The following is a 144,179-nucleotide window of genomic DNA, read 5'->3' on the forward strand; positions in this document are numbered from 1 at the left end:
GAAAGCTTATGTCATAGTTTCTGCGTTTTTCATAGTATTGGAGAACGCGATGCTGTATCGCTGCTCAATCAAGAACGCTGACGTATGCAAACACAGCTGAAAAACTACTTGCATGCTAACTTTAAAGCTTCTTCAATGTCATTAATGAAATCAGCGGTGATATTTGCGAGGTGTGCGCCTGTTGGTGTTGATGTATTGGAGGGTATCCTTAGAAGAGTGTTTACTGTTGCAGAACAACAAAACATTCTAATTTGTGCATGGAAGTGTTTTCCACCATAAGTTGAACTCCTCACAATACATTTCGAGAGATAAAACGACTAATAAAGAAAATAAAAGCAAGAACTGCAACCCGTATAGGTCTTCCGACGGGTAGCCTAGAGTAGATCTATTGTGCTGCTCCTAGCATATATCACAGCAAGCAATGCCCGCAGCCAAGATAATGCATTGACGTATAAAGTGTAGGCTGCATTCATGCCACTGTTCACACCTATACACATGCAGGATAGCTGCTTTCAGTGCCATAATTTTACTCAGAAATAACACAATAAACAATAAACGATTTCTCGGAAACAACTACTTCGGGTGTAGAGTAGAGAACACTGGCAGCCAAATGTGATAACGTTGATAAAAGGAAACAGAACAGGCACTGGTGGCACACATTTCAGGCATAGTTAAAGCTTCGTATCAGTATATTAATTTTATCTCCGTTGCCAGGATACCTGAAAATTTACGGCTCTTTTTTGCAGTGGCATATGAAAAGCGGCCCAGTCTTGGCATGCCATGACGGAAACGTTAGTAAGGAGCGTAAGTCGGGCGGAATTTCTTGGAAGCGGCGATGTTTCAAAGGTTATTCTCCTGAAAACCCTCATGGAATATTGATAACATGTAAAGCCACCCTAGTGTTTGGTTGGGGCACAGGCTTAAACTAGCGGTGGAGGGGAGACGGACAAGGCAAATAACTTTTGTGTGTATGCATCTGTGAATTGCGCATGTGTTAGTGTATGTATGTGTTTACGTTGATATTGTGGGCGTATGCTTTGTCAACCTTCACTTTCTACCGGGAATAGAATGCGAGCCTGTCGTTAGGCTAACCTTGCCAGGTATCCGTAAGCGTTCTCTGTCTCTTTCTTTCTCTGTATGTTCGCTCGCATAGGCGAAAAAATTAAAGAAAGGAGGTGCGCAGGGCAATCTTGGCCTCGAACATTCAATTATTCTGAACAAGCTCATTTCGCTTTAACATATGTAAGTCCGTACCCAATGTAACGTCGCAATTGCACCGACAGGACGCATTTACATTGTAAGGTGCTGTGAAAGAAGACGTTACTTCACAGCTTAGACATTGCGAATTTCCCAAAGCATTTAATGGTCGGGGCCTGCTTATATCCCGTGTGAGCACTGTGGGAAGTTACGAGAAATCCCTAAATTTAAATAAATATACATTGACAATATCGGATTATCATGCAAGAGGTCATCATACCCGTAGAGATTGAGTGCTAGCAAGTGCTTATCATTCAGTGCTTTTTCGTATTTACCTATGAATCCTTGTCACACCTACGAAGCCATAAACAGAAAAAGAAAGAAAGGAAAAGTGCACGATACAAAATTTTTCTCGGGAATTTATTGACTACCTATTTTCAATGTGCCGCTATGCGTGCCTTATTCTAACACATTTCGTGTCACTGCTAGATGTTTAATGCTAGTCAATAGATGAGTCACCAGTGCACATAAGTGTCAGCCCGGGTTGGGGTGTGCTTCTTTTGAGGTGAGGATGAACGGATAGAGGGAAAAGTTTCAAACGAACACGGGGGGTCTAAAATATGCTGTAGTGAAGGGCGGCTAAATAATTGTAAGCGCCTTCGGCTATTTGGCATGCAGGGCATTCGAGTGTGGAAGCTTGGTGGGATTGATTGCGCATGGTGGCGTTGTTTCATTCTCGGCCCGTTCCTTACTTCCTCATGTCTGGCCGAGCCGCCATAGAATACCACTGAAATCAGTTTTTCAACGTGTACGAAACTCTTCACTGATAAATTTTCATTAGAATGGAACCTCCGGGGTCAGGAATCGAAGCAGCGACCGCGAGGTATCAGCAGTAGAACGCTAAATACCCACCCAGCGCCCAAACCAGGGCGTTTCGTAACGGAAAATTTCTCCTAAAGGTATACGGCCAAAGATAAAACGCGCTCGTAACTACCATTTTTCCAGTACTCAAACTAAAGCTATAAATTTTGCTACTGACGTCACTTGTGCCACTGCTGATGTGATGTTACAGAGTAGAATGAAGGTAAAATGGTAAGTGCTGCTACCGCGTGCCTTCACGCCCCCCGTGGGTGTTTAGCGTGGAGGACGATGGTGCTAGCTGGACATTGTTGAGATGTAGTTTTGCAAGGCATGCCAGGTTTTGCTCCGTCTGGGTGTCTGTTTACTTTCCATTTAACGGGCGTCAGTGGCATTGTGAGCGTGCCCTGGCAACAACTAAAGCGATTACTCTCGCCATACTTGATTAATGGCGTCCCATGACAAATGACGCTTGGACAATAGCCATGAAGCTCAATTGTGGTGGGGCAATGGCTGCCGTCCGAAAGTGACAAAGAATGCGGTATCATCGTTAGCACTTCGCTATGCGTGCTGCATGCTTGAAGATTGTGGCTTCTTTGCTAATTGAGCATTCATACAATAGACCTCACTTGAAAAGAAAAATGAAAGAACTACAAGAAAATTTGTTGGTTTCAGTTATTCATGGCCACGTCACTACGTTAATGCGGACGAAGAACCTTACTTATATGAAACAGGTAATTTGCAAATTTGGTACAAACGCTTTTGGTTCATATTCTGTTACGCGAAAATTGCGTAATTGTTCCCTTCAGAGCGCTACATTTAAACATTTACCGCCTGTTCGCTCATCTCACTAGCTATAGCTAATAGAAGCGTTACCGATTGCTTACATTTAGATTTTAGAATGAAACATCTAGCCTTTGTATAATTGATGCTATGTATAGCTATCCGCTGCCGCACTGTTTACCGTGATTCATACGGGCTTAAAAAAATTGTGAATTCCTTTTTGACTCCTTAGAGGTATATAGCTTAGCCCTTTGGCGTACTTTCTTTTTCTCAGCTTCACACTGCTTTTATTCTTCCCAGGTACAGGGTGGCCAACTGGATATATCATCTGGTAAACTTCCCTGTGTTTGCTTAGCTTTTCTTTCTCTCTTCACAGGAGAGCAGGCAACGGCTTCTTGTTAATGGTCACCTACATACTATTCAGAATGGCACGATAGGCATACCGTCATTACATTTTGTGAGTACAGTAGAACGTCGTGATGATCCAATTTAGGCAATGGTAAAAGCGACAGCAAGAATATCGATTAAATCTAGCATTTGTGGTGTATGGAATACCTAATGCGCGCAAGAATGAGCTGTACTCAAAACACCGGGTTTTGGGAGCTTGTATAGGAATATCTTTGGAAGAAAGCTTCGGAATCGAACAAGAAACAAGCGAACAAGGGCGTGCTCCCTTTTTACCTCGTGTTAATGGCCACTTGATTCCACAGGTGACATGTCTTATAAGCTATGATCCTGCCACTCTTAACGAGGCGGATACGTGCGGAAATGTGGGGCCATCTTTAAAATAACAATGCATTTGCACACGTTGTACTGCAGCACGTCATTGCACCACAATGCCCCTGCCCAAATGTGAATTCGCTGAGAAGTTGCCCTGCCATACACTAATATGGTGTATTTCACAACCGTGCGAAAGCACTTCATGTCTAACATTCAACATTCGGGAAATGATTTGTACACGTTACTGGAAACAAAGTGGCCGATTACAGTTACAATTACTTCTCTGAAAAATATTGTTGATTACAGTCACCAAATAGTGTCGCACGAAAGCAACTGAGCAATTACTACTAAGTAATTGATTATTTGAACATTATCTTCCTCCCTACGTTTATTATCATTGCAGAAATACAGTAAATACAACGAGCTTGTCGGGCTCTTTGAATGCTTCCTCTGAAGACCTTGACACGTGAGTGTCTTCACTAAGAATTGGTTTTCAAAATTTTCTATCATAATGAAGACATCTGCGTACGAACACCATGCTCACAAGAAAGTGCATAGTTACTGAATGCCGCAGTGCTCGTGTCTGGCCCCTCTATGTAGTTCAGCGCTTTATTGCTGCTGGAATTAGGGGAAGACGTTCCCGATAAAACCAGCGAAAAACAAAAAAAAAAATGTCCACAGGTGATTCCCGGGCTTGAACGTCCGAAGTGGCCAACGCTATAGAGCCATAGATGCGCCGTTTCCATTTCTGGACTAACATCTGCTGGTAAATAATGCCGAAAGCTGGGCTAGTTGGTGTTGGTGCATTTGCTGTGACATAGTTACTCGCGCTAGCAAGACTAACGAATAAAAAAGGGGGGACCGGCCAGCGCTCTGTCCCGTCCCATCTTCTTTTTTTCGTTAGTCTTGCTAGCGCTAGTAACTAGGCCACAGCAAATGCATTTGCTGTTCCTCCACCCTGCGTACTTCACTCCTTAGACAGACTTCAACTAATTGCAATATTCACATTCATTGAGAAGGTGGCTAAATCTGTAATGTAATTTATTGTTAAGCTGCATATTATTCATACGCGTGTGAATCCACCACTGCCTCCAACCTTAACAAGTCTGCCCATCGTTGCGCGAGGACTCATTAAGCGCGCCCGATTAGGGGGGGGGGGGGGGGGGGGGAGGCTCTGACCGAGGAAGAGATGGAACGTAAGGATAGGGATAGACTCTACTCCTTCAGTGAGATGACTCAATTCTATGGGAAGTCGATCTGTATATATCCACCTCCTAGCGGAAAATTGGACAGGTCCCAGGCGGTTGACTGAAGGCGCCTTCAAACCAGAACTGACACGAACCCAGTACATCTTAACCGCACGTTTCCGGAATTGTACCCTGATGAAAAATGTAAATCATGTGATGATAGAGAAGCCACCCTAGAGCATATACTCTGGGATTGTGCAATAGTTTAGAGGAGAATTGCAGTCACCCTGGATGAACTAGAGGCGTGGTGGAGAGCCGCACTGACTAGCTCAGATTTTCAGGACCAATTTTGGGCCATCCAGCAAGCCCGGGAGGCTACCGAGAGACAAGGTCTCTCTGCTACCCCCGGCGTCGCCTAGACTCAGCCCATTTCAAGATAATTAATAAAGTTTTCACACACACACACACATTATTCAGTCTTAATAATACTGTTCGTGTGTTTCAATGGCAAAAATTTATCTAAGGGAGTCACATATATAACTAAGCAAAATTATTCAGTGGGCTAGTTGGTTTGACATAATCAAAACATGTTGCGCTAGTTTGTTTTCTCGCCTAAGTCGTGTCCCATAGTCGCTTTGCGTAACAGTTTTAATTACCATATATGACAAACACATAGGAGCATACGCCGTTTAACGACCTCAAACGTCTGTCTATATTATAAGTAATAGAATGCGCTTAGCAGGAGCTCTTAGAGCCTATGAAGGCAGTTTACAAGCGCTTCCAAGAGCGACAAAAATTTATTAAAACATGAAAGCTCAAAGGTCGCACTTCCAAGAAATGTGTGCAAATCTGTAAGCCCGCCGTGTGCCGGTGATTGACGCATAGCCGCAGTATGCTGATATCATGAAGGAGGTAGCCTTGCACTTGTTTTCACCCCTTTTGGTCACTGTAGTTCCCGTCAAATTTGTGTCCCCGGTGATAGCTTGTTTCGACGAAAGTGCAGCTGGTTACACGTCATTGGTTACTGCAGAAAGTATTTGAATTACAGTAAGCGTTACCCGTGTAAACAAAGTAAACGTAAAATTACAAAATTACCGAGAACGTAACTGATTAGAAGTAATTATTTATAGGTAATTCGTTACATACAAGTCCGTTCGGGAAGCACGCAGCGTTGTTTTCTTGAGATTCATTTTGCTGCCTACATTGTTTTGAATTCTTAATCTTTGTCGCCTTCCTTGTATACGCAAGAGGATTTCGTGCCTTTGAAAGTTCCGGATGACTCGATTGAGTTCCAAGCGTTTTACATGCGTTTACAAGCCTAACAAGATTTTCTGGGTTGGAATAACCAGACTGCTTGTTTCCCTGCAGTTCATGGTTGAAGTGAATTTTTTTGTTAGCATACCCGAGAAGATTCCATGACACAGCTCGTGTAATATAAATAATATCCATTTACTGAGTGTAATTGAGTTCGAGTTTTGTCCCTGTTTCAAATTATAGCTATAAATTGGCGCTTCCCCTCCCCCCCCCCCTCCCCAGCTTGCCCACCTTTCAATCACTCTGCGTAGAATGTCCACCTAAATCCTTCAAGCCTTACAATCATGTCAAGTCAAATGTGTCCCTATGGCTATGGTGTGACGCACATTGTAAGGACTTATATCTCATGATTCCGGCTCTGCAACCATCAGTTGACAGTTATAAGTGGGGTACTGTGCTATAAACCCACGGACAACACAACTAGAATTGGACTAGACGCGCGCAGTCTGCGTGCGTCCTGTCCATTTCTAGTTTTCTTGTCTGTGTGTTTACAGCGCAGTACCCCCCTTTTTACAAGATGAACGTCCATCAACAAGCCCAACTTGCCGCTTGGTTGACAGTTAGTACTGTTCCAATATTATGCCTACATCAAACACCAGCGAAGCGTCATTAGTACTCACCCACCTTTCGACCGCCAGCAGCCGCTCACAATCCCAACCGAGACAACGAATCTGTTGCGTCTCGCTGCAGACAGTCTGCACGGAGTCAGACTTTCAGTTTAATCTGATGGAAGGACAGAAGCCACAACAAGGAAGAAAACTATATCTTTTATGACTTAATGTAGTATGGCCAGTACACGAGGTTGAACAGGAGGAAAAGGGCAGGGAAGGCGACTCGGCTGAGTTGATCGATCTGCTTGGCCTTGACTTTTCCGACGCTGCGCGGCACCGTCTGCACCAAGGTGCGTACTTCGGTGTGACCGTTCTTATCGAGAACGAGCTGTGCCTGAAACGACAGACGCAGGGACGTTATAGATGGCATAGAAACACTTCGACTGTCCTCTACTGCTAGCCACTTCATTCCCCTAACTCCTTCATCGTCCATACCGATGGAACCGTTAGTGCTTTCTGAACGACTCTAAGTAATGAGATTTACATTTTGTCTTACAATTTGCGAGACTACTCTGAACTGTTCTTTTTTCGCCTCCATTTGTATCCCCGTGCAAGCATTTTTCTTTGCACAAGCAGGGACAGTTTTTCTTCTCGCATCCTGAAGCCTTTGTGCAGCCGTGCTTACTGACATAGGGAAAGACGCACTAAACAGGTTAGCAGCAGGCAAGGCCAACGCTGGTTCTCAGGAAGTGAAGATCAACGAGTTTTCTTTTTCTTTTTTGATATCCTCTTCTCCTTCAGGAACTCAGTCAGCAAGGGGAACGTGCATGGCTAATCCTTGACGCAGTGCTGTATGTACATACGTTTGTGATCTTTTTATGTGTTGGAAGCGATGGCTGCCTCGTGATTCTTTTCTTTTTTTTTTTCGTTTTCATTTTCGGATGGGTCAGCCGGGCTTCGCTGCGCTCTGGCTGATAAAACTTCCGAGCTTCCTAATGCTTTTCGACGTAAGTTTTCTACGCGTAACAGTCATCACTGCACTGCTGTCAGCAGAGACACACTGGCTTTCGGTAGATTTATTAAAGACACGTGGTAATAATTCGTTTGCCAAGAAGTTAATCTTCGGAGTTAATGCAGATTGGTCATTCCTTTTTTTCGTTGAATGCAATGCTTATAGCGCTGTTGAGTGGCATCATTCCTTGACAACAACTTAATCGCAGGCAGCGCAGCGGTAATGCTAACAAAGTGTCTCTTACTAAAATTTTATGTAAGAAAATGACGGGCGTTACACTACAAAAAGAACATTGTTTCATTCAAAGAGCAAAAACAACAAACGAAAGCCACCGGAAACCTAAGATATGAGCCCAACTAACAAAATACAAAAAAAAAACAGACAAGCTTCGTTCCCAGTGATCTGTAGGACTTGTGAATAACAAAAAAGGAAACGATGCTCTTGGGTTGACGCTGTTAAATTTATTGTTAAATTGAATCTTCGAAATGCCATTTTTCTCTTATGCAAATGGCTGTGCTCCATAAGGCTTATGTTGATTGAAGGAATAAATCTAAATATGTAAAGGCCACAATTCCATCCCTTTAAAAAAAAACATTGACATGGCCCAAATGCTCACCGAAATCTCGTGTTTTGAGCCGTCGTTGGGCACTTCGACCACCGGAACCTGTAATCAGCAAATTAATAACATGTTAAACGGTACTTGCGTACGTTTCCAGTGTATTTCATCGGTGCCCTCAGACGGATCAAGCTCCAACATTCACGTGCAACGTAGATGTTGCGCTTGAACTGGAAACGCTGATTTAAAAAAGAAACAAAGAGAAACGGGCCTGGTTATAATGCATACTGGAGTTTACAATACAATGCTATAGCAATAACAATATACGAAGTACGTTTGGCACAAAACTACAACATAAGGAAATGCGAATTCAAACGCACGGCGAACGAATATAGTGAAATTTAAGCGGTATATGTGGTTCATTCAAATGCAGCTTCCTTTTTTGCAAAACTTTCAACTGCTCTGTCCAATTTTCGCCTTGCGTATCAGACAACCACAATTGTTTGTCGTTAATTTACATGTTTGTTTCCCTGCTTCGTATTCTGTTTAAAAGTTGTACCGTGTCGCGACGACAGCGGAAGTAAACAAGTTTCCACGTTGCAAAGAGTGCGAGGAAAATTCATTTGAGGAAGAGCAGGAAGATCGGCTTCAACTTAAAGTTCTCTGGCTTGTTACTGCGCTCAGAGAAGAGGGGAAGAACCGAATAAGAAGGTTATGAAAAAAATAATGGTGGGGAAAGGACAAATGAGAGCTTGAGCCAGATGTTTTGAAGGCCGTGATGCAAGCTTATCAAGCAGAAAAGGGGCACTGTTTACCTTCTGAAAAGCAATTCACGATACAAACGATTTAAAATACTCTCCGAAATATTTTTCACCCCATATTTACCGTTCGGGAATGGCATCCTGAAAGAGAATGAAATGCATTTTTGCATGACTGCAATAATTGTTCCTCCGGAAGGTTCATCTGAACACTGTGCTCTGGCTATTACTGGGTCGATGCGAGAAAGTTCGAACCCTCTGTATTCGAATGACTGAAACAAGACGCTTAAATTATCGGTTTAGTAGCCAACTTCCTGTAATACATCACGAAACAAAGCTCAAAGGACACAAAAGGGAACAGTAGAACTGTTCATAGAAAGTTATCCTAATTGCTTCGTTTCAGCGCCTCATCTTTCCCTGTGCTTTCTCTACCTGAAATCAAGTTACGGTAAGATTGAGCTTGAATTATGAGGGATGGTAAGAAATTGAAGAAGAGCTATTAAGCCTTAAGTACTAAAAAAAAATGTCACCAAGAAGCCGACACTCCTACTGGGAATGGTTTTTCGTGGATTCATAACTGTTCATAATAGTGAGATAGAAATGAAAGTTGAAAATTTTGAGAAACGCACTGCACAATATTGACGTATATTCAAGGATATCACTTTGCGGAAAGATGAGTGACAACGCAAATATACTTGCGGTCACTAGAAAACGGTAGTGATGGTTACGTCGGTTTCAAAAAAAAAACGAATTTAAAAAAGAGCATGGTAACAATAAAACAGTGAACTTAAAGAAGCGCCATCACTCTAAAGAGAGAAGAGTTCTTGCAGCTAGAGGGATAGCTTGTACCTGACATAGTCAGCATCAAAAGAAACAAAAGAAGTGAAATAAATTTGGCGCATAAAACTAACAGAACGAAAACAAACGTAAAAGACTTGGCGTTAGTGCCGCTGTTCAGCGAGAATGCTGGTGAAAAATTGTTGAAGAACACAGTCGCGGGACTAGTGTCCTAAATGCGACTGCAATACTTCTTTTCTTTTTACATTTTCTGTTCTAAACGTTCATCGAAGGCGTGCTTTGTGAATGCAGAACCAGAACACGCTGACAGGGCAATTCAGGTGTTTCCGTCGCGAGGGTCGTTCACTATAGCAATTGTCGTAAATATTGATTCCGTCTGTCCTCCAGGATGGCTCTGCACAGCTATGCGCATTTGTGAACAGATATTCCACTATGTCGAGTTACAAGAAATGCGAACTCACGAGAGAAACTAAAGACAACTAAGTGGAGTAATGTACTGTCGTTCTCGGTGCGGTGCATATTAGGAATTTGTAATACCACGCAGAATAAGGTCGAATTTATGGTTCTGGAAAGTTCATATGGTCGTGAGCGTAATAGCTAGATTGACTGCATTTGCGTCAGTGCTGCGGACTCGTTCGAAAAGCATGTGTGTCGCACAAGTGGATGCCCTATAGCGCTAGCAGCGACTGCTTTCATTGTGCAAAAAAGCAATGGAATAGGATCTATATAGTATTGCGTTTTCCAATGGCCACGACAGAGGCCACACAATATAAATGTATCTTTAAAAGGATAGTCTTCTTTTTTCGGTACCGCACGGGCTGCCGTAGGGCATATTATCGTAATGTGAACGCGTACAGGCCTTCTTCCTAAAGAAGCTCTATCATATGTTGTGGCCTCGTGAACATTTTGTTAATAATTACCCATTAATAGTCCATGGACTGGTGTTTCCGTATCCTGGCTCCCTCAGAACCCTTTATTCTTGTGGCCTTTGTGCCTGGACAGAGCCACCCACAGCAGATGCCGAGCATAGGCTGCTGATGCGGGGGCAGAGGAATTTAGACTTTTCAGAGGGTTTTAAGGAACTAGTCTCAAGGCCCAGGTTACCGAGCCTATCAGGGCCACCCCATCTCTAAGACACACGGGGGGATTGGAGTATGTGTATCTCTTCGGAGAAGTGATTTTCAGTTTACAAAAATGGAAAGTAGGTCGAATGGAAGGGAAGGGCGAGAGTTTGCCTGCCATAATTGATTTGCGTCTTACCTCAGAGGAGGGCCTCTTATTCGGCAGCCGCCGCCAGAGGTAGTTGACGAATGTGAACTCGAGAAGGGCTGCAAATACGAAGGACGTGCACGATCCTATCCAGACGTCCATAGCTTTGATGTACGACACAGGTGGCAGGTTGCCCTGGATGCCGGCACCCTTTGACGAGATGGTGAGCAGCGTGGTGACACCCAAGGTGACACGGGCGGGGATGGCGTCTACGTCGAGCCAGAAAGACACCCACGATATCACCACGATAAGCGTGGTCGGAAGGTACGTCTGCACCATGTGATAGCCCAGGGAACGCTGGAGATAAAAGTCGGCTTTCAGGCAACTATATTCTCCTGAAACGAAAGAAAAACACGCAAAAATAACTGTCTGATGGGCTGAAGCACTAATACACCTGCGTATATTGTATCAGGTAACATATTTCTGCGTAGGTTATGTCAGATTAAGCTTTATGGACGTTATCACATTTACGCCATTGCTTGCGGTGAGCTCTCGCTCTCAGAGCGTTAATGCATTTCGAATGCCTAATACATGTGGGGAAAACGGACCTGTCCTGTCAGTGTGTACAAACGAAAAACGAATACTCAAACGCGTCCTCAAACTTGAGTGGATACTTCAATGTGCGATATGCTGCCTATAAATAGAAAACAGAACGATAGCTTCGTCATTCAACAAATGGCCACCGAATGCTTTAGATGCTGTCCACAGCATCGAGCTGTAAATTGTTTAAGAGAACATAAGAAACACAACCTCTTCTTCCTCTACTTTCTTATCCTACCTTTCGCTTCGTGCCACTGCTCTCGTTTACATCTTTTTAACAAGGCGCTGGTTTAATTACAGATAAGCTACAAAACGAGGTATCAGGGAATCATTTAAACGCTCAAGAGGCCAGCCACAGCACTGTCCTTTCCCAGACTTTTTGGCAGCTGATCCGTTGGAGTTGCGGGGAGAGAAAGTCTTCGACTGGCAATGTGGGTCGCAGTGGGGTACTGCGACGGGGTTTTTTTTTTCTACGTGATAAAGTTCTGAAGCCAAATTCACAAAGCGGTTGGTTCGTAAGTGCTCCTCGTCGTTAGCTGGCCGCCTTCGCTCAAAATATGTCCATCCAGCATGAGGATTGGCAGGTATTCGCTCTTAGGAACAATTCTAGCATAAGAACGTTCTGTCAATACAGGCCCTGATTCCAGCGACGGACGCGGGATCACAGAATGTTAGCGTATGTTTGCTCCAGCAAGCACCGCGCGAGAAATTGCAAGACCCATTCCAGATTATATTTCGCCAGCTATGACGTAACCGCCTTGCATTAGGGGGAGAATCTGCATTTTGCTTATTTATTCACATAATTCTGGGCCCATATTCCGAAAAAATCCAACCAATTATGATGCTGGACATATCATTACCGAAGCCAGCTGGCCAATATCAAAGAGCACTTACGAACGAAATGTTTTCGAAATTGCGCCTCTCTAATTCTGGCAGTATGGATGGATTCTCGGGTTTTACGTGCCTAAACCACAATTTCATTATGACGCACGCCGTAGTGGGGGACCCCAGATTAACCTTGACCACCAGGGAATCTTTACCGTGCCCCCAATGCACGGAACACGGGAGTCTTTTGGTTCCGGCAACGGACACTGGCGCTGGCGGCCGACAATAAAACGAATAGCGGGCTGCACGCAAAATACCTATCGGCGTAAAATTGAGCTATTTATTTCAGTATATGACAACCGATGGTCGGATAAAAGCGCTCCATGTCCTAAGGGACAAGTGCTGTGGTGCTTCCAGTAGGTTGCGCATGTTTAAATAATCGCGTGTTTTAAGTAAAAGCAATCCATCGGCTCTTTCTAGCACAGCAGGACTCTATATTTCGCTACAGCCTCTTTGATGTTAATGAGCTTTATTGATGTGTAATATAAAGCAAAGTTTTTGTTGCTTCGCGAAAGCTTTAGTTAAGCATACGACATTTTATTAAATAGGTTACGGAATTCGTGGAATGCGCAGGCATCTTGAATAGATACTGATTACAAGGAGCTAGTGTAGCATTCGTTGCTTGGTTCGGGAAAAGAAGAAAACCCGTGCACCTTGATGGCATTTAATTTTTGACGCGATTCTTATTGTGCTGCCCAGCGCAGGAGAAACAAAAGTCAGTGACCTCTCCCAAATAAGTATTCTGGCTTACCAAAATTCCTGATGCAAAACAAAGCTAAGTGGGAGCACCAAGAAGAAATGAAAAAAAAAGGACCGTTATATATAATGAAAGACCATGTTCTGCAAAATATATGACCCGGCTATAACTCAGCGTGCTGACGGGCTTATCAGAATGTGCAGCCGACAGGAAACGGACACGCTTGCCCCAGATGGTCGTTAGTTGTTCGAAGCTGATAGCAAAGTAATAGATATATGTACCGGTACGTGCCTTCATGCCAACCCAATGATTCATTTCTACCCTTCATGCCTGTTCTTGATAGCCATGACAGTTCTCTTGTAGAGCGCATATATGCCAGGAAAATATAATAAAGCCCAAACCCAAGTTTTTTGTGTGTTTTTTTTACCCGAGGCATAGAACGTCCTTGGTGAGGTGCTGCATCTAGATACTAGTCAGGTATTATGGTATTAGACACGCTGGAATTAGAAGGTTTTGACTGGCAGGCTGGTTGCATATATGTCAATGCAGCGCAATTCACAATTCCTCCACTAACGTAAAATATCTGAGATATTTGTTTCCTCCAGGTCAAGAACACTTCGATTCCTGTGTTTCACATACTTGATAACATGTCTTTTTTTTGGCTTCATCATAGCACAACAGAAAAGAGATAGTGAAGTTATTACAGCACGTGTGCGCTAACGCTCACTTCTTGTTTCGCTTCTTTGTGGAATGCGCACGTTTATTAAGTGGTCAGCAAAAAAAGCTTGTAACGCCCACGATAACCGGTTATTGTACCTAGCACGCCATGCCTGAGAAGAATAATTTTATGAAATTCGCAGAAAAGTTAATATTTGTGTATGTGTGCGAACTTTAGAACTGATTTCACTGCATTTTTTTTCTGCCATCTTGCCTGTATCATTTCCATGGTGCTATAGACATTAAATCAGCCGAGCAGCCTGTGCCACCTAAAGGTGCCACTATCCCCCTACATAGGATGATGATGATGATGATGATGATGATGATGATGATGATGATGATGATGCTATTTAACGAGCCAGGATTTAAACTTTTGACGCATGTGGCTCAGACTGGTTCTCTGTTTTCCTGGGAGATCGGTTGCACCACGAAATACCTTTAAAAGGCGCTGCTCGTGGTGGAAAACTAAGGAAATGTCTTACCTATATGAAATTTTTCTTTGCATAATGACGTGTTCACTTTCTCTATCTCGAACTGGGGCAACTTGAGGTTTTCGAAGAGAACAACAGGCTGGCTGTCAGACCATTTCAGCAGGAGTTCCTCGGTGGTTTTGGAAACTGCGTGAATCGCAACACGAACAGTTGTGTGAGAGATGAGCGGAAAATTTTCTCCATGCTGTGACAGTGCTCTTGGTGAAGTACTGTGTAAACTTCTTACAAGAGGCGATTTCGATGCTGCAGATTTGGGAATCCATGGGATACCGATACAGATCCATCATGCAGGAAAACCTTAGTTTTAACCTGTTTTAGAGAGGATGCATAAAACATTACATCAAACTAGAAGAAACCACAATGTATATTCGCAATAACTCAAATATACTATGGCGGCAATCAAGACGTCCGGTTGTCCACGCTTAGCACCACTGCAATCCCGTCGAAACGACAGTCTTCGCTTCATATCTTCGTTTCATTTACTGCCACTTTATTATGACAAAAGTAAACTTCAGGAGGCTTCCATGATGCGCAATATAACTAGAATATGAATGTCCTGAATAAACTCATGCACATTCATGCAAATTCATGCAACCGACGCTGTAACAAGACTCAGGTAATGATAATATACCTTTTCAATAAGTTGCAGTGCCGTATTATGTTAACCGTCTTTTTTATGTAGCTCTAGGTTGAATTTCGGGTTGGTGTACAGTCTATGGATTTATGCACTCTGTGGAGTTATTTCTTTGTTCAAATAATATTGCTCATCAATCTTCTGTAGCTTTTTTTTTAATTGTAGCTCTGTACTAGCTACATCCATTTCAGGTAAGTGACGTCACGCTGCTACGTTTACGCCATTTGTGCCCTGAAACTACTGGACGCGCAACGTTAAAGAAAGCAAGGGCGGGCAAAATAGATGAAGCATACTGTTTGAAGGTGAAGCAAGAATCAAGTGTGTAGATTTTTGTCATAATGTGTGGATATCTTGGCGACAGAGCATTTGCGCGTCTACAACATACCCTCAGGACATAACAGGTTTTTTTGTGTGAAAAAGCTCTTTTTCTGGTTTACGGAAGTGCGTGCTATGCGTATCGCAGCGGGATTTTATTGTTCTGAAACGCACATCTGCGGCTGCGTATTCTTCTGTTCTTTTTGTGTTCTTGAAGTTGAGAAGCTGTCTCTGGCGATAACTAGCCAAATTCTGCCTTTGCGGCTAGGCTTGCCACGTGAAGCCCGGGTCATGCCATTAATAACACATCAAGCAGTTGCCTTTGCGAAAATAATCTATTAACCTTCTGGAAACATCAGTAACTGAAACTTAATATTTGGGATATTAAGTTCTATTTTTTAAATTTTACAATTGACCTACTCCACAAATAAGATTTATAGAGGAATGTATACTTCAAAGTCTGCACTGCTATAGAGCCCGCTCAATCACTTTCGTTGTTCGAAGACCCACTAGTCATCTTTTGAATAGCTGATTCGTTGGCGGATGATGCATTAACCGTGGCAGTTCTAGTGCCCAGGATCTTAAATCACTTTATCATCCATTTCTTCGTGGTGATTTACAAGAACTTGGTGTCTGTGGTTATTTTGTGAAAAGAAAAAAAGAAAAAAGAATGTTCCTGGACCTATCTGCCCTAACTATTTCTTCCTCGAAAATTAAAAAAATATATATATTGAGGAGCAAAGATGCATTTAAAATAATGCGTGGGAATGCAGGTTCTCGGAATCGGCCGTGGTCCTTAAGAAAGACACCGAGACTACAAGATCCAAGGTTTAATCATCGTTTCGCAAAGCCAGGCCAGATCTAACGTTTGGGGTTTTCCGAGCACGTGTTACGGGAAGTCATTCTCCCAGCAGCCGGAGACAAATGTCCCGTAAACCTTATATGACTAAAACAGGTGAAATGTCCAAAAAAAGGTGCGACGCAATTCGCAACGCTCATGATGTTTTTTAACAAACTTGATTCGTTCTGGATGCTGTCGCTTGCTATTCCTGGCCGATAATAACCGCGAAAATGCTCTTAAGCGTTAGTTTTCAACAAGTACAAAAGCTCTGCCAGTGTGGATAGAGGTAAATGGTCTGAACTACCTCGAGCGGCCAGTCGCATGCAAATTTTTGTGTGCATCTAAGGGCTTCTTTCACGCTAAAAAAAAAAAAAACACACACTTTTAGTAGCGCATATTAACAACAGAAAGCTTTATCCGGAATTTTCCATGTCGCTCTGCCATGTTCTCGTTGACACTTTTCATCTAATTATAATATTTGAGAAGTTGATTAATTAATGAAGACTAATTATCTAATTAGGCGGTATGAAAAAATAATTTGAGTATTTCCAAGCGACGGCAAACAACAGCACCTTGTTTCTGTCAGCTACGTGACAGTCACATATTTTACAACTCTGGCTATATATATATATCATAAAGTAAGAATATCCATGTAACGTAGGATGGCACGACGTTTTATTGGTCAGGTTCACTTACCGCAGCATGTACAGGATTTCTCCCGTCGGGTTAACCCGAACTAGGACGTTAGGTACAGTCACGTATTGGAACTCGGCGTGCTTCGCGTTCGCAAAGAACACTTCCGGTTTCCATATCATTTGTACCAGTTTTGGGTCATTAAGGTCAAGCGGACGAGACAGCGTGGACTTCCGTAACCGCTCATCGAGCCACGACTGCCGGAAGTAGAGGTCGACTTCGTAGTCCTAAAGAGAGAAAAAAAAGGGGGACGGTAAAACCATGTTTATTCGTTGTACGCAGTTAGTAGCGGTATGACAAGAGCAATGTTCTAAGCAATTCCTAAGAGTTGAAAAAAAAAGAAGCGAAAGCGAGGTGAAAGTAGTGAAACGAAGGTGCAGCTCCTGTAATGTTAGAGACGACTCCAACATAAAGATGATCAGTGTAAATATTCAAATGTAATTATCGGTGCGTTTTGCATTCTTCTCGCGCGGCAACGCGAACGGCTGCTGGATGCCACTTGCATCACAGACTCCCAAACATTACGGGCAGAAGTGTTTTTAAAGCTTGGCCTTTAGCTTCGCTCGGTGACAATAATTGTGCTTGAACTAAGGGAGCTCGAGAATTGCTGCTTATGTGCATTCCAAACTAAAACTGATAATTGAAAAATTAGTTTAGTTTAAGCAGAGTAATATAATTGGTCTGTTGGGTGAATTGCGTGCGAAATTTCGAATCCTTCAAAAAGATCGCGTGAGGCGATATTTGGAAAAGTTGCTTAATCCGTGTTTGGTTAATACGTTCTAATGTTTATTTTGCGGCCGAAAAAAACATAAACAATTTTCGTGCAGGGCCATGAGCTCGCTCTTTTTTTTTTCAATGATAAAAGTGCTTTTTGGTTCGTCTGGGTTCACAAATATAGCCTTTGCGCTAAGTGAGTTCCAAAAACGTAGGTGTAATATTAAACTCAGTGAGGCTTGCCACTATATCGAGTATTGCGCATCTTTGCGCCATCCAACTTGTGGAAACACAGTATTTAATGATTGACTTACATATGATCTGTCTGTCTGTAAAGTCCTACACGTATAGTTCGTTTTTGTAACCGTAAAGATATTGTATTTATGGCTCTCATGCCGTGATTTGCCTATATTTTGTTGTAGAGCAGTCAACGATTTTAATTAAACATAGAGACTCAATCAGATAAATGGAAACATTAAAATATTTGTACCGACTAAAGTATGTATAGGCGGAACAAGCTCATGCATTCGCTTAGTAGTTTACCTGCTACAAATCATTCTCTCATTGACAGGAGTAACTCTCCTGTGTTGATTGGTATCGCAATACCACCCTCCATGTGAACTCTCTACGGCATCAACTAACACTGCACAATGGCTGGCGTATGTAACGCCTACACCGTTTTACAGGAAAGTTGTTAGCCTTAGTTCATCAGGATTTTTCGTGACGTGCTCACTCAAAAACCGGCACCTGGAAAAGTGGGTTGTGTTTGAGTCTTTGCGTAACAGAATTATGTTTTCTCGCATATTGGAATTACATTCCGATGCCATCATGGCTGCATGCTGTGTGTAGGTCGTCCTTTGTGAATTCTCTGACGCATTTTATTTGACAAATTCGATTACTTCAATAACGCACTTGTGGTAGGTGTGGGGCCTACAAGAGTGAAGATGAATGGTGTGCTAACGGTAGCGACAACTAGCGGCAGCGACCACTCAGACTGACCTCAAATGGCAGGTGGAAAAGTGGCTTTCAGTTTCCGCGCAACAGGTTCATGTTTTCTCGTATATTTGAATAACAATCCGAAGCTATAATGTCTGCAGATTCTGTGTGAGTCGCGCTTTACGCAATTACCTATTAAACATTAATTTTTTTCAGTAAGGTACTTGCGCTTGGCGGACTGCCCAGAAGAATGAGGATGTATGCTGCACTTCCGCACGCGTGAGGGCGCCCGTGACAAAAGTCGCCTGTGTTGGCAGTGGTGCTTGTGTAGCATCGTATAACGTCAGTCTGGGTGGTAGTACTGATCTAACGTCCTCACCAGCTTCGCTGTACATCCACTTTCACAGGGTGAAATGGAGGCGGATGTTTTTTATAGCGATGGGGCACTCCAGGCGCATTTTTTTGCCATCGCCGTGATGTTCCGTATGAAGTCCAAGAGCAATAACACTCGCCGCACGCCGTATACTGTATGTGCGATTGAAAGAATGCGAGGGGAGCCCGACTATCGCGGCTTAATTTGTTGCGTGCGAGGGAGGAAAGGGGAGAGCAAACGCACCGTTTTTGCGTTGCGCGAAAGGCCGGGGGGGTGGATGGGAGGGAGAGAGGGAAGGGGGCAATGTTTTTCTCCTGCCGCAAATGCCCATTTCGCGACCGGGCGCAAGCTGACTGACAATCGTGACTCAATCTTGTGCACGAAAGGTAGGAAAACAAGGAGGCAGCGAAGGAGGGAGAGAGGGAGGGAGGGGCGGCTTCTATTCCGCCAGCAACTGCGTACATTGCGCGACCGTGCGTGGTCGCGATCGCCGTATTTTTAAAGCGATCTGCAGAGGGCTCATACCTTTGTGCGTGCAGTGTTGTCGCCGCTAAGTTCGCGTTGAAGCGTCAGACAGCACGAAGGTCACTTCGCTCGCTGCTGCTGCCGCGTTTGCTCACGCCAGTGTTTTTATAGCGAGTGTCTGCTGTCATGAAGCGCGATGTGTTCTTGTTTGATGTGCGCGCTGAAACCCGGCTTGTTAATTCAGTTAGTAAGCGAGTGTCTCCAGGTTCGTACAGCCGATAAAACTATCCTTACTTCGTATAGCAGTCGAATTCGCTAACGCAATCATTGGTTCCCCTTTCCGTTGAAACTGCGACCTTTTTTTACATATTGTCATTATTTACTTAAACAAGGGCACAGAACAATTAAATATCTTCTGTCGGCACATTTTTTTGGCGCTAAAGTCTTAGAGCGCAGTGATTAGGCGCCCGTTGCGGTTTTGAGCGTCGGCGTGCCTCGGCGTCGTTCCTCGGCGTAACCGAGCGAATGATCACAGCAAGATATGAAAGCGAACGCGGAGCGCAGCGCGAGACGAAAGAAGGGAGCGCGAGGAGGAAAGTGGATGAGGAGGATATAGTGAAAGCATGAGGTGGTAAGGGGAGGGATGAGATTATGGCTAAAGTGCGAAGAGGAAAACAGAGGGCCGCATGAGACTGCGAGATGGCGCCATAGTATTTGCAAAAATTGTGCAGCACTTTTTGTTAGCCAAGCGATTACACTGCAACCTTCGACGAGTCATGTATAAATGCCGACGCGCTTGATCCGCAGATCCGATTTTCGAAGATCGCCGACTCTGCTCGCCTTTATCGTTGTGCTTGAGTGTTGCCTGTTTTGCAGCGCTTCGCTCCGTATGCAATGGGCCGCACGAGACAGATTGTCCTCGCCAGCCAATATATGGCGAAATGAAAACACGTATAGAGCTGCGCTCAAATTTCGCATTAGATAGGATCGTATTCGCCGGTGAATTTTTTTGCGCGTACGGAGAACACATGTAATTTCTAAACTGAGGACGGTGCATTATCTCGTCTGCTTATTTTATGTTTTTGTTCTTTTAAGCGACAGCTGCGGAACAGCAACTGACAGAACACAAACCGGGCATCAATTGTATTATCCTAAATATGAAGCATTGTGGTCAACGATCCCTAACATATCTTCATGAGAGACCCTATCTTCTTGCTTATTTATCTGCCATATACAGGAAGAAAGAAATTAGATATCTGCAATATGTGTGCTTGGACCAATGAAGCCTTGCCAAGGGAAAATTCCTGTTAAGCTTTGGTTTAATGTAAGAAGGCAAGGCAAGTTGGTGAAGTTAAATAAAAGTTTTCCTTGCATTCGAGGAAGTCGAATTTGTGTATTTGTTCAGACTGCAACCCGCCGGTCAAAGCCTGAACAGATGCAGATATGTAACGTCACTTACGTCTCGGGAGCCGAATTATTAATCGCACCCCTCATGAAACCATTAGCTCGGCAGCCTCTTTCTAAATACATCGTAACAAAGAAATGGTCTTTCTGGCTATACAGCACACCAAAAATTTGAAGTCTATTGACTCTAGGAATAGGACTTTAATTGATGTCATAAAGATTTTTTAGAAACATTCTTCAAAACTGCCATACTTAAGAAAGTTCAACTATAAGGTTTGCAGCTCTGTAGCTCAGCAATAGAAAACAATATCACAATTCTGTAATCTGCCTATAATGTTACATCTGAAGTAGAAAAAATTTTTTTATTATGCACAACTCTGGAATATACCACGAATTTGTGAGCATTACTTTCGTAAACACTGTAACAATGTTACGTTGGTTCTAAATTTACATAAAAAATTGTCCACTTCAGAAATTCTAACAGATACCGAGTAATGAACTGTGATATGTAATTTTTGGTGCAAGGTTAAAGTTTTGTAAAATTCGCACTACTATATTTTTAGCCGTGCCGGTTTTCAGCAGTTTTTGAAAAATATGTAAAGTTCTAAATCACAATTCTGCTTCCACTGCCAAGGTCTGTGAGTGGTGGCGCTGGCTAACACTCCCAAGGTTCTACTAGGACACATAAATACCCAAGAAAATGGATGGGGCAACAGCACCGCTGTAGCTCAATTGGTAGAGCATCGCACGCGAAATGCGAAGGTTGGGAGTTCGGTTCCCACCTGCGGCAAGTTGTTTATGCATCCAGTTTAATTTCCATTTATTCATCGTTTCTTTATTTCATTTATTAAGCACAAGTAATTTCCTCTATGTTGTCCTTGGTTTTAGTGTTTGTTGGCTTCTTATGATATGACTAATAAAAATCGGGCCGCTCGGTTAACCCTCTTTATTCTCGTTAATTCTGCTTCCAAGAGTAAAAAAATGTAACTTGCTTTCTTAAACGGAACACATTTCACTCAAATCGGTACAGCCGTAGTCTCACGTGCATTTGAACAGTGAAGTCGGTGTTTTGGCTGATGTAAAGCGTTCTTTTAAAATAATGTTTGAAACACCTGAAAGTATACTCCTAGGCTATCATAGGTTGCCCGATGCACCTGCCAACTGCGAGCGGCACAATATCTTCCGTGTATGCGCCCTGTCATACACTCTTCGAGTGGGCACAAAAGATAATAACAGACACTCTTCAAAACAGATATTTCCTTTTTTCTTTTTAAATATATCTCTAGGAAGGCCCCATTGGCGTAGTCCGTATTCCTATAGAGGAAAAGCAGCTTTGCTACTAAGCGGTGTCTGACCACTCACAGAGAAAAAGTCGCAGTTTCGCCGGAAAGGCGAAGCATCGATTGCGATAGCAAATTAGTGAACAGCTATACGAAGTAAGAGTAGTAGTTTTACCGGCTGTATAAACTCGTAAACATCGGCATACAAACTAAATTAACAAGCATGGTGTCACGCGCGCACAATGATGAGCACATCCTACTGCAGCAATACTGCAAAAATGCAGCAGTGAGAGAATTGACCTTTCGTGCTGCCGCTCGAATTCATGCGAACTGCGCCGCGAAAATACAGCGCAGCGCGGACACTGTACCCTTCGCAGATGGCTTTCAAGATACAGCGGCCCAGAGTAGAAAGACCCCCCCCCCCCCTCCCCGTTCCGTACTCTCTCCGCGAAGCCTTGTGCGAGACGGAAGGCGGCGCGCTTCCTCCCCCCTTTCTTCCGTTGAGTGAGCAAGATTGAGACGCGATCGCCGGATCACCCTCGCATGCTTTTATTCGAACATACATCATGCGGCGCGAGGCAGCGATTTTACTGCCATTGGACTTTATACGGAACCTCAGAGCGACGCCGATGCGTGGCGGCGCCTGGAATGCCCATATAATTGATATCGCAAGAAACACGGCGCGGATGTGACGGCGAAAGAAAAAAAAACTACTTATTCATGTTTAGTCGACGAGCACCGTAAGCGCACAAGGGAAAGCAATACGACAAGCGCGCAGATATGATGGGACGCGCGTGCACACCGCTTGTTTGGCGCGATTCTTGACAGTACCCGCTGCGCCGTCAGAAGGCGTGTTGATGCAGTTTGCCAAGCACTTCCGTGGTGCTCATATGTTTTGCTCACGGGTGTACAATTGTGAGCAGGAAACCGTGCAATGACATGCATGCAAATTTTTTTTATGAATGCACGCACATTTTGTATTGTCGAACTTCCTTCTCTTCAAGGACGAAGAAGGCAAAAAGAAGTATCGACATCTTTCAGGGTGCCTAAGAATGTATTGATTGACTGGTCCACATACAGTGTGAGTGCAGCTAATGATTCGTCTCGAAAGATAAAAGAAGAAAGGGGAAAAAACTTATACCACAGAGAGAGAATGCTACGTCCAAACACAGTAAAAGTTTTGCCAGTCTCAGATATTCTCAGACCCTCCATAAGGCGTGTTCGATCGCTCTGTGACGGGAGCAGGGTAAATACCGGGTACTGCAGCAGGATCGATAGGTTACTAGCACGCCCTGGTGGACGCTCCATCACAAGGCGAACCCTTCGGCAACCCAATTAGCGACATCCATCACTTGGAAAATAAAATAAGTGCTAAAAATGTGTGCCAAGGCACGTCGAAAACTCCTAATTATTCACACGCCATCACCGTACCCTACTGAGCGCAAGATGCACTCGATTCATTAAACCAGCAGAGCACGTGCATTTTTCACCACCCTTGTTGCTATGTCGAAGGGTAGGTTCTTTTAAAACGCAAACCAATAAGAAATGTTCATAAATTTTCTTCCTATTTTGGTCAGCGAGAAAAGGCAATGTGTTCATAGATATCTTAAATACGTTAGATATGAAATATATATATATATATATATATATATATATATATATATATACATATATATATATATATATATATATATATAGATATATATATAACAGGTGTATTGTTTATCATAGTTGCCTGCCTTTCTAAACTGATAGACTTTGTTAACTGAGCAAGGACATTGTGGTAAGAGGGTTTTGACGCATGTATTGTAAATTAGAAGCGAGTCAGTCGAAGTTAGTTTAAGTTGTGGGGCTTCTTCTGACCAAGGAAATTTTTTTTTCTTTTTTTCAGAGAATTTTAGTTTGGAGATATGTAACGGCCTGTTTATGGAGGCGTTAGGGTGGCCGTTAAAAAAAAAACATTCCGTGCATGAGCATTCTATTATGTTTCGGTTGGCCACATTGGGTCTGGCATTTTGTTATCCGAAAGTATGCTAGTTGATAGCAATAGCGATTGCTAAAATCAAGATATTGTTTTTCTGTGTTCTTGCCTGAGTATTCCGGAGAATTCTATTCTGCGAAGAGGCAACAATCTTCCCAACAGACGCAGCAACTGCCGAAGTGGGACTGTGTACTTAAATCGGAGTCCTTACCTATGTTGTATAATCTTTGCATTAAAATCTGAAATTTATGCTTATGATTTAGACAACCGGATAGAAGAAGTAAATAGATGTCAGGGTAAGGGAAGCTGCTTCGTGCAAAAAAAAAAGGTTTTTTGGTGCGTGGACAGCACAAAATCGTAACACAGAGAGAGCGACAGGACAATGCACTAACAACCACTTGATTTTATTGATCGGCACACTACCTAATACACATATTTTGTGAGTTTATCGGAAAGTTGGCCGCCTTCTTCGACGCTCGATAATCGACGCCTCTTGGTCAAAAAAAAAAGAACGAGAAGGCCCAAGGGCATCCGTTCTAGCAGTTCAATTTATCAGCTTACGCGGTTCAGGTTCATTGTACCACGCGAATTTGAGGGTGCAGGCACTATCACGATATTCTTTGAAAGAGAGTCCTTTTGAGACAATGGTGGACACATATACAGCCAGCAAACATCTGGAATAACTTACCATGTTTGATGGGTTTATGGATCCGAAACTTCTTATGTATATTTCACATGACACAATAGTTGGAATCCCTGCGGAGATCGAACAGGGTAAATAACAAGAAAAAAGAAGACATTTTCAATCACGGATGTACAGCATATATATGCCGTTCTCTTCCATCTCATAAACGCAAGCTGGCCTCCGCGACATTACCACAGCCAGCTATATTCACTGGGTAGATGACACCAGATGCTACAAAACACTGCTTGAATTCTTACACAACAGAGGCCTTTAAATGATCATATAATACACGCCAAATAATATGCCTTATGGTAAGTCTTCATCAAAACAAAATAAATATGAACGCTCACCGAGGTGGCTACTCGGCAGGGCTCTTCGATCGTAGTTTTTGAGGAGCTCGTCCAGAATATCAAGATCATCCGCTCGGGAAGAAACTCCCCTGAAAAGAGTTTAAGAAAGAACACTAAGTCAATACTCTGTATTATTCGCTGTTATCTTCTGTTTGATGGTGTTGTGGGATGTTTGCAGAATCAATTTTGTGCCACGGTACCACAGAGGTTGTTAAGCGGGGAAACGCTTATAGGAAACGTGTCTTTTTTTTTCATCATTAAATTTTTGCATCTCTGTCAGCGCTTTCTTTTCTATTTGATACAGTATCTCTAAATGCATCAGAAGTTTTCACAGTTGCGCATTATGAACACTGTTTTATTTTAGACACGATAACTACGGTACTTTTTCATTCGCAGCTTGAGACTGCCGAGCGGCCGGTAAAGTGTTACGTAACTCGGGTGGACTCTGTTCATTGCGTTTTCTCTTACACATTAGAAACGTTATTTTTTCTTTACGTAGCTTGTCGCCAAGAGTACCCCACAGTTTCGTGTGCAGACTTTATTGTTTCTTGACTAGTTACAGTGAATACTGCAGCAATGTCTTATACCGCTACGTTGATGAAGCACGCGCCACTTCAATGAAATTGATCTTTTTGGTACTGCGCATACATAAGCAAGTATCCGCCCTACTGTACGGCGAATTCTCTCACCTGAAATATAACTGGGCATTATTTTTCCGACAGCGATGGGATTTTCTAATTTGAGCGTTCAAGTTGGTGAGCTTGACGTGCACAGTTTCTTTCAGTGTTTTTTTCTATATTCAGCTTCCTTAACAAAATAAAAACCACATGCATGTAGAATCCTTAGAGATATCTATTACCTTGCTAGAAAATTGCACTGAGATGACACTCGTATATATCGCTATTCATAAATAGTGTTCACCATTATTCGCTGTGGTCTCCCCAAAAAACTGGACATTTGTTTATAGTTCTTCAGTCTTGTAACAGTGCAATGACGAATAACAAAGTAATTGTGAAATCTCGCAATCTCAGTACAAGCAAGCGGAAAGCAGAACCCAGTCCTCGTATAATTTGCAAAAGTGTGAAGAAAAAAAGAAAATAAATTGAATACGCAAAAAGTCATTCAAGAATATCAGAAAAGGCGAATGTTAACTAATGGGAGAAACCGCAATCTTCCCAATTTTCTCTATAGATAACGGCACGAGCCCATCGTACTATTTTCCTTTCAGAAAAACATAAGTGTCTAGACGAGAATCTTGTTCGTAGCGACTGCCTCCAGTCTACCTTGGGAAATAAATGCAACAATTTCTGGCGCTCAACATCGCTACATAGATATCGTGCAAAATCCTTGATCGCGCAGCTAATCAATACGTATTTTTTTTTCTCTGAAGCGTTCTGAGCGCTTATATTTCTCCTCTGTTTTTATTGTATTTCCCCATTTGTTTCTTGCTCAGCAGCAGACGTGATGGGAGCATAGCCCTACACTCTCACCAAGTTTGCGCCTTTTCGGAGTTATCTTGTTCGCGAACAATAATAATCATCTATCTTGCGCGCCTTTCCAATTTTTAATGCTGCGTGCTCGGCTTCTCCATGTCTCGAACAGCATGTACGTTATCAGCGTGTCATAGCTTTCTTGACAGGAAAACAGTGAGTTCAGATGTCAAGGCAGATGACGATTATTGTTTAAGGATAAGATGGCCCCAAAGGGTGTAAGCTTATTAGAAAGTAGTTTAAAGAAATACGTGCTCAATTTCTGTAGGAAAATGCATTGATGTTTCAGTTCGCACTTGTCAACACTGTAGAAGATGGATTACCCAGAACTGTTATCTTAGGCATTAATGTATTTTGTGACGAATTAGATTTTGAGGTCTTAATTCAGGAAACTGGCGATAAGAACATCCTTTCCGCTAAAGCCTATGAACTGAATTATTGTTCGACTTCAACTGTGCACTTCACACATGTGCGCTGAAGTGAACAGTTTTGCTAAGTAAATTAGTGAATATATTCATTTAGCTGCCATCACGCTGCAATTTTCGGTGCAAGTGATGTGCGCCTTATTAATTAAGCGAGCTAATTTGACCAAAGGTATGTATTTGCTGTATCCGATATTTATTGTCCGTTTCCAATCAATAGCACACAGCACCTGATAAATAACTAACCCATACTTTATTGTTGTTACTTTTGCACAGAGTTCTCCCTCTTTGTTTATATATATATATATATATATATATATATATATATATATATATATATATATATATATATATATATATATATATATATATATATATATATATATATATATATATTAACAATTGGCTAATATTCACGATTTACAGCGCAAGAATACATAGTCAAGGAACAGGAAAGACGATACTAGCACCATTTTTAGGCTGGAGGTATGTTGAAAACCACATATGTTTATTTGGCATGTTGTATATTTATTCAGTGCGTATATTTGTTCCGCAGTTGAGAGACAGTGCTCGCGCTATCTCTACTTTTCATTATATTCTTTTGTGGCGCAGCAAATTATGAATAAAAATAACGTTAGAAGCTGAAATGCATATCTGAAGAAAAATAACTAGCTTGCGAAATAGATTTGCAACTTTACTTCACTAACGTTCCGACCTTCGTCAGAGTGACACACTAATCCACTCGCGCCCAATTATTTTAATGACAAGACTTACTGGATTTCTTGTGAGCTATCTTTCTTGCCATTAACGCACGTCAAAATTTACGGCTCTTGAGGCCATTGCATTTGTTCTGTGAGTGCTCGAATTTACTGAGGAATTATACACACAAGTGTTCATTTGATTGCGTTCTTTAATTCAATGACGCAGGAGTCTACGCCGTAATCTTATCTGCTTAACTGCATTTTGCCTGCAGATTGAATTTACCTCGGCCGCCATCTGCTGTGAGCCTACTCATTTCTTTTTCTTCATTGTTTAGGAGTTTTAGCATAAGCTTGTTTTGATGAGATCACGATGGCAATAATTTTTCTTTTTCAATCTTCATCCTGTTGAGGTAAGGATAATCAGGAATGGGAGAAACCACTTTCGGAAAAAAGACCAAAAGGGTAATTTAATTATTTGGTCTTGAAACTCTACTAACTCATTAGATGAACGAAGCCTTGTTAATAGTTATCGTTGTTTTGCTACCAGTTCATTTTCTGTGAAACGGCGTTTGTTCTGCACGCAGTGCAGGTGGCAAGGCTTCAGCAAAATTTTTTGCTTTGCGCGGACCTAATTTCTCGCTTATAGTAACCTTGGGTACTCTATCATGTAATCGTAACCGTAAGGTGTTATTTACTGCCATAATGAAATAGGTATCCCTGCTTTATTAAAAAAAATATAGGTCACAATGCGAGCACGTGCATTTTGCTTTGCTCGTAATTTTTAATGGCCATTGGTCTGATGCTCACAAAGACGTCGGGCGAACGCCTGTAATGCTGTTTGACTGCTGGAAGAAGCACTGATGCGTACTTTTTGAAGAACTGATTGCGATGATGTCACTCTCGGGAGAGTAGATTGCGAATGTTCTGCTCTAGAACCGTGACGACATGGTATGGAAAGGAAATATCTTTTGAACATGCTGAAGGTGGCGTTGCGAGGTTATATAACTCTGCCCATAATCGCGCCATCGAAATCTTCGCGGATAGTTCATCACCAACGATCAATCAGCTCACTCCTTGGTGAAGACCAGGTAATGTGGTGAATTCATTAGCTTTTCCCACAAGGCATGCGATTAACCTAATTTTTCTAAGTTAACGAACACAGCATGCATGCAGATTCTTTCACGAGGAATACGGCTATAATATCAAATTATTGTTATGGTTAGCTACAGTGAGCAGCTCGGTGAGAAGCTGATATGGGCGACATCGTTGCAAGATACAGTCAGCGTCGAAGTGACGAAGTCATTGCTTTCCACGACGTGTTCGGCTACCCGACGTCATTATGCAGTTGGTGGCTGGAAGCGACGAGCCTGCAGACAATTGTCAAAATGACATTATAGGAACGCAATGTGTGGAGATCTAGTAGTGTGCAAGAATATTACATTACAATGCACAATGTGCGGGGGTTGTCGCGTTGAAAGTAAAAGCATGAACTGAATGGGGCCTTTCCTTCAGGAGGGAGCCAAATCTCGAGAAATTTTTGCCCTAGCGTCTATTCTGGAAGAAAAGCCTGAAACTGAGACTACAGGAGCTCAATTACTTTACAATTCAGCTGCTTACTACTGCATGGCCTACTTATCATATATACGAGGAAAGATTCATTCATGCGTTATCAAACAAAGCTGGCCTCATTATTCCAACTTTTGTTTTTCTGCCAAGCATGTGAATGCTCTCAAAATAGTTTACCCTTCGAAGACATGAATTGCAATCACTAACATTGAAAACAGTCAAGTAACAGAGAGAGAGAGAGAGAAAGGAAGAAGGAAAGGCAGGGAGATTAACCAGACTGAGTCCAGTTTGCTACTCTACATGTGGGGAGTCTATATCACCCTTTCACATGCACTAAGTTAGGTGTAGAATGTCTACAGTCGGGCACTAAAATCTGCTACCTTCAGGTAGTGAAGTGCTCGAATTGCTTTCTGGGATAGTGAACTGTGAGGCCAGGCTCCAAGATCTTTGCTTCTGTGAATGGCCTATCGTCCAGTCTATTCAAGGCACACTGGATAGTCGGACGTTGCTTATAAAAGCGAGAACAGTGGCACAGAAGATGACTGACGGTTTCTTCAGACTTGCACTTAGCGCACATCGGTGAGTCCGCCATTCCACTGCGATAACTCTAGGAGTTAGTCAATGCTACTCCTACCCACAGCCGACACAGCAATGTTGCGTCACATCGTGAAAGGTTTGCTGGTAATTTCAGTTTCAGTGATGGGTCAAGGCTGTATAAACGACAGTTAGAGTTCCGTGGTGTATGCCAGTAACTGAACATGATGGTACTAGCGAGAATGCGAAGCTGTCTTGCAGTATCTACTCTCAATGAAGGTATAAGGAGTGTCTGTGCTCCAGTCAGGGCACGTCAGGTAGCGTCATCGGCGAGGTGATTACCAACGATGCCACGATGTCCCGGCAGCCGCTGAAAGAATATATCGTGTCCTCGTTCAGAAACGCAATGACGAATTTCGTTGATTTAGGACACCAGCTGTTCGTAATTACCATGTCGTAAACCTCGCAAGCTTTGGAGGGCTGCTTTCGAATCGCAAAATATTGTCCATTTGCTGGGCGGTTCTTTTTCAATGTTCTTTTTCATCCGATGCAACTTGTCTGTTGAGGAGCCTCATGTTGTCGAAGGGTAGCACAGGTAAGAAAAGGACGCTGTACTTGGGTGAACTCTGCAGAGTCCTCGTAGTAGACGTGTTCACAGAGGCCCTGAGCATCCGCCACTTTGCTTTCTGGCTCTGGACAGCCCCGTAGTTGTCGTCAGAGCTGTGGTCGTTCTCGGTCGAGTATACCAGGGCAGCCTTGCTGTCGCTCGAGAGGCAGTTCCGCTTCCTGGAGGCTGCCGACGCGGGCGCCGCTCAATCAGGTTGGAGTGCTGGTGGCTCCACTTCCATTCCCATAGAGCATAGAACAGTGTTCCCCGAAAGAAACAAGTAACAGCTGCTTGTATTTGTAGCATTGCTTTGCGCTTGACCCCATTGGAATGGCTGGCACGGAAAGCAAACGAGAAATAGGGGTAAAATAGGCATGAGAAATGCTGGATGGGCCAGCATGATCTCGCGCGTAGAATTTCTTCTCATAGTTTATTTCAAACTTTGAATTCTTTGTGGTCGGGTTGGGAGGAGGGGGGGGGGGGGCTGTGGTGGGTGGTGCGGCTCAAAGTAAAGCAAACGAGTGCTGTTTTTGCTGGCAGTGAATAATGGACGTGAGAAGTCAAACCTAAAATCATTGTTCGGAGACGGAGAACCAAACAGCCGTGAAGTCATGCAACATTGTTCATCACTTTGGTTCAAGTAAACATTGAACTGTCAGTAGTTTCAGGCTATTGTCGTTCCTGGAAGAAAAATCTCACCAGTTTAGGCGGAGGCGAAAGTAATGCATGATGCCCGAAAGCGCTAAGAAAGCACTATAAAAGTATGCTGTTTGAGCAGATAGGCATTTTTTTCTGAGATACCCTTCCAACCTACGTTGTTTTTAGTTTTCTGGAGAATAGGAAAGAGCGTGGTCATGGAAAGAGAACTCAAGTGTTTCAGAGTAACGCTAGCGCTGCAACGAATCGCCTTAAGGGCAAGAAAAACCGCGAGCTTCGCAGAATTCAAAACATCTTTGCACAGCCCAAAGTTAAAAAATATTAATAAAGAAACATGACCCGATACCGCTTACATTTCAAGAAACCTTAGGGGTGTCCTATAAAAAAAATGAGCTTTAGGAGATTTCCACTTGCCAGAATTAACGGCACTATAAAGTCATGACAAGGGCGCCAGGACAGAGACAGAGATAAAAAAAAAAAACTTTTTTTCCTGATATGTGCGTTTACGACGTGATAGTGGCCTGTTTTTAGTGTACTTCACGTTTTTTGTGCTATGTTCCTTGAAGCTAATAGAAAATGAAGAGGCACGATGTTAATGGTATATGTAGCAATCACATGTGCGTATACGCGACTGAAATATTAACACCTACACTTAAATTTAAAAGCATCGTTTTCTTGGTCGTAGTAATGAGCCACTTTTATTTTTATTAGTGCTAGCGTATGTGTTTTTTTCACTTACTGCTTGCGCGGCAATTCTTCGTCTCCTCGACAATAAAGCAATCCTTAGTTTTCTCGAAATTATGTCAGGGGCGCTTCACAGATTCGCAAGAAGCACCCATCTGAAGAAAAGCAATTAAGATTGTCCTGAACTCGCGCCAACGCAGATATGTCTTTGCTCTCTGCGGCCTTTCCTTTTTGCACGCATTATTGTAACTACATTGCATACGCCCCAATATATGATAACGCTTGCGACACTTGACAACTCTCCAAAAATTAGGTGCATTTTGCAGGCAGGCAGGCAGGCAGGCAGGCAGGCAGGCAGGCAGGCAGGCAGGCAGGCAGGCAGGCAGGCAGGCAGGCAGGCAGGCAGGCAGGCAGGCAGGCAGGCAGGCAGGCAGGCATGCAGGGAGGCAATGAACTTTATTCAGCTCCTGAGGAGTGACTCCGAAACACCCTTACGAAGGAGAAGCCGTCGTGGGCCGCTCCCACGTTGGGACGGGCAGGCCGTGCCAGACCACTGCCAGGTCCCGTAACGAGGGGCACCGCCTAAGCATGTGTTCTAAAGTGCAGGAGGGATCTCCGCAATCCGGACAGTTGGGCTCAAACGAGACCACGTACCTGCTGACTCTGGCCAGGCTGGTATAGGACCAGCAGGTCTGCAGCATGCGAAGGATGGAAGACTGAGGCCTGGAGAGCTTGGCGTGGGGCGGGGGATAGACCCTGCTGCCGAGTGATAGTGCTTTGTAATCGCATTCTGACTCCCTTCTTTTTTAATTCCCGCTTGTCAGCAAATCCAAAGCAAACTTGCGGCCTCTATGTCATATGGTGAGATGTGCTTTGAGTAGACTCACTCTAAATAATAATAAATAATAATAATAAAGAACTAACAGTCCCAGATTGGTGCACCCGCTCCACGGCCCGCCCGAACGTACATCGGTAATGTTTCTAATTCTAGCTGGCTATCTATAATTGCACAAGACACTTCCCGTGACACGCATATTGAATTAAAGGCAGGCGGTTCGATGCCATTGTTCTTCTCTCGAGGCCGATGATGTAAAACAGCATGAATTTTTTTGTCATGCGCGCACATATTATGCGGGATCGCTCTTTATTCAATTATCTCAAGGTATGTAATTATTTCTAAAGAGTTATGTAAATCACCTTTGAAGAAACCTTCGGTCTGTCCACACTGCATGCAGTATCATTAAACAGTTGCATTCGCTTTAGTCGTAGCTCGTAATCATTCAAAAAGTAAGTAAAGAGAAGAGATAGGTAATTCACTGTTGGAGGACATACAGGGTAGGCCTGCTTGAGAGAGCTCTAGTCTGCACTCTGTATGATAAAAAAAAGGTGGGAATAAAGTAAAAAGGCACTGGCAAGGACATCTTCAGGACCTCTGCTACGTTCACGCTGGCCGAAATCATCCCTCCGTTCTCGTTATCTGCAAACATAGTCTACCTTTTCCCTTCTTTCTCACCTCTCAACCGGTTTTCTTTGTCGCAAAATCTCTCATTCGGTGGCACATACGTGCCTTAATCAACCCCATGCGTCTGCTCTCTTTCGTGCAATCTTTCTCGGGTGGACGAAGTGTCTCTCCTGAATCATCGATCCGCAGATGTCACTATATAGTGGAGACTTGGAGCTGGAGTCCAATTAAAGGACCACATTCTTGCACAAAGACGTATACATTTACAAATATTTACACAACAAGTGACACACGGCATAGCAGCTGCCAAAATTGCGTGGAACAACATTTACTTCGTATTCGCCGGTATTTTCATAGTGCTGCAGTCTTTGTCTAGCGACACTATTCCTCGGATGAAAGCACTGGCACAGCGAAGGAGGTGAGAGTGAAGCATCAAGTGCGAGATTGTACGGCTTTAGCCGAACGATGTGACCAATTAATAGTGTTCTTGACCGTCCTGCTGTGTGCTTGACCATCCCTACAGTGTGACAATATATATTTCATTCAGTCCTCGCATATTTCCACGAGACGGCACTGCTTGTTTTTCGTGTTTTTTTCTCAAGATTGTTGGTCTTCTTTGTTTTTTGTTTTTCCGTAGTTTGGGGCTACTAAGCACTAAGTGTGGGTTCGGTCGCTGACTGCAGTTTTGCCTTGTAACAACCATGCAAAAATAGAACGCAAACAACAAATATCGCGAGAATATTAAGTTGTACAGTTTATAAATATAGGTTTTACGTAGGCAGAGCAGTTAGTCACAATTATTAATAAAATTTGACATAATAAACTGACATCATCCCATTCTTTCTTTCTATTTTACTTTCCCGAATAGCAAGTGGATGTCATGCGCTGATGATGTGGAGCTGTGGATCTATCATATCAGAAAAACACCTTAAACGATAATCACAAACACAAGTACCCGCGGAAATAAACGCGCGTTGACCGCAATAATGTGAAAAGTGCGAAAGAAAAAGTGCATAGCGAGTGTACAAATTGAAAAGTGCAAACATTTTCTCTGTCCTATTGCGGATCATATAGCATCTAGGTTATCTTGATGCGCTTTCCTACTTCGGACTATTCCTCTTTACAAGCTGTCTTTCTTTAGCGTGTCTGTTAGGAATGTGTTTAATCAATCTCTGACATTAGTACAGCCTTTTTTATCGTTAAAAGGACCAACTTAAGTGGTACGCATCGCTGTGCAAAGTAGTCTACACATTAAACTCGATCTTTGAGAGGCACTTCTCTTTTGCCTGGGTTGTTGCAGCAATGTCCAATATGTCATGCAACGTTCAGCACATTTGATTTCCAGACACGTCGTTAGCCCACTTTGTTTATTCGTGTTGTGAATGATGCAACTAAATTAAATTATTTTAGCTCTGGATGGGTAGAGTACTGCCATGGTTTGTAACGTCGTCAGCGTCCATGCTTTAAGCAATACGAGGCTAAATAAATAATGCGGTTGCGTCTTTTCTGTTTTCGTCAAACAATTTTTTTTCGGTACAGTATTATAGCAGAGTATGTCACGTAAAGTACTGTACGAAATTCTCATCGACACTTTGTTTCCTGGACCTGGGTAATGCACAAAATATGTGGTGTCGGCGAAATATGTCGTGCAGGCCGTGGACAAAGTACTTCAAAATGGGTTAAACTTAAAGGGTGCGACGAAAGAACTTCAAAGTTTTTTTTTTTTTTCATTATACAACACACCGACGATTCCCGATGAAAACATAGAAGAAATGGGAGTGTTTGACCGCTTGTGTATATTCTTCCTAAGGCAAAGAACGTCAGGAAATTGAACGCGTGCGTCTGTAATGTTGAAAAGGGATATTTTAGAGGCACAATTTTAGTCATTATATTCACGTTGCAAGTGCACGTTAGTTGCTCTTGCCCTACCCGCATTGCAAGCATAGGTTAAACATGTATGACCGCGACCGATGGAGGCGTTCACCTACATGTGAACTGCCTGCGCGTGAGAATTCTTGCGACTATGTGTCCCAGTTTACGGAAATGCAATACGTCTAGGCATGTGTAGGGGGTAGGTTTGAATACTGACACTGTTACTGCCAATTGTATAGTTTTATACACATATACAGCAAATTAAAATTGGCTGACGTTCTTATGAAAGATCGTCAAGCTTGTTCATCGTCTGTACGCATTGTCACATGCCAGCGTTCGGCCACAGAAAATCAGGTAAATTGTTGGCTGGAGTGAGAAATTCCCTAAGGTCAGTCTCGGGATCGAATGTGAAACCTTCTTGTGAACCCATGTATTTGCGCATCTCGCTTTTAGTACCTAACCTAATGATATTTTTCAGTTGTAAGGTACCTATTCATACTCGCATCACCTAGCAGACGGATTCATATCTATGGAGTCCAGGCTTATTAGAATATTCTTCGCTTATAGTTGAAACCACATGAAGCCCGCTGATGCGACGCTTATTAAATTACACCCCACTGTAAAAAAGAAATGTCAGCAATAGCTTGTTTCTCTCTTATGCATCTACTAAGGTGAGAACAAACTTTAAATGTTGTCACATATGGTGTGTAAAGCTTCCCGTGTTTTACCAACATTTCATTTCGATGCGGTGTTTTGCTTTTATACCCTTATCATTTTATCTTTTCTATGATGCACGCAATCGAGAGAGCTTTCTTGATTTCTTCCTATTCCCTGCAGAACACCAGATGATCATAAATTTATCGCTAAGCTTCCTAATTTTCGATTCTATACCTAAAAAGGTACATTTCGGTTTAGTTTTTACTTCAATTACGGCGGTGGTTCTAAACGCCCCGGTGACTGGTATTTGCTGTTAGCCAGACTAGAAATCAATTCCGTCTGACCCCCAGATTGGTCGCAGATGCTTATAATTTGATCTGCGCATGATTTTCAAAATATTTGGGCAGCTGCGCGTATTTTCTCTCGCGTAAGTTACATTTACGAATGACGACCGCCGCAGCAGCAGTTTCAACCTTTCGTTCGCTATAATCTAGGTGTGTCTTTGTGTGTGTATAAGGGGAAGGGGGAAGGCGATGATAGTCGAACCCCAACCAATGAGGACATATCTTATTACATCTTCACGTGAATAATATTCCTGAACAACCAATTAGGGCTCTCATTTCGCACTGGGCAGCAAAGATCCTCAGCACAAGTAAAAAGCAAATGAAAATAAATAGAGAACGCGTAGCGTTAAGCTCATGTGAAGGTGCCAAACTTAAACCGCTCCTGATGTTAACAGCGCAACACGTAGGCGGGACACGAGACGAGAAGGCCCCACGAGCGCTGACTTTCAACAAGTAGGTTGAAAGTAGTAGGTTGAAAATCTGCGCTCGTGTTGTCGTCTTCTCGTTTCGCGTCCCTTCTACGTTTTGCGCTGCTAACACCAGGATGGAAAACTAACAAGCCCAAGCTGCTATTCTAGTGAAATCGCTCGCGTTCGGGGCTTTAGTGTTGGAAGTTCTCAACCATAAACCGGAAGCTTGAGAAATTCAAAAAGATTTGTCGAAGGATTTAGGGGTTACAGTACGCTGCATAAAATATTACTTCTCCGATTAGGGGCACGTGTTTGCATTCAAGGAAAGTAAGTGCGCTGTCGTCATGATGTGTTTACGGGCTGCACCATTTCTCCATGGTATCCCAGAGAAAACTAAGAGGATTAGCCGAAGTGGATTAGACTTTCTACTAATGCGTACGGTGGCACTCATTCTGAGAACAGGTGACGAATGTCCTACTTGCAACAGTTTCCCCTCAATTATAAGATTCTTACACGTGGGATAGTACATGAAAGTCGCCACGGTAATGGACACGTCAGAACCTGTGGACTTGCCACAATTGAGTTAGAGAGAGTGCTCTCTAACAAATGCATCGCGGACCTTGCATACGACTTCTCGAATATAGCGGTATTTATGCCTGCATCTCGCATCGCACAAAAAATGAATATAAAAAAAAAAGATTAAACGCACATGATGGAATCTATTTGAAGCGATGCTTTCGCGGAGCGGTTAATGTAATGATACAAACTTGTCCATTCCATTCTTGCGTCTTTGGCGTAGGGGAAAGAAACCGCAGTGGATATATGTGCCATTGCATGAAAATCATCATCACAATCAACACGCAGAAATGCACCTTGGTCGATGCCACGTTGTGGGTGTCTGCCTTAGTACGTAAATCATCATCATAAGCAACTGGCGGACAAAGTTCAATAATAAAACACTGAAAAGAAGAATGTATATAAAAAGAGGAAGGCTGTCGTAGCATCCACGGCTTGCGCCACAGTAATCTTTAACGGAGACGTATGTGGGGAGCGCTACGTGCTTCGCATTGTTAGTAGGAGCACCTGATCATAAATTATGTGGTTTGGATGCTTGTTTTGCGCTTGTCCTTTATTGAGACGAATGATGTGCTGTATGTTTTATGTGTGATACCATACAGCATTTGCACTTCTCACTTTAATCGCTGAAGGCTTTTTTTCTCTTTCGGGAAGACGATGCCGTCGAAACGTACAATGCATTAAGTATATATTTCAGGGTAATTTCCTGTCATATCGATGTTTGGCGCGCTGAGTTGAAGGGCTTGTAGTCTGTCAAATACTACGCGTGTATTTGGAGGCAACAGCATATTACGTCTGAATTCAGGAGCGGATTTCTTAAGAGATCGCAGCGGTCACGTCTTTTTGAGTAATCCTCGAGCAGATTGCATTTTCAGATATTTCTTGAGTACGTTGGAGTCGCTCTTTGGACGAAACGCTCGTCCATTGGTATACAGTGAAACCGAGCCACTTTGAAATGATGGAAGCATGCAGTAGTGTGCGCAGAATATGAAAGGGCAACTTGACACTTTCGGGAGTATGGGAAATATTGCGGTTAAGTAAGATTGAATACAATATAAAAGATTTATACATAGTTTGCCTTCCTTTTGATTCGACTGAGTCATGGAGGCTTCTTATAGACAACGCCTTATTGATAATTTCAATAGCAAATTCGTTAGATGGCTAGCGTAAAATTGCATGTGTTTTATGCGCGTTCACATATTAGGAGGATTTTCAGAATGAAGGTAGAAATGCATGATAAATTTTGCGTACTATATTGTCACTTGAGTATACACATTTAACAGTGCACATAAAATTGGCTGCTGTCCATATCTTATGCTTAATTGACACACATTGACCTTTTCAAATGAGAAACATGCATATTTGTCGAGAAAAGGGACGTTCCGGAAGAAGGCGCACTTGACTGTAATTAAACAACTTATGCATAAGTAGCCACAGTGAGCACTCACGTAGACGATGCTAAGTCGAATATCCGTTTGCGCAGCATGCATCATTCTTGTATCTGCCAAAGTGTAGTGGAACAATAAGCTTTATACTGGCCCTAAAAAAAAGTGGGTACACACACCAACATCTTGTATCGGCTTTTAAACGGAAGCTTTTTTTGCATATGCTCTCAAGCTTGGCATGGCTGCCGCTTGGTCGGTCGGTATCTCGGCGAATGTAAATGGGGATATACCGGAATTTTTTTTTTTTTTAGAAGTAAACATTTTTTCGACTGCCTGTGGCAGATAGCACAATTCTAGCCCTGGATCTAAATTATTCGATGAGGCGGCCATTACTTCCGTGAGAATTCGAAACACTTAATTGAATAATTAACTTAATTACACTAATGAACTTTTAAATTAATTACATTGTGGTACATGTTTAGGTTAACGAATTATAGCCGATGAGTTCGCAAGGTCTCTTCACTTGAAACGAATTCTCCGCACTGCATCAGTTTCGGGATATTAACCTTCAATGTGTCCGACGAAATGAATTCACATTTCAGCGAGTAATTTCGATTAAGGGTTAGAATTGTGCTATCTGCCATAGGCAATGTTTCAAAAATTTGGTGCAGCTAAGAACCCCCTGTATAGCCGTCAATACCTGGCCCATTGTGTGTCTAAAGGCTGCCTTCAAGGATGATTCGGATGTTGTCGCACTGGTCTGGGAATGAAGCTAACGGAAATTGAATGCGAGCAATCCATTGTGTAAGATAAGCGTATCGAGCGCATGGAACTGACAGGTTTCCAATTATTTTCGCCGCTGACACCCAATGACAATGCAGCTGTCGTTTCAGAGGTTGCAGAATGGAGGCTTAAACTGCAGCACGCTGCCTGCTTATGGGCGTCATATAACTTTCAAACAAAAGAGTTCATCATTAAAGCAGCCTGCACTTTAACACAAATCAGAAGGGAGCACATTTGAGAGCACCTAAGTTGTTCATTGCAGCTCATTGATATTTTTGTGCTAGAAGATCAGCCAGGCTGTGTCGAGGACACAGCCGCAGTGGCGCACGCGAAATATCTTGCGCGTGCTGCTGGGGGTGCATGGGCAATATAGCGTACATAAATGAACGGACCAAATACACAAGTGTCATTTATTCACGCCATCCAAAGCTTACATGTGCTTAACATGATGCAGCTAGTGGAGGTTCTACGCTCTTGTCTTGCAATCGTACTCGCTCCCAACACACGTTCCGCTTGTGACCGAACTAGATGGGGATGAAGGAGAATTTGGACCGCGCTGTAGACAACTGTCAGTGGCCGTGGTACTCGGACGCACGCCGAACTTGCTTTGGCTGTAGTATGACACTGAGGCTGTTGGGTGTGCCCTGGATGCTACTGGTAGATGCTGATTAACTGGTCTCGTCGTCTAGATAAATTGCGGTCGCAGAAACAGGGGGCGCCTCGGACAGCACTGTGCCGCTCGAGCACGCCGTACTTGTAGATAGTTGGGGCTCCTGCGCTTTCCCCAATATCCGGTGCTTGTGTTTCCTATAGGGACACGACGGACACGTTCCGTCGCAATCAAACGGGGTGGGCGAGCATGGGCATCCTTCTGTATTGCTGGCCGAGTGACTTCATTTTTACACCCTACGTGCCGAACGGTGGTGTGTCATGGCCGAGCAACCGTGAAATTTCTGCAACAATTAGGTTACACATTTGTAGGCATTAGAACTACTCATCAGTGCTGGTTTGAAACTAATGGATTGTACTTTTTACGACAGAGTGAGCTTTCACATACGCGATCATTCCCGCTCAGATCGAGAAATGTACTGCCGAGCTACGCCTCTGTGGTGCTCTATAGCTACAAGAGAGTTGTTTCCACTACTAGAGAGTGGTAGACTGCTACTTCTAGCCAACGATTCAATAAATGCAATTCCTTAGTTGTTGTGTGCGGTGCAAAAGGTATATTAAGATTAGGCCTTTTTAGACTTCAGGAAAAACTGATTAGTGCTTGCAGGTAAAAAGCGCGAAATAGAGAGATAGGAAGGAGAGGAAAGGCAGGGAGGTCAACCAGATGAGGGTCAGGTTGCGACCTCACACTGGGAGTAAAGTAAGATGAGAATAAAAAAAAAAAGAGGGAGAGAGTGAACAATGCCTGCAGGCGGGAGGAGGGACAAGACAATGCATAGTCACTCAGGCCGGTGCACTTCGAAAACTGCACTAGTGCACGCATAGTCATTTGCGCTAGCAATGGATGTAGTCATGGTCCTAGAATTTTTTGCGTAAAAAATGGTCCCAAATCGATCGGAGTTAATGTTCAGAGAGAGACGCGTCGGAAATCGTAGCCAAACCAGATGCACAACAGGTGCTCAATTGTGTTCTATCAACGTCGCAGGAGCACATATTGCTTGAAGTAGTGTTTCCAAGTACTTGTTCCTACAGTATAGGAATAACCGACAGCCCGCCGTCCATTCCTGGGGGTGCGAGGAAGTAAAAAATAACTTTGTAACAGTTCCGAATCTAGCCCTTAAATTGTTACCGAGTAGCACTCATAGCCATGGCGGCGTATGTCGAACATCTTTTTAATCGCATGCGTCAGATGACCTCTAAGCCCTCGTATACTAACTAATAACTTCAAGGGTACCAAATCAGGCACCCTTGCTAGGCAATGAATGAACTGAGGGTAGGAAGTTCCTCATATAGTTAAAGCTAAACCGGTGTTAATGACTATGGAACACGTGAACAAATACAAGTCAGCCTCAGTGCAATCAATTGCTGCCGGCGTAGCCTGCGCAGAAACTGTGGGTGCGTAATGATCACTTGAAGGAACAAATCGTAGATTCGCTTCATCGGGTTGCTAGAGGCCGACCGTTTGTCTTGAGCAGTCTCGTGATGCGTTAGGAGCGCGAACCACAAGTATTTGCTCATTACAAGATTCTAGTGAACAAATGACCTTACTTCTGACCCATGGTTGATTTTACGCCAGCAGTAAGTAACAACGGCTCGGAGTAAATGACCTGATCTTTGCCAAACTTCCAGACAGCGCTGCAGCTCTTCTATTCCTTTGTTCTCACCGTGCAGGAGCCTTTTGTTTACGCTGTGTCAAGAGCGTCGTTTGAGCAGCTGGCGCTAATTGATTAGCTCGATCGGCATAGAGGGGCTGTGAATAAGTGTCTTGCACAACGTCGCATCAAAGGCCTTCTTTGGTACAATAAAATTTCGGTTAGAATGTTTGTATTATCTCAAAGCGTCATTTAGTGTCCCAACATTGCAACAGAACACCACTTTCTGTGGTAGCATTTTATTCGCCCAAAAATCGACCGGAAGTCGCCGCCTGGCTTACTCTGGTGGAACCATGGCAAGCTTAGTGCGAATTAGTCTTGGTGTTCTCTGCAAGGCGCTATTGTGGACGTGTTTGCGTACAGTGTGCTACTCGTCAAAAGAGTGTTCTTTCAGAGGTTGGAACACACTCTGCCATTTCTCCTTCGTAGTCCAATCGTTGCATCAAATACAATTCGTGCGCAGCAACGCCTTCCCGGCTAGTGCTCATAGTGAAAAGAAGCTGACTCATGACACAAGAAACCTAGTTCTTGAAAGATTTGTTAAACGTTTTAAAATATTGATCAGTGTCCGGGTTTGCGGTTTCTAAATAACGAAAGAGCCACTCTTGCAAACAGTGACACCAATATGGAGGTAGCATTGGTTCTTGTTTTTCTAAGACAGTGACTTGCGCAAGTATCCTGAAAGGAAAGCGACGTAGTAGCCGCATCAAAGTAGCCATTGTGGTCTTCATTCACTTTCAAAGCTATGTAAAAAGAAAGAAAGAACATTTTCCAGACTGTCCTTGTTTCCCTGTCTGAATTTACCCACATCATAGTGGGCATCACCATAAAGTGCGAGCAATCCATTTTTTCAGGGCATTTTATTGGCACTACGGCGTACCTCATTATCAGAAAGTGGTTTTGGCACGTAAAACCCCATAATTTTTTTAACAGCAAGCATTTGATTCGGTTCCACATAGGGCGATTGTTTTCGCACTTATGACTGTGGGAATTTTGGGTTGTTTGCTTCGTTTTGTGGCCCTTTCCTATCGGAGCGAGAAATGAAAGTGCGCGTTGGAGGAGCAACAAGTGAATCTCGCCCTGTTTAGTGTGGTGTCCCGCCAGGCAGCGTCTTATCACTGCTTCTCTTCAACAGCGTACTTGCTGGACTTCCAAGCCGATTGCCTAAAGAATGTGATTTTCGAATAGGCATAGCAATCGATGCTGATGGCATCGCACTGTGGATCAGCAGACCTTCGCATCATGGCCCACGTCTTCGTGGAATCTTGCCGAGAGCTCTGAACGTCACATCTGAGTACATGGATGAAGCTGGTCGGCATATTTCACCCGCTAAGTAAGTCGCAATTGCGTGTCATCCTTGACAACGCGCTAGTCGAACTAGGAGCCGGCTATGCCGCGGAGATACACGGGTAGAGTGGGTACAGCAACACCGCTACCTGGGCGTAATTATCGATGATCGCCTATCATGGCGCCCTGCCGTCACCTCTGTTCGGCAAAAATTGCAGTCCCTACTCGGATATGTGGCTGCCTTGATTGCTAGAGGCGATGGCTGTAACTAGATGACATCACTACAGGTATATAAATCATCTGTACTTTCTGGCGTGATGTATGCCTTGCCAGTGTTGATAGTGCCGCCTAGTTTGGTGTCTCAGTTTGGACGGGACCATCGTGTTGCCCTCCGAGTCATTCTTGGCTTGCCTCGTGAGGCGCAGTCTGTTCCATTACTCACTGAAGCACACCACCTGGCCCTGAGGCTGCAAGCAGACCAGACAGCTTTGCATCATGTAGAGCGTCTCAACTGAGCATCAGACGGGCAAGCACTTATTAACTGGCTGATACAGCGACCAATCTCCCGCATGGGGGAAATGGCGGCATTGTTCGTTGCCATTGCTGGCAGTTCAGACGATACTACCTCACTGACAACATCAAAGGAACAAAGCAACAAATGCACCCCCCCCCCTATTCATCTTTCGATTCCCGAGATACACAAAAAGTCTGACCAGCCTGCTTCGGAACTATTCCAGTTGGCCCAGCTGCACCTATATGAAAAATATGGAGACAATTTTAAAGTACCTACCGACGCATTGGATAGCAGCGACGCTCAAGGCGCTGCAGCAGCTTTCTTCTGCCCTTCGACTGACATAAGAAGAGTGTTTCGAATACCTCATCCACCTTCATCAACAAGTGCGCAGTTGGCAGCGATTGATGCTGCTCTGAAGTACATACAGGAAGAAATAAACACATCGAAGGTCGACATCCTTACAGACTTCCGTGCTGCCCTTAGCAGGCTGTTGAGAAAGGATGCCAATAGCCCAATTCTACGCAGTATAGTAGAGTCCGCCTACAATATTACTTCTCGTGGGATGTCCCTCATTGCCCAGTGGATACCTCCGTAGGTGGGTATTGCTGGAAATGAAAAAGCTGATCGCCTCGCTTCGACTTGTGCTCACAACGGGAGTGACTGTCCAGAAAATTCTTGTATGATTGACAACGCCCGTATGTTAATCCGCCGATACCTCATAAAGCAACACCCAGACCACCTTGTTGCAAACGGCTCATTCCCTCCCCTTGGTCGTGGCTTGCCTTGTAGTGCTAGATCACTGTTAGTGAAATCAAGAGTTGGCTCTGTGTTGTTGCGCGAACGCTTGTATCGTCAAGGACGTGTGGACAGTCCGTCGTGTACGTCCTGTGGCTCCTGTGAGACACTTGAACACCTTACATTAGAGTGTCCCGCATTCGTCACACAACTGACGTGCACTGCTAATTAAGGAATATGGACTGATTGGACTCAAGTGTACGACCCTCGACGATTGCCTGTTTCCGAGAGGGAGTGCTGGTAAACGCGACCAGGCCCATACAGCCTTGCTAACTTTCATGCAGAAAACTGATATGGCCTCCCGTTTATAGACATTTTTCCGTGTTCCTACTTTCTTTTGTCGGTGTCTCTGTCAATTGATAATTTCCTGTTTTTTTTCTATTTCTTTGTTTCCTATCTTCTTGTCCTCTTCTCCTTATTTCATTCCCTCCTCCCGAAAGAGTAGGCAGGCGTTGTGCCCCTCTTGGTGGCAGTTGTATGCTTGGTCTCTCCTTGTTTCCTTTGTGTGTTTGTATGTTTTCATATCTAATAATAATAATAATAATAATAATAATAATAATAATAATAATAATAATAATAATAATAATAATAATAATAATTCCCTCAGTAAGTTAATGTTTCCAAATTTATACTGCCGATAAAACTTCTAGCCTTACTTCATGCAGTTGTCTGCTAATTTTTTTTTCGCAATCGGTGGTTCGCCTTTTGGGCGAAACTGCTTCTTTTTTTCTGGTATATTTTAGAGCTAACTCGAGTAAGTAGCTTTGCTACCTGTTTCTTAGATGTCAGACTATCACAACAACTTTGAATGGTAGCGTTGCTGCAGGAAAATTACATTCACCACTGGGGCTAAATTTGCCAAGCCTGCATCATCTTTATGACAGGAGTTACTACATTTATTTCAAAAGAAATAAACTGTCATGCCGAGAAAATTGGGCTGTGGAGAGCGCTACATTAAGTAATATTTTTTTTTTTTAGGAAACGCCTACACGATGGCAACCACAGGCCGATTGGACGCGAGCTCTACATAGTAGTATTACATATATAAACATAAGACGCACAGTTGCTTTAGTAACGTACAGTCATGAAATAATATATTAAAAAGGTGTACCCAAAGACATGAAAGAGTAATTAAAGAGAAAAGGAGATGGTTGTGTTTTCATGTTACGCTTGATTACTCCATTATGTGTTGGAAATGTTGGCAACATGTACAGTACATTGCCAGCTTATCCACAATGGGAATGGGGTTACTTCCCCGCCTTACAACGGTCGTCCTGAATATTTGAATGCGCAGTGACCGAGAAAACAACCTGCAAGGAGAAGGGAGCGAAGGAGTGGTGACGGTTTCCTAGCCACGTATCATCCCCTGCATCCGATACCTCAAGTGCGTTGCTTTAATAATACAGCAATGGTAAAAACACTGGGGGCCGGATTCTCTTACAGTCGAGGCAACTTAATTGTTCCCAGCTCATCTTGTTCTCTTAAGCTGCTGGATTTTGACTCTATCTGTATGCGTCGCCTGTTTCCGTGCACGCATGTCTGTAATTACCGCAATAAGAACGCAATTAGGCCAACAGCAAGGAAAAAGCAATTTCCGCAATGTAACGTAATTATAGCAGTGTTTGATGCATCCGCGTACTTTCTCTTGTCAAGTCAGATTTTGTCTTCGTTGACGCGACCTCCAGCACTGTCTCCCGCTGTCCTGCAAATAGTTTCATTATAATATATTTGGTGCTCAACGTATAGATTACGGCTTGTTCTTGCTTAAGTATCGAAAAGTGAGCTCGGTACACGGTGATATACTTAATTGGTGGCACATTTTCGGCAGCAGCATCTCTTCCGCCAGTCAGCCTTAGGTCTGTGATGTGAAGAAATATTATCACACCACTCCGTCGTAATAGTTTATTCATATCAACATCACTACTATCCAAGGTGTAAGAGCAAGGAGGGAGTGGTTACAGCAGGGTGTCAAATTTACTCCAACGAATCCGTCAGTTACGTCCCACCCAATATTACAAAATAGGAACGCAAGGCCCCTTTGAATGCCGTGATTCGAACGCATGATGTCTTCTCTCTTATAGTGGGCACAGCAGGAGGAGAGACTAGAGTTTGAATCTTGTGGCGTTGTTACAGTGAGGTCACAGTGCGGTTCCCGCCTGCGTCTCAATTCCAATAAAAGCAAATGTCAGAAATGTGCTGCATCGGCATTTGCCTGCCTCGGAAGTCCAAATGTTCAGGTTTCGTTCCATGGTTCATGTTCTAGAAAAGGAAAATGAGCAACCTCAAGTTAGTGTTCACGTTCTGTGAAGCTCTGAATGAATATGGGAATGTAAATGTGGATCCACGTTAGAATGATCGTATTTGTTGCTGTTTGTGCATGTTTTCAATATTCATTATACCTGTAGTGATAGGAAAGTTACGATGTATCTTGGTAATTCCCTCTCGCAGGCATCGCGCAAAATTATATCCTTCAGCCTTCTTCGAGGTCTGTCGGAGGTATTCTTCGCCTCAACAGATATTGTATATCAGACGTAAATCTATAAATGAATCAAGGAGATTTACCGTCATCATGTGTGTCTATGGAAGCTCAATAGCCAGCTTCAATTTCTTTTTTTTGTGAATTGAAAATAATAAATTGTTGGGGTTTACGTGGCAAAACGATGATCTGATTTTGAGGCACGCCATAGTGGGGACTCCGTAAGTTTGGACCACCTGGGGATCTTTAACGTGCCCCTAAATCTAATTGCACTGGTATTTTAGCATTTCGCCTTTCTTTATGAATTTTCTCGGAGAACAATATATACCCTCGGATTTTGAAGCACGTGGCAAACGCTGCATTTCAGCTAATTGAAAACAGAAGGAAACGTTGTGCTTTCTTTTCAAATCTTCCTCTAAATATGAGGTAACTTCTGAAGTTCTTGGAATCATTTTTGTGTCTAACATTTTCTTTCGTGTGAGCGTGGTGCCTCCCGTACTGATCTTGTTCTGTGCAAGCTCTATCTGCTTTCCACGTCTGCGAATCGAAGTCCCACACTAACGCACACACACACACGCTTACGCTTACACGAACGGGCCTGAGTCGGATCACTGCTGAAACGGGGTCGGCACTCCGTAATCATTGCACCGAGCTACTGGTCCGCCGGTCATCTGGAAGAAACGTGGACAATGCCTGCCGCATCAGCCCAGACTTCGGGAGCTGGCTGCCTTCCCCATCTGTGGGTGCCATTATTCTCGGGCCAGCATCCAGTACCCTAATAGAAGCGCTGCGCAAGACTCCAGAAGGGGATACGAACGCGATCACGCTTTGTCTGTCTTCATGCCCGAGAGATTACTGCATCATTCAACCGGAACTCACGCCTTTCGGCGCTCATTCGCGAACACCTCACGGTAATGTGCGCTGAAGTCACCTTATTTGTCATTGGCGTTGCTATGTGGCGCGTTGTTGCGTTCTACTTTGTGATGAAATTCGCAGGCAGATAGAGAACCGACCGGAACTGCAAGATCAAAAAATTTCATTCTCGACGTCGTGGAGGCCATGGGATCGCAGCGTAATAAGTTATTGCCAAGTGCGCGAATGGAAGCGCAATTTTTTTTCCTGCATTAAGCTAGGACATAGTTCTTACGGTTCGATAGCGCTGACTTCTGCAAAGCATCTTTGGACCAGACTATAAATTTGTAAGCTTATTGAACACTTTCGTGCAACGAACTGTACCGAATAGAACTGTTGAGGATATTCCCGTGGATACTCGGGGATAAAAATAAACTACTCGGCTCTCCATAATTTTTTACTGTATAGTGATTACGCAGTGTTCTCTCTAAATTGTTAGCTTCAACACGTGCGGCATATTAGCACAATGCGAGTAAATAACTAAGAATGTGTTCATGCAACAATAGCCGCACTGATCACGAGATCCTCTACTGCCTTCAGCTGGATGCACGTTTACATCTTCGTGAATCTTTGTCGACTAACACTTGCCATCCCGCACGTAACAACCTAGACCGAACATTTCGCACCACCCTTAGACCAACGATAATATAAACTGCGAAGAGAAAGGAAACAGTGATGACTAGAATAAGCAATAGAAAAATAAAAGCACAACTTGATGGTGCTGTTCGTTAACTCTGGCTTAGCTGGAAAAGAGCAGAGCTGCATCAGATTACCCAACTGTCTTTGGAAACCTTTCGAATGAAGGCTTGGAGGTACCTAATTAAACTCTCGGAACGGTCCTTTCTAACGCCAAAATTGCTGCCATCGCTGTTGCAGCCTTACTGTGATTCTCCACTGAAAAAGCCGCCCTACATCCGTCCTCCCCCCTTCTCCCGGCCCCAAAAAAAGAGACAAAGTGAATGAAGATAATGACGCTATTACATTTCTATTGATCAATCAAGATCTCTCATTTTCACAGGAAGCATCATCACTACTGCCCCACATTTAAGCTTCTCGCTTTTGCCAGCTCTGAAGCTAAACTGAAAATTTAAGTTTATTGAAATGAACAGATGGCTTAGAATTACAGCTTCTTGACACCGACATTGCTGGAGAGATGCTGACGAGTCATTTATCTTGTACTTAGGTGTGTCAACCGAGGAGATGAGCTAATATAACGCAGGTTCTGAAGTATCTGTGTCCAAGGAATATTAATTTTATAGCAGCCCTATGAATTACAGTTATGTCGATAAAAAAGAAATTGATGTCCGTCTAGCACCTGCAATAACTACTTGAAGTCCTAAGGAAGCAACTGCAGAAAAAATCTATTTCGCAGTGGATCTTAGGCCTTCGTGCCCTGGTGAACTTTACATATTTCGAGCATCTCCCATAGGGTCATTATTGATTGGAACCTGCGCGAGCAGAGCTGACGTTAGCATGGAAAGGTGGGAAGTAAACTCAACAACGAGACCACTAACGAGCACGATCAATGTATGACGGATTTTTAATTGCTTTCTAAAAAGCGCAACTTTCTTCCCACGCGTGAAATTCCTTTATTTTCAACGTTTATCAAACTCAGGTAAAAGATTCTTCTGAAGTCACCATTAGGTACACGGCCCGCTTTACTTCCAAACTTTATTGTTAAACTAAATTCCTGCGCAGACAAGAAAATTGATGCTAATGTGTGCATTCACAAAAAAGATTATTCCACACGTTCTTACTTCGTACGTGGTGCGACATATATGAACAGCTAGGTGGGGAGGGGGGTGCTGCTCGAGCAAGCAAAAGTCTCATTTGCTGTGTGCACACACTCATTTGCTAATGCATCCTTTCTCATTACTATAAGACGCTACCATATGTTTGGGGCGTTACAATTACTCAACTGGCTATGGTGTTGGGCTACTGAGCACGAGGTCGCGGGATCGAATCCAGGCCACGGCGGCCGCATTTCGATGGGGGCGAAATGCGAAAACACCCGTTTGCTTAGATTTAGGTGCACGTTAAAGAACCCCAGGTGGTCGAAATTTCCGGAGTCCCCCACTACGGCGTGCCTCATAATCAGAAAGTGGTTTTGGCACGTAAAACCCCATAATTTAATTTTTCTTTAACAATTACTCAACGTTTAACGCGAATGCATTATATGCTCCATTACGCGAAAATCTGTCGGCATATATAGTCGGCGTGACCGACAGCGCGTAGACTGAAAACACCTCACAAAATGCTCGGATTTACGTCAGATTTCTGAGGGAGGTTCCTGTAAAGAAAGTAAATTAGTGGATTTAAAAGTAAAATTTCGTAAACTTCTGTCTGGGTGGGAGTCGACCCCGGGCTTCCGTGGTGCGAAACGAGCACGCCTCCCTTACGCTACGGCGGCCGCACGGTTCTCGTTGACTAATTATGTGCCTAGAGCCTGCGTCATTGCACACATGGCGGCGCAGCCAATGGGGAGAAGGTGGTGCCACGTCATGACTGTATTGTCAAGAGTGCCGTTATACTGGACATTAAAGCGTTTTATTTTATACAGTCATTTTAATTGTATAAAATAAAACGCATTATTGTTATGAGCTCCTAGAGGATAAGCGAGTGCATGGAGACGCTTGGCGCGTTTTGATTTCGCCTTGATGAGGCGCAGGTAGAACGTGGGCGAGGGCTTGTGCGGACAAGGAACGCGCTAAAAAAAGTATTTCAGGTAAAACACTATAATACTTTCGAATTCCCACACGTAAATATTCTTAAATGTTTGGGCCGAACTTTATTTTTCCGAAAAACCTGTCAATGCACCGTTGAATGTGTTGCACTTCTGTTTACTTTTCTTGTAATATCAGTTCTTGACAGCCAGGGGCCAGATAGGCAGTATTTCTTAGATGGTGTGACTTTTTTTTCAGTGATTGGCTGGTGTGTTGACATGTCTGTACTCCTGCGTCACTGTGAACTTATGTAAAAGCGAACCAAATTGTGAATATGGTCTTCGAATGGCGTAGTAGTTCTGCTAAAGGCCCGTACCTAGTTCATCCCTGAGCATCTGAAACTGTTTCACTACTTCTCTAACTTATAATTATGGATAAAAAATGCCTATTTTGCCCGAAGAGCTACGCACTGCAGTGATAGGAAGCTTTACGTTGCGCGTGACCTCACTGAACGGCGCTCCAACTGTATTCACGGGTGCGACATGTTGGCGTACGACGCGGAACGCAAGGCAACTTCTACCGCGCATAAGGAAGAATCTGGTAGACGTTTAAGCTTCGCCTTTAAGAGTGGAACGCGGTAACATTAGAAGATTCCTGACTGCTTCTTACGCTTCCCGGCAACTGGAGCATACGTAAGCGTGATGTTTACCGGGAAACGCTGGCGGCGAATGCTATGCACGAAGGCGAGCTTTCTGGTAGAAATGCGGCCTCCTGCGTGGGCCGCAATGCGGTGGAGGCGAGCGCCAACTGGAGGTGTTGCAGGGAACCGGACGTGCCGCTCCGTCTCCTCCGAGATTAGCGCGTGCCGGTGCGTGCAAATTACAATTTAAATTACAATTCAAATTACAACCCGACGTTCTCATGTCTGTAGGTTGCGTGGTAGTCGTACTTGCCAATTTTTCTGACGTATTTCACTTTGAGAAATTCAATTAGTTCAGTAACTTCTTTGCGCTAGGCCAAGAGTCTACGTGGTTGTGTATGCGTGGCTGAATTCTGAATGGTTCGGAATGGTTCTTGCTGAAACGACACTCGACGCAGGACACGGGACGCCGACGCCGGATTTTCTGCGACACGGGGCCCTTAACGCTGTCGCGTTAACAGCGCCCAGCCGTCCCACAGCGCTGATGTGATAGGTAGTGCCGCCAGTGGTGTTGCAGGCGTCGCATCTTGGTGGTTCACAATACAACAGTGACAAGAAGCGATCGGTGTTATTCAACGCCCGGCGAAATATTGGATCTGACTAGCAGCACGTTTACTCTCCGTACAGCACATACACGTACATACACGCATCACCTCACCAGGAACGCTGTTGCGGTTATAGTGTCCTTATGTGGAATGCTCGTGCCAGCAGAGGAAGGCACAAAATTGTCCTCCCTTCGCCACCGAGCCGATTAAGTGCAGCGTCATTTCTGCAAGCAAACACAAGGCCCTCGAAGGGCCTCCGCGCGCGAGGCGCGCATGCGCAGTAAATAGCATGAGAGCCCGACGGATGTGCCGATGCGCTCAGACGCCAACATTAATTGCGACCGCAATGCGAGAGAGAAGTATAAATGAAAGGCAGAAGATATTAATTAAGACTGAGGCAAGTTGGCTACCCTGCACTACTGGAAGGCGAAAGGGGAGGAGAGATTCGGAGAAGAGAACGTCCAGTGCTAATATCGCCTACGCAATAAAATTTCTCTTCTCTGTAACACAGACAGTCACTCAGTCCGGTAGCCTTCAAAAATCGCAGTCGCGCTTTTAGGGCCCTCTGTAGCTGTGACTTAATAATAATATTAAATAATAATAATAATAATAATAATAATAATAATAATAATAATAATAATAATATTAATAATAATAATATTAATAATAATCTTGATCACATCCATTTACATCATGGTTTCATATCCAGCCCGCATAAGTTACATTTCTTGAGTGCGAGGCTGCCCAGCCTCGCACACAAACAAAACATTATGAAAACAATAACAATGAAATAAAATAGCAATTTGGAACAATAAAAAATAAGATTGGGTACTTTGATATTGAAAAAGCATGCACATTCCGTGTCTGTAACGTAGATTAAAAACAAAGACATTGACAGCAAAGATAACTTCGCAGTGGGCTTCGCACAAATGGGTTCCTATAGGTAACAAATTGCGAAAAAGGTACATAGCATATAGCCATCTTCTGAATCTGCACCGTCATTGTATACATGCTTAGAAAATTGTGAAGGAAAAGTTTAACAAATCTGGCCACTCTATATTACCCATGACCTTAAGAATGACTTTATTTGTTTGAACGATCATGTGATCTCATTGTTATTCGAATTATTAACAGTAGCACGTAGAAGGCACGAGTTCTTTCTTTTGCCATGGTTTGTGTACACACGAGGCAGAACGTATCTTTTCTATCTGACGTAAGCAGCGAGATTTCACGTTCAAGTTCTTGAACGCGACCGTATGCGAGACCACGGTCCCAAGAACTTGTCTACTGAGAAAGGTCTTGGTGTCTGATTGGTTTAGTGCTGTGCGGATGTCAAGACTTTCGTTTTCTTAGGAATGGCAGTGGCAGAGAAGGTGTCCTCGCAAACTCACATGGGTTGCATTAGGCGCTATCGGCTGTTTCTGTCAAGAATCAGTGTATGCGTTGGTAGTGCAAAGCCGAGACGTAAGCGACGGAGCACCGTTTCCAAACTTGTTAGCAAGACCAGGTAACAGACGCAAATGCCTACAAGGGCCGAGGGAATGCAACCAATGGCGCCAAAAGTCAGGTGTGGGCTGCTTTTGCAATGTCAAATCGTGCCCTGGCTTACTTGGAAGCTTGTTGTGCACAGGGCCGACGCAAGTTGTACACCGAACCCACGACGAATAGCCGACGAAAAGTATAGTAGGGCAAATTTTGAGTCGCAGAATATTCCGTATCGATTAGCTGCCTGTCGGTTAATACAATCAACGGCGCCTCGGAGGGCAACATGCTCCGTGCTACAGCTGTACCGATTACTTTTCATTGAATTTCCATGCTATGGTTCTCAAGAGCTCTTCAAAACCTGCAAGTCAGAAGTCCGAGCACTTCGAAGAGTGCTATTGCGAGAAAATGATACAATACAAAACATTGATAAATCACTGTGCGAGGCAGAAATTTCTCTTAAGACATATATAAGTAATATGAAAGGAGCGCTATCATAAAGGGTTCAATGCATAACAATTGCGAATTCCGCTCTGTTATTTGTTACATACGAACGGTTCGAAAATCTTAGTAACTGGAGGTGCACATTCACCTAAAGAAGAAGTAGCATGCATTGGAAGAACGATGGACTCAGAGGAAACAAGCAATTGGAACGCCCACAGCTAAGATCAGTTTTCGACATGCGCAGCTTCACAACACGCGGCATCAGTGCATCTGGTGCACGCAGGAGCAAACGAAAGTCCACAATATTTTTGACGTAGTGACAATACACATGTTCCCTGGGGCTGCTTGCAGTCACATTTAGTAACAAAAATAATAACGAACTTATGAACGCGTTCTAGTGCGGACTAAGTCTACAACACATTTAAGAACACCTTCTTAAACTCGTTATTATTTTCGTTATTAAATGTTCGTGCAAGCATCACCTGGTATCAAAAGAATATCTGAAGCCCCTGGTGATTAAGCGCTCAGGGACTTAGGGACGAGGAGATTGATGTCGAACGTATCTGGAATGAGAAATAGAGTAGGGGGGGGGGGGAATATTTATTGAACACGGCTTGTTGCTGGGCTAATTTGTTCATAGCATAAGTAAAATTAAAGTAGCGCAAGAAAGGACACAGACAAGTCTGAAGGGTACTAAAAAAAGGCGCTTAAATATGCGCTTGTGGTCTTCAGTCTCCTCCGTGTCCTTTTTCGGGCTCAATTATTTTACTTTATTCAACACATCGCGGGGAATAAATTTCTTTTTCTCTCGCTGTTGAGGTCACATGCCACACACCAGTGACATTCGACCTCAATTCCCTCTAGCCTTAGCGCCCAGAACTTTTGACCTCCGTGGAATTGACACCGTTTATTGATATCAGAAACATGCGAGTTGGAACTATGTCCAGAAGTTTATGACTCTTCATTTTGCTTCTGCTCTAATCAGAAGCGCTGATGGCACGTGTTGAAACAGGAAGTTTGTTCTATGAGCCTTCCTTCAATCGACAACCTGCCTTGACAACAAAAGTTCTTTTACACACAAACAGCGCTTCTATAAGCCTCGTTTAACACACCTTCGTCATGGAGTTTGTAATTTTGCACGAATATATGAGGATAGATGAAGTTTTAAAGGTATGGGGAATATGCAGCGAACTTCAAGCGACCACAGTTCTGCTGCAAGTCGCCAGCTGCATAATGTATATCAGATTTCTATTAATAAATGCTTAATAATAATAATAATAATAATAATAATAATAATAACGATGCTCTGCTAATGATTATATTAATCAATCATTCAATCAATCAATCAAAGCTGCTTATTAAAGTCCTGGTGCGCTCGGCATAACAGTGCACAGGAAGAACAATGTAATCTCACACACACACATGCACACATACACACGCGCACATGCGTAAAAAGAAGAATAAGAATTTCGCGAATACAGATTTTAACAGGGCATAAAGTGTGTACATGAATACAATACAAAGCGAAAGGGGAGGAACAAAAAAAAAGCATCACAGAATGACGGAACACACAACAGATATGAGAGATTTTGTTCAGTTATTGAAATTCCTCTGCAACTCCTTTCAGGAAAATAATAAAATTAGGCATGAAGATATCCATGGCACTCTGAATGGCCGTTGTATGTCCCTTACACTCTACATAGAGGGCCACAATAATGTGAAGGCTGAAAGGCGCGCTGTTTCCTTGTGCCTTTCTACAGAATGTAAAAGCGCACATCGGAAAGCAAGTGTGAGCAGCAGATCATTGCATGTATTAATTTGTGGAGAAAAAAGCACATTCCATTTGTTGCGTTTTCAGGTGAGGGTAGGTAAAGTGAGTATCTGTATTAGCTGTATGGGGCTGGCAGGCTTTTTTGCACAATTTCATGAAGTTCACAATTTGACCTACAAGTGCCGTACCAAACGACGCAGGCGTACTGAAGAACTGGGACGCATGCGCTCTTACATAAGGTTACAAATGGCCCAGGCTGTTTGAAGTCTCTGCCACCCCACATACTGTGCCAACCCTTCCAAGTGCGCGCTGCCTCGTTTGTTGAGCGGGGAGCGAGAAACTGAGAGAGCTATCGAAGTAGACCCTGAGGTCCTTTGTTTCCTGAGCTCTTGGCAGGAGAATGTCTTTAACACTATATGTAAATAAGTCCTGCTGGTCTTCCACGTGAAGCATACAACTGCCGTTTTTGATGCATTTATGACCAGCTTGTTTCCAGTGCATCATGGCGCGAAATTCACGATGTCCTTCTGAAGAGCGGCGCAATCATTGACATTTTTTACCGCTTTGAAAAGTTTCATGTAATCAGAATATAACAAAATTGAATAGTTTTCAATGACTGCTGAAACGGCGTGAATAAACAGCGAGAAAAGAAGAGGGCCCAGGATCGACCACCGAGGAACTAGACTTGTAACCAAATAAAGTTCTGACGACCGACCATTTACCCTGATGTCGCAGTACCGGCCGCGTAGGTAGCTTTTTATCAGCACTATGACAGAGCGGTGCAGATCAAGTTGTGCCAACTTTTGATGGTATATTTTGTGGCAAACATGAAACGTATTACTGAAAACATAATTAGGCTACCATGCCGCCTTTTCTTCCTTTTTTATTTTTTTTTGTTAGGAATTGAGTAGACAAAAAAGTTCGCACGGCTTATGAGCCAGAAATTAGCTATATAATGGATACCTGAAACTGTTCTCGGCGCATGAGGTCTGACCGCAATAAAAGAACCCGTGCTAATTACTCCGTATTCTGTTACGCGAGGATGACGGAAACTTACATGGAATATTTCATTGCAGCTTTCTTTTTCTATAATACTTCCCCTAAATCTGAGTACAGGGCGCCGGATTGGGCAGATATGTTTTATTTCTTTGAAGTGCCAAGCAGGAAGTTTACACATTTTTTTTCGTATGCGTTTCGCAAGACCTACAAATAGAAAACTATATGCGCAGAGAGAGAGAGAGAGAGAGAGAGAGAGAAATGGAAGGAAGGCAGGGAGGCTAACCAGACGCCCGTCCTGTTTGCTACCGTGCATGGGGAGAAGAATATGGGGACGAAGAGAGAGAGAGGAGATAGAAACAGAACAGTTTAGCGCACATTTGAAGGTTCGTGCCGAGTATACACACGGTTGCCAAGACATGTAGACTTCAGGTATTTAAACACCGCTTTCGTGGCTTTCTGTACCATCGAGGTGCACAGACATGGACCAAGAATCTTCATTTCCGAAAATGGTCTACAGCCGAGCTGGTTCAATGCTGTCCGGAGAGCGCCACACTCGACGTCGTACTGAATACAGAGATATGAGATGTGTTCAATCGTTTCTATGGTTCCACAACAGTCGCACATGGGTGTATTTCTCATTCCAATACGGAACGAGTATGCCTTCGTAAATGCCCCACCAAGCCAGAGCCGGCACAATACTGTTGCCTCAGAGCGGGAAACTTTTGATGGCACTTGCAGCTTTAAGGATGGACCAGCCCTATGAAGATGACAATTCGGGAGGTTGGAAGAAGACCAGTATTTGTGTGTCATAGATTTAGCCAAGATATGAAGCTTTCTTGCAGCATCGGTTCCGGGTAAAGCGGATTGGAACTGGTCGGACTTCCAGATGGGCCGACCGAGAGGCTTCGTCTGCGAGGTCATTACCCGCAATGCCGGTATGTCAAGGTAGCCACTGGAATATGATTTCATGATCTTTATCAGTAGCTTGATGGTGGTCTTCTCTTATTTAATGTCAGCTGCTCGTGACTCCTATAAAATAGGACAATATGCAGACTGTGAAGTGCTGTCTTAGAGTCGCGAAAGATGACCCATTTCTGAGCTGTCTTTTGCAGGAGATATTTGACAGCGGCACGCAGGGCAGCAAGCTCTGCCACCGTTGAAGCTGTCATGTGTGAAAGTTTGAATTTCATTGTGGTTTTCGTAGAATGACAACAGCACCTGAAGAGCTGGAAAGTGAGACTGAACCATCGCTATACATGTGTATTCGGTTCCAGTATGCCTCATTAATTAATAGCAGTGTCATAAGTTCCGGAGCCATTTTTGGGTGATTGGACTTCTTCTTTAAACCCGGAGTACTAAGGCGCATCTAGGGCTGCTGCAGGCACCACAAGGGCAATAAGACCTTGCTACTGGCATGTATACTAATAGAAGGCAATCTGTATGGGTGATTATAAATTCAGAAAACGTTGCACAAGGTCTCTGCGACGGCAAGAACGCCAACTGATGAACAGGGACGCGTGAAAGATGACGGATATGCGTCCTGAGGCAATCCACAGCAACGTATGTTTGGATGGTATGATCTTTGGCGAGCACAATTGCTGCAGCTGTTGACGCACAGCGAGGAAGTCCTAAACACGTGCGCAATGCTTGGCCCTATAAGCTCTCCAATGAGCGAATATTTGACTTGCACGTAACGGACAGCAGTGGAAGTCTGTAGCGTAGATCCGCTAGGCATTGAGCTATGTACAATTGAAGCATGGAGGGCAAAGACCTGCCACATGTTTTCCCGCACATGTATCTCAGTACCTCGGCAATTGACGACAGTTTTTTTTTCCTTCAGGTACGTGCTCCAGGGTATGGGCTCCAGGAAAGATTTAGTTCGATTATTACGCCCAAGAATTGATGGGTCTTTCCATAAGTGATAGTGTGTCCATTAGTGGAGACTAGGTATGGTGTGAATAGGTTTACGTGTGAATGCAATCAATGCACACTTCTCAGTTGATACAGTCAAGCCTTGTGTTTGAAGGTATACTGACGTAAAAGTAGCTGCCCGCTGCAATCGTGCACGAATCTGAAGGCGAGTGACAGCAGAAGTCCAAAGGCATATACCTGCGTATATGGCGAGGTCGATTGTTTTTGGTAAAACTTCAGCTGGTCCAATGAGTGTCACATTGAACAACATGGCACTCAATACTCCTCCTTGAGCCCCGTCGCGGTAGGTGTAATATTCAGCTATGGGGCCATCTGTTTGTACAAAAAATGACCGGCGAGTTATGTAGTCGGATAACCAGCGAAGCATGCGGCTACCGATTCCAACAGTCTGCAGGCGTCATTTGCAACGCTGCCATACGCGCCTTTCACGTCGAGAAAGAGCGCAACTGATATGCGCTTACAGAATTTCCCCTGTTGCACATGCAAATGTTGTGAAGTCAATGACGCTATCAATTGAGGATTGACCTCGACGAAAGCCTGCCATGGAAGTGGGGTAGATATTGTAACGCTCGAGATACAATTACAGGCATGCAAGGGCCATGCTTTCCAACACATTTCCTATGCAGCTGGCCAGAGCAACAGGGCGATATGCCGCCAAGTCCAACGGAGATTTTCCCTGCTTTAGCAAAGGTACCAGCCGACTTAACTCTTCCATTGCTGGGGAACTGTACCTCTAGGCCATGAGTTGCTGAAACTGTTCCGAAGCGCTTTTCTTGCCTCTTGTCCAAGGTGTCCCAGGGCAGCATAAGTGACGCCATCAGAGCCTGGAGAGGATGATCGTTTAGAAACTGCCAGGGCAGCTTCGAGTTCTTCCATGGCAAAGGACACGTCCATTTCTGGTATCCGATCCGCAGGGATGTCACTTATATCAATGTTGGCGTTGAAAGGCTTGCCAGTGACTCTCGCACCGAATTCCTCCATCACACTTAGCTTAATTTGGCCAAGATGGAGGGCCAAGGCTACGAATGAGTGTCCTTATTGCAGGGATTAAAGAAGACCACAGACTGTCCTCCAGATATGTGAAAGCGGCTTACGGGGGTCGAGTGATTCACAGAATGTCTTCCATCGCTCACTCTCTAGTTTGTCTGTGCTACGCTGAACTTTCTTCTGAATGCGTCGTGCATTTATGAGGTCATAAATTGATTTAATGCATCTGTATCGTAGCTCTGCACGCCGTCGAATCGCATGAAGTCTCTCGAGTTCACTGTCGATATCCATTTGGTTTGACGACAGCGACAGTAAACACTTGGCAGCTTTCATTGGTTCGGCGATGGTGCCGTCGACGTTGCCGGCGAAATCTCCGCGGTACGCGTCTTCCGTAAGTGACCTAAGCATAGTCCAATCAGCGCTCTTCAAGACACCATGAGAGAAGGACCGAGAGAGTCCATTAATCTTGAAGTAGGTGGGAATTTGACTACTCCCGTGAGTCTCGATGTCACGAAACCATTTACCATGTGGCGTGAAGCTTCGTGACACTGAGGTCAAGCTGAGGCAGCTGCTATGCGCAGGACGCCGCAAACACTTCGGGCTACCATCGTTCATGATGCAGAGGTCATAATCAGAGGCAAGCGACACAACATTCTTACCCTGGAGTTGATCTTGGTGCTTCCGCAAAGAAAGTGGTGCGCATTGAAGTCTCCAGTGATGACCCAGTGGGCATCAGTTTCCTTTAATATGTATTTCAGCCTTTCACAGTCAAACTGCCTTGTTGGGGAGATGTAACAACCCATAAGAGTGAAAGACACTTTGTTCTTTCTGACGCGGAGGCATACGTATTGGTTGTAGTCATGAGGCTGAACAGTATGCGTAACATAGGTCCAGTCCGTGCGGATGTAAATGGCAACCTTGCTTCGTTCCTTGCATGTGGAGGAAGCAAAAACTTCGTAACCAGATAATCTGTAAGGAGTCGGTACGTTCGGTTCACAAATAACTAATATAGGAAACCGATTCTTCAAGACAAATTGGTGCAAATACGAGAGGCTGGACTTCAAGCCTCTGGCATTCCATTGAAAAATCGTCGCACTTCTAGCTCCACTGCGAATAGAAAGGTTTCGGTGAGCCATGGTGCTTATATGAGGCTTGCGAGTACTGGATTCAGTGCATCCAGTATTTGCAATGAGCTTTGAGCTGTCGGTGTCTACAGCTTGTTCATTGGCATGGGAATCGTATTCATTATTGATCGCACCATCATAACCACTTGCCGATCCTGTTCAGTCAATTCATCGGCAGGAGATGCTCTGGGCGGACTGCTTCCGTCGACGTGCAGTGATCCTGCTGGTGGCTGCCGTACTGACAGCGCAGACCAGGCTTCGGTGTCCATATTTGTTTCAGTGCGTTATCCTTCTTTATAGACGTTTCTAATGTACGTGGCCTGGGTGGCAGTGGAGGAGGTGACAGTGGACGTGGCGCACGCGTCACCGACGCAGTTCTCCTTGAAGAACGTCTGCGACGGGAGCATCGCTTCTTGATTTTAGCGGCGGCTTCTCGATGAGAGGATTGATATATTGCCATTTCATTTAAGATAGCGATTTCTTTCTTAATTTTTGGGCAGTGCTTTGATGAAACCTCATGAAATCCGCGGCACTTTGAACATTTTGTGACAGTGTCTGCACATTCATCCGCGGTGTGTGGCTCATCGCAGCGGGGGCACACTCTTTCGCTCACACAGACGCTGCTCCCGTGTCCTAGTTTCATGTGGTTGCAGCACTTCAGAGGCTTCGGAATGAAAGGACGGACAGAATGACGAAAGTAGCCTACCTTAACGTGCGACGGCAGACAGTTGCCGTTAAACACAATATTCACGCAACGTGAGTTGCCCAGGTGCTAGACATCAGTAATGACATCATCACCACTCGCTGCTTTAACCACATTTGGCAAGTCATTGCTGCGAATTGCCAAGTCTACGTCGTATATGACACCAGTGATGACATCAGAGCCCAGCGGGATGTGACAGTGCACCTGCAAGCCATCAAGATTTGTTACCTTGCGTAGGGCGCTAAGAGCCCCCGCATGGAGAACACCAACCGCCAGTACATTTTTGCCGTTGTTCACTCTAATGTCCGTGATTTCGTTGGGCACCACGGTCTCCAGCTGACTCGAGACAGATTGCCTATTAACCGCTTCATGTTATCGTTGGGTATCACAAGCATAAACAAGATTGTGTTGACATCGGGGCTCCGCGTGGGCCGCACAGTTTGTGTACTGGAGGATGAAGTAGTCCTGGTGTTCCTTCTCTTCGCCTTGCGGCCCCGCACAAGTTCGAAGTGATCGTCATCAGAAGCATCCTCGCTGCTGAGTGAGTAGACGTGGGTGCCTTCGCTGTCGCTACCAGTCTGTAGCTTAGTCTGTTTCCTGAAGGCGGTCATCACTGACATCACTGGCTCCAGCAGACGCCCTGGACGGTCCACGTCCATTGCCACCGAACTAGGCGCGACGACTGTTACATACACTGGAGATTTCACGGAACTAACCAGAGGTGGAAAAACAACACTCCGCCAAGAGGCACTTCCATATGCGCAGAAATGCAGACGATAGATAGATACTGCTTTAAGAACAAGAAAAATATTTGTTCTCCAAATGGAACCGCATAGTAACATAGTAGAATGAAAGCCGACATTGCAGCCGCAATGCACGCGCAATCACTGAGCGGCATTAAAAAAAACTAAAAGTAAATAAAGAAGAGAAAGAAAGGCATCTATTTCTATGGCATTAATACATATCATAGCAAATTATAAACACCGTTTCAGCGGTCTGAACGCATGTATACCAGCGCGCGAAATAGTACGAATGACCATTTCAAAAAGTATCGTTAGCAGTTCCCAACGGCGACACCTTGATGCGGCCTACCCCACTTCGATCGCAACGCCGTCACCGTAGTTTTCATCATTGCGCGCCTCACTGCGAAGCATGCGCCGTCCCAGCCGCTAGTCCTACTCAACCGTATTTTCGTGGACTCTATTTGAAAGCAATTTGCAGAAGGCTCGTAGCTTTTGCGCCTGCTGTGTATTCTCAGCGCTCAGTTTGCGTTGAAGTGATAGACAGCACGAAGGTCACTTAACTCGCTGCTACTGCCGCTTTTCCTCACGCCATTGTTTTGACAGCAACTGTCACGGTCATCGAGTGTGATGTGTTTGTGGTTGCCTGTGCGTGCCGACATCATGCTGGTTAATTTAGTTAGTAAGGGAATGTTTCCAAGTTTACGTGGCCGATAAAACTACTATATTTACTTCGTATAGCCCGCTACTAAGTTGCTATCGCAATCGATGCTTCGTTTTTCGAGTGATACTGAACTTTGTTGTTACCCGAAATAATTGTGTAGAGATTACTTTTGGAAAAGGCGCTTAGAATAAGGAACGAGGCGAAGAAGGGAGCCTCGCTGTGCGTAAGTATCCCTCCTGGTGGTCGACAACGTTATAGCTAGTAGATTTGCGTTATGCAGCTTCCTGTTGCGTAAATGATTAATTTCGCTTCTTATGGCCAAAGCGCCAACGTCAACAGTACTGCCATGTACGAGGTCGCTCTCCGAACTCATCTACGATGATATATTTCAGCGTGTCGCCACGTACGGCGAATACTCGCTCTTATCTAGTGCGTTAGAGTGCAGCCCTGTTTAGTGAAGCAGTGTTTTGCAAAATGGGAGTTTCAAGGTCTTAAACTAGAATTCAAGCTTCAACTTATAGGCGTCAGCGTATATAGATGAGATGGCGGAGGGCTGTAGATATCGGTGAAGCAATATATAACTGACAAAGTACCTTGAAGTTAGATATACTCGATATATCTCCTATAGACAACAAAAATAAATTCAAATCTTCTATTTCCTCTTAATCTCCAAGATATCGCTAAACTCATTTTTGGGAATCTCATGTCCAAGTGGACAAAGCGTAACCTCTCTTGAGTATGAGGTATGTAATATTTTTCTTTTTCAAGTTTACGTAGAAGATCACAATGTTCATGCTTTCTACAATGAATTTCACTGCTTCCTGCTGCATTATTATAACTTTCCTGCGTTTAACCCTGTACGTTGAAATTATGCAGAATACACCTTTTTCGCACTCTCAAACAACCAAGGCGTCGTTACTTACGCATCTAAATCTACTGTTTTATAGCCTGAAAACACTTTTATGGGCGAACGATGTAACTACAGAGCCGCATCGCTCTCAACGCAATGAAAACGCGACAAAAAATTTTTCCCTCAAGCAGGGAGGAAAGAGAAAAGCAGAAGGCAGGGAGGTTAACGTGAATAACGTCCGGTTGGCTAACTTACACCGGAGGAATGGGAAAGGGGAAGCAAAGATGACAAGGAGAGAGAGGAGGGAAGGAAAGAAGGAAATTAGCGGTCAGTTTGCTGACGCGTGTGGTCTAATAGAAATTGCATTAATAGTCACCGACGTTCACACAAGCCCGTCGTCCTCAAGAAGCACAAAGGGGCCTTCACCGCATTATGGGCCGACGAGCGATGGGGGCGGTGTTCCAGCAGCACCCTCAATGCAGCAGTTACAGCCAGTGGCGTAGTAACGGGAGGGGGGGGGGGGGGGGGGCGTGAGCCCCGGGTGCCAGCTGGGGTGGGGGGATTGTCGTATATGTCTGAAGACTCCCCTCTCTACGCCGGCTTGAGTAGGAGTAAATGGTAAAGAATGCTCCGGTAACCAGCAGCCCGAGTTCATGTGCCCGATATACCCGATGTGTAGTGCCGAAGAATTGTCGCGGTATCCAAGGCGGCTGTGCGCCCCTCCCTCCCAGGAAATTTTTGATATCCTCGCTTTCCTGACTAAACCCAGGGGGGAAGGGTGACAGAAGACCTACGGGCCCCAGGCGCCAGACGGCCTACTTGCGCCACTGGTTACCACACTAATTTTCTTTTGCGTGCAGATAATTTGATTCGGCTAGACTAATCCTGTTAGCGAACTAGCCAACTTGCGTCCGATTTTGTCTCGCATTAATTATTAATCATCGAAGACCGGACATCTGTCACTGCGTTCTCACCACGCACTGCTGTAAACCAATTAATAAATCATTGGTTGCGTCGAACCAAAAAAGACAGTCAAAAATCTGAAAGCTGTATCAATAAAATCCGGCAAATCCTGCTCCATTTTCAATCCCGACTGAGTTTTACGGCTACCCCAAAGACGTAAACCCTACAGTTTAGAAAATGAGCATCTGAAAAATTCTGTACACCCGCTGTTCCTTAAACACATATCTTGAACGTAGCAGTCTCTCGCATAAATGTGTATTTCTCCCTTTTATTGATTTTTTGAAAAGTTGAATAACGCTCCCCCTTTGCTGCAGCTCTAGCTATCAGTGTCGGCTGATATGTCAGTGCATTGCAGAAAAGGGTGAAGTAATGTGCCAACGCCACCAACTACAAGTCGCCTGTCGCGAAGCCGCGTAATTGTACATGTTCTCTTTAACAGTGTACCTCTCTGTGCACCCAATAACCACATTTTTACACTGCAAACTGAGCATTATGCGAGTAATCATAATGCCACTGTGTAGAAATTAGCGGCAACAACTGTATAGTGTAGTCGGTCTTTATATATACTGCATGCATAATCTAATTCTTAAATTGCGAAAGTGAGAAGAGGTAACACTCTACTCCCGGTCCTTAAGGGCTGCTGAAAAGGTGCCGACCGGGTTATTGCGCAATAGCCATTAGAGAAGACGGCTGACCAGTCCAGTACTCGCTTGCTCTTACGTCTCTAAGTGCGTCACCGCGGACCAACATTCGGCTCCTAAGTGTTCTCTCCTGCACAACTCAAGCTGCAGTATTAAATACACCGCGAGACGCAGCCCTATGCAGTACTTTCTTGTGTACACAGGCCGGCTACGTTGTGGAAGAATTGTCAGGGCTTTGGCAAGAAGCAGAGCCCACGAGAGACAGTTGCAAGAGGCTCTGTGGAACGTGATTCAGACTCCGGTTCTAGTGTGGCAGCAGCGTTTTACCAGAGCCACTCCCGATCAAATGGCGTCACAGCATATTTTTTTCTTTTCTTTTAATTTATTTTTGTAGCAGCAGAGATATACATTATGGTCCCGTAGGTGGCTGAAACACATTTTTGCTTTGAATTTTCCGATTTCTCTTTTTTTTCTCCTCCTCTTCTTCTTTCACCTTTTATTCCCTTTACCCCTTTCCCCAGTACAGGGTAGCCAGCCGGTACTTACACTGGCTAACCTCCCTGTCTTTCCTCTTCTTTGTTTCTCCTCCTCTCCTTTGCCTAAGCAGTTACACGGCAATCAGTGTCGTGTTATTTGTCCCCCTTGTGGGGCGTGATGGTGCTACGAAACAGTTATTTCAGTGACCAAGAGCAAGCCTATCATGAACTAATACCCGTGTCACACGGGCGTTTGGAAGGCCTTCCAACCGATAGTCAGTTGACTCAAGGGTCAAGTTCGAGCTGCTACACGGGCGGTTTCGAAGGCCGCCGAGTCAATAGTCTATCGACTCAACGGAGCACCCTACAACTCTATCGAAATCTCAATGGCCTTTGAGCAACTGAAGCGGAAACAGCGCGAACATGCCCGCTCGTTCACAATGTGCTCGTACTCACGGTTAGAAAGAACAAATCAAACCAAATGCTCTAAAAATACTATATATGAGTGTTATTCATTATTCAATAAAGTGTTTTTGCCACTTTATATGTGCGAACACACACCAAAACGGCAGCCGCATCGAGAGGCGCAACGTTGCCGCAGTTTCGCTACTCAACAACTTAAAAACTAAACATATATGTATGGCAATGTATAAACAAATTTTTTTAATGTAAAAACAAACATAAAAGAAATTATAGTGTTTTTAAATGGCTTTAATGTTGTTTAACTTTTCGTGACATGAAAATGAAAATAAAGATCCGCAGCGCCACACAATTTTGCGAGAAACGCCTGAACCACTCAACGGCCTTTCAAAAGTGCCGTGTAGCAGCGCGACAACTGCTTTGAGTCGATAGAGTTGTCGCGTTTCAAAGGCCGTTGACTGGAAGGCCTTCCAAATGTGCCCGTGTGACACAGGTATAAGAGACGATGAGGATGACTGCGTTATAACCTGGCGTGGCCTGTTCATTCTCGGCAGTGCTACATGCATGCATGCGCTTGTAGATATACCTGTATATAATCGTTCCGGAGCCGATTTCTACGTAACAATATGGATCGGTGCCACGCTTGCCCTCTCCTATAAAGCGCTCATTTTCGTAGCCTGTTGTGAACAAGTCAGGTGCTTACAAGCAGCTATTATCGCCCCGTCTTTAACTCGTGGGTAGTCAAATTTTCTATCGCTATATAGTAGAACTATGGACGAAAAAAAATCTTTGTGTTGTGCTTAAAAGTTATATTGATTTAGGCTTTGTGAGTGTAAGCACAAATGGAGCAACTGAACTTTCGTGGAAACAAACCTTTGTGGAAGGTCGAATGCTCGCATTTTATTTTCAGAATGCGGACGTACGAATAAGAACAGAGGCCTCAAATATTTGCCACCTAGTTTATTTGCTCTGAGTTTATTTAGGGACACTCGCAGATATGACGCGAGTACCGCTCTATTCAGACCAGTGCAATTCTTTATCTCCTGCTTTTGACTTTCTTCATAAAGGGGGAGCAGATGTATTTTAGATTTCACGGGCGTTATGTAGCATCCTGTGGATGAAAGGGATATATGTGATGACCACATGTTGGAATGGCAATCTGGCCTTAAAGTTAAATATATTCAATAATGCCTTTTATAATACTTGGCACGTTACAGTAAATTCGATGCTCATAAATTTTTTTTTTTTTCTACAGCGACGCTGTATATGCATAGGCGAAACCCTCGCAGTCCGACCACAGAAGCCCTCCGGCAGAACGTGCGGCGCACCATTGGCAACGCCAGCAGTGACGTCGTTTCTCTCTCGCAGCAGAGCGCGCGCAGCAGTCTCTCTCCGACTTCGCCATGGGACAGTCGCGTATCGTTCGTTCTCCCGAGGAGCAGCTAGCCTAAGACCAACAGCGCCGAGAGCAGGAAAGTGAGAGATCTCGCCTAGGCAGAAGATCGTGCCTGCGATGCGGAGCGCAAGCGGCAATGCCGGGCCGATCCGTCGGCTCGTGCGGCCGAGCTATATAGTCCGAGAAGCGTAGCTAAAGCGGCAACGCTACACTGCCGACGCATCGGCCTAGCGAGATCCCCAACGGCGACGTCGGGCCGAGAATCCGGCGGTTTGGGTCCGCGAAGCAGAGCAGCGATAACGTCGACATCTAGATAAACACCGGGGCCGCACATTACAGCTTGGTTGGTTTACCATCTGTACGGGGTGCATGGGCGGCGTTTTCTTTTAGCACTTTGATTTTTTCTTTTATATTCACTTTCGCATTCTATAGCAGACCACGACGTGACGCTTAATAGAGTTAATGGGCACATAAACTTGAGCGCCTTACTTTTCCGTCGACGTACCCCGACCATAGCATACATGAGAAACTATTATACATTTTTTCTGCCTCAGAAACGGAGCTTTGACAAATTACTTTTTCAAATCTTTCAAGCATCTGCTTCTTTGTGCAACGTATGGGTAGTTACCAGGCTAACCATTATGGGACAGTAAAGTGCAAGAATTTTTTTTCTACCACTGCGATGAATCCTCGTTAAGGAACTCAAAGGAAGGTACCTCAACAAGAAAGCCTGTTTGTATTAGACGGCCTACCTTTGACATGCATGGTTTGTTTTGTCTGCTCGTTTGTTTCTTTGAGCCGGCCCATCTTTGCTAAGTACTGTTTGCCCCAGCGAGAAAGAGTAGCGTGCATCACCCATGATGCCAACCTCTCCTACAGACACAATAAATGAGAGAGAGGGTGAGTGAGAGAGTGATCGTGGCGATGACGAGGGGTCCTTCCTCTCTCTTTCTTATTTAATGAAAGAAAGCCTCTAGTTACGGCATATCCGATGGATTTTGTCAATGTGCTCTTTTGAACTGCGCAAGGCGGAAGCGTTGACTGGAATTCCATGCACAATTTTATCGCAGAAACCACAATTATACTGGTGACTTTTTCTTTCCGGTAAGGAAAGGTCGGGAAATATATTGAACGCGTTTAGCAGAGCATCGTCGTTAGGCATACATTCATAGTTATATCTTTACGCAACAACGTATCTATTTTGTTTAGGTTGCAGCATTTGCGTTATTTGCTACTAAGGCTTGGCTTACCGCAGAACTTTGCTACATTTTTTAGCAGCATCTGTTTACTTAAGGCTGAGTTTTCTTTTATCCCGTGTACGCGCAATAACGACAGAAACTGATTTCATCCATCGAAAACGCGGATAACAGGCCGCTATCAGAGGAGTTTCTTTTGGGCCCTTGACCTGATGCAAATAGCGCGCCCTTGATTACACGTTCCGCTATAGCGGCACTTGTAATCAAGGCCTTTCTATAAGCCACTGGGCTTGTGGACGTTGTGGACTTGTATGTATGCACCTTCTTTTCATATGATCATCATTCATCAGCCCCTTTCTCCCCCTTTTCTTTACCACTGTGTACAGTAGACAAAATCAAAGTATTGCTGAGGCCAACCTCTCTGCCTTTCCGTAAATATATAGATGTTTATCTCTCTCTTTCTCTCTCTGTTTAATTATCTGCGGTTACGCAGTATTATTCAACTTATGTATTTAGGCAGGCTTGAGAATCTTCCTGGCATTATAACTTCAATGATTAGGGTCGTGAAACCTGTCTGCCATGGACATTGTCAATGTTCGTGATTGCATTCAGGAGTTATGTTTCTTTCAAGCTTACCAGCGGTTATAGAGTACCATTGCCTCTGTGAATGCTGGTGCTGTTGAACGAGTCTTCATGAAGTTACTGCCCAAAACCTTGTCGCACGTTCCTTCAAAACAAGAGCGACCAATATTCCAGTTTCTGTGCGGAAGGCCCGAAACCTGTGCAACGTGAGCGGTGTCGCATGGTTAAATTGTTGTAAAGAAATTGGTTACACGCACTGAAAGATTACATGACTAAAATATTTTTCAACATTTATGCTACAGAACTGTCATTTAATTGTTTCTATTTCTTATTTCGTATTTATTATTTTTATTTCGTTGGCGAAAGTACAGCATGAAAGGAGCCAAGCTGGAAATATGACCATTAAACGAACGTATAAAATTTTCCTGGAATATGTGTAATAAGGAAGCAAACATTGGATATTATTATTAGTATACGCAATAATAGTATAAAGAAGTAACTGATATCCATCCAGCACAGGGTGCTTAAACCATTGCCGCACTAGTGAGAACCGTATCTTTCAGCTATCACCATTTATTTTTTTGCTTTATTAGGCAGTTTTATGGAACTAATGATCACCGAACCAGAAATGCTTGGCGCTGTTACACCACTTCGGGTGTTCGCGTCATATTAGAAGTATCATGACGTCGATGAGATATATATGGATATTAGATACCTAATCAAAGCTTGAAATTTAAGCCTAACAACAACCCATCTCGCTTGCTATAGGGCACGCCAATATGATACTGGTGATCATCACTTTATGTAATGTCTTCAGGCATTTAAGGCCACATTAAGTGCATGAATAAATTATTGATTGATTATTATTGACATATAAAGCGGCGCAAGAAATAAATAACCCACAGTGCCTTAAAAGCTCTCCAATCATCCAACGGCAGCCCGTCAAGTTACTTTCTCGGTGATCTAAAGATTGTTTCATTTAAGCTCCAGGCGCTCAAGAGCTCGGAAAGCCATAATGAAATACGAGCTTGAAAAACCCTAAAAGGGCGTGGCACGTAGAGACGGATAAATGGGTGGGGTGTCCTCCCGAGCCATTTTATAAAATTATGCTCCGTGGAAATGGCGTTCGCCACGCGAGTTTTGAAAAAGAACGGGCCTACAGGCGCCAAACTTTAGAAGGCCAGACCGATTTTGGTCGGCGGGACCGCTGAACGTGACATGTTTTGGCAGAGGACGGCGCCACCTATACCAGTCACTCCCATTGTTTGTTTTTTCCGGTGAAAGCTTTGAGAGTCCGCAAACAAGTCACGTTCGTTTCTCCTACGCGTCACATCACATCGCCCTGTGACGCCGTTTCGGTGGCCATCTTCAATGTCATCGTCGACCTCGTTTGTATTTTGCGGGTGCAGTCGATACTTCCACATCAGCGACAAAGGCAGATCTGTGGCGTATACTGGGATGATGTACACAGAGAGGCGTGCAAACAGACTCCAACTGTGTGTAAGAACGCCAGAATCCTATATACTGTATTTTCTAACTTAAACAAATTTTGGGGTGCGAAAGGGTTCAATTGTGTCCAACTGACGTTGAATTATTTCGCCTAAACCAACTGACAGCCAGCGCTATGCAGTTTAAGTTTACGAAGGCGACCAATGGGAAGCAGGTCAGTTTCCATACAGCGCAAGGTAAGAAAGTGAGCGTAACACTTTTCATGGCATTTGATTGTGACGAATTGCTTTACAAGCGATTTTGACCACATGCCGTACCATGCTTCCGGAACGCAATGCTAGTTAAGTGGCGAAGTTCCATCCTTCTTAGCCATACGCCGCTTTACCGGGACAAAGCAGTGATTCGATGAGTTGTCATGTAGAATGTGATCAATGTTCTTTGTATGTTATTACTTTCCTCGGTTAAGCAATTTAGGGTGCTGAAGTATAGAAACGTCCTTCTACTTGAAATTCGAGGCCGGGATAATGTAACGAGTCTATTCTAATTCCATCCCACTTCGCGCTTCGTCAGGGATCCATGTGGGGCTCTGCCACGCTGTCGCCGTTATCTAACGGCCGATTGGGGTGGCTCATAAGTGGTTAATAGCATTGAGCCACAAGAATTTGTATGTACGAAGTATGTAGCGCAGCTTAGATTTTTGGCACCGTAAACAATCTACATACGCGACCAGGGCCTCAAGCATCTTGTTTTGCATTTAACTAAAGAAACTCTTCGAGAAGCAACAGAAGTGCGTGAACAAGAATCAGAAAATCGCAGAAGGCGGTATAGCTGTATTCACGTTGCTCGTTGCTTGAGGCTTGTCTCAATTTATCTTCTTTTCTTTGTCTTGTTTAACTGTAGTTTGTTAATGCTTAGCAACCACGGTGTCCATGTATAAGTTCTTGCTTTCAGCAATTTCTGTTTCATTTTTGTTAGTTTACTATAGACAATTCTTTATTTATGTTGTCGAAATGTATTGTGCGACAAATTTTGACGCTTCAAACCAGCTTGCGAAGAAAGAGGAGGCGGATAGCAACATAAATATTCACTCGCGCTTTTTAATGTTTTTGTGCGTGGAGGGATTCCAACAAAAAATAAAGGAAAACGTGCCGTGGATACTTTTTCTTTCTTAATATTCTCGTCAAAATTAATGTATTAAGAGGCAAGTGGGTATACGCAGCGGAAAAGTTTATTTTAATTGATATAATATTTCATGTAAAAGTATAAAATATGGAATTTGCTACTTGGAATATGAACTAGAATTATGTCAGCCTAATCTTTGAAATTTGGTCAGAATCAATCAAATGAGCTCTTACGTAATAAACTCCCATACATTCATGGATATAAATAATTTTCAACTTGCAATGTTTAATACCTACAAAGTACGGGTCGTTTTTAGCGGAATGATTGCAAACCTATTTCATTTATGGAGTAAAGGGAGATTTGTAATACAATTGAAATGTACGCTGGTTTATCGCGGAATTTATAAGCGATGGAGCAAGCTGATACTATGATTAGTAAAAACATTACCCCTTGGAGCTGCGCAACATCGGTAAAATGTTTCGGCTACGATTATTTGCTTTCGGGTACATCTTACAAGGCATACAGAAGTTTTTATGCTCACGAGTGTGCACTACCTTTGTCCTTACGTTCCATTTGCTTCTTGATAGCAAACATGGAACTGAAACTGGTTATACGAGATAAAACAGAAAAATGTGTGATTAACATTTTTTATATTTGTTCCTAAAGGCGCCTTTTCAGAAGCGAGTCGGTAGCAAAGCACCTTACATTTGTATCAACATTCAATCCCAGCTTAATATAAACTGGTGACAAATTGGGCAAGTTTGCAGAGATTTGCAAACCCAGCACACATATTACGTTTTGCATTCGAACAAACACTCAGATTTGTCGAAAATAGTTGCATATGAAAATAAATTCACCGTCTGCTGGCTACGGAAACCATCCCCAATGCACCCCCCCCCCCCCCCCCCCCCACACACACACACAAAAGAAAAGAATTCGCCCGAAATTGCTAGGCGAAAATACTGCAAACAAATGGTGGATATGGCTGTTTACATTCCTGCATTCCAGATAGGCATGAACATTCTTCGTTGGAACACTGACTGTTTCTTTCTAGGGTTTCATTCAAATGTAGAGAACAAGAGGAAAAGACGAGTGGCCAGAACAACATATATTATATTTTATCATCTACTCCCCTACTAACCGAATAGCCAAATAAAGTGGTGTGTAATTGTATTTGTATTATTGATTTCCACTCGAGACTCAAATGGTTCTGACGGCAAAATGCAAAGAATAAGGCGCTTCCATATATTCTATTAAGGAGAAATGCGAACACGATCGCATACCTATACTAGTAATTAAAGCAATAAGCGAATAAAACTCAATACTTCAATCGAGCAGCGCAACTAGAGACGTTATAAGCAAGTCACGGCACGGTATTTTTGCGGAAATTCCTACGTCGGGAGGAAAGCAAGAGTATTTAAATAAGCGCCGCTGAGACGGCAGGGGGCATTTCAAGTAACAAGCTCAAAAGCGTCGGCCCGAGGGCCGAAGAAGTTCTTTTACTGGAAGGAACACAAGGCAAACAGGAGTAAACATACCCCCCCCCCCCCTCCCCCCATAGAAAGGTACAGTCAAATTTTACGAACCCTTGGTGCGAGCAATGCCGTTGAAATAAAAAGTAGGGACATAAAATGAAGACAAAGAAATAGAGTATACATAGCGTAGTGTTCAAATCTTCAAAGGCAAGTTGGTGTATTGTTGTTTTAGTAACGACGAGAAAAAATTGAGACCAGTACATTCATGTCATTCAAAAATAACGGCGAAATAAATGTTCATTTAGAAAATCTAGATAGACGTATATTATTATAAAGGTTCATATATCAAGGTTCAGCAACACATCTACGCGAATTTTTAGCTTCTCGGGTGGCAACTCAAAAATCCAGAGCCTTTATGAAGTACGCAAAATAGGTGGTGTGCTTCTTGTCTCAGCTCAGAAAATAAATCCTTCAAATATGGCTTACATCATAGCTTCCATAATTGAAGATGCTTTCTGCGATGTTTATCAGGAAATTAAAGTCAGGTAATAATAATAATAGTATACTCATAAAAGACAAACTGAGACTGAACCAATTTTGAGGCTAGACCCAATAGCGTCTAGCAAAACCTAGCAGGTTCCTTAGAACTACTACCTCACAGAAGAAAATAAGGTTTCAAAATTTCTCGCTCTATTGAATCTTGTTAAGGGAACCCCAAGAAAAATATATAACAGCTGCTAAATGCACTGGCAAGACAGACGAATATATCTAACATTATTTTTCGCTTTTTACAATTGCAACACTCAGCGTCACATTTCCGATTTTCTGTCCCAGAGCACACACTTCTACAGCTACATTTCGCGGGCGCCTAAAAATGCGGCGCCACGCGCGGGCGCACACCTTCACGCGAGAACAAACTTTTGACTCCAACCGCGGTTTCCATCTCGTAATTACTCTGACAGAGCGTTTCCCAAACTTTCACCTCACACCACTGGAGTGCCCTCAACTAATTTGAAAGAGGCAGCGTGGTCTCATCGTTCCTCGGCCATCTCCCGGGACAATCTAATCGCCCCAACTCACCCGGGTACGAGCGGCAAAGCAGGCGGCCAGCACAACGCAGCTACCAGCACGACGAGGCGGCAGGCGCTGGTGCACAACCCGCTCATCGCGTGGCGACGTTCGTTGCGACGTGCAGACGCCGAGGCAAAGCGGCCGGCCGCGGTGACGCTGGAGCAGCGGTCCAGACCCTCCGGGAGCGAGGAGTCCGGAGCCCGCGATTGAGCGGCGTGGCTCTTACGAGGGCGCCCGCGGGGCCCCGCAACGCCGCCGCCGCCGCTAGCGCGCCGCCGCCGCCACCACGCCGCCCGCGTTCGCCCGCGCGCTGATGGCCAACGTTGCTGCTGTGGCGAGGGGCACGCGGCTCCCACCCCCTTGGGCAGCCATCGCGTGGGTGCGGAACCCTCTCTTCTCCAAGTTTGAGCGCTCTTTCGGCGCCTTCCCTCTTGACCCTTCCGCCGCCGAGCACCTCCCATTTCCTATGAAGGCTTCCATTTACCTTGTGCTTCTCTCGCACCCGCCTTTTGCCTGAAACAATTTTCCTTTTTCTTTTGCTTTTCATTCATTGCCTCCGAGTTATGAGTCCTGCTCACTCTTAACCCTTTCGGCTCGTTTCTCTATTTCCTATATAGTTTTCACTCGTGCAGATTCTTCTTTTCGCAATTAAAAATCTTTTTTTTTTGGCAATTTTCTATGCTACATTATATCCTTCAGGCTGTCGGCTTTCATGGCGGAAAGAGAGAGAGAGAGAGAAGTTTCATGATACGAAATGCTGAGAGGTCGGCCTGAGGTATATTCCTCTAGCCAGCTACTCGGCATTGGGGGAAGGGGAAGAGGGAAAGAAAGAGGGAAGAAAGAGGTGTATGATGGGTGACGATGATGATAGAAGGAAGATGTAGAAGATATGGCAAGCAATTTGGCATGCTCAAAGTCTGCAATCCAGGCCAGTAATTTTTAAAAAGTTAAGTAATGCCTGGATGGCCTTCAAACTCGATTGAGCATCTGGCCAAGGGCCTAAAATAACATCCTCCGACAACGGTGCGCTGTCGAGATGGCGGAAACTTTTTTACCAGGCTCCTAATCATAAATTTTCTTCCTTTGTTTTTCAGTGAGCTGTGCTTCATCGAGCTGTTGCCAGAAGAGAAAGAAAAGAAATGGCCTCATTCCTTGGTCGACTTAGATATGTGTCCTCCTCCGCTCAATGGCGATTTCTGCGTCGCTTTCACTGCGGTGAGCCCGGTGAAACAGCTGATAGGAAACGAAGATTGATGGTGGGGCCAATTCGGCCGTCAGTGCTAAACAGTGCCTGGACTGCCGCTAGTGGAATATACATGTGGCGTAGAAGAAACGACCAAACATGTCCAGTGTAACTGTCCAACACACGAAGACGAGACAAAATGCCGGACCAGGACGAATTTTTCTTAATTGCGAAGTTTTTTTTTCTGAGTAATTCGTACGGGTCTCCTACGAAACATTGTACTACATTTTGGTGGATGACAATTTTTTTCTTTCACGAAGACGGGAGGAAGCATTACCCTTCGAGCAGCATTAGCGCACTTGGATGGCAGTCTTTTCACAGAATTGAAGAGCTAGGGACCCTGGCCTCATGCGTCTGCGATTTACACATTCACAAAAGCACTGCTGCGATTTATGAAATGCACCAACCTCTATGACCGCTTGTGACTGACTCAACAATGAACGCTATATTGTTGTGTGTAAACGTGTTAAGTGTGAACTTGTTATCTCTCAGTCCCCTTTCGTCCTTCTACAGTGCAGGGTAATCTACCAAGCTCAGCTTGGTTAACCTCCCTGCTGCCTTTCCTTTACTGTGTGTATGTATGTATGTATGTATGTATGTATGTATGTATGTATGTATGTATGTATGTATGTATGTATGTATGTATGCAAAATCATATTGCTACGGCACAATATGCGCGATCACGAAAGGCCAGCAGTGTGAAGACGACGACGACGATGAGAAGCTAGCGCGGGCTGTTGCCTCTTGGCCAAGCGCAGCGTATTTTCCTTGTAAATATATTTGTACATAGCTTTTCGTCTGCGTCTTCCTACGTAACATATCTGGTGGAGGTGGACGTTCCCTGTACCTCGTCACGGAGCTTCGCAGTGGACGGTACGTCGAGCCTTCCTTCATGGCTCCCGGCGACGACAACCCGACTCCGCCGGCTCCGACACCTGCTGCCACTTCGACGACCTACATCACTCTCCCCGCTCCCCGTGATCCTGGCGTATTCTCGGGCCAAGATGGGGAAGACGTCGATGACTGGATCAGCCTGTATGAACACGTCAGCCGCAATAACCGGTGGGACCCTACTATTATGCTCGCCAACGTAGTCTTTTACCTCGGTGGCACACCTCGAGTTTGGTATCGCACGCACGAAGATGAGCTCACCAGTTGGGATTCACTTAAGACACAGCTTCGAGACTTGTTCGGCAACCCCTACGGTCAACAACTTGCCGCGCAGAAGGCGCTTTCCGGCCGTGTGCAGACGTCAACAGAGCCCTATGTCACGTACATTCAGGACGTCTTGGCTCTGTGCCGCAAAGTTGACACCCACATGACTGAGTCAGACAAGGTTTCCCACATCCTCAAAGGCATTGCCGATGACGCCTTCAACTTGCTCGTTTGCAACAACGTAGCCACGGTGGATGCTGTTATAAGAGAGTGCCGCCGCCTGGAACTCGCCAAAAGCCGACGTATTGACCAGCAGTTTGCCCGTCTGCCCAACACCCCAGCGACATCTTCCTGTGCCGACGCTCCTCGTCCCAACAACACTGCCGATGTTACCAGGATCGTCCGGCGTGAGATCGAGGCCGCCTATCCGGCTGCCTTCGACTCCAGTCCCACCAACACATCTGCAGTCACGGTCTCACTGATCCAGGCAGTTGTCCGCCAGGAGTTTGAAAACATGGGTCTTCACACCATCTGCTCGGCCCATCGCCCTAATACCCGCCCGGCTTCTTCGATTTCGCCCCGTCCCGCATCTTCTTACCCACCACGTTTCCGCAACCCATCTGAATGGCGCACTGCTGACGACAAGCCTATTTGTTTCCACTGCCATCGAATCGGGCACATTTCTCGGCACTGTCGTAGTCGCTGGAGTTCCCCGAGCCGGCCTACTTATACTGCCTACTCTCGCCCCTCAGGTGGCCCTTCTCGTCCCTATGCCGCACGCTCCGATAATGCCGCCACTGATTCTCCTGCAACGAACCGCCCCTATTCTCGTTCGCCTTCGCCCCAACGACGACAATCTCGCTCTCCCCAGCCCCGTCGCTCCTATTCGCCGACTCCCTTCGGACGCCGCTCCCAGCCGGAAAACTAGACGATGCAGCGCCTCGAGGTGACGCTGCATTGCTCCCTACGCCGCCAAATCCTCTACTGACTTTGCCCACTCATCTGAACCTTCTTGACGTGCAAGTCGACGGTGTTTCTGTGTCTGCTCTCATAGACACTGGGGCGCATTTGTCCGTAATGAGCGCTGACCTTCGTAACCGGCTCAAGAAAATTATCACGCCCGCCACGACGCCTGTTGTCCGTGTCGCCGATGGCGGAACAGCCCCCGTAATTGGTATGTGTACCGCCCGCGTCTCCTTCGCCGATCGCTCAACAATCGTGCTATTCACAGTCATCGCCCACTGTCCCCACGACATCATCCTCGGCTTAGACTTCCTTTCCGCACATTCTGCTCTCATCGATTGTTCCACCAGTACTCTCCGCCTTGACCTGCCTGTTCTGGATCGTGCTGAACCACACCCCAGTCGCCTCAGTTCCGCCGACTTCGTTCGCTTGCCACCTTCGGCACTGACCTACGTTGACCTAGTGTCATCCCCACCAGTCCCCGACGGTCACTACATCGCGGCTCCTATGCAAGACGTCCTCCTTACACATGGGATCACAGTACCCCATACAGTTTTATCTATTACGGCGAATTGCGTCTGCCTGCCAGTGGTCAACTTTGGCTTGACGACACAAGTGCTGCCACGTGGGATGTCTTTGGCCCAGCTTTGTTCATTCGAGGATCACTCAGTAGCATCCATTGCAGTAGACGACACTTCATCCGATACTCCTCTACCATCGCAGTCAGCAAATTGTACCATCGCTGACTTACGGAAAATGATTGCCCCCGACTTGCCCTCCGAGCACGCTCGTGAACTCTACCGCGTTCTGTTTTCCTACCACGATATTTTTGACTTTAACGATCGTCCTTTAGCCCAAACTACAGCTGTCAAACATCGCATTAATACCGGCGATGCCCCTCCTATTCATCGCCGCCCGTATCGAGTGTCACCAGCTGAGCGTCAAGTTATTCACGCAGAAGTTCGCAAAATGCTTGCCAAGAACATTATTGAACCATCATATAGTCCATGGGCGTCACCTGTAGTACTGGTCAAAAAGAAGGATGGCTCATGGCGCTTTTGCGTGGATTATCGGCACCTTAACAGGGTTACCAAAAAGGACGTGTATCCCCTACCTCGGATTGATGACGCCCTTGACTGCCTCCACGGTGCTCGCTATTTCTCTTCTATTGACCTTCGCTCCGGCTACTGGCAGATTGCCGTGGACGATCTCGACCGCGAGAAGACTGCTTTTGTCACACCCGACGGTCTTTATCAATTCAAAGTGATGCCGTTCGGTCTATGTAACGCCCCTGCCACTTTTGAACGCATGATGGACTCCCTTCTTCACGGTTTCAAATGGTCCACGTGCCTGTGCTACTTGGACGACGTTATCGTATTCTCCCCAACGTTCGCTACGCACCTCGAGCGCCTCTCAGCAGTCCTGGACGTTTTTCGGCGAGCCGGTCTGCAACTCAACGCATCGAAGTGCCAATTCGGCCGTCGCCAGATTACCGTCCTTGGACATCTCGTTGACGCGAACGGAGTGCAACCGGACCCAGGCAAGATCCATGCTGTTACGCACTTCCCTGTTCCGAAGTGTGTCAAGGATGTGCGCAGCTTCATCGGCCTTTGTTCGTACTTCCGCCGTTTCGTGAGAAATTTCGCCGCCATAGCACGACCACTAACCGACCTTTTGAAAAAAGACGCTCCTTTCCAGTGGGGCGATAACGAGGCCTCTGCATTCTCTCATCTAATCGACATTCTCACAACGCCTCCCGTTTTGGCCCATTTCGATCCTTCTGCGCCTACCGAAGTCCGTACTGATGCCAGCGGTCACGGAATTGGAGCAGTACTGGCACAACGCCAGCGTGGCCACGACCGTGCTATCGCTTACGCCAGCAGGCTCCTCTCACCCGCGGAGCGCAACTATTCCATCACTGAGCGTGAGTGTCTGGCCCTAGTTTGGGCGGTTGCGAAATTCCGCCCATACTTATATGGCCGATCCTTTTCCGTTGTCACAGACCATCACGCGCTTTGCTGGTTATGCTCACTGAAAGATCCTACAGGAAGACTTGGTCGCTGGGCCTTACGCCTCCAAGAATATTCGTATACTGTCACCTATAAATCTGGCCGACTACACAAGGACGCTGACTGCCTGTCTCGCTACCCGGTCGACGAGCCTGACGACGCCGACAGTAGTAGCGCCAACGGCATTTTCTCTGTCTCTGCCTTCGGTAACATCGCCGATGAGCAGTACCGAGACCTATCGCTGCGAGCACTTATCGAGCGTCTGCGCTCTACACCTACCGACGCATCCGTTCGCCGATATGTCCTCCAGGGTGGCATTCTGTATCGAAGGAACTTCCTCCCTGACGGCTCTGACCTTCTTCTTGTCGTGCCAAAACAGCTACGACAGACTGTGCTCTTTGAGATGCATGACGCACCCACTTCAGGACATCTTGGGGTAACCCGCACGTACGACCGCGTCCGCCGCCGCTTCTATTGGCCTGGTCTCGCTCGCTCCGTTCGACGCTATGTTGCTGCCTGTGATCCCTGCCAGCGTCGGAAGACACCTCAGGTGCTACCTGCCGGTCATCTCCAGCCGATCACCGTCCCTGTGGAACCGTTCTTTCGTGTTGGATTAGACCTGCTCGGTCCCTTTCCCACGTCATCTTCTGGGAACAAATGGGTAGCCGTCGCGACTGATTACGCCACCCGATACGCCATCACTCGGGCTCTCCCTACCAGCTGCGCCACTGACGTCGCGGACTTTCTCTTGCGTGACATTATCTTGCTTCATGGCGCCCCGCGACAGCTGCTTACTGACCGTGGTCGAAACTTCCTCTCGAAAGTTATCGCTGACATTGTGCGTTCCTGCTCCATTCAACACAAACTGACTACTTCATACCATCCTCAAACCAATGGCCTGACAGAGCGGTTAAACCGTACTCTTACCGATATGCTGGCCAAGTACGTTTCCAAGGACCACCACGACTGGGACATTGCCCTTCCTTACGTAACATTTGCGTACAATTCTTCCCGGCACGACACCGCCGGATTTTCTCCCTTTTATCTACTGTACGGTCGCGAACCTACCTTGCCCCTAGACACGGCACTTCCTCCTGCTGCGGTCTCAACAAGCGAGTATGCGCGCGACGCCATCGCCCTCGCTGACCATGCACGCCAGCTTGCCCGTGCTCGACTGACGGCCTCACAGACCACTCAGCAGTGTCAGTACAACGCCCGCCATCGTGACGTACAGTTTTCACCTGGTGCGCTCGTGCTCCTGTGGTCGCCCTCTCGTCACGTCGGACTTTCAGAGAAGCTCCTTTCGCGATACACAGGGCCCTACCGCGTGCTGCGCCAGGTGACGCCTGTGACTTACGAAATTGCTCCTGTGGCCTCAACCTCGTCCTCTCCTGTGGCATCTAGTGATGTCGTACACGTCAGTAGGCTCAAGGCCTACTACACTGCTTCCGAGTCCGATCTTTAGTCGCTCCGGGACGGCGCTTTTGCAGCCGGGGGTAGTGCTACGGCACAATATGCGCGATCACGAAAGGCCAGCAGTGTGAAGACGACGACGACGATGAGAAGCTAGCGCGGGCTGTTGCCTCTTGGCCAAGCGCAGCGTATTTTCCTTGTAAATATATTTGTACATAGCTTTTCGTCTGCGTCTTCCTACGTAACAATATCATAAGAAGGCAACGAATAAAGCAACTAAGGACAACTAATTGAATTAAAGAAATGATAAACTGATGGAAATGAAAGCGGATGAAATAACTTGCCGCAGGTGGGGAACGATCCCACGTCTTCGTATTACGCGTGCGTCGCTCTACTGATCGAGCCACCACGGCGGCATTTTCCCATCCAATTTCTGGGTTATTTATGTGTTGTTTCAATAACTAAGCCTGGGACTGTTCCGATGATTTTCCCCTGTGTAGGCCTCGGTATCTTTGTTTGTTGGCTTCTTCTATGGGTAATAAAATCGGGCCCCTCGGTTAACCGCCTTTCTTCTCGTTCATTACATAATGAGGGACTTCAATCCCGCAACATTGATGCCTTCAGGTAGCATGTCTGGGTTTATTCACCAGTTGCCTTTACCCAAAATGATCACGTACTGGTGACGCTTGTGGCAGTAAGGATTTTCCACACCCACCGTCAAGGTTTGTGAGTGGTAGCGCTGGCTAACACTCCCAGGGTTGTTATAATAATAATAATAATAATAATAATAATAATAATAATAATAATAATAATAATAATAATAATAATAATAATAATAATAATAATAATAATAATAATAATAATTATTATTATTATTATTATTATTATTATTATTATTATTTGTTTCGAACGCATATATACGATTAAAAGGAAAGGGAAAGCGAGGAGCAGGCTGGCAACTGCCACCGGAAGGGGCACAACACCTGCCTACTCTTCAGAAGGGAGGTGACAGCAACACAGAAATGGAAGATAGGAAGGAGGTGAGGAAAGGAAGATCAACAGGACAAATCCAAAGAATAAAGTAGAACACACAGTACAGATAACACACAGTAGGGCCGGTCACTGGAGGTCACGCTACTACAGAATGTTGAATAGAATGGTTTCGACGTTACAAACGTGAACCTAATTAGTTAACTCTAGAAAAGTAAGAGCGCGATGAGCCTGATCTCGTTTAGACGCACAACCACTGGGGTACAAACATTCGTCGAGTGTCGTGCACCGAAGGCCAACGAGATGATAGTCTCATTAGCGACACGTGCTGCGCACGGAAAGCGGGACACTCATATATAAGGTGCAGAAGTGTGTCGCAGCAGCCACAAGACGTACAGGAGTTATAGTAGTAGTAACTCATAAATACTCCAGAAAGTGGATGGCAAAAGGGCGCCGCGGTAGCTCAGTTGGTAGAATATCGCACGCGTAATGCGAAGACCTGGAAGCTACTGAAAGCTATTTGCTTTAAATACTCGCACTTTCGCCGGAAAGGTGAAGCATTCATAGGGATAGCAAAGTTTTAGACAATTACATGAATTAATCTTCTGAGGTTTATTGCCCCAGCAAATTGCAGTACAAGTGTGCTTCTTATCTAAAGGAAGGGTACACCGAAGTTTAAGCGGACCTCAGATAAGTACCACCACATCAACTGACGTTAGACGACGTTACACAAGCATCACCACCGCAAGCGACCTGCGTCACGCGCGCACGCACATGTGCGTAAGTGCTGTGTACATCCCCATTCTTCTAGGCCATCCGTCAAGCGCAAGTGCCTTATTGAACTGATGTTTAAGAGTAAATTACGTTAGATAATGCGTAGAGTACGACTTGCATGCAAGCTGCAGACATGACAGCTTTGGATTGTTATTCGAATAGACGAGAAAACATAAATACGTCACGCGGAAACTGAAAAACAAAGCCCTTTCCCGCTGCGGTTTGAGGTCTCTCTGAGCGGTGGCGACCGCTAAGGCGTGGTACCAGTAGCACAGCATACATAATCATTCCTCTAGGCACTCTGCCTGGCGCAAGTGCATTATTGAACTAATTGAATTTCTCAAGGTAAACTGTGTCACAAAATTAGTAAAGTACGAATTACACATAACCTACCACATGATAGCGTTGTTTTCTAATTTGAATATATGTGAAAACATAATTCTGTTACGTGGAAACTCAAACTAACCCCTTTTCCAACTGCCGTTTTCGGGTGAGCACACCACGAAAAATCCCGGCCAACTAGATGCTAACATAAAACAAAGGATCATGCGCGTATAGGAAAACAAGAACAGATCTCACTGGCGTTAACGCTGCAGACGCGATGATAAGCGTCGTCAACGCAGAGTGAACGCTTTGTGCTGCCGATTTCTTTACTGAGTGTCCGTAGCATCGTTTACGCTACCCGAAACAGTAGGTGCGCTCAAGGACAGCGCTCATGAAGCCATTAACCATCTTCGCTCACCCTTAGCTCTGGAAATTGTAACACATGACCAATATACAGTGCGCGGACAGCCTTTGCGCAGCCACGGCCGGGCTAAAGGAAGAGACGGACGCTCTCCTCCCCTAGCGTGGGCTCGATCACGTGACCTTGAAAGACCACGTATGAAGCTTGCCTTCGTCTCACAACCACCCAATACATCGGTCGGGCCGTTTCATTCCTGCCACATTTTGACTGAAATAGCGACGGCGAAAATTCGCCTGAATTGTTGATATATTTGCTATTGCAATATTTTTTTATATCTATGTGGAAAGGAATAGCCCGCGCCAACTAAAGGCGACAACATCTCCTGAGTACCATATAATAAAAATAACAAGAAGGGTCATGTGTGCTTTCAGCCCTTTCTTTGTTACGGGCTGGCAAAGCAATACGGGAAGCAGCAGAGAAGCGATATAGGACGAGGATATACAGACTTGGAGGTTAGCGTCGTTTGTGATCCTTGTAGGGCCACTCAGTTTGCCCCCAGTATGACAAATCAGCTGGAACAAAAGGCTGTCTTGATAGAACGAATTCAGCGTTCTTCTTCTACTGTCCAATGCAAATTTCGGTCCTTCTGCTCTGTTTCTCAAGGGAATTTCATAGGAAGCATTCACTTGCTAAATTTCTCGTCTTTTCGTCAAGTTTGTTTTCATGCAAATGATTACAGGAGAGCCTTTCAGACAAGATGCACCCGGAGAGGTTGCTTAGTGGCTATGGTGCTGGGCCACTAAGCACGACGTAGCGGGATCGAATGCCGGGCACGGCGGCTGCATTTCGTTGGGGGCTAAATGCGAAAACACCCGTGTACTTAGATTTATCTGCACGTTAAAGAAACCAAGGTGGTACAAATTTCCGGAGTGCCCGCTTCGGCTTTCCTCATAATTAGATCGCGGTTTTGGCACGTAAAACCCCATAATTCAATATAAATCCGACAAGATGCGTGCATGAATGTTGTGAATACGTCACCACGTACACGTAGTGCGAATTACAAAAATCTTTAAATGGAGGCCAAGGCCTCGCAAAGACGGTGACAAGAACTTTATTAGAGTGTCCTGAGGAACTTGACTTGGGGGAACCGAAGGCTCCCCAATCAAGTTGGTGGCTCCACCCACGACGGGACAGGGAGGTGGTGACTCTCCGCGACGTCGCGGACCCTCTGGACGGCCTGTAGTTGGTTCGTGAAGTCCGAGCCCTTCAGCAAGGAGTCCCACTTGAAATTGTATTGAAGGTCGGAGCCCGCGTTGTACGGGCACAGTCAGAGCATGTAGTTGAAGGAGCAGCATGCGTGACCACATTGGAGCAGGACTGCGGGAAGTTCGGGTCTATCTAACTAAGTGCTCTGGGGGTGAGGTAGGACCCGGTCTATAAGAGCCTGAAGGTAACGACCTGAGTCCTGTTCAGTTTCGGGGGAGGGGGAGGGAATTTCCTCCTGCTGTGTCTGTAATACGACGTAATTTCGTGAAAGGTGGTAAGATGATCTTTGAAGGGGCAATACTGTGGGAGAGCCGGACCGTTAGCTCGGGCGCGGTTCGTGAAGACACGCGCCAGGCAGTTGGCCCGCTCGTTAGGGTTGCAACCGGCTTGGTTAGTTAGATCGTTCACGTGGGCCGGGAACCACGCTATGGTATGACCTTCAGTTTCTTCTCCCGTAGTAATACGAAAACATCTGTTGACGATGCCGGCTCCGTGTTTAGAAACTAGAGCAGACGAGAAAGCCCTGACCGCCATGCGCGAGTCGGAGAAAATGGTCGTCGGGCCTTTTGCGGCTTGAAGAGCCAAGGCTATCGTGGTTTCCTCCACCTCATTCGTGTGTTTGGTGTAGGTTGACGCGGCACTGATAAGTGTTCCGCGCACGTCAGCGACCTTGATTGCAAACCTGTCTTCGATGCCCTATTTGGCGTCGTCGACGAAGAATGCATCTGCCCCGTAAGGATCGATTTGTCGAACGATGGTTGTACCATGCGCTCTTCTGCGACCTTCGTTATATATTGGGTGGATCTTCCTCGGTACGGGCTCAACCTTTATGCCTTCCCGGGCTAATTTAAACAGGGGGTGTCGGTTGAGCGGTGCCTGTATAGAGAGTAGACCGGCTTCATCAAGAATCTTAATTCTCGGCTTAGTTGACGAAAGCCTGGAGATATGTGCAATAAACTGTGCTTCAATTAATTCGTCTGTGGTATTGCGAATTCCGAGTTCAAGTAGTTTTACCGTGCTAGCAGATTGTGGAATACCAACTATTCTTTTGACGCCGGACCTGATAAGCGTGTCGAGACCGTTCTTTTCGATTTTGCTCCATTTGAGGTATGGTGCCGTGTAAGTAATGCGACTGATGAAGAAAGCTTGGAAGACCCTGAGTAGGTTGTCCTTCTGGAGTCCCCCCCCCCCCCCCCCCATTTCTTTTGCTTGCGATTCTAGTGATGAGTCTTAGTATGTTTTTCGCCTGCGCGCCTAGCTTGTTTAGAGCTTCTGCATTACAGCCTTTGGCGTTGACTAAATGTCCCAAACTTTGATGGAGTTCACCCTCGGAATGGGGTGCCCGTCTCGTGTTCTAATTTCGACTGGCAGCGTTTCCAGAGGCTCGAAGTTCCTAACACCCTGCCTCGACTGTCTGTAGAGGAGGACTTCGGATTTGGTCGGTGACAGCTTGCGACCGGTACATGTAAGAAATTCTTCCGTTACATCTATGGCCGCCTGAAGAGATTGCTCTAGATCGGCCAGAGATCCCACCGGGGACCAGGTTGTGATATTGTCTGCATAGATTGCGTGGCCTATTATTGGGAGTGCGGCGAGCCTTTCGGAGAGTTTACGCATAGCGATATTAAATAGTAGCGGGGATAGGATCGAGCCCTAAAGGGTTCCTCAGTTGCCCAGTTTGTAAGGACCGCCAGAGATCGTGCTCAGTCGAAGGTACGCTTTCATTTCCGATAGAAACGAGAGAGGGAAATAAAAAAAATTCTTCCCTAGGTTGAGATGGGAAATTTCGTTCAAGATGTGTTCGTAAGCCACCTTATCAAAGGCCTTAGCGAGGTCAAGTGCAATGATACCTCGTACGTCCCGCGTCTCGTTGTCGAATATGGATCTTTTCAGGAGGAGCATTGCGTCCTGTGTGGAGAGTCCCTTTCTAAAACCTATTAGATTATGCCTAAATATCCCGTGGTTTTCAACGTGTTCGAGGATTCGATTGCGTATTGCATGTTCGGCCACTGCAAATGCATGATGTTAGAGAGATGGGACGCAGGTTATTTATGTGCGCAGGTTTCCCCGGTTTGGGAATGAGCACCACCTTGGCGGTGCGCCATTCCAACGATACCTTCCTCGAGCTCCACACTTCGTTTATCTCTGCCGCTAGGATTTCGATAGCGTTGTCGTCCAGGTTGCGGAGGAGGTGGTGGTGGCCCCGTCTGGCCCCGGGACCGATCTTCCATTTACGTTGAAGAGTACGGCTCTGATTTGTGAAATTGTAAAAGGTTCATCTAATTCTGGCCTGTCTAGCCCTGTGTAACTCGCTCTCGCGTTTATGCCTTGCGAATCTCCTTCCTTGACGGGTAGGTAAGTTCGCGCCAGGTCATTGACAATTACATCGTTTGTGAGGCCCGAGGTGACCTGCTTATGGATGAGCCTATCGACGGGGAGATTTAATGCATTGCTTGACTGTTTGTCGTTGAGGAGGCTTTTAAGCAGAGTCCACTTACTACCTCTTCTCATGAGACCGTCCGTGTTGTTGCACGTCTTGTCCCACTGTTGCAGAGCCAGTTGTCTGGAATATCACTCTAATTCCTTGTTTAGTGACGTTAGTTTTGCTCGTAGTCGGCGATTTATTTTCTGCATTTTCCACCTCTCTCCAAGAGCGTGCTTAGCCTACAGGGTATGCGCTACAGGATATGCGCGTTTTTGACGGCCTGTTTAAGGTTGGCAATTAGTTCTTCGAAGGAATCGCTTGAGGGGGCCGTTGCGGCTCAAACTTTCCGGAAAAGATACCGTTGGACGTATTCGTATTTGACCGTAAAGAACATTGAAATGAAAATGATGGGCGTAAGGACAGCAGTTGAGAAGGCCGAAGTGTGCTGGAAAAAAGCATTCCTAGGCGCATCTAGTGTGTGATGTATATGAGTATGCAGCTGCTTCTTTCTTTATGAAAGTAAACGAATGGTGGCGTTTGAAAAAGGAACTCAGTCACTCAGTCGACAGTGGCAGAAGTTAAGAGGGAGGGATAATATTAGTTAGGAGGTGTAGAACCCGTTGTTCTGACAACAGAAACGTAAGTAGAACTCTATAGCATGAGCTTTCGTCTAGCAATGCACTGAGAGCGAGGTATGGTGGTTAACAGCACGGATTTCACGTAAGGGTATAGACTTAGGCAGAAAGAAAGAAAAGAAGACAAAGTCTCAGTTTCATCCAAAAGCCAAAGCATCGATTGCGATAGCAAATTAGTAAACAGTTATATGAAGTAGGGATTGTAGTTCTATCGGCCGTATAAATTTGGAAGCATTTACTTGATAAGTATATTACTAACTGAATCAACGAGCATGGTGTCGGCGCACACAAACATGAACACATCACTCGACGAGCATGGACACTCGCCATCAATATGCTGGTGTGAGCAAGCGTGGCAGCAGCAGTGAGCGAATTGACCTTTATATATCGTTTCAACGCAAGAACGGCTAGAACACGGCGCGCACAAAGGTACGAGCCGTCTGCAGATCCCTTTCGAAGTAAGGCGTGCGTGACCGAGCGCGGCCATGCGAAATACGCACTTGCGGCAGAAGTCGAAGCCCCCCCTCTCCCTCCCAAGCTGCCTCCCTGCTCTCCCCCTCTACTGTGCGCGAGAGTGAGCCGCGATAGTCATTATCCTTGCACCCGCATCCTTACAATTGCTAGTAGGTGCAGCGGGGCGGGGAATTTTTTGTGGCGCTCGATGTTTCTGCGCAGGCGCGCATATGAGCGCGTGCGAGAGAGAAAATCTGGGGGCTATTGCTCCTTGAATATGTAACTCTGCCTAGGCACTATGGAGGAGGTTTCTTAGCGCGTGTTTCATGCGCTTGTCCCCTAGACGTGCTGGCATTGTGGGGTGCGGTCGAGTTTGTTTACGCTCCGCCGCTGTGTGTCCGCGCCGTGAGGCAGTGGGCACGGACGCCCCATTTGGTGATCGCTGTGTCTTAATGGGCAAGGTTCTGACTGGTGTTGTATGAGTCGCGGGTCGCTTTTTTCGTCGCGACGATAGATTGGATTTTTACAAGGACTACTCCAAGAGGGCACATGTAACCGGCAAACGGGGGCCTCAGGAGGGCACCTGAGGTTATAATAAAGCAGGCGGCGCAGGATCTCCGGGGCACCCAAGGCGTAGCAGGGAATCAAAGCTGGAAGTAGGGCAGCCCGTGAGTTGGGGCCGCGGAGGCCGAAGCGCGCCTGGAGGTGCCGCCATTAATGCGAGATAATGACATGTTTCAATTAGTAAAAAAACATGATTGAATAAATATAATTACGTCCAGCTGCCAACTTGCGACGTTAAGTACAGCATTATACCGCGCCCCGCGACTTCTGTCGGCACGCCTAGGGACAAACGTATACAACACGCGCTAAGAAGCTCCTCCGCAGTGGCCAGGCAGAGTCATGTATTCAAGGAGCAAAAGTCCCCCCATTTCCTTTCTCGCACCCGCTCTTACCTACGCATGCGCGCAAACGTCCGGCGTATGCGCAAGTGCCACACCCCGCTGTACCTACTAGTAGTTGCAAATACGCAGCCCGGTCGCGAAATACGCAGTCGCTGCCGGAGCACAACGCCGTCGCCCCACCCCCTCTTTCGCTCGCCGCCTTTCGCTCGACGCAAGCGGGCGTGTTTGCTCTCCGCCTTCTTCCCTTGCGCGTGCCATATTGCACCGCGATCGTACGAGACGGTCACTTGAGGGATCGCCAACCGTTTGTACTTAGGCGCGAGTACGAGGGCCGGAGAAAAAAAATCTGGGGCTTTTGCTACTTGAATATATGACTCTGCCTAGTCACTACTGAGGAGGTTTCTTAGAGCGTTTTATGCGTTTGTCCCTAAGGGTGCCGGCATTGAGGAGTGTGGTCGAGTTTGTTTACGCTCGGACGCTGGCGGCCGGCGCGGTGAAATAGCTGAAACAGCGGCCACTCACGTCCCATGTGGCGACCGCTGTGTCGGACAAACTGGCTCGCACTTGCGGCGCTCGTGCTAACTCAGTCGTGCAGGACCATAGCTTTCTCGCGCCTTACGGCGATGTACCTTGGGAATAACATCACAGTTGTTTCCGTGGGAGCAGTAGGGACCGTAGTAGAGGCCGGACCGCAAATATTGAAAATGTTGAAGTTGAGCGCCTTAGCAACCTCGTTTTAAAGCAAGTGGCTGAAAAGCCGCCGGTGACACTCGACACCCCGGCAGCCGCTATGAGAATACGTCGCGCTGCCCTAACGCCTCTTACACTAACCTAACCTAACCTAACCTAACCTAACTTTAACCTAAGCAAACGTGGCCGAGACGAAAAGACAGTACTCTTCACGGCGTACCACCTGTGAGAATACGCCACGCCACCTTAACGCCTTTTACGCTAACCTAACCTAACGTTAACCTTACCTAACCTGGCCGAGACGCAGAGACCGTGATCCTCACGGCGTAATCGTTGTGAGAATACTCCGCGGCACTCTAACGCCTGTTACGCTAACCTAACCTAATTTAACGTTAACCTAACCTAACGTGGCCGAGACGCAAAGACAAAAATCAGCACAGTGCAACCACTGTGAGAATATGCCGTGCCACCTTTTACGCTAACGTAACCTAACCTAAGGTAACCTAAACCTAACCCAATGCATGGGCGAGACGCAAAACCAATAATCCTCAAGGCGTGACATTAGGTAGTGGCGTTCAACCGCGGTTGCTAAGGCGCTGGGCGTTTATTTCACTCAAAGGGGTCCACTCAAAAATGATCTTGCAATGTCGCGGACAGCAGCAAATGAAAAGCCTGCCAATAGCGAAGATACTGCACCAGGAGAGCAGGCCGGGACTCTACAACGGCCCCTACTCCTCCCCCGGAAAAATCTGTTTTTTTTTAATGTAAACCGCCGTAAGGGGCAAGAAAGGTTTAATCCGGCATGACTGACTTAGCAACAGCACCACAAGCGCGAGAAAGTCGGTCCGACGTACCTTCAGAGAGCGATCACTAAATGGGGCGTCAGTGCCCACTGCTTCACCGCGCGGGCGGCCAGCGTCGGAGCGCAAACGAAATCGACACCACTCCGCAATGCCGGCATTCCTAGGAGCAAAAGCCTCTAGATTTTCTCTCTCGCGCCCGCTCTTACTCGCGCCTGCGCACGAACGTCTGGCGATCCCTCAAGTGAACGTCTCGTCGCTATCGTTGGCTGCGTACACCTGCTTTCACTCGCACATACAAGGGCGACGGTGTTATCGCCCTTGCAATTTACACGGAACCTCACGACGGCGACGCAATGCGCCTGAGGTGTCCATGTAATTGCTATTGCGATAAAAGGAAGAAGGAAAAGGACTGAAAAAGAAAAAGCTCTTCATATTTCGAACCTCGTGTGTAAAGCAAACTTTAACGTCGTCCTCTCCGAAAAAAGAAAGAAGGGAAAAGCTTTCTGAAACGCAATCATATTGTGTCGAGTTAGACCACCTTATAAAAACAAATTTCAACAACCGCCATCGCCTCAAACAGAGAAATAATTGAAAAATAAAGATGAGAGTTGATTTTGTTTTTGACATCTTCAGTGCGAGGTCCTTAGTCTGGGATCTGAGGTCTGAGGTCTTCACGATATTATTATGAAACATGTTGTAGGGGAGGGTGAAGGGGCGGTTTAATTTTGACTACCTGTAGTTCTTGACCACGCGTCTAAATCTATATACACGAGCGCCTTTTTTTTTTTTTTGCATTTCGCCCCCGACCAGAATGCGGCCACCACGACTTGCATCGAACCCACCATCCTGCATTTAGCAACGCCACGCCATAGCCACTAAACTGCCACGGCGGTTGATCAGATTTGTATGCAGTGTCTTCAGTGGGGCTGCTTGGTTCATCTTTAAAATAAATGCAGAAACAGCGCAACACAGGACGAGCGAGTAAGAGCGAGGATCAGCGCTCTTTCCTGTGCTCTTTACTCGCTCGTCCTGTGTTGCACTGGTCCTGTTTTTATTCTACAGATTTGTAATATGTCCCCTATGTTGTTTCGCTTTCGTGTTATAGTATGGCGGGAGTACGCTAATTTTCTTTTCGAAGCATCTCGAAGATACCACCAACTAAACGTTCGTTTTAACCCTTAACTCGTGAACTTAGCGTGACCAGAACCGCTTATCCTACACTCGGGGAAGAAGAAAAATAATATGTATAGCTTGCAAGTGCTGAACCAAGATGCAGGTTAGCCGAAGTTCCAAAAAGTGCGATAGAAGATGAAAATCCGATGGTTAGCATAAGGCGTGTGGTGTTGTTTTACGTCAGCCATGTCACTCCAAGTAATGTTATTCTTCTGGAAGCACCGAGATATCAAGCACTCGTTTATACGCACATACCTAAGTTATGCTAACGCGGCACAGTAGTCAGGTATCAGCGAAATCTGCAATAAATATTGAAAGATACCACGATAACCTTCCGACATCAGACGCCTTTTTCTCTTAACGTCTCGCCGACGTCACTGCCTTAATTATATTCGCTTTCAGCGTGCACGTATTTTACCTGACGATGACCCGGAGATGCTATGGAGATTTGTTGTTAGTTATCATCGTGAAAGGCTGTAATGTCGCGGTTACTCTTAGCGTGTGGGGGCAGAGAAGCTTATCCTGAAAACAACTTGCTAATTGTCGATCGGCACTCTTTCAGCAGCGCTTGGCGACTAAGGAAAATCAGGCGTTGAGACTAACGCTTTGCTAGTGTTGGCTGAAGTCCAGTAGCACTTTGACTCCGAAGGCTACATGCGCCTGCTGCAGGTCATCCTGCTACGCTAACGTAGTGAAGTAGACAGCGGGGCCAGATTTTGTTGCAAGATAAGACGGTGCTACACGAAGACGAAAAAATGGCCTGTAGCACGTTTGCACCGCAACTAGGAATGCCCAGAGAACCTGTAAGATGCAGCAAAAATAACTATGCTTTAGTTTTGAGAGTGTTGAGCGCGTCTGTGTGTTCTTGCTTGTGCAAACTTGCTTTCCCGTAGTTTACCGTACATCAGCTCATACACGGAAAAACAAGACACGCTGCAGAAGGCGATTGAGAAAGTGGAACACTTTTCTAGAGAAGCAGGCATGAAACGCGCACCGGAAAAATCATAACATGTACGAGTGAAAGCCAAATAGTCGAGAACTGAGCAACCGGATATAAGCTTAATATTGTACGGGCAGCCGATTAGACAGGTACAAAAAACTCAGAATACTAGGCATGTGGGTACAAGGCAACGGCATGGTATCGCACACGCTGGACCCAGTAAAACAAAGCACTACGGATGCGGCCCGAGTGATCCACAAGAGAGAGAGAGAGAGAGAGAGAAGGGAAGACAGAAAGGCAGGGAGGTTAACTAGACTGAGTCCAGTTTGCTACCCTACACGTGGGGAGGGGAATGGGGAGTGAAAGAGGAAGAGAGAGAACTTAGGTGTAGGATGTCTACAGTCTCGCACTCAAGTCTGTTGCCCTCAGGTAGCGAAAAAGCGCTCGAACTGCTTTCTGGGCCAATGAACTATGAGGCCAGGCCCCCAAGATCTTCGCTTCCGTAAATGGCCTGTCATCCAGTCTATTTAAGGCACACTGGAGAGTCTCGCGTTGATTATCGAAGCGAGAACAGTGGCACAGAAGGTGACTGATGGTCTCTTCACACTTGCACTTAGCGCACATTGGTGAATCCGCCATTCCAATACGATAGCTGTAGGAGTTGGTGAATGCTACTCCTACCCACAGCCGACACAGCAGTGTTGCGTCACGTCGTGGAAGGTTCGCTGGTAATGTAAGTTTCAGTGATGGGTCGAGGCTGTGTAAACGACACTTAGAGTTCTGAGGTGTATGCCAGCAACCTAACGTGATTGTACGAGCGAGACTGCGAAGCTCTCTTGCAGCGTCGACTCTTGATAAAGGTATAAGGAGTGTCGGTGAGCCAGCATGGGCACGTCGGGCAGCGTCATCGGCGAGGTGATTACCAACGATGCCACAATGTCCCGGCAACCACTGAAATATGATATTATGTCCTCTTTCAGAAGCGCAATGGCAGGTTTCGTGGATTTGTGACACCAGCTGTTCATAATTGCCACGTCGTAAACTTCTCAAGCTCTGGAGGGCTGCTTTCGAGTCACAAAATATTGCCCATTTGTTGGGCGGTTCTTTTTCAATGTATTCGACAGCAGCGCGAAAAGCGGCCAGTTCAGAGCCTGTAGAGGTCGTTAGGTGTGATGTCTTAAACTTGATGACGACCGATTGAGATGGTAGAACAACGGCGCCCGTAGAATTTTCCGAGACGGAACCATCCGTGTAAACATGAATTCGGTTAGAGTATGAACAATGCAGAAGTTCCAATGTGATCTGCTTGAGAGCCGCGGTGGTCAGGCTAGCTTTCTTCACTAGTCCTGGAACAGCAAGGTACACAGGAGGCTTCTTCAAGCACCACATAGGGGATGGCGTTCTTGTTGCGGGTGAGTGCCTCAAAGACAAAGAGTGCCGGTTAGCCGCAATTGATCTGGAGAACGCTGCCCTGGGTCTTTTCTCAGGCAATCGAGCGAGATGGTGGTCAGGGACTCTGGATATATGGCGAACATGCACCCGGAGCGCGTCGATATCTATATATGTCCTTATTGGGTGGTCTCTCGCGGTGGCAATTGTTGCCACGGTTGAAGCATTTCGATGTAGCCCCAGACATGTTCGAAGGGCTTGGCCTTGAATGCTCTGTAGGACATGGATGTTTAGTTTGGATGGACATGGATGTGATCCACAAAATCACAAAACAACAAACAGGCTTCAAAAACGCCTCCCCTTTCAAAAACTAAATAACGCTGGAACGACCAAAGTGAACTCCATCATCAGGGCAGCGAATAAGCCCGCCTTGCAGCTAACAATAAACACGGGCACCGAAAGATTGGAGGCTCTTGGTATTTGTAACACTTATGAAGAACACGCCACGGTGGTGGTCATGGTACAGAGAGAACTCCTTTCAGAGAGAACTCCGTTCAACAGAGCAAGGAAGGCCCCTACTGCAAATGTTGGGATATCCCCTGAGCACGCAGTACGGCGGGGAAGATGCAGTTCTTCTACCCAGACAAACAAAAGAGAAAATTCTACTTTTATCAATACCAAGGAATATGAGCATGGAACACCACCAAATGAGAATAAAATGCGATCAAAGGTTTTACAAAACAAATATGGAAGAAATTCAGACGTATACTACATGGACGCGCCTAGAGTGGCACCAGACAAATTAACAATAGTAACCCTCAATCAGTCCACAGCGATAACGGCCTCCATGCAGACCCCTTCGACCTGCAGGGCGGAGGCAGCAGCCATAGAGCTAGCCCTTCAATATGCAGAGGCAAAATAAGCATCTGCATTGGTCATGACGGACTCCCAGGCAGCATGCCGTTCGTTAGTGACGGGTATCATCCCACGCAAAACACACAAAATACTTGGCACCACTCTAAAGTGGCACCTCGCGATCATGTCGTGCCCAGCACACTCTGTACTCGAGGGAAACGAGAGGGCGAACCGTAGTGCTCGAGGAATAAGCATCAGAGCACAGGTCGGCCCTTTCGAGGAACCACCTTTCCTCCCGCTCGACATTCTGGGAAACCAAAGAGAGACAAGAATACAGCTGCCAACACCCTGACTTTACGGGAACGCAGGCCAGGGACTGGCGCCGCATACAGACAAACACATATCCACACCTCCAAGTACTTAGTGAAATACACCCTACACTCTATGGAGATACGTGTCCTTGTTGCGGGGAGCGGCCCACTCTTGCCCACGTCACGTGCCCATGTAAACTATGACCTGTAAATTCCAATTCGTCCCTTACGGCTAGGCAGCCAGAGAGCTCTTTCCGATCAAGTCCAGGGAACCGCAGAGACCAGTGGAGCCCTGGACTGAGGGAGCCTCCCACTGCCCAAAGCCCACAACATAAACTTTATACTACTACTACTACTACTACTACTACTACTACTACTACTGTCTGCAACAAAGTGAGTGTGAGTTTTGGTAGAAATACACCTGCATGCTCTACGTGTATATAACAAGTTCCAGTAAATTACATTAAATTATGGCGTTTTATGTGCCAAAGCCACTTTCTGATTATGAAGCATGCCGTAGTGGGGGACTCCGGGTATTTGGACCACCTGGGGTTCTTTGACATGCGCCAAAATCTAAGTACACGGGTGTTTTCGCATTTCGCCCTCATCGAAATGCGGCCGCCGTGGCCGGGATTCGATCCCGCGAGCTCGTGTTCTAGTAAATATATTATCTGCAGCGGGGGTGTTCGCCTAGCAGCACTAATTCTAGGTTGTGCGGCAGGCTTAAACAGGTCGGCGCTATATCGAAACAGGGAACAAGCACTCCTCGTCGTCTTCTTCTCATTCACTAGCACCATGCCCACTGCCCAGTGCCTTCAGTACAATCACTCCCCACCGAAAGAGTAGCCATCCTGGTGACCTAAGGACAGGAAAACACTTTAATACACCAGCGTGGCCGCATTGGGGGTCGTCGTGGAACGTGGCGCAAATGTTGGGGCGCAGGTGGCGGGGTATAACAAGCAACCACTTGCGACCGCTCTAATTGTAGTTGCGGCGGTACAGCAGGTTATCCCGAATGGTAAGTGCGTGGCTTGACGACGGAGCGTCCGAGTAGTCGGCGCTGGTGACTGGCTAGACAGGAAGTCAATAAGCGAAGATATCCATGGGTCTTTGCGCTGCTCTGATGGCATGTCGGAAATGTTGAGGGCGAAGGCTCCATAGGTGGAAAGAGACGAGTGGACAGGACTGGAGGGCAGGGGGGACCGGGATAGAGCGTCTGCGTCTGAATGTTTTCGGCCGGAGCGATAAACAACGCGGATGTCATACTCTTGTAGGCGCAATGCCCAACGGGCGAGCCGACCAGTTGGATCTTTTAATGAAGATAACCAGCATAGGGCATGATGGTCGGTCACGATGCCAAATGGACGCCCGTACACATAAGGACGAAATTTTCCGATTGCCCAAATGATGGCCAGGCATTCCTTCTCAGTAACCGAGTAGTTCGCCTCGGTTTTGGTAAGGGTGCGGCTGGCATACGCAACGACGTACTCTTCGAAGCCATCCTTGCGTTGTGCAAGAACAGCGCCGAGCCCGACACCGCTATCATCCGAATGGATTTCAGTTGGTGCAGAGAGATCGAAGTGTCGCAGTACTAGAGGAGAGGTGAGAACGCGTCGCAGTTCTTGGAATGCGTCGTCGCAGGCCGGGGACCAGGCTGATAGGTGAGAACTACCGGTGAGAAGCTGCGTCAAGGGGGCGATCATAGAGGCAAAGTTACGGATGAAGCGTCGGAAATATGAGCATAAGCCCATGAAGCTGCGAAGCTCTTTCATGGTGGTTGGTTTAGGGAACTCGGATACGGCGCTATGTTTCGCGGGGTCGGGGAGGATACCGTCTTTTGAAACTACATGGCCGAGAATAGTAGGCGTGCGAGCGCCGAAGTGGCATTTCTTCAAATTTAGTTGCAGTCCTGCAGTGGAGAGGCACGCAAGGGCTTGCTCGAGGCGGCTGAGGTGCGACGCAAAGTCGGTGGAAAAAACCACAATGTCATCTAAATAACAGAGGCACGTCTTTCACTTCAGCCCTCAAAGAATGGTATCCATCATTCGCTCGAAAGTGGCAGGCGCGTTGCAGCGGCCGAACGGCATGACGGTGAATTCATATAGCCCATCAAGAGTTACAAAGGCTGTCTTTTGGCGATCGGCCTCTGCCATTGGCAGTTGCCAGTACCCGGAACGTAGATCCAGCGAGGAAAAGAATTCCGCTCCCTGCAGACTGTCCAAGGCATCGTCGATGCGCGGCAGAGGATAGACATCTTTGCGCGTTATTAGGTTAAGACGGTGATTGTCGACGCAGAACCGAATGGGGCCATCTTTTTTTTTTTTTTACGAGGACAACCGCAGATGCCCAGGGACTGTTAGAGGGCTGGATGATGCCACGCTCCAGCATGTCGTCAACGTGCTGGTCGATGACACGGCGTTCAGCGGCCAACACACGATATGGACGCTGGCGCAATGGTGTTTGTTGGCTGGTGTCGATACGGTGAACGACTGCGGACGCCCGGCCCAAGGATGGTTCATCATCATCATCATCATCAGCCTGGTTACGCCCACTGCAGGGCAAAGGCCTCTCCCATACTTCTCCAACTACACCGGTCAAGTACTAATTGTGGCCATGTTGTCCCTGCAAACTTCTTAATCTCATCCGCCCACCTAACTTTCTGCCGCCCTCTGCTACGCTTCCCTTCCCTTGGAATACATTCTGTAAGTCTTAATGACCATCGGTTATCTTCTCTCCTCATTACGTGTCCTGCCCATGCCCATTTCTTTTTCTTGATTTCAACTAAGATATCATTAACTCGCGTTTGTTCCCTCACCCAATCTGCTCTTTTCTTAGCCCTTAACGTTACACCTATCATTCTTCTTTCCATAGCTCGTTGCGTCGTCCTCAATTTAAGTAGAACCCTTTTCGTAAGCCTCCAGGTTTCTGCCCCGTACGTGAGTACTGGTAAGACACAGCTGTTATAAACTTTTCTATTGAGGGATAATGGCAACCTGCTGTTCATGATCTGAGAATGCCTGCCCAACGCACCCCAGCCCATTATTATTCTTCTGATTATTTCAGTCTCATGATCCGGATCCGCCGTCCCTACCTGTCCTAAGTAGACGTATTCCCTTACCACTTCCAGTGCCTCACTACCTATTGTAAACTGCTGTTCTCTTCCGAGACTGTTAAACATTACTTTAGTTTTCTGCACATTAATTTTTAGACCCACCCTTCGGCTTTGCCTCTCCAGATCAGTGAGCATACATTGCAGTTGGTCGCCTGAGTTACTAAGCAAGGCAATATCATCAGCGAATCGCAAGTTACTAAGGTATTCTCCATTAACTCTTATCCCCAATTCTCCCCAATCCAGGTCTCTGAATACCTCCTGTAAACACGCTGTGAATAGCATTGGAGAGATCGTATCTCCCTACCTGACACCTTTCTTTATTGGCATTTTGTTGCTTTCCTTATGGAGGACTACGGTGGCTGTGGAGCCGCTATAGATATCTTTCAGTATTTTTACATACGGCTCGTCTACACCCTGATTCCGCAATGCCTCCATGACTGTTGAGGCTTCGACTGAATCAAACGCTTTCTCGTAATCAATGAAAGCTATATATAAAGGTTGGTTATATTCCGCACATTTTTCTATCACCCGATTGATAGTGTGAATATGGTCTATTCTTGAGTAGCCTTTACGGAATCCTGCCTGGTCCTTTGGTTGACGGAAGTCTAAGGTGTTCCTGATTCTAGTTGCAATTACCTTAGTAAATACTTTGTAGGCAACGGACAGTAAGCTGATCGGTCTATATGTCTTTGGAGTCCCCTTTCTTATGGATTAGGATTATGTTAGCGTTTTTCCAAGATTCCGGTACGCTCGAAGTCATGAGGCATTGCGTATACAGGGTGGCCAGTTTCTCTAGAACAATCTGCCCACCATCCTTCAACAAATCTGCTGTTACCTGATCCTCCCCAGCTGCCTTCCCCCTTTGCATATCTCCCGAGGCTTTCTTTACTTCTTCCGGCGTTACCTGTGAGTTTTCGAATTCCTCTAGACTACTCTCTCTTCCATTATCATCGTGGGTGCCACTGGTACTGTATAAATCTCTATAGAACTCCTCAGCCAATTGAACTATCTCATCCATATTAGTAATGATATTGCCGGCTTTGTCTCTTAACGCATACATCTGATTCTTGCCAATTCCTAGTTTCTTCTTCACTGCTTTTAGGCTTCCTCCGTTTCTGAGAGCATGTTCGATTCTATCCATATTATACTTCCTTATGTCAGCTGTCTTACGCTTGTTGATTAACTTCGAAAGTTCTGCTAGTTCTATTCTATCTGTAGGGTTAGAGGCTTTCATACATTGGCGTTTCTTGATCCGATCTTTCGCCTCCTGCGATAGCTTACTGGTTGACAGCAAAGGATGGTTGGCCAATGTCAAATGAAGCACGAAAACGTTGGGAGAGCTTGATGATTTCGGTGTGCTGCGCAGGTGTGAGTTCTGCGTCGACGGCACGAGCGAAGACGTCTACAGGGGCATCGGTCGCGGCGGGAAGACTGACAGCACAAATAGGAAGTGATGCCGTATCACCAAACATGGTGGCTGGGAGAATGCAATCGAAAGCTTCAGATGTACCCAGGAACTCGCCGCGGAGTAGGGATGATGGGCAGGCGGACGGATTGCACACGTAAAGGGCAGCAGAACCGTCGCAAAAAGTGACGACAGCAAACGGAAGCAGAAAGTTCCGGCGGCGCGCACAAGTGGCCGACGGCGGAAACAGAACAGATGAGTTCGCAGCAGAGCTACGCAACACAGGAACCAGAGCGGCGGAGAAAGGTGCGATATCGATGTCAGTGGCGGTAGCAACTTTAGCAGAATAATGGTCGTCAGGGTAAAAACGCGACATTGATAACGTAAGTTGGCACCAGTGCAGTCGATAAGAGTTTGATTGACAGATAGGAAATTCCATCCAAGAATAACGTCGTGCGAGGAACGAGGTAGGACAACAAATTCGATAATGTGCATAACACTTTGAATGAAAGCCCGGGCTTTGTACGACGCTGAAGGCTGAATGCAATGCGAGGTTGCCATACGCAGAGAAAGAGAGGTAAGGGGAATGGTCACTTTGTTCAAATTGCGGCAAAGCTTCTCACTAATAATAGAAACGGCGGCTCCGGTGTCGATAAGTGCGTGTACGGTGACGCCGTCTACGGACAGTTCAATTTCGTTCGCCGGTGCAGAATGAGGTCTTGAAATTTTCGACGTAAACGCAGTTCTTGCCTCTGGAACTGCGACTGTAAATTTTCCTCTCGGGCTGGGCTGGGTCTGCGAACCATCGGGGAAATGGATCGACGACGTGGGGAAGGCGACCGGCGTGAATCGAAGGGGAGGCGGCTGTAAGACGAGTCCGGAGGAAGGTTAGATTGGCCCTGACGCGGAAGTCGAGCAGGCCTGTAGCTTGAGGCGCCCCCGCTGTCAGGTAAACGGGGGCTGCGACGGCGGCAGAATCGTGCTACGTGTGCACGGAAAATGGCAGGAATAACATATTGGACGGTTATCAGGTGTTCGCCACGGGTTGACGACAGGGACTCCAGCGGCCAAGTAAGGGACGACAATCGGACGCGAAGGTGGCAGCGGCATATGGAAGGTGCTGGTGGCCCGGTAGACATCAGGAGCCGGAGGAGCGTAAGGCCAGGCGACAACGTCCGCGTACGTTAGCGGTCCAGCTGCAGGCTGCGGAGGAGGGGCAGATGGCAGCGCCACGGCAACTTGAGTCTGAATGACGTGACGAAGCGAAGGAGCCAGGGTAGTCGACGGCTTGGTTGCGCTATTCGCCAGAGAGAGTTGGAGCGCAACTTCCTGACGGATAAACTGCTTTATCTCCGGCATTAAAGCAGAGATGATAGATGAGTTGACGCGCTTGCAGAGCGAGAGCACGTCTTCAGTATAACTGGTGAAGGTCTCGTCCTGGCGTTGAGCTCGACCACGCAAGCGCTGCTCAGCGCGAAGCCGGCGAACTGCGGGACGGCCGAAGACCTCAGCCAAAGTTGTCGTGAAAGCCGACCAGGTGGTAAGACTGGCTTCATGATTGCGGAACCGTAGGTTGGCCACGTCAGTCAAGTAAAATATGACATTTGTGAGCTTGGAGCGGTCGTCCCACTTATTATAGGCGCGCACACGGCCATATTCAGCGAGCCAGTCTTCCACGTCGTGGTCGTCTGTGCCGCTAAATATAGCCAGATCGCGCTGGCGGATGACGCCAGAGCAGACGATGGCCGTGGGCATGGGAGCAGCAGCCTGGGACGATCCCGGTTCATCCATTGCAACAGCTGGTGGTAGCATCCGACTGCGGAGTTCCAGGATGTCGAAGAGAAACCCAGAACCTCCACCAAATGCAACGGGGGTGTTCGCCTAGCAGCACTAGTTCTAGGTTGCAGCGGTAGGCTTAAACAGGTCGGCGCTATATCGAAACGGGCAAGCAAGCACTCCTCGTCGTCTTCTTCTTATTCACTAGCACCATGCCGGCTGCCCAGTGCCTTCAATACATATCTTTCAATTAGGCACACGAAGTTCTTAGTTGCTGTTAATGCGCTTCTCACTTGGTTTGGGTATTCCAACCGGACAAGCACACCGCATGAATCACGTCGTGGCGACCATGTTTACAATATATTACACTCGAGTAAGCGAAGGAGACAACTGAAAATTCCAACAAAAAACCCGCGCTTTATTTTTTTTTTATGGAAGAAGCTCCCTAACCAACAGCAGCCTACATGTATATAAGTGGCACTAAAGCATGGTTTCAGTCAGTCCTCGACTCGCCCACGAGATGATGTCAGGTGGGTGGTGCTCTGCGTCACAGGTATTGCCACCTGGGCGCAGAAATAGCCATAAGCACCGCGAACAAGTCGGGAATTTCCCTGAAATACACGGCGCGCGAAACCGTGTCTGGTAATGCTCCGAGCACAAAGAAGAGACGAAAGTATGCGGCGTGGAGGGGGCGAGAGTAATGACAGAAAAGCAGGTGCATGGGCCCCCATCACCAATGGGAGAAGGCAGCGTATGAATAGCGCTTTATAGCAGAGTGCACAAGAGGCTCAAACTACGCGTGCATGCTCAAGGCGCTTGGGTGGCAGACAAACACGAGGCAGCTTCAGATTTTTGGGTGAATACAAGCCGCTCGCTTAGCCCAAGCTAAAGCTTTCCTGTGTTACTTGAGCGTTCTGGTCGAGATAACGGGAGGGAACCGTGCTGCGCGAAAGGTAGCTTCCGCCCATCCAGGCATCGCCTTCCAAAATTTCTTCCACTTCGGCTACTGCTTCACTCTTCGAATATTCTTGAAGAAGCATAAAGTCTCTGGGTGGCTGTTGACGTCTTTCTGGGAATTAAATATTGTGTACTAGGCTTCTTGTGTATTAAAAGAAATACCTAAAGGCGTTAATAAAGGTCAACTGCAATGAAGTTATGAACCGCGCAAAAAGCCCCGTTTCAGATAATTTAGACGTACAGTAGCCTCTGCGGAAAAATTTAAGCTTGAAATGCAAGCGAGCGTTTCCCAAATCGCTTGCAAAACTTGACATATTTCATACCGAAACTGAAAAAGAAAAACGCCGCCGTTTCCAGTCGCCGTAAGTGACCTACTATGCAGACTGTAGAGAACCAGCACCAGGGTCATCCGCTGCCCGTGCTTGTATACTACTTCAGTGCATCAGCGAACATGTCCCGCATGTCTGCTAGCCACAGAGTTGCATACTCTACTAGCTGCCCCTGTGTCAACGCCGTTGCACTCCCGAGATTTTCTTTTAAGGCGAAGTGTTTTCCCCATAGAGTTTCATATTAGTATACCTAGAGGGATATCTGGCGCTGCGATCGTTCAACCATCATGGGAATGATGGGAAGTACAGGCTTCGGATTGGCGTTGTATTGACTGGCGAACTAGTCTACAAGTATTTTTTTTGGCAGTTTTGGTTTTGCTTCAAGCGCACTTGCTGTAACCTGCAGTGGGACAGTGCAACGCAAAGCTCTCTGCCTTTGTTATGTTGCTCGAAGTGGCGAGAGCGCGCTGGGCCAGCGACTGGGACGATGTTTGTGTCGCGGTGTGGCGTCGAAGCCCTGACGACAAAGCGGCGGCATCGTAAACGTTGAAAGAACATGTTTTGAGCGTTTGGACCTTGGTTTGTTAAGTGTGTTAGGTTGGCACTGTACCGTTACATGTTTTATGAAACTTCAGAATATGAAAAAGAAGGCACTACTCATACAAGACATATACAGTTGTACTTCTAGTGGCTTGACAATCAAATTTTATTGAGGGCTTCATTATGCATTCCTCGTTTATGTGCTCATTGAAATGTGTGTTTTAGGTCTTTGAGAACACAAACTTACTTGTGGTAGGAAATGTTGCTGCTTCCTGGCTGTAGTCTAGTGTCGCAAAATGGGTAAGTGCAAAGCCACGCCATAACGCTTCGGAAGCGGTACGTCAATATACAATATGATGAAGCATATTGGTAGGAGGCCACTATATATAGCGTCCTAGGTAGCACTGCAGCAGATGTGCTTAAAAGTATGTGAAGACGTTCAGCAATCGTGACAGCCGACGCAGCCTTTCGAAAGAGCGAGAGTTAGCAAGTGCTTGTCGTCTGCGAGAAAAGTCTCGCGTTTGCAGCGAGCAGGCCTCGTAGCAGACGACACTTGTAGCATTCCACTCAAGGGCGCAACACTTTCTCACAATACAACATTTTTATTTCCATAAATACTTGATGAGCATATTTATATAAGTACATGCACGATTGTTATTGCTGTTGCAAAAATAAATAAATAATTATTCTTTGTGGTTAAATCGGGAACAGAATCGCACAAGTATGCATACCCTGGTGTGTCCTGGTGACAAACCATAGTAAACCATGCTTCCATCTCAAAGTCATACAAAGTTTATGTAGCGTCTTGTACATTATATAACATACTACAGAAATAAAATTAGATTTTACGCGATAATATTTGAGTATAGCTTTGTTTACTGCGCCACAAGCAAACGTCACTAGTATAAAGATCGAAGTCAATCCGAAGCCTGTACTTCCCATCATTCCCATGTAGGTTGAGGCAGCGCTCATGAGAACCCCCGTAGACACTAGCGCCACATTTCCCTCTAGGTATTATTTAGAAACTCTATGGTTTTCCCGGTGCAGCCGCTTTTTTCTATCTGGTTGCCTGCGTTCAGCAGCATAGCCTCAATGCGTTCTGGCTCCACTTGGAAGTGCATCGGGGTGGCCAAGGTAAAGGCACGGGTATGGTCCGGCTTAACGAGGACGCGATCAACGCATCGCGCAGTCATGCTACGTCGGTGATAATTGGAGGCTTCACAGTCTATCGGTGGCTGGCGCGGGAATAGAACATGTGCTATCGCACGCCGGAGCAGCTAGAACCGGGTGCATTATCTTGGCCGACTAAGACCATACTGGCCTATACGGGGTGTTTTTTTTTTTTAGTTGCAACAAACTTTTAAAATGATAAAAATATAAATCACGGTAGCGTTATGTCTACCACTCGAGTGTACGGATAGGCAGCCTCTAGATACAGCGTTATTTCCACAATTAGATAAATAATTAGCAAAGTTACGGTAATTAACTTTATAATCATCAAACATAGGTGGCTACATCAAATAGGTACTTTGCAGCCCGTCCTCGACACCATGTATCCCAACGATCAAATTTTGAATAGAGGGTTTCATGGGGGAGCGACACGAACAATTATTTCCCCTTGGAAGGCTCCTTGAAACCGGAACTGGCTAGCAAAAGAGCGTCTGCGTCGTCAATGTCCCCCCCCCCCCCCCCCCCACACACACCTTTAGTCACTGCCGGCCCGACCCCGCGAGCAGCTTGCGTTATCTCCTTGCTTTCTGCGGCGTTGGCCTAGCGCTTCAATGCCGGCGGGCGGCAAAATTTACTTCGTCATTCCGTTGCGCCCCGAAACGGCATTTCGTCGGTGGAAGTGGACACGTGGCGTTCAAACGGAATGACGATGTAAATTTGGCGGCGTGCCCGCATTGAAGCGCTAGGCCAACGCCGCACACAGCAAAGAGATAACGCATGTTGCTCGCGGGCCGTGCCGGTGGTGACCTCGGGGACGCGACGAAAGGCGGCGTTCTGGCAGCCCGTTGGCAGCCAGGCAGCAGCCAGCTAGTTCTGGTCCAGATAGGAAGTCACGTGGGCTGGGATCCTAAGACAACCCGAAGCTGCCCGAAGTTTGCGGAGTCGAACGCCGGGGCAGTTGTCCGCGGGATAAAAGGGAACATGCTACCAACGTGGCAGCGCCCGGCGAGCCCGGCGCGCTCGGCGTAGTTGGCCCATTTATGCGTTGCCAGCTTGAAAATATATAGCCGCATTCAGGGATACGATCACTCTTGCGAGATTTCGCGCGACTCGGCACAGGACGCGCACTGGGCCAACCTCACTTTGGACAGCGCAACAGGTGGCCCCCGACGCGTCCGATTCCAAGACGTTAAATTACGCGTGATTGTATCACCGAAAATGATCACTCGATGATGCCTGCTCGCAGCTATCACGTCGCCCACCTGCGACATTGATGAGTCGGTGTTGTGTCATCACCTCACAAGACATGAAAAAGCTGTGTAACGGGTAAGTCTTATTTATAAGCATGAAATTTCGTGCGACCTGCTTCAGCTTCGATTTCAGAAAGTTTGTTTCGGCTGATGGTGCTTCGCTTATGAGCCTAAGGAGCTGGTGATGCGGCTGGCGCATGAAAGGCGCCAGCCGCCTTTGATCAGAGAAAAGTTGCACACGAAAACCAATATTGGTCGCGATCATGAGAGCAACAAGCTGATGTAGGTGCGCCTATTACTCAATCAGTACATTCTTAACATCAACGGCCTGCAGTTAGAACACATTGATTTCGAGTTGCCACCCAAGGATACGAGAGCCGGAGCGAACATGAGCTGGCTGGGGCGCCTTCGCTAACTGCAGGAAAAGGAGATACCGCTGCATAAATACGCGAGATATGTGAAAAAGAACACCACCAGAGCAAGACGAACCGCAAATGCACCCCAATGTGTGTGAATAAGGGTCTACAACTTGCGTGGGTGGAACACGATGCCGATAGAATGCATGCATGAGGGCGCGGTTAGCTGTTCACTCCCGGGAAGAAGCCTTCACGACACACGCACACACGCACAGAAACCCGAGAAAAACTAAGACGTTCTGGCTGGGTTTGGCAGCGCGCGGGTAGCCAGAAGAGGAAAATCGAAGTCGAGTGCTATTGGTTACTCGGAAGGGAAAAGCTGCAAAATAAGTAAACCTTTACACTAAGTGGTGTGTTCCGTCTTATTTAACTGTTGCCAATAAGGTGTTTATGTGTTCTTTTCCCCAGCCTAATCGTACATGAATTAGAGTGCGGAACTCTTTTCACATGCGCTTTCACTTACGCGCGCTTCGCCTCCGTAGCTTTGCCTGCATAGCCACCCAAAGTTGCTCGCGAGTATTGACACGTCGCCGCAGCGCGCGAGGCCGGCGGCGCGTGTGATGTTCCGTCTCTTTCTTTTTTTGGTGTAGCCTGGTTGGGCGGGCGCCCGGTGCGGTGTGTACAGTCGCGGTCAAAAATACGCGGCCCACGGCTCCAGTCGGCGGAGCGGCCGCGAGCCGCACCGCGGCGCTCGCGTCGGCGCTGCGAGAGTTCGCGCTCTGACGACAGGTATCTCCCTCGCTCTCGGGCGGATACGTAACGGACGATACGTAACGGGCGGATACGTAACGGATACGGACGATACGTAGGGAGATACCTGTCGTCAGAGCGCAAACTCTCGCAGCGCCGACGCGAGCGCCGCGGTGCGGCTCGCGGCCGCTCCGCCGACTGGAGCCGTGGGCCGCGTATTTTTGACCGCGACTGTACTTACGTTCCTTCTGCACTTCGGCACGGTACGGCTGCACAATTGGGCTATGACAAGGTAAGAAATTTTGTCTGCGACGCATTTCAAGCAATGTGTGCTTTTACGGCACGGAACCGAGACTTGTGACGCAGTTAGCGAAATACAGCTCGGTCTTCCTGGTGCAGTTAGGTTAATGACTCGTACTGGGAGATGTTTGCGATGCGTTCTATTGGCCCCAACATTATTGTAACTTATTTAGATAGTTCATGTTTGGGCACGCTCGCCGCACGCGACTTTGTGACGCGCTTAACGAAAAGCAGCTCGGCCGTGTGACGCAGTTAGTATTGCGGGTACTGAATCTTACAGGGACAAGTTAGTGACGCTTTCTCTGACTCCAACTGTTATTGTAATTAATTTCGTTACTTTTTGGAATACTTTTGAGGCACGCTCAGTGCACCCGTCTTTGTGACGCAGTTTAGCGTGTACTGAATCTTACTGGAACAAGTTCGTGAGGCTTTCTCTGACCGCCAGCATTATTCTAATTAATTTCGTTACTTTTTGGGGTAGTGTTGACGCACGCTCGGCGCACCCGACTTTGTGGCGGAGTTAGCAAAAAGCAGCTCGACCATTTCCCGCAGTTTCTCGTCTACTGAATCTTAATAGGACAAATTCGTGACGCCTTCTCTGACCGCCAACATTATTCTAATTAAGTTCCTTAGTTTTTGCAATACTTGTGAGGCACGCTCGTCGCGCCTGGCGTTGTGACTCAGTTATCAAAAAGCACCTTGGTCATGATAACAAAGTTTGGCGTGTATTGAATCTTAGTGGGGCAAGGTTTTGACGCTTTTTATGGCCCCGCAACATATGCCTTCTTTCGGTAGTCGCGCTTGTCGAAAACGCGACGAGCGATTGCCCAGAGTGATAAGACGGGAGCGTTGCCTGCGTCGGCAAAACGCGCAAAAGATAACGCCGAGGAAAAACACCGGGAACTCGAAAATTCTGACGACTGAAAACAGGCTTCGCGCCCATGCATTTGTCTTGACTGTGAGTTGAGGGCATTCTGCGAGCGTCTGGCTTAGTCTGGCTAAGAGCCTTGTTGCGGTGTACTACAGTCATTTCGGCCGCTAGGATCTGTGGGAATGTCCGTTCTTGTTCAATGTCCTTCGTTATGCTGAGGCCGTGATAAAGCCTCGCAAATTTCGCTCTGGTGGCATTACATTCCTGCGTGGCTTGCCGCCGCATCTGCACGATGGCCGCCGCGTCACGTTGTGCTTCGTGACAAATGCAGCATGCGGTTCCTGCTCGTTTCTGGAGCTGTGCCTGAAAGGCTTTCGTTCGTCTACTTCGTCGTATCCGATGCAGAGACTTGCGAAATGTATTTAAATTTATGCACTACCGGAACCGATCGCCCAAGAATATCGCCCGTGAATACAACTTACTTTTGATTTTCCTACGCCTTAGTACTTAGTCACCCCGAGAAAGCGTTTGCTAAGCATATCTTGACCGGTAAAGGACTGTGCTGTTGCGATATAGCTTCTGCAGACTCGTCAACTGCTGTTTACAAGCTTTGTGCGTTTGGCTGGTGCGCATCGCACTTGCCTTCTGCGTCGTGGTGCGCGCTTGCGCTCTGGAAGGCGGGGCAGGAAAGATGTGTTCGGCCTTTCTCTACCCAGCTTTCTGTACTGAAGAGCCATTGCTCGAGTTCGAGTACGTATCCGAGCAGCCGATGGCCAAGCAACGCATCAGAATTCTCGGGACAGCTCAAATCACGACCGCAACAGGGAGAACGCAACCGCGATAGACGGCCGTAAACCATAAATTAATGTTGTAAACGTAAAGAGCGGACATTCCCGTAGGCCTCTGCGGCTGGATGGATGGATGGATGGATATTATGAACGTCCCCTTTGGAACGGGGCGGTGGGTTGCGCCACCAAGCTCTTGCTACTATACTGCCTAATATCCTACCTAGGTTAACCAATGAAAAAAAAAAACGCTCTGAACTACCACGCCCAAATTTTCTGATCCCCTATTGCGAACTGTGCTTTTGTACGACCCCGTCTTTTGTCGTTTCCCTACTTTTCTTCCACCAATCTTCCAGTCGCCTCTTACTAATGTCTATTGCGGACATGTTTGCTTTACCACTGCTCCCTCTGAAACCAAGGGCTTCAAGGAGGCCAGTGGTGCCTAAATCGACCTCTGGGTAGACGTCTTCACATTCTAATAAAACATGCTCCGTAGTTTCCCTAGCTTTACCGCAGCAAGTACATGCTTCTTCTTCCTTCTTATATCTCGCTTTATAGGTGCGTGTTCTAAGGCATCCCGATCTCGCTTCGAAAAGTAGTGAGCTTCCCTTTGAGTTATCATAAATGGTTTCTTTCCTGATTTCGTTTTTTCCTCTTAAGTAGTTACTCATGGCAGGTTTCTTTTCCATTGCCGCCACCCACGAGACTAATTCAGCCTCTTTGACTTTCCGCTTGACCTTCTTTGTTGCTGTGTTGTCCACCCTACAGGCTGCATACTTGCTGGTAAGCTTCCTAGTTCTTTTCCTCCACTGTGAAGCAATGTTTTTCCTGTACAAATACCTGAACACTCTCCCAGCCCATTTACTTTCTTCTATATTCCTCAGCCGTTCTTCATACTCAATTTTACTGCGAGCTTCCCTCACTTCGAAACTAGTCCAGCGCATATCACCCTGCACAGCTTCATTTGTAGTCTTCCCGTGAGCGCCCAATGCGAGGTGACCCACTGACCTTTGGTTCCCGTCGAGTCCTGATTGTACCCCTGATTTATAGCAAACAACCGCATTTCCAAAAGTAAGTCCTGGAACCATTACACCTTTCCACATACCTCGGAGGACCTCGTACCTATTGTATCCCCATAGCGCTCTGTGCTTCATTATGGCTGCATTTCTCTTCCCCTTTACTGTTATGGTTTTTTCCTGTGTTTCCATATATCCATTGCCTTCGTTTATCCATATACCAAGGTATTTATATTCTGTTACCCGAGGTATTTCTTGGCCCTGTATCTCCACCGTCTGTTCGCTGTTTTCATTGAATGCCATAACACCTGATTTTCTAACACTAAATTTCAAACCTAAATTGTTGCCTTCCTGTCCACAGATATTAGCCAGTCGTTGCAAATCACTTTGCTTGTTAGCTAGCAACACAATGTCGTCCGCATAAAATAAACCTGGGAGCTGCTGCTCTATTAGTGTACCCGCCTGTTTGTATGAGAGATTAAACCCGATATTACTTCCTTCTAGCGCCCTCTCCATCCTCACCGTGTACATCATAAACAGCAGCGGGGATAAAGGGCACCCCTGCCTCAGTCCCTTGTTGATATGAACTTTCTCCTCCCTCCTCACTGAGATGCCAGTATCTTGCAGCCGTTTAATGAGAGACTCACTGGATTACGCATTGAATATGATGATGATGGCGCATGCCTGGATGTTTATGTGGCCACTTTATTTTGTCACGGAATCATTCACATAATTTTGATACCTTAAATCGCCCTCCTTCGTAGAAGTACAAAAAAAGCGTCACATTTATTCCTTCTAAAACAAACCCATTTCGAGTAAATTATTTGCTGTAAATGGCTGACTTTGGTTCTCAGCGTACCTAGCTGAATCTGCGAAACTCGCCAGCCTCTAAGACGGCCGCCGCACGCCGCCGAATCTTGGAGGCGATAATTTCATTTTCGTTTATTTTAATTTTTGTGCGTGACCAGTAACGTTGCACGCATCGAGTGATTTCATTCAAACGCTTTCGCCGCTATTTATATGTTGCGACGACGCGCGCACAATGCCGTTGTGTCACTTCGTGTTAGTTTCATTTAAGTTCATATTCCTTACGTTTCAAGCTGTTACTTAGCGCCACAGTCATGCCAACTGTTAATGAGGAAGTACAACTTTATCATTTGTGATATTGTACTTCTAATAATTCACACCATAAGGAGTATCGTAAATAAATGTCTCATGTTCCTTCAATATCAATCAGCTTGCTGGACAGCCAAGAACACGAAAACAGCAGACAATATTGCAGCAATGAAAACAGGAAGAAAACGCGAAATGCAAGTAATACGGGTGTCACACGGTGCACTTTTAATCGCGATTAAGCCCGATCTGGACTGAATATTTCGGTAGCGATTGGTTCCTTTGCTAAGCTGCGCGAGGGAGCCAATCGAGGTCGTGAATTTCGATCCGGATCGGGCTTGATAGCGATCGAAAGTTGGTCGTGTGACACCGGTATAAATGAGAATAGTCGGAAATTATTGGCGGGATGGCAATAAACTTCACACAAGCATAACAACATACACGTGTTGTAAGTATCCAGCTAATGAAAAAAAGAAACTACACAGATAAGCCAGCAAATAATTTACTCGAAATGGGTTTGTTTTAGAAGGAATAAATATGATGCTTTTTTTGTTCTTCTACGAAGGAGGGCGATTTAAGGTATCAAAATTATGTGAATGATTCCGTGATAAAATAAAGTTGGCCACATAATCATCTAGGCATGCGCCATCATCATCATATTAAATGCGTAATCCAGTGAGTCTCTCATTAAACGGCTGCAAGATACTGGCATCTCAGCGAATTAAGAACTTCGACAATGTTGGGGGTCTTCACTTGCTGTCTTTCGAAGCCTTGCAATGGTCTTCTGATGCTTGGAAATGTGCACTTGAATATGCATGATGTCCTTTGGCTGCAGTGTGTATTTTGAGGAAGGAAAATTGGAGATTCCTGCAATACGTAGAATGAGAGGCAGAATGTAAGCGATGCTGGAGCCTTCAAAGCTTTTGAATGGAGATGCTACGTTTCTTTGTGTAATGCATTTTTTAATGATCTAACGCAGCGGCTGTCTGGTATAATGCTTGTCATCAAAAAGAATAGCTGTCAATGAAGCACTGCAGTAAATGCTGAGAAACAAGAAACTTTCTGCAGTAAGGACTCCATACAGAATTAAAACGTGAATATAGGTATCTTCATGCCAATACAAAACAGCTAACAACGCTTGAGCACACATAGCCTGGTACAGAGGTTGAGAGAGCGCGTTATTGCCGTACTGCAAATATTGCACGTGTACGGCTTTAGATATAGCCATATTTTTTGAACAAAACTGGCACACCATGCTTTTTCAGAAGCCGCTGCGCAGAATCTTCCTGAATAAATCAACACAAAGCCCTCTGCACCAAACGGCATGTGTTATATAGGCCGCATTTCTCAACGAACCATTTTGCTCGAAATAACGGTAAGTTTGGACATGTTAGTGTTACATTTCTGCATCTAGCGCGCAACACAAGTCGGTTTTCACTCTGTCCTTATGCGCTAGATGCAGAAATGAACCATTTTATTATCGAACTTTGTCATTATTTCGAACACGCCTCGCAGCTCGGACGCTGCCACGTCGCTCTTATGGCTGGAATCAGCACTAATTGCTGCGCATGATAAAAAAAGAAAGAATGCAAAATGTGCAACGTTACAAATGCGCCTCCGTCTCTCGTTCATGCGGCCAACACTGACACAACGCAATACGAAGAGAATAAATCTTGAACAACGCGCAAAACATCTTCCTGCGTCCTTATCGTGAAATGGCGTCGAAGCAGTTGTCAGACGCTGGCAGAAGACCCAACAGCGATTTTCGGGCGCAATTTAAGAAGTAAGCGCGAGGCACATGGCACGATTTTCCGTGTGATAGGCCGTACAGCGCGTCGTGTGCGACTTGCCGAATGCGGCGATTTGGGACACATGCTATAAATGAGCGAGCGGGCGTAGCTCCGCCCAGAACCGGCACCCCTGCGTGGAAGCTCGGAATGCTGCGTTACTTGGAACAGAAAGTGACAGCAAACGTATTTGCAGAGCTATCTTGTTTGAAACAAACGATGAAAATATAAACACGTCTATGTGAACACCGTAGACGTGTTTCCGCAAGTCCGCGTTCGCAGTATCGGCTCTGTTGACAGCTGGCGATGGGTAGGAGCCGGCATGCACAGCTCGCTCGGCCATCGAATCCGACACCGGTGGCGCTTGTGACGCGATCGCTTGCAGCTCGTGTAACAAAGCGCCTATGTTAGTCGGCACAACATGTACGCAGTTATTTCGCGCTTAAATTGCAGGACGTTTGATTTCATCGTCTAGGACGGAAGCGAACGAGCATGCCAGGCGAGCTTGCGATCGCTGGGAGACGGTGTAGGCCTAGCTCGCCGGCCGTTTATCCGGGGTCGAGAGCCCTTGCGATGCGCCCGCAGCTCGTAATAAAGCGCCTAAATTCGTTAGCATAATAAATGTCTGAACATTTATGTTGCTCTTAGGTGAAAATACGATTCGTTTTCCCGTCGCCGTTAGTAGCGATGCGTAAACATGCCAGTCAGGAGAGCCGCTTCGTATAGAAGATTGCTGCGCGTCTGCGCTGACCGCTTCGGAGTACAAATCACGCCAACGATTTACTATTTCGCACAACGATTTATGAAGCGCACTCTTTCTAGGTCACTTTATTCTATAAGTTATTTCGTGTCAGAAAACAAATTGTAGCCGATGTATGTACCGTCGTCAGTGGCGAAAGAGGCCAGCGTTTCGACTAGGGAGAAAACACACACACAGGCATGATCGGAGTGGCGGGGCGCTCGCTCGCCGGCCCCGCCTCTCCGGGTCCACCACGTGGCCATGACGTTCACGTTACCGGCGTTGTCATTGGCTGCGGTCGTTCGACCGACGCCGCGGTCGCACGACGATATTCGACAAGTTGGTCGCATGCACGACGTGCGATTCGACTCCGCATGCGGCGGATTCTGTTGAGAACCGCCGCATGTTAAAACTCTCTCTTCCGGCGTACCACAAGGCAGCATTATGGGCCCGTTTCTTTTTAATATATACGTGAATGACATAACACAGATAGACAGAGAAATAAAAATGGTCATATATGCTGATGACACCACACCAGCTTATTCTTTTCAGCCTCGTCTGCCTCGAAAGTAGTCATGAAAGCAAATACAGCACTTAGGCAGCTTGAGAAGTGGACAAAATATCACGCTCTAAAAATTAACACTTCCAAAACAAAGGCCATTATTTACCGTCCAAAAAACAAGGATGTTCATATTAACGATGATATCACTCTTAGTAATTTTAAAATATAGTAAATTCCTTTAAAGTACTAGGTGTACTTTTCAATGAGAAAATGACGTGGGATGACCACACAAATTACGTAGCATCTAAACTGTCACGTGTCATCGGATCGATTTACTCATAAAGACATCCTCCCTGTAAAAGTGAAATTGCTCCTTTACAATTCATTGTTCTGTTCGCATCTAAATTGTTGTCATTTGGTCTGGGGGGAAACATCCTTCGCGAATCTACAAAAATTACACGTTCAGCAGAAAAGAATGTTAAGAATAATATACAATGTAGCATATGACCACCCATCTAAACCGCTCTTTATGAAAGACAACATAATGCCGATTCATGATCTGTACGCATACCGCCTAATCACTAAATACATTACCGAGGTCAAAAATAACGTCTCGTTCATTGCACAACTGGCATCACTGCAGAAAAGAAATTTCCCGATTGTGATTGTGTGTCTATGCTCCTTCCTTTCCTTATCTCTACTTTGTTACCCCTTTACCTCCCCCTCCCCTCTCTCCCCAGCGTAGGGTAGCCAACAGGATCTTTTTCTCTGGTTAACCTCCCTGCCTTTCCCCTTTCCTCTCTCTCTCTCTCTCTCTCTCTCGCGTACGCAACCAGAAACACCGATATTTGGCACATACATTCATTCAGAACAGGTTACGGACAACATATGCTCAGAAACACTCTTCCACGTCTCTTAAACATGTGCCAAAAATACAATTTAAATCTCCAAAGCACCCGGTCAAAAGATTTGCGTCATTTTGTTTCACTTATAAGTGAAAGGGCGGCACTTTCTGTTTGAAATGTACGACATGATATTATGGACATCGCTTTGTTTTTTTGGAATTGTACATTTTTTGTAAAAATTGTCATTTGTGATATTCCTTTTGTCTTTACTCATATGCTTGTACTGTTTGCCTCCTTTTTTTTTTAGACATCATGTATTGTATCGGGGAGGCGAGAGCCCGTCAAGCTGGATATCTAGCTTTTTCTCTCCCCCTCCCACATCCTTGGAATGGAAAATAAAGGCATTATTATTATTTTAACCTGTTGAGTGCGGCTGCCTGTGCGAATTGTCGTACGACGGATCGCACCTAAAATCGCACCATGTGTCTCGGGCTTAACGTCACCACCGACCGGGCCGTAGAGCCCGGCGACGGGGCCTGTCTGGGCTTCGCACGTGCTGGGTCGAGCCGCCTGTCAAGCTGCTAGCCACGGCCGCAGCCGTAGCCACATTTCTCTTGATGTGCGCTGCCATCTAGTGGAATCGGCGAATCTCCGTAGTTCAGCCGCGAAACAGCTCGAGTGTCCACTCTTGTCGGTTACTATGTTACTCTATGCGTCAACTCGCAAATTATGAGCGAGCATTGCCCTTTGCTGCGTAGACACTAGGAAGAAAACACACACACAAACACACCACCGAGTTGCGGATCAACAGTTGCGTACGGTTCTTCAATATTCGCCACTTCCGCATCGCTACCGCTTTGCCACCAGGTGCACGCTTCGTCTGCATAGGCGCCATTTAATAGCTGCTAATAACAAAATTAGGCAATTACCAACCCTGCAGCTTTGCCACAAATAGTTTGAGTATACGCTAGGCATATATAGTAAATTTAGTCCAAGCAAAATTTCGTTAAAGTTTGCCTGTAAGGCTCCTTTGCGAAAACTGCGTGGTCATATCCGTGTAGACGTATTAAGGCTATAGCATGCTTTGCTGTCACGAAATTACAATTTTCAGTGTATTAAATTTGCACTCAGTACGAGCGGTAGAATATTTAGGAAAGTATGCGCAAAGTCAGGGCGTTTCGAGAAGTGTGCTTTAGACATGTGGTAGAAGCTAAGTATAATTTCAGGGTGTTGTTAAAAATTATACGAGGGAAAGACTACCCGGCTCTAAATCTACAACTGTCAGTTTATTATTCGAATTCGTAGGTGCTGGCTTAACCTGCTAATTCCTAATTATTAGCAACGCAAGCATCGGCGCACTAGGTGAAGCACTCGAAGTGTTGAATATGGGTTGTAAGTTACAAAACGATCCTTGAGAAGATTTTCTCCAATTAAGAAGAAAAAAAACATCATGCCCCAGTGATTTCTTCAGCTGAGAATGTAATTACTGCTGTAGCAGGACATGCTCGGACTGGACACTGCCATCTTCATAAGATCTTTTTGTACACGATGTCGTCTGTTACACGTATTGCTGCAGTTTTTATGCGCTGCAATATCGCCTGCTGCTACCTCATAAATAAATGCGCAATAACTATGAGCGTCTGCGAGGTGTACAAAAACCCGCGCGAATCACAGACTACCAAACATCACATCGGCTCCTGTGCCCAGTGTCAAGCACACCCTGCTTTCAACTCCACATGACCACAGAGGAGTTATATTCCCTGTAGCGGCAGTGGGATAGCTTTTTTTTTTTTTTTTGCTTCAGAATGTGGCCAGGGTGAAGGTGAACTGCTGGCCTGACGACGACTACGCAATGTCAAAATGGATGGATGCAGAACTTTAATAAGGTCCTGAGGTACGCGACTCAGCGCGCTGCGGGCCGCTCCCACGTTGGGACAGTCAGGCCTTGCCCGACCGCCGCATCATGGGCCCTCTGGACAGCCCATAGTTGCGCCCCGGCATCGGGGCTCTTGATAGCGGAGAGCCACTTGTCTTCATTGATTCGTTCTGTGCCTCGTAACGAGGGGCAACGCCAGAGCATATGGTCTAGGCTAGCGATGTCATTGCAGTGCCTGCAAGAACTAGTGGCATAGGTGTCGGGATAAATTTTGTGAAATATAGCCGGGTTGGGATATGAGCCTGTTTGCAATAATCTGAGGGTCAATGCCTGCGCTCTGTTTAACTTCTTGTGTGGAAGGGGAAAGTCTCTCCTGCCGAGATAAAAGTGCTGCGCAATTTCGTTGTATGTGGTCGGTTGATCTCTGTTCTCCACCACTGCGGGCCGGCGTTGGAGTTCTCCATGGTCGCGGAAAGCGAGACCTCGCGCCTTGGAGTGGGCCAGCTCGTTGAGGTTTGTGGGGCCTCCCATGATGGATCCCATGTGAGCGGGGAACCACGTGAGAGTGTGGGTGGCGATGCTTTTGCCGTCGAGGATGCGAAAGGCTTCCTTACACACGGCGCCAACGCTGAAGGCGCGGATGGCTGCCCTGGAGTCGCTAAAGATATTGGCATGTCCGTCGTCCAGGAGGGCCAAGGCAATGGCCACTTGCTCGGCCGCATGCGACGACGTGCTTCGTACCGAAGCGGCGTTAACGGTCGAACCCCTGTGGTTGATTGACACTACCGCGAAATTGTTGCTGTTGCCATACTGGGCCGCGTCAACGAAGCAGCAGCCGCCAGGGAGTTCTGTTGCGCGGCGTAGGAGCGCCACCGCTCTGGCCTTCCTTCTTTGTACGTTGCGCTGGGGATGCATATTGCGCGGGGCGGGCGATATGATGATGTTATCTTGCTGCTCTTCTGGAAGGCCCTGGTAGGCGTTTTCGACAGTGGCCGGGGGGACGGATGTTATCAAAGGCCTTCTCCAGGTCCAAACCAAGGATGGCTCTCGTGTCCCGAGTGCAGCGTTCCAGGATTTGGATCTTGATAAGCTTCATGGGGTCCTGGGTGGAGAGGCCTGGCCTGAAGCCTATCATGTTGTGAGGGAAAAGGTCGTTGGACTCGATATACTCGGCAATTCTGTTATGGATGGCGTGCTCGGCCACCTTTCCTACACATGACGTCAGCGAGATTGGGCGGAGGTTGTCCAGGCTCGGCGCTTTACCGGGCTTTGGGATTAGTATGACCTTCGCCAACTTCCATTCTTCAGGTACAATTCCCTGCTCCCAAATCCGATTTATCTCATCTGTAAGAAACTCGATCGATGCGTCCTCTAGGTTTCTGAGAGCCTTGTTGTTAATGTGATCCGGGCCGGGTGCTGACCTACCATTGAGGTCGTGTAGGGCGCGGCGGATTTCACTGATTTTGAAAGGCTCGTCCAGCGCGGAGTTCGGCTTCCCTTTGTATACTGGGTATGCCGCCTCATCGGCCACAGTTTTGAGCGGCAAGTACTTCTTAGCCAAGATCTCCAGCATGTCCTTTTCCGAAGACGACTTCTTGGCTTCGTGGAGTGCTTTAGCCAGGACAGTTCTCTGGTTTGACTTGGTGCCGGAGTCATCGAGCAAGTGTTTGAGAAGATTCCACTTCCCTCCCGTGCGCATCTGCCCGTCGATTGAATTGCAAATTTCGTCCCATTGCTGCCTAGACAGGGCTTGGCAGTGCTCGTCGATCTGCTTGTTGATCTCGGCTATCTTTTTTCTGAGCTTGCGATTCAAGCGTTGGCTTTTCCACATCTCGAGAAGTGATTGCTTAGCCTCGAGAAGGTGTGCTAGCCTACTATCCATTTTGTCTGTCTAGCAATGTCAAAATGCTATGAAGATTTATTGAGTCTGAACTCCCGGCCAAAGAAAGCTCTTTAGTCGTATACTGCAGTTACAATGACTCAGTTCACCTGAACTTGGTCCCTGTGGCTTCAAATGGCACTGGAACATTTCTAATACATTGTGCTAACAATAAGGTACAAGCTAGAGTGCCGCACGTTAAGTTTCTGAGTTGCGGAAGCGCGAAGAGTGTAAAATTTGTTTTTCACACTACACTACACTGCACAGTACAGTATGACGAAGTTCTCAGCTGCTGCCTCCAAACATGCTATTCCAGAGCAACCCTCCCTTGCGTCGGAAAATTGTAGGCTGTTGTTAAGCGAGCTGTAAGGAGGGCGCATTCACCGTGATGTTCACGCAACGAAAGCACGTGTAATCTAGTCACTACAGAAATGCGAGACGCTCGACAGTTAACGTTTTAGGTACGAATGTTTGCTGCCACTTTTAACACTTTAAGGCGTTAGCATTGGCACCAGCCGTCTACTTTCCGATCGTATACAAGGGCATCACGTGCAAAAGTTGACTTTTCTTTGGTCGACGAGAAATTAAAAAAAAGAAAAAACAAGCTCGGGAAAAGACCGCTGTTTCTGACGTGCAATTAGCGGGATTGGCAGTACCAGCGAAGGCGCGTGCTGCCGGTACGGGTCCTGTTGATTACATTCAGCGGCCCACCGGTCGCGCTGAGGAAGATTAAATTTGTTCAGCGTCCTTGCTCCGTGCAGGTGGAACGCCGATGCCCAGTGCGAAGAGCACGAAGAACAAAGAATGGCGAAAGACAAACTTGCTTGGGACACCACAGCAGCCATCGAAACTTAATTGTGGCGAGAAAGTAATGAAGATGTATGCTAAGCGGCAAGCACGGGCAGCTAACTGTGCGGTATTGAGAGCAAAAAATAAGGTACTCTCTGCAGCCAGAAGAAAACTGAGAGATTTATCGGAAGCGATTTCGCATTCATCATTGATGCAAAGTTTACGTAAAAAAGTATTATTGTTGTCGTTGTTTATCCCCGTATAATCATGAGTTTAACTGAACGTGTTTTTCTGCGCGAGACCTTCTCTGCGCAAACTGCAATAAATTGGGCTCAGTTGGACATTACATGCGCTGGTGCTTGCGTTTCCGTTCAGAGGCCGAGAAATTATTATTGGAATTAGACAGAACAGTATTTTGTCATGCCTGTTTGCGACATCTTTTATTACCGTAAGGACCACCCATATATGCCAGGCGTTCTTCTTCAGCGTCACCGAGTTTTTAACGAGACACTAAAGGCAAATATTAAGTGAAGCTAAACTTAATGATTAATGCCCGAGAATCTCTAAGGCATTAATATTATCGCGAACAGAGCCTTAATAATCGAGAACTTGAAGTAAATGCAGAACATGATTGGAGACTCCCCCGGTACATTCAAGTACTTGCACGATGACGAAAGCACTCCAGACTTAAATTAGGACTGTACTGAACCACTCGCTGAAAGAAAACATCCTTGTTTTTTGTTATAAGACGAAATTAAATGCTACTTGTCCAGTTCTTTCATTTTTACGGACGCACACACGCACACACACAAATAGGCTCACTGAATTTACCCTTGACAATGACGGGGCAGTCGAAAGGTTTCGTTTTCGCTCGACTCACCGCCATCCTCGCTTTCGCATATCAGTAGCGCGGCGCTACCTTTGCTGGCTCGCGAAACTCGCAGAAACTGGAAGTAGCAGAGAATTCAGCTTCCACGTGATGTCGCGGGATGCCCGAATGGTCTACGCCACTTGACGCCTGTTGGGCGCCGTTTTACTCACCGACGGCCGTAAAGGTTTGTGATGGCGTAAGCAACGTCACCACTCCCTGGTTCGTTGGCGGGAGATTTGAATTTCGAAAAAGGTATTTGGAGCCTTCGGATGCAAATTTATCGTAAACTAAGTCTCTTCTTTGCACGAAGCAACCGTTGCGAAGTTTCTGGAATGGTATTTAAACAGTCCACGTCGACTTAGTATTTGCCTTTAGTGTCCCTTTAAGTATTGCCTCTGGCAAATAGCACAATTCTAAACGTTCAGCTAAATTACTCGATGTGGCAGCTATTACTTCTACGAGAAAGCAAAATGCGTTTTTTGATAATTACTATAACTACACTAATTAACTTATTAATCACTTTACGTCACATGTTGCAATCTACGAATTGTAGTCAGTGAATCCGCAAGGTATATTCACCTGAAACAAATTCTCAGGGCCACAGATTTCGAGACAATTTTCAGTGTCCGACAAGATGCAGTGGCGTTCCAGTTGCTTTTGTGATTCAACGCATAAAGCAGTTTTCCTTAAAAAGTGGTACAACAGGGTACTTTCTACCGCGGGTTTGTGCCATCCTCAGAATTCGTGCGAGGTCGGTGTGCCTTGCAAACTCACCAGCTACTATTCGTAAATTGAAATATGCACCGTAATGTAATTAGTTAAATATATAATCAGTATCATTATGGTTATTATTCAATTAGGCATATTGAATTTTTTTTTGCTGTCATAATGGCCGTCTCACTGAGTTATTTAGCTGAAGGGTTGAAATTCTGCTATTCGCCACCGGCAATGTTTAAAATTTTGGTGCAGCCAAAAAAAGGAAAGAAAAAGGAACACTCTACCCTGTATTGCATAGGAATTGGCGCGTCTTTCTTTTTTTTTTTTTTTGCATTCGATAGGCGACTCATTTACGAATGATGGCGCGTTTCCTGTTTTAGGCGGTAGCTTTCAGAGCAGTCCCGATCACTGATTGCCAGGCTAACAATCTCCTTAGCAACAAAATAAAGCACACCTTTGCATAAATTTAGGTATGGCTGTGTTGGATGCCATTGTACTTTATATTTCCGGCGCACGTTCAATTAATCGACAGAATGCTTCCTGGTTGTGGCTCGCTATCGTGTCATCGCCTTCATTACTTTTGTAGTCAAAAACTGCGCGTCAGTATTCATGTATTGTATTGTTTTCTGCCCAATATTATTTTCCAGAACTTCATTAATTTTTTCGCAATCATTAACACTACAAGCAAGCGGAGATGCTCGTTTGGGTTGCTGAGATGTTTGACGTGTGAGAAATATAAATTATCTTCCAATTAAACGCCATCGGATTGATATTTAAAACACACAACTGCCATTGGGATGCCACAGAAAATTGTCCTTCAATGTTTACTAATAAGTTACAAAAAATCAGGACGGCACTGTCTTGCTAAGAGGCGTTTCTTGCTGGCAAGCCACGGCCGAGTGCACAAGGACTTCAAAGTCCTTTTGTATTGGCTTACGGCAAATTCAGGTGTTCTTTCCCTCACGAAAGACACTTCTAGCCAGGGGAAAAAATCTAACGAGATAAAATCGCGCAGGTTCTTGAAACGTAATGTTTCAGCGTGAGCCTTAAGTGGGATACCTTATGTGTTCTTATAAGGGCGAGGGGGTTGTTAGACGGCCTACAGCCAGCTATGTTTCGCTTGGATTGTTCGCGTTGAAAACTGTGTCAACTTGACCTACCAGCGAAATACTGCGAAGTTGTTTCAGTTTGATTGGCCTTCGCCCCATTATTTTTCATCAAATTCCTAAAACTTTGATAATGTGACGAGCACTCGTATAAATAACAGCGCGCGAGCAATACATACCTAGTGACGTCCCGAACAGCAGAGGTATCATTCTCGCTACGGTAACAGTGGACCAGTGGCGGGCGAAAACATTGTAGTGCTCACTAGGTTCGGCGGGATTGGCATGGTGGTAGCTCCTTCCCCGGGAAAATGCTGCGATAAATCTATACATCTGCTAGACTGCGGGAGCTTTCTGAAATATGAAAAAGCGTTTAGGCATTTCAAATTGTATGTAGTACCTAATGCATGAATCAATTATTACTTCACTTTCTTGGTTAAAGCATACAACCCTACAAGGAAAAATGCGCCCGCAAAAGTAATAATGATGCTTGCGTGATGTGAGGCTGCGAGAGCGCTCGAAGGCGCTCGAAAAATGGCCTTGCAATGTTCTTTTGCACTGTTAGAATCCTGGGGGTCCAGAACTTCTGGCCGCAGCGTCACAGGCGGGTGATGGAGTGACTCCGTGGGGATATATACTGCATACCTGTACTGCTTTAATGAACGACGAGTGGTCACGGAGATTACAGAAATCTGTGGCACTCGAAGCAAATAACCACTTCGCCTTGTCATGCTACGCATGCCCTTCATCATTTTTTCACGGCACACAACTATGCAGCCATGCTGCTGCTGCTTACCCACTTGCCTCCTCACCAATCCGTACCTTCGTTCAGCGGCACTAATGGTAGTATAACACCGCGAACCTGCTGCGCTTTCTACCAGGCTAAATTTTTTCTCTGTTCTAACCAATGATATAGTGGTACCGGCAGGTCTCAGGAAAAAAAAAAATGTGATCAATCCCCCGCCGCTCTGGCGAAGCTCCTATTTTAAAGCACCGCTCGGAGTGTTTTTCTACACATAAGCCAACGTAAAATATTGCGAATATCTGCGAGCTCCAGCCGTCGCATGCACGCCTTTGTATATTGAACAAAACAGCTCGGCCTTCTCTGAAATTTTGTTCCCTTGTTACCAACCGGACTTTGGTCCGTTAACTTTGTAGTTTTCACCAAAGCCGCCTAGTGGCAAAGTGATAACAATCCATGCGTTCATATCTTCTTTAAGGGAAATAAAATGCACAGCTAAAAACTTGGAGTTAATCCTTGAAAAGTTATTGCATGGACAGTGCGGGCTATAGAGCAAGAAATGTGTCGGCATGGCCGTCAATGTGTCCCTGCTTATGTTCACTTTACGGTCCCTGTGGCAGCACTTGTCGTGTGTGTGAGCACGTCAAAGCCACAACGTGTTAGACGAAACCTGAAAGCTCGAAGAAAACATGCAGCAGCTGTCAAAGCGTCATAATTAAAGGATGCTCGGCGCTAAGGCAGGGAAAAGACACCGCACCAGATGTCGACGGCAAGAAGACGAGCGGCTGAGCTGGGTAGCGAAGGGCACCACTATGGAAAGAACGAGGACGTTGGCCAGAATGGGAGCGTTGGCGACACCACAACTTTCATAACTGCTTCGCACGAATGATATCGCTTGGCGCGTGGCTACGTAGCCAAACGTCAGACCTATTAAACTCACTAATTCGCTCTGGAACTGCGAACTCACTTATTAGTACTTTGAGAAGTGCTGCCTTGATTCTAAAAAGCGACATGGCTTACAGGCTGTTAGCATACATGGAGATTTCTGCTGAAACTGTTGTACGCCCCCCTTTTCACGATGGGCGTGTCCAACGTAAACACTGTTGGCTAACAAAGCAGTTCAACAAGGAAGATAATCTTCCATGAAATTATTCTGAGAAACTGAGTGGCCCATCAGCCTCCAGCTTACGTCAAGTGCTTATCGAGGCTGCAATAAATATAACTAAGTAATGATCTTCGGCGCCTCTGCAAGCTCTCCTAAGATGTAATTTAAAATTATGCGGCACGCAAACATTAGGTACTAGTATACCTAACTACAGAAATAATGTCTTGTATTTTCCTTAAATATAATCTGAGTACTTTTGCACGATTCTGCGAACATTCGTCAGCCATCGTTACAACTTACGAACTTTCATTGATAGTAAAAGAGAAGAGTACTGCACGAGTTCGATACTCTTTGTTTTTCAGATGCAAGTAACTGAGACTCTAGAAAACCCTTCGATCTGATGTTCTATATGTATTCGTATGCAAATTTACCTGTTTCTGTATACTGCACCGGAAGTAAGCAACACCAACCATCTATCATTGTTCATACAGGTGAGTTGACAACCGTGCACGCGTATGATACGACGTCTACAAGATTTCAGTAGTACAGCCGCTGCAAAATTTGAGTCTTTGTGGAATGCTTCTCGTTCACGTCTGCCCGAAATGGCTTCTTTTGCGACATCTTCGGTTAAAGACCATAAGAGAAAAAAAGCTTGGAGAACGCCTAAGCTTCGCCCTTCAAGAGTGGAACGCGATAGCCTGGTCGGACCCCGTTGAAGCCCTTAGCAGATATTACAGCGAAGCTGTCTATAGCTAGGATCTAGAAGAAACGTCCGAAATGTTGACAAAAATGAAACATGTGAGCCGATCCTGGTGATAGGACAGAAAGGGTCTAAGCTCGATGGCACATAATCCTGCGGGCTCGCTAGTCTATGACGATGCGTGTCTAAACGTCAGTGCATATGTATAAAGTAAAAAAAAAAGATAAATAAAATGAACAAAAGACGAAACAAACAACGAAGTCGTTCGTTTGTTCCTTTATTCAACCACCAATATAGCATAACCACCATATAGAACTTAATATAGCTATTGAGCAATAGAGCTTCGCTGGTCTTTCATCTTCACAAAGTGGAAGAGCTCTCAATTTTTCTGCGACAAGCGGTTGCATAGAAAACAATGGTGGGCCGATGACGGCCGCAGTGCAGAGCGGTTAAACGGCTCGTACCTTCGTAAGTCAGAGGCTACCAGCAGTGACTCGTCAACGGCTCATATCGCCGTAAGCAAGGATAAAGTGGTTTCTGCTTGACTTTTGGCGTGACGTAATTATGTTTTCTCTTCAAATTATTTTCTCGTACATGCATGTTACAGACAGACGCTATCATATCTGTAGATTGTGTGCAAGTCGAACATTGCGAATTTCCTGACGCATATCACTTTGACAAGTTAGTTCAGTAACCCCTCTGTGCCACACGCAGAGCCTGCGTGGTTGTTTGTAGTTCGGGATTTCTTTTTTTATGGATAACGCCACCTACGATGGTTGCCGGCGGAAGATTTTTTGCGACATGGGACATTTAACGCTATCGCGTTAAAGAACATTGCAAGAAGTATGATCGATGAAATAAGCTATCCAAGGAGAACATCTATAGTTTCAACACAACGCACAGGTTGCCGGCCTCGCGAGGAGCTAGGCACGCTTGATATTCTTGAGGCGCTTGTCGATCAGCGTGCCATGGGTTATTAAGAATTTTCGCTGATGCACAGAGTGCCCGAATTCAGAATCGAGAACACTTGTTTACGCTGGGGAAATTTCGAGCGTTTTGGAGGTGGTCAAACGGAAGTATACAAAGTTCTAGAACCTCTGACAAATTAGCAGACCCCAAAACCATTGATGGAGACATGATGCTTAAGAAAACCGGTGTGTATGAAAACCTGGCCGCAGTCAACATAGGCGCTTCGTATTTTGCTTCATAAATATTTTTACTGTAGCACTTTCGGTTTTTATTGTGGAAGTAAGACAGAACCAGTGGACTAGGTATTATTAACTAAACAGTCCCGGCTTATGCAAGAATAACATGAAAGCTTTCTGAGTAAGACAAGAGCCAGGAATACTTCTAACATTACGCTAAGGCTGGGTGAACGCAAAATTGAAGTGTTCGTTCTTTTCCTTTTCTATTTCTTTTTTTTTTAGTTTTCATATGGAAGCTAGGGAAGTGGGCATTATTTGCGCTGCATTCACGGACAAACGAAATAAGAATTAGGTGGCAGTAGCTGCCTTCTAAGTGGACGTGCTTAATGTTTTGGACTGAGTAATTTATGCACAAGTGGGGGAAGCGCGTGTGACGCAAGATCAGGCAATAGGGGACAGGTAAGCAGATGTTTCGCAAGGAGGCGGCCTGATGAAATGTTGAGCGTGCGCTTTTTAATAGGACAGGCGTTTTCAAGGAGAATGCATTTAGGAACCACTTGCGTTGCCCTCAACTAAGCGGTATGGGTACACGATCCTAAGAAACGAAAGAGAACAGATCGGATGCGTGCATAAATAGCAGGGCGAAAAACCGCTAAATGGGAGCTATAATTTTGTTTAAAAAAAAAAGTCGCAGTTTCACCAGAAAGGCGAAGCTTCGATTGTGATAGCAAATTAGCAGATAGTCATACGTGGTAAGAATAGCACTTTTATCGGCCGTATAAACTTATAAACATGCGGTTCCTTACTAAATTAACAAGCATGTTACCAGCGAGCAGAGCTAGCAAAGAACACATCACAGTGGATGACTGTGCACACTCGCTGTCGAAACGCTGGCGTTAGCAAGCGTGTCAGCTGCAGCGAGCGAAGTGACCTTCGTGCTGTGTATCGCTTCCACGAAAACTCAGCGCCGAAAACACGGAACACGCACAAAGCTGCGAGCCGTCGACGCAGCCATGCTCTGACTAAAGCACTGCACAGGCCCAGACCGGGCTCGGGTCGGGTAAGCTATCGCTATTGCGTGCTCGGGCTGGGTTTGGGCCAAGGAGCTTCGGTCTCGGGTCAGGCCCCATGATAGGCAGCTATTGGTGACTTTTAAAAACTGCTTACTATATGTAGAAAAAACTTCATCTTGTCATTGTCAAGGGGGGTGATTAGGCGTAGTTTTTTCAGGCGGGCCAGATGGCCGTTAGACGAAGTTTGATGGCGACCTCTTCAGCTCGTTCTATGGCCTGGAGTCGGGTTTCCAGGCTAGAACTGCGCAGCGCCGCCTCCCATGTTTCAGGTGAGGCCGAAGCTATCAGATTAGGAGGAGGCTTGTCGTCCTCGCAGTCCCATATCATGTGATTCAGTGTTGCTAGTTCCCCACAGAATCTACAGAGTGGGCTCAGCCGCGTGGACAGCGACACACAGCCTGTTCTATACTACCGAGGAAGACAAACGCGCTTACCTCTTACTCCCTCCCCCTAGCATGCGCTAACTTTGCCCCCCTTCCCCACTTTAGCTATGTTTTGATCACGTGCCCTCCAACGTCGGGCACACTAGAGGACGGCGCACATCAAGCCAGCATTCTTCTCGTTCATTCTCGCAAGCTTTCCTCCTCACACACAGTAAATGATTGTGCGTTCGACAATGCGTTACGAAAATCGCAACGCTAGTGACTGAGATCTTCAAAGTCTAACACGAGGTAGAAAAATATGTCTGTCGAAGTGTCAGCTTTCGTGGTCATGGCTTTGTATTCTTTCTAACCCTGCACCGTTTCGCCAGGAGTGAAATAAGAGTTGTCGCTCTCATCTTGCTGGACTCGGTCGATGTCATATTTGCATATTGCACTGAATACCCTACATGTTGAAGAAAAACCAAGAGTCCGCGTTCGCTTATATTACTAAACACGGTACTAAAGTTGATTCCCGGAAAGCCGATCATTGGAATCAAACGCCATTGAAATAAAGTGTAATAAAACAACAAAAATTGATTGTTGCACGGCAAATGTGGCTCCATATGAGCGTTACCGTTGCGTGTCATCAATTTATATTTTAGAGAGCTATAAAATTCAAGCCAAATTTATTCGCTCGAGTTCTGGCATTGTACATCGCAATGTTTTTTTTTAAATACAATATTCACATTAAGTTGTTGGCGATTGTGTACAGGAGTGGTGCCCTATTCCTTCCATATATATTGCCGCGCAACTATTTGGCGAATGTGGCACAGTCTTCCATGTCGCACGTTAACGCACTAGTATAATGGGTTAAATATATAATCTCTCTTTCCATTTTACCTGTTCATTTATCAGCAGAAACGCCAAACCGATGTCGGCCCCCCTTACACGCTTTCACTCGCGAATACAGCGCAGGGCGCACGGCGACGGTGTTATCGTCCGTCAACTTTACACGGAACTTCACGTCGAAGCCGACGGCGACAGCGACGACAGGAATTCACTTGGAGTGTCCATATAATTGCTACCGTAATAAAAAAAATCACAATGAAGTTGTTGACAGGTGTCACACCTTCGGATATCTTCACAGAGTTAAATAGTAGACTACATTGAGATGCGAGTCGAACACGTTGGAAAGACACGCCAGACGTTTTGAAACGGCCGTGCAGTTACGCCTTGTCCGTTGTTCATGATTTTAAACTTTCACCATTTCTTATCAGCTAAACAGGCCTTAGTGCAACCTACGAATTTAGGGTTTGTGGTGGCACACCCATTATCTCATTTTTCGACTAGTTTCACTTCTAATAACGATTTAAAGCGAATGCAGTTATTACTGAGCACAGGGTAAGTGTAGCACGCGCCGTACGAATGCGACACTCCTTGGCTGGTCCCCAGGCCTGATACTTACACATAAGGCTTTCTTTATGCAAAGCAGAACTTGACTGAAGAGCAGATTCAGGGACAGGAGATTATAAATAGAGAATTATATTGAACAAGATCCTTTGTTCAACCTCGCAATGCCATTCCGAAAAGTCTGTAAAGAGTCAGCTTTAGAAATGTGAAACACTACCGAAAACGCGAGAGGAGGAGTACTATAAATCTGCATAAATAAATAAATAAATAAATAAATAAATAAATAAATAAATAAATAAATAAATAAATAAATAAATAAATAAAAAATTTATTGGGTTTATTGCTCGTGCAAAACGCGCCTCAGGCATTCCAGTTTATTGATTGCCAGTCCACGAAAACGGTTGTGAACGTAGGCCCAATTGGTGACTTGAAAAATACGAAAAGATAGAACCAGTCTTCGAGTGCAAGTCTATCGTTTGCGAGAGCAAGGGCCGCCGGGGAAAGCATTGATCATCGTGATGCTTTCACATCTGAAAACCCTTGGCGCTCTTTGGCCATAATTGGCCCTTACGTCATTAAATCCTATACGTCACCATCTAAAAATCCGTATATACCGGGTTCTTTTTAATTTTTACCGTACTGAATTTTAAAAAATGGCCTGTGTCAGAAGCGCACTTTTAGTAATTCATCCAGATTAATCAAAGGGGCGGATATTACTTGCTCGAGAAATCGAAATGGACATTCGACTAATCTGAACTTTCTAGCAAATCTTTTTGGCACATATTGCAGTTTACTGATTGCATCCGTTGAGATCTGAGGGCATATTCACTTAGAACTAATTGTGAATGTTACACAAATTTTATATATTGATTCCAAAAATGGATGACAAAATGCATTGTTGTCCCACTTTCTCCTTCACTGCAAAAAAATTGAATTTTCTTAAAACGTACGTGGAATAACAGTGCATTCTTAGTTTGAAGGCGCATATCTTCAATTTCTGTGTTGCTGTCACCTCCCTTCAGAAGAGTAGGCAGGCGTTGTGCCCCTTCCGGTGGCAGTTGCCAGCCTGCTCCTCGCTTTCCCTTTCCTGATACCTGTGTATATGTGAATATGTGTTCAAAATAAATAATAATAATATCTTCAAACTGCTGCGATTCTCGCAATTTGTTCTTAGTGGGAATGCCTCGAAAGCTCACCGTAAATTGAAATATAACCATGAAGTAAATAGTTGATTTTTTTGTTAAATAAATTCTTGTGCATTTCGATTTATTGTGCAAGTGTAATGTACGTCTCTTTGAGCGATCAAGTTCAAGTGTTAAAATTGTGCTATTTAACAGAGGCAATATTGAAAATTTTGTATTGCGAAAAGAAATAAATAAAAACCTGGTATGCGCATGAGAGTAGCTGAACGGCTAGCTTAGTAACGAGCGTCATCTGAAGATTGTCGGTAATCATTCAATAAAAGACCGATTTTACCACGTTCACAGCGCACGCGCAGTAGCCCTGTTGGCGCCATAATAACAGTAATTATCGTCGGTTTCCCACTGTGCGAGCCAACATGGAGGTCGTTGTCGAAGAAAGTGCCGTTAGTGGATTTTTCCAAAGAGGAACAGGAGGAAAGAATGGGAGAAGGTAGGGATGTAAACCAGAAGAAAAAGAATGGTTAGCTATCCTACGCTGGGGGAAGGGAAATGAGAATAGAAAGATGAGAGAGAAAGGAAGACGTGGTGAGCTAGCGCACGTACACGGAGGGCTCCACTAAGTCAAAGACGTTTACTCAGGCCAGTGAAACTGAGAAGGAAGTTGAGGGGTGCGTCTGCTCAACCCACTCCTATTGCAAAGTTATCTTTATCCTAATCTCTTTGCCCTTTAACCTCAAGGGGCAGGCGAATTCGTCTCGGTACAAACATGACGTGCTTGTTAGCGTAGTTGCTATTCAGCCGTTTATGGGCTACCACCTGCAAGCATTGCGGCAGTGGTGGCGTAGTGTAACTCGCCGTCAAATCAGCCTATTCGTGGCAAAACAGAGATATATTAAAACTTGTTAGCAGGTTGGGCTTAGTATATAGAGGTATGAAGGCGGGCGTCCGAAAGGAAATTTATACGTGCGGCTGGTAAAAAAGAAAACCGTTTCGTTGTATTTGAATCGTTACGCGAATCACCTACTCTTCGAGCAAAACGGTTACACTGAAATGAGTAAGGGAAAACAGGAAATGAATGCCTAGGTTGATCTCGCGTCGCATATGTTATCGCATCTGGGTTCTATAGTAAGAACAATAATAAATTCAATACAGTTGACAGTTGACAATACAGTTGACTGTGGCTGTGCAGACAAAACCAGGACTATCATAGGGTCATCATTTCTCTACGTCTCGCAGGCTAGCGGGCTACAACAATTGTGCGGTTGTATGATAGTGTCTTACAGTTTTATTGAGTCCACACGGGGAGCCCGTAAACATGGTCAGCAGCGCCCCAAGAAACTCCCAAACAATATTTACCTCTAAGCTTAAAGGAAAATAGCTAGCTAGTTTCTGCTAGCAAAAGCTATGCAGAAACCCGAAGGCTGCCACGTCAGTGCCATCAGAATTCCATCTTCCAAGACTTTATACGGTGCACATTATTTCGGCCTTCTCGGGGGAGTGTTTTAAAATTAGGAACGTGGAGCCGACTCTGGACGCGACGCCGTGATCGAAAGGGAAATCCGGGGCGAAACATGTAAACACACTGTTTCTCAAACATGTTCCGGGGCTTAGAACTCCGTAAACACCGGCGGTCCGTTTGCTTATCTTGGACGCAGAGGTGGGGCGGAGGAAACGATCACTCGCGATCGCACGCCCTCTTGAAGTGATGCAAAAATCATCTTGCTTGATATTTGCTCTCTCTTGTCCCGCTGGCGCGCGTCGTTAAATATGGGTGCCGGAATTATACGTTGTCAGCATCGCAACAAATAAAGTAAGAAAAAAGAAACGGTGCGAGAAAAGCTTCTTCCGTTACTAATTTCTAGGCGAGTAAATACCGATTGCTGATCTGCACTTAAATGTATCTGCGAATTGGGGTAATGCCTGTTACTGCTTGGTATGACGCCGTCCTGAGGACGGACTGATGTCAAAGTAAAAGGGAAGAAAATCGATATTCTGAGAGAAATGAGCCGAGAGCACCAACAGAAGGCAGTAGGCTTCGCGTTTTTTTTTTTTTTTTTACCAGACGTGATAGCGCTGTAATTACGTTATGAGCTCGAGTGTGTCAATAAATCGCAGATCAAAAGGCCGAAGCTGTTCCTCAAGAAGCACGACCACAAGAGTGAAGAGAATCCGAACTGCTTGCAATTGATTATATATATAGTGGTTGAAATATCTCTACAGCGGGAATTTTCAAAAGGTGGCCACGCTCGCAGTTACAACGTTGAGCCGGTCAAGTCACAGCAATTTCACTCTCCAACCCTTCATTTGTCAATAAAGTAGTGACACCATACATGTAAAGCAAGGCATCTTTTTTTCACATCAATGATAACGTGTGGCTCCAGCAAAGTATTATTATATATTTATGTTTCAGTGATGTTTCAACGATCACTAGCCGGTTGTGCGAAACCAGCTTCTTTTTTTTCTTTAATGGCACCGCAATGTGTGCCGCTTTATTAGCTGAATGTGGAGGAACGTTGCAGGCGATCACTTTGTTTCGGCCTATCAGTGCCTTGCTTTAGTTGATGGATTTAATGGGGAGTATCCTTTGCTATGTGGAACGTTTCGAAAACGATCAGCTTCTTCAAGCTAAATAAGAATATGTATGCGAGTGAATATTGTCAAGGTAAGCAAGAAGTACCGAAGTGTCATTCTCAATGACAAGGAAGGAGCACATAGGCTGCACTGAAAGCTTCGACCTGACTGTTCCTGAGAATGATGGCAAATTCTAACATAGGAGCAGGTGCATTCAGCTTTTGCGGCTCAGTTATGGCACAAGCGTAAAAGCACGTGATAATAAAAAAATAAAAAAAAAGGTTTTATAGTATCAGATTGCTGACTGATCACTGTACTCGTATCAGATTCGCTTGTTCTCCAGCTGTCTTTATATATTGTCAATCTATGACGTCAGTCTGCCTGTGACAAAAAAGCTTGTAGAAGAAAGAGGAGTGTGCGCTCAGATGTACAGGCTTCTTTCAGCGTAGGAATCCCATTGTACTCTCAGCAAAGTGCCGGGATGAGGTTTCTTCTTTAAATTTTCGCTGAAGGAACGGGGTTGTGCAAAGCCAGGCATTGAGGCCGAAAGCGGCATCTGATTACGAGTTCAGGTTATACATGGTCGTTGAGAAGACGAAGCTCAGAGTTTGGAGAGAAGAGTTTTGACAGAGGCCTGAGAGCACGGGACAAAGAGCCTTCCTTTATCCATTTTTGGGACAGCTCTGAAGAGGACACGCATTTCTACCGAAAGATTCTATTGCGTTAGGCACCATTATTAGTCACTTGCAGTGTTCAAATGTCTTTTTTTTTTTTTGTTAGAACGATCGTGTGTATAACATTTAGATGTCCAGTAGGAGCAAGAAGTAGGCAAAATAGATATTTAGCTTGTACGTTTGAATCAATATCCCATAAACTTTCCTTTTGTATCGAAAAAAATAAACGCAGCTTATTCAACGAGGAAGTAAGCTATTGTAACATGTCTGACCTTTTGATAGGATTAACGTGGAAGCCAGCCTTATCAGTAATAAGAAAACCGCAAGAAACGCATAAAACACTTCCAAATATGAAGTGTGATTGATGAAAAAATTGGCGATACTAGTTTGTAGCAATAAGAACAATTAAACGCTTTAATCAGGTTGTTTCACTGTAGTATCAACAAGTTTCAAGTCGTAGGCATGTCAATCTTAGGACCAATCTAGTTACCTTCAGCATTGTTATCACTGACACATCTCAGCCGCAAAATTGGCTTTGTTTTGGTGGCGTTTAAGCTACTGAGTTGCAGTTATAATATAGCTTATTTGCTTAACTTTGATTCTATTAATGTCCCTCTATTATATTAATCAACATCCAGTTTGCCTCTATACTACAATATCTGTTCCAAGAAGGTGGAACACCAACTGCTTTCTCCTTTCTCTCGCGTTCTCTGCTTACGTTTCATTATTTATTTCTGCCGTACTTCCAGCTAGGAAGCTTGCGAATATCTCTATGGCAATGTTAGTAATGCGTAAATAAGCCTCATGGCACTAGATTTGTGCCAAGTGGTTTCCTACTGAAGATAAGTCATGTTGAAGAAATTTCTGGCCCTCCAGGTCACTGCGCGTTTGGGTCGTGCTACCCTAGCATAAGCTTTGACTCGCACCATGATACGAAGTACATAAATCACTGCACTATATGCACGTCTAATACCTTCACTCCACAAGTGCTGCTGCTCCACACAACGCACGTGGCTAGAAATCCTTAACCTCGGGTCGTGCTGAGTGGGCTTCATAGCCGAAGTGATCATCCAGATGGAGGTTCTACGCAAAACCCATTTTGGAAAGCTTATTAGGAGTTTAGGCTGGGTAACGAGTTCCGCGATGTCTTCGCGACAGTGTGCCGGGAAATATTCTAAGCAGCAGCAATTCACAAATCAACACAACACTCCCCGCACTCTCTTTTGCCATCGCCAACTACATCAGCCCGAAAAGTAAGCGCGACAGGTGAGAACGGAAGATGTGTCATGCTCTGTTGCGTCGGGCGCTAATCCATCGTCGTGCAGTACGGGTCCTGTCGTACCCGCAGGGCTACCTGCTGTTGATTGAGTAGTACAGGACCAAGGCGAGCATACCGTAATCCTCGTTGATGGGGATGGATTAGAAAGGCCTGTCTTAACGAAGCGCTGTTTCTATTAATGTAATGAAGTTCCGCGTAAACAAGCCTCTTTGCCTCTTTTCGCTAATGCTTCTTTTACTTAACGCATAGCTTTGTAGGCTGTAAGTTTCCAATGCGCCTAGCGCCATCTGTGCTTCTCGCAAGTTGAGCGCAAGGAGTTTCCAACAGCGCTTTCGGACGTTAGATATTTTCTCGTTAAGGAGGAGACGTTCTTTGCAGCAGCCATGCTGCTGCAGTTTTCTCATGTTATTTTATCTGTGTTCGTAGAAGTGGTGAAAGACTACGTCGAGGCGGCCTTCAGCATTGAGTCAGTGAGCAGGCTGTCGGGGATGAAGGCAAGTAGTGCATCAGCAAGAACTCGTAGATACATGACTTGTATTCGTGAAAGGGAATAATTGTCATCCACCTGAATTGCAGCATGGAGCTACAAAGTGGCCATTGCTGCCGCCTTCCACCCTAAGTGCTTAAACACAACCTACAAAACGTGTGTGTAGTGAAAAAAAAATTAAAGGAGAGAGAAAGTTTTTTTTAGGCAGTTTATGGTTTCCCCGTTCTTTATCTGGCCTAAGACTCAGAGTATTATCATTAGCCATATATTCAAAATGCGTGAATAAAGCACGGGTACACATTAGCAAAGGGAAAGCAAAGAACGGTTCATATATTATAGAGCAGCTGTTTGTGTGAACCCAGTGCCATCGTTGTCGGACTTCGCTAATAAACGGTGTTACGGCTCAACACCACAAAGGCGTTAATAAGACGTTTGTCACAAGACGAACACCCGCCCATCCATCAGCGCTTATCCAGAGGTGAACGCAGCGGGGACACCGACTCTTGACGGGACCACAAAAAGCCCCCCCCCCCCCCCCCTCAATTACTTGACGGCCTGAACTAAGGATGAAAGGGGGGCGGGCGGTTCAATTCAATGCTACCGAACAACGACGGCGACCTGGGATTCGCAGTTAATTAGACGTTTGCCACGGGCAAACCTCCATCCATCCCTCAGCTCCTATCCAGAGATCAATGCAGCGTGGACACCGACTCTTGACGGGTCCCCAAAAGGGCAGGACCCCCACGATTACCTGACAGGCTGAACTAAGGATGAAAGGAGGGTCCCCATGCATTGCTACCGAACATCGACGGCGACCTTGGATTCACAGTTTGCTATCCTGCCGCATATTCCATACCATCGGGCTTCGGAGGTGGGGTTACTGTGGAGTCAGCCTGGGCGTGGTATCGCAACGGATCCGACGATCGTGATTTGCTGCTGGACAGTATTCAGATTCCCTAGGCGAGCCGGCTAGGGACGACGACGGTAGTAAAAGCCGAGACTTTTCGTGTGGTGAACAGATGCTCCTGATGTCAAGTAGGACGTTTAACTTGCTCCTGCATGGAGTGGGCTTCCGTAACTGGAGCCGTGTAACTAAGTCAAATAAGCCCCGTTTCCTTCACTCCTACAACCTGACGTAGCCATCGATGGGCTTGATGGAGTCCTTGCCCTAACGCCACCCTAAGCCGCAAGAGGGGCACGTGACTTAGCGGGAGAGGAAAAGAAGAGCTCAACACTGCAAAATGGTTGGAGTGACCGCTTTCCCCCTGTGAGAATGCTATCTTATACGCAAATCTTATACGGCTGTCACACGCTGCATTTTCGGTGATCGAGCCAGATCGGCATCTAATTTATCGATTGATTCCACCCTACCGCGAAAGCAACAAATGTTATGCTGGCGGTTTACGGCTAACGACCAGTACGCAGCGATTGAAACATCATACTAGGAGCTAGATGATGCCTGCACATCTTGCTCCAGCAATCATGTCACTCGTCGAAGCAATGTAACTAATCGACAATATTGCAGTGACCGCATCTCCAGTGGTGGGCCTTGCGCCCAATAAACGAAGCTTGGGTTAATGGTTCCTCACATCCCTCTCAGCTACAACTATGGGAAGACCACGGGTAGTGCGTACTCCTGAGGAAGAAGCTACCTACAACAATAGCGAATGGTGAAACAAAAGAATGGTGAAACAAAAGGTTTACAATAGAGACTGCGCGCGAAATTTGACTTGCATGGTATAACACTCGGAGTAACTGACACAGCTTTGCTGTTCGACCATCTTCACGGACTGGAAGGGTCGGTGATTCCTTCCACGCTATATTACTTTTCCTTCACTCAAGTGCACTTGTGCTTTATTTATAGATTTTGTATATATTACACGTGATAAAAAAATTGAATGACTGCTAAATGGATCAATCAACGTTCAATTAGGCTCACATATAAAACCAGAAGCCTAAAGCTATCACAAAACTACACAGGCAACTGTGGCATGTGAAAATGTGCCTCAATGCGTGTAAGCCGTGCGCTTTCAGGCACATTTTCACTTTGCATAATGAGATCTTTCCCACCTGCTCTTCCTCGTCAATGATTACATAGAATTCATAAACACGCTCCGACGTTGTGGGTCTTCTATTCTAACAAGAATTCAACCAAGCCTAGCCTTATTTCTTAATTACATCAACTTATGGCTTTGCCCTCGAGGAATTATTGGATTTATGTCTAACACGCCACATATCATAGGCTTACGTCACCCTGTTGAACATCTTGCCGCGGGTGTTACAGAAGTTCGCATATTTTTTTAAGAGGCGAAGTGCCTACGCTAAGGGAGTTAGTAGTTTCATGCGAAAAAACATGTTGCACATCTCGTTGATGTTTCAAAGTGCAAAGTGGATTTGCGCGGTAGCATTTTTATGCCCCATCTTGATTTTAGAAATGTACACGTTCTAGAAATCAGACTGCTGCTTCACCACCTCGTCGAGCAAGGCCACGACATCACGTTGCAGTGGATTCCAAGCCACTGTGGCATAATGGGCAATGAACTTGCCGACGCAGCAGCACGATCTGCACATGAGGAGGGCTTGCAAGACTCCATTCCATTCTCAAGAACAGACGCTGCAACGAAAATTCGTGTGCTTGCAAATGAAGCCATCAAAACTTTATGGAACACACCAAGCTTAAAGCATACACGTCTACACCGACTGGACCCATCCCTTCGACTTCGACCCCCATCTGGACTCTCTCGACTAGAAACAGCAGTACTTTGCCGACTGTGGCTTGGTGTCGCCTACACAAGATCCTTCGCCTTCCGAGTCGGTATGGACGACAGCGCGGCTTGCAGACACTGCGGCGGCGAGGAGACCATCGAACACGTGCTCTGCCACTGTCCTCAATACAGCGCGCACCGGCTGTCACTAGCGACCACGTTGGCACGCCTTGACGACAGGCCACTTTCAGAACAGTCAGTTTTGGAATGCCGACGTGAACTGTCGTCGCAGCAAAAGTCGGTCAAGGCTTTGTTGACTTTTCTACGTGACAGTGGCCTATTAGAAAGACTATAATGACCCCATTTCATCCCTTTTCATATTTTTTTTCTCACGTTTTTATTTTTGTCACGCTCTTCTTTCCGTCTTTACTTCCCCTTTCCCTTCCCCTAGTGCAGGGTAGCAAACCGGAGGTTTTAAGTCTGGTTAACCTCCCTGCCTTTCTCTCATTTGCATCTCTCTCTCTCTCTACACGTTCATCGACTGCCGGCAATTTTGCTGACCCCTCTGTGCCCTTCTGCGCTGCAAGGTGCAAGGTATAATGTCCGAACAACACCACTGTTCGAACCTTCATTCGAACTATCCTCCTTGCCAGCTGGTTGCTCTCTCTGTGATGTTGGAAGTTCCATGTCGCAAAACATAATAAATCACAAATGCAAAAACCAGATGATAAACAATTCACTCTCCTGACTATGGGGAAATTACAGGCCGGATGAGCTTTCGTAAATACATACCGATGTACCACGCATGCTGTTTAGAAAGCTGTTGTTTACATTATGGCGTAAAAAAACATGAGAAGGGTACCGGTTGCTTTACACATCATTTACGGAGGCCGAGCAAAAGTTGATTCGCATGAGTCTTGAATGTGTGGCACACTTTCGGCGCAAAGACCCGTGCCAGCGAAATAAGTACGAAGGCTGTTTGACTGGACCACGTTTATGAGTTGCAGGGCATAACAGCACTGCAAAAAACCTATAACATTGCTGTGTTGGCAATGAACCATTAAGAATATAATAATCAAACAACGTCTAACTATACTTGACGTAAATAATTATAACAAGGTCACAGTTTATTTAGAATAATGCGTAATTCGTTGGAGAAATTTGTGAATCTAAGCACTGGTCCTCGCGAGTACCGGGCACCTGTGAAGGTATGAATTGGCAGCTGGTTTTGCGTTATCTTTTGAGTGGTTCTCTCCGACGTCTCCTTCCTTGCAGTTTTGCCTTTCCACTGCTCTCATGTGGTTCAGAATATTTTTTTTTTCTGTTCCAGCGTTTTTCTTTTATGAGGCGAACAGCACGCTTATCGTTCCTTCCGCTTATCACGGCGCTCTTCAGCATAATGGTTTTCGCCAAGTGAAAATGCGCTGTTCTGTAACCACGTGGCAGGATATTGATGGCGTTGGCATCACGCCTCACCGTTTCCTGGAGGAACCTTGAAAGTACAGCGTGGTATTCCACTAGTTAGTGTGCGTCTTCCGTACCCACAGGTCTCAGTTGCTGGAAGCTGCAGTCTGATGATCCTGGTAATGGTGTCATTTATTTCAATTACTTTGTAATTTCGGCATCGCAGTACTAACTGCTTACTAGGACAAATGCGACTATAATGTCGAGTTAAAGCAGAACGACTTCACTCTCCCATCTTCTCAAAAAAATTTTTTAAATTGTATCCGTCAAAATAACGTCACGTTGAAGCGAGTGGCCAAATTCGCGTCACGACCACTGATAGCGCTGTCTCTGCTACATAATTCGCCCTTCCTAGACGTGCGGACTTCCATGGAAGCTTCACTAGCACGTATACGTAGCCCACGGCAAGAAAGCTTAAGTATTCTCCAAGCTGTGAAACTTGTTGCTGGAATTGCACACAAGAACGAATGCAGGCTACTATCTGCGCTTTTCGTCTCTAACCTACCAAATTACTGAAACATGTTCAAGTGACCGGATTTATTTACATTGTATTCTTAGCCATATTGGTACTGTAGCAGATAATCTGGCTGTTGATGCGCATATTAAAGACACAATGACACCTGCTTTAATCTCGCCATCGGATTTGAGGAGCCTCCTTTGCAGCCTGCAGTACAAGTGTTGTCAGGGGGCATGAGTTGACGAGAATTCGAAGTCTTCTTTACTTTATAGTATGGACCCTGCTTCGCTACTGTTCCAACCTCAAAATGGACCGCACACTAAGCACACTTCTACGTCGCTTCCTTTGGGAGGCAGCTTGCGACCCTACTTATTGCATTGTGCAAGGAAAAGTACATTTAAACACACTGAAAGCTGTTTGAGATTTTCTAATGTACAGCGACTTGAGTCTTTAACCTTGAAATGTAATTTAGGTGCGTCTTTCATTTTTTTTCTTTGTTCACATTATCTGTCTGTGCTTTTGTTCTACTGTTATATTTCTCGTTCTATTTTCCTGGTTTGTCTTGTTTCGACGGTGTACTGCGATTTTATTACATATATTTGTTGCTATATTTATTTCAGCTATAATTGTGTGATTAACTTCCTGCAGTGGCCATACATAAAATATTCGTCGTTGATAAAAAAGAATACACCTCTACGCAAAGTGTCAGTCTGTATGCTCGCTATCTAAACCTTATTACTTATTAGCTTATCTGACTTTATTGAATATGTTGCTAGAATAACCGATATTATGTGCATTTACGTATAATGGCAAGAATCCCTACGTGAAAAATTAAGTCCAGCTTAATTGTCAGCATATATGTTCAGCAGTGAAGCTGTCCAAGAAGATTCTCCGGGTGGTGGTGAGCTACCCGGACTTCTACGGAGATCATTAAGTACAATATTTATTTGAATTAGGAAATTATTTCCGGACCAACATTTTTAATGTGTGGCGAGATAAAACTGGAAAAGTAGATTCTCGCAAGAGACGGTGTAATCTAAATTTGAGCGCTGCAAAATACGGCAGTCAGAACACGGATGAGGGAAATATAGACGCCACCAGGCTTGTGTTAATATTGTGCTTCGTTGCGGTCATTCGCGCGGCCCGAGTGAAGTTATGACCAGGAACTGCGTTTTTTGCGGTTTGGTCCGATGAGTGGTCGGGCCAGTGACCCGGTTCTTCATGCTAGGACAGCGGTCGATTATTCTCCTCGCCCACTGAAATTGCCAGCGGACATCGTTGTGGAGCATGCTGAGAGGCTTGCCCGCCCACGCTACCCATTGAACCGCAAGAAAAAAAGTTTTTTATTATCGGAACATGGTTGTGGCCAGCGTTGTATGGAATACAAATGAAGACGACAGGCACCGGCGTCATAGACTGCCTACAATAACGTAGATAAGACTTTGCCCGGGGAAAACTTGATGGTGTGAGGAAAATCTCAATTGGTCTCGTAGAAGACAAAATCAAGAGGCCCTTTCGCTGATTTCTTGAGGCAGCGTACCGTATAGATTGTGTTATCGCAGCCCTTCCTTGTTATAAGAATGATGGCAGTGAACGTGCTAGAGACGTCACTGAATATTAAACAACTCAGCACTGCATGGGAGATATGAAACTATACGGAATAGCAAGTCATTTCTGCGAAAGAAAGCACTTATCGCTCTAATTATGTTTTCTTATGCCTAGCTTACTTAGTTAAATTCATAATAATCATTTCGATGGGGGCGAAATGCGAAAACACCCGTGTACTTAGATTTAGGTGCACGTTAAAGATCTCCAGGTGGTCGAAATTTCCGGAGTCCTCCACTACGGCGTGCCTCATAATCAGAAAGTGGTTTTGGCACGTTAAACCCCATAATTTAATTTTTTTTCTAATAATCATGAGTTGACGCACTAAACGCATTTAATTCTCTTTTGTGTAATGAAAATTCAGTGGTTCTTTTCTGAATTTCAATGTGTTGTGTAGTTCAAGTTCATTCTTAGCCCAAACTGTGCGGCTGGTACCCATTGTGCTTCAACTGTGAATATTAAAATACGCTTTTCTCACCAACCTTATTGGAATATGTGCATATAGATTGCTTCGCGCACGATATCGTGGATATCAATAATAATCTTGGTTCAACTGTGCATCTTTATAAATTCGAATATTTCATGTGGATAACTAAACCACACGAGACATTTACTTTAGGCTATGATACAGCTCCTAAAATATTAGGTCAGAGAAAAGCTAGAAAGAGAAATAAAAACCAAATAAGCAGCTCCTCAATAACCTCCACAGAAAACTACTCTGCGCTGTTATTGCCTGCGAAATCAATTTCTTTGCCATGGCTCAGACCATTGTGATTCTTTAAATGATTTTCCCCTGTAGTTCAGTTCTACGTGTATGTAGAAAGTTAACAAAGTTTCCTCTTCCTATCTGGATGCTAAGTATACGGTTAAACCACGCAGCTGTGCTGAAAATAAAGTTAGATGCATTCACTCGTAGGTGGTGAAGGCTCCGACATGAAATAACGAGACACACCTTTCCTTTGGTTTCTTAAGTCAAGAATGAAACATAATAATATAGAAGTCTGTTATTCCAGTTCTTTTGAACAAGAGTGCCTGAGCGTTTTATTTTTATGTGTATGGCTTATGGGTACTGGCCACTCGACCACAAATATTTCAAGAAGCTTGTTTGTTTTGCCTCCTTTCCTTTACGGTTCATTTTCATTCAAAGCCTTCTTTACTGCATGGTTTCGTCAAACTAGGCAGTATACATTAGGTCCGTTCCAATGTGTCTTGCAGTGATTCATAGCCGGCTTGAGTTTCTTACCGTATTTCCGTTCCATATAAACCGACAAATTTGCCACGCTTTTTGTCTCACCAGGATACTTAAGCAAAGATAGAAGAAGAGAGAATGGTGCAACATAATGCATTATTCACCTTGGCTCGCCACAAGTCTTGTTTGTTGAGGCAACACTTTAGATACCACGCTGGGGTCACTTGAATTTCTTGCTGCTTAAGCACATTCAGATGGGATTGTCACGTCAGTTCACAGATATGTTCCAAGAGGCATATGTCCCGAAAGACGCTGTTCATAAAATTGACGCACGGAAATTTATTCTACACAAATGACGGCTTGCACCTTCGTTCACGCCTTTTGAGAAATCAAAGCTCCACTTGAGTACGCAGTAGCTCATTATAAACCGTTCAGGGGACTTGTTTTAGTTTCGTTGCACGTAGTGCTATGAAACGTACGTTCACATTCATGTGTGTGGGTTTCTGCTCTTATCTCTTTATGTAGGTTCGCTCTCCATGCTTCGACTTTGGGACTTCAACCGGGCTTCCACGACAAATCATTCAAACTTCCCCTTAGATAAAGCTTTCGTACTGGGCATATGAACTTTTTTGCTATTTGCTAAAATGACATATCTCTACGTGTGTAAGACGTTATAAATGTTGGACAGTGTACGCCGTGGCGTGGTTTTGCAGCCAATGTGCTGAATGTGGAGTTATTGTGCAATAATTGGCAGATATATGCATGACAGAAATAATTTTTCTGGAGGTGTTTTCCGCGCAATGTGTTCTCTTGCTATCGAGCTATCAAACCCGTAGGATAGTTCGACTAAAAGAAAACAATGACCAGTATACGAAGTCAGGCCTGTGAGCTAACATGTTCCAGCTTCAATTTTACACCACCCTGCCGACGTAAAAGGAACACATCTTTAAAACTGCATTAGTTTCATGACTGTGGTGTGTCGCGTTGTGATTAGAAAATGGCCAGTCTGCTAATTTGTCCAACTTCTCATTCAGAAGCTTCTCTAAAGTAGTCTCCTAATGCATGGTAACGTTAGAGAAGTCGTGTATAAGGCGGATCAGAGACGTGTCAGAGTTTAGCTGGCAGAAAAGAAATGAAGCGGTGAAGCTGTCGACGAGAGGTAAGGGAGCTGTATGTTCTTCGAATACGCGAGGGGGCTGTGAGATTTGTTGTTTAATTTCGTACGCTTGAATAATTATGTGAGTCGGCGAAAGTTTCTTATAAAAGAAGGCCGGCGCTCTCTGACTATGGCGCCATCTACCAATGCCCCCTCCCCGAGTTACTTATTTAGATTACTTAACCATCTTTTAGAAAGAAAATGATTACCACACTGTGCATCACTTCGGTTCAAGTTCACAGGATGGCGTCATTTCAGTCCGGCGTCACGGCTTTCAAAGTTACGGTCTTATGTTGTGTGGATGGTGTGGGGTTTGCTATTTATTGCGCACGTCCTAGTGATTGAATCCTAGTAGTCATGATTCCTATAAAATGCAATATTTAAGCAGTACTTTCGTCTACAAGACGACTTCATTCCAGTTGCATGCTCTGTCATTTATTTGATCAAAACCACAAGCTAGCTTTAAAGCCCTATCCACTTTCTTTTTATCACTTGTTTCATTCATAAGAACAGTCGCATATGAGCATTAGCCGATTCTGTCCTCCGCTTTGAATGATTCAGCTCAAGGAATACAGTTACGCCGTCTGCCAGGGTGGCTTATTCATACTGTGTGATCCAAGAAAAGAACGGCTTTTATAATCTCTGCGTACCTGATATTTAGTATAGCAGTCATTACGTGCTGGGTGCTGATGGAGCGCAGTGCACGTTGTGCAAGTACATGTCTTATCTTACCTTGTAAGCTTCACTAAGATATCTCCAAATAATACTGAAGTACACACTAGATAAAAGATAACCACTAGATACTAAACCAAATAATAAAATAATCTTCGGCTTAAAGGAAGAAGAAATGCGAAAATCATAGCTCCCCATTGCGTCGTACTCAAATATATTATTCATACACATCGACCAATGACAAGTAACCATAATAATGTATATCGACAATGGCAAGTGGTATATAAAGTCAGTACGTTAAAATAATTTCTCGTATACATTCTACCCAGACACATGTTTTCATTGCTTTAAAAGTGACATACTAGGCTTTACGTAGTCATCTTTCCTGCTTTTCTGATATTTTAATGTAAATTAACTCGCATGTTGCATTCCAAGCCTGAACCATACATCACTTTCTCATTAAGTTTTAATG

General features: G+C 45.6%; 2 protein-coding genes across 3 annotated transcripts in view; one reads left to right on the top strand and one right to left on the bottom strand.

Annotated features, from left to right (window-relative positions):
* Positions 1-6,807: 6,807 nt before the first annotated feature.
* On the bottom strand, positions 6,808-74,517 carry LOC126531388 (glycine receptor subunit alpha-2-like). Of its 2 annotated transcripts, XM_050178896.2 has the most exons (9): positions 73,864-74,330; positions 25,005-25,093; positions 24,658-24,725; positions 16,820-17,043; positions 14,560-14,642; positions 14,325-14,459; positions 10,995-11,338; positions 8,239-8,286; positions 6,808-7,004 (listed from the first exon to the last, which is right to left on the bottom strand). In XM_050178896.2, exons 1-9 carry the CDS (start codon positions 74,313-74,315, stop codon positions 6,828-6,830), a joined length of 1,620 nt encoding a protein of 539 aa, XP_050034853.2. In that variant the 5' UTR covers positions 74,316-74,330; the 3' UTR covers positions 6,808-6,827. The 2 variants fall into 2 exon arrangements, with proteins under 2 accessions (XP_050034853.2, XP_054927108.1); XM_055071133.2 differs by lacking the exons at positions 6,808-7,004; positions 8,239-8,286 and adding an exon at positions 8,293-8,417 and having other exon boundaries at positions 73,864-74,517.
* A 31,890-nt stretch (positions 74,518-106,407) lies between these two features.
* Positions 106,408-144,179, top strand: part of LOC126531390 (cell adhesion molecule 4-like) — a 545,870-nt gene continuing 508,098 nt past the window's right edge. The window contains exons 1-2 of the mRNA XM_055071137.2: positions 106,408-106,504; positions 106,809-106,868. Coding sequence (XP_054927112.1) covers positions 106,861-106,868 — 8 coding nt within the window. The 5' untranslated portion in view covers positions 106,408-106,504; positions 106,809-106,860. The remainder of the gene's footprint in view (positions 106,505-106,808; positions 106,869-144,179) is intronic.

Source organism: Dermacentor andersoni, chromosome 5 (genome assembly GCF_023375885.2).
Source record: "Dermacentor andersoni chromosome 5, qqDerAnde1_hic_scaffold, whole genome shotgun sequence".
Classification (NCBI taxonomy): Eukaryota; Metazoa; Arthropoda; class Arachnida; order Ixodida; family Ixodidae; genus Dermacentor; species Dermacentor andersoni.

What these genes read in the sequence shown, in the direction of transcription:
- LOC126531388 (XM_050178896.2), bottom strand. Translation starts at nt 74,315, where the DNA reads ATGGGAGGTGCTCGGCGGCGGAAGGGTCAAGAGGGAAGGCGCCGAAAG. An exon ending in CCATAAACCCATCAAACATG is followed by an intron (nt 17,044 to 24,657) that starts GTAAGTTATTCC and finishes TTCTCTCTTTAG; the next exon opens with GACTACGAAGTCGACCTCTA. An exon ending in GAAATCCTGTACATGCTGCG is followed by an intron (nt 14,643 to 16,819) that starts GTAAGTGAACCT and finishes TCTCTAAAACAG; the next exon opens with GTTAAAACTAAGGTTTTCCT.